Consider the following 144179-nt stretch of genomic DNA (forward strand, 5'->3'; position numbering starts at 1 on the left):
ATGAGGCAGGCAGAGATGGAGCAACCTTCCCAAAGACTGATAAATCCAATGAAACACGATAGTTACTTTTCAGTAGAAACTAAAGTTGTCAGAGGTCAGCCTATAAACTAGGCAGAGATTTGTTTTGTTTCAAAAGATGACCAGTACCTTTCTTTTTGAAAAAAATGTTATATTTCATGCATGCAAAAGAAAACAGTATTATATGTCTAAAGTTATAAAACGTTCCAAAATGGACACCTACAACTCAATCATCCAGTCCAGAAATTTGCAACGTCAATATGATTGCAACAGCTTCTATGCTCCTCTTGTGACCCTGCTTCCTCCCCACCCCAAACTACTGCCCTGAATTTCATTTGTTATCTGTACCTGGCAGCCTGTAAGATGCCTGCCAGTAGCTACCACTTTCTCGTATTCATACCCTCATGTAATCCCCTTCTTTTGAGGGTGGGCTACACTTAATGATTCACTTTTTTACAAACACAATATGAGAGAAGTAATGGCTGTCACTTCTTAGGTTATAGAATAACTATAGCTTCTCTTCTCTCCCTACCTCCTTTTCTCTCCCCTTTTCCCCTCTCCTCTCACCCACCCCACCCACCTTGTTCTGTGGCTTGCTCTGAGAAAAGCCAATTGCCATGTGGTCAGTTTACCTATGAAAAGGTAGTAAAGAATGAGAAAGCCCAGGCAGCACCGAGTCCTTCAGTCCAACAACCCAGACAATCACCTGTGATTTTGAAGTGGATCATCCCCAAGTCAAGCCTTGAGATGAGACCACAGCCCCAGGCATCACCCTGATTGCAACCTCAGAGAGACCTGGAGACACAGGCACTCAGGTAAACCAAACTCAAATTCCTGACCCACAGGAAATAAAATATAATAAATGTGTGCTATTTTGAGATACTATGCTTTAGAGTGATTTGTTAGTCAGTAAAGAACCTGTATATTATTCTTGCCTTGTATAAAGTTTTAATAAAGAGCACAAAGTATATTAATTTCTGCTCAAGCAAACTCTTAATTTGTGTTGTTCAGGTCTTCACCTTACAAGTTTTTTAGCTGCTTAATTTTCTAATTTAGAAAAGTACTGAAATTTCTTTTTATCATTTTTGTAGTTGTCTCTTTCTCCCTGTAACTTTATCAATTCGACTTTATATTCTCGAAGCCATTAAATTAGATGCTTAGAAGGTTCTAGTATAGTAAGCCTTTGATCAGGCAGCATGTTGTGGTGGTAAGTGCATGGACTCTGGAGACATACTGCCCTCTGGATTTGAATCCTAACCTTACTTCTTATTAGCTGAGTGACCTTGAACAAATGACTTAACCTGTATCCCTTAATTTCCTCACTTGAAAAATGGAAATAGAAATAATGCCTACATGGCAGGATTGAAATGAGGTTTAAATAAGTGAATACTTACAAGCCCATAACAGAAGTTGACACACAGCTATTGATAAACCAGTAAATGTTCTGACTTCTTTATTCCTAATAATGCTTTTTGCTTAATGGTTATTAAAGGTTACTTATATGTTATTTTGATAGCTACTCTATCTTTTTTTAAAAGAAGGATGTTCCTGGGGGGGCGGAAATCCTCCTGATTAATCTTTTTCTACTATATTTCAACCTTTCTTTCTCCTTAGGTTTTATGCCTAATTGAATTCAATGTGTAGCTGGATTTATTTTTTAAAATACAGTTAGTCTTTCAACTGGAAAGAAGTACTCTGACATTTCTATCATTTTGTTTTTTGCTAGTTGTCCCATTTTTACTATTCCCTCCCTTTCTTTTTTTATTTTAAATTGACTGAGATATTATATTTATTTGATTCTTGGTTCATCTTTTCCCTTCAACCGGCTTGGGAGTAATATATGTTATATTTTGATCCTTTTGATTATTGCCTTTGAAATTCTCAATTGATGAACAAAATAAAAATCACTCTTCACTCTCATTTCAAAAAACATAAGAGACTTTTTCTTATTCCAAGTTACATGTTATTGTTGTATTTTAATGTTATTCTCTTTTATATCCTAAATTAGAAGTTATTACTGTTACTTTATAAAGACAGTTATTTGCTTAAATTTAGTTAAATGTTTATCAATTTACTCGCTATTCTGTCTTGCCTCGTGACCTTCTTTTTGCAATCAATTTTCTTCCTCCTGAAGTACATTCATTTTGAAGGTCTTTTAGTGACAGTCTTGATGGTAAACATTGTTTTTATCTCAAAGTACTATTGTGATTCCCTCATACTTGAAAATAATTTTTCTGGATACTTTATTCTACGTTCATAGTTATTTTCTTTCTATACATTGAACTAGGATTCCAATGTTCTTAAAATTTGTTATTGATCTAATTGTTGTTACTTTATTTTATTGTGGCTCTTTTCCCTTTTTTTCTCTTTTTAGTTGGTATTCAGTAGTCTGACTACAAGGTGTCAGAATGTCAGCTTATTTTTTATTTATACTGATTGATAATATTGTTTCCCCTGTCTATGGATTCATGCTGTACCTACTCAGAAGATTGTTACAATGATTAAATTAGTTAACACATGACTGCCAAATGCCCAGCACAGAGAAAATGCTATATGTGTGTTTTCTATTAGTACTGGAAAATGACTACTTTTATTATCATCTCCTTTAATATTGTCTCCCCCCATTATTTGTATTCTTTCCTCTAGAATACCCATTAGAAATATAAGACATTTGTCTATTACATTCCTCATGTCAATTACCTAATATTTCTTATTTTCCAAATCCTTATCTCTCTGTGCTAGCAGATAATTCTACCAACCTATCACTAAATCACTACTTATCTTTTAAATTTTATCTAATCTGACTTTTAACCCATCTGTTCTGGTGCTTAGTCATTATCTGCCTGACTGTGTGCCCTGTTATTGATCTTTAGATTGCCTCACCTTGGCTCCCTGCCCTGTAGCTTCTGATGGGGCCAGGACAGTGGAAGTTGGAAGCAGTACGTCTAACATTAGGAGGAAAGAGACCTCAGGGTACTCAGTCTCCGCAACCTGCCCCCCCCCGCCCCCCGTGTTATCATAACACTCACATTTTAATGGGGTTTATATTTTACTTCTTTCTGAAGCTGGGATTTATTCTTTGATATACGAAAGACACAAAAACGCAAAGGCTGTTTTTCCTCAAACAAGAGTGAATTGAATTCTTCAGAATCATGACCGACTCCCAAATAAACCAGGAAAAACAAAACATTTTTGCTTCACCTGAATATTGCCATGCCCGTCATCACTGGGTGTTTTATGTGAGATTACTTCAACAATGTTAAAGATAAATAAGCAGATCCTTTTCCACTCCAAATTAGAGAAGCAGAGCAATTCTCTTTAGATGTAGCACATCTGGTAACAGAATAGGCATTGTTGAATGAAGACAGGGAATATGATTAAAAAAAAAAAATTAAATGCTTAGAGATTTGGCATAATGGATCCAAAAGGTTTAGGAAAGGAACAAATAAAGACTGCTGAAAAGTGAATTTCTAAGCTGAAATGTTTTTTTTCCTTGCTGACATAAAAAGCAGATGCTAATGATAAAAATACTTTGCTACTTTCTATATAGTTCTATGACTTATTTGCAGGCAGTTACTGCAATATTAAGGACACATGTAAGGTAGAAAGACTGTAAGTTAACTTTTAGATTTAAGAAACAACAGAATTTTATTTTATTTATTTATTTTTTTAACATTTATTTATTTTTGAGACAGAGAGAGACAGAGCATGAACAGGGGAGGGGCAGAGAGAGAGGGAGACACAGATTCTGAAACAGGCTCCAGGCTCTGAGCTGTCAGCACAGAGCCCGACATGGGGCTCGAACTCACAGACCGTGAGATCATGACCTGAGCCGAAGTCGGATGCCCAACCGACTGAGCCACCCAGGTGCCCCATGAAACAACAGAATTTTAAAAATTGAAGAAACTAATTATATACTGTAAAGGAAACTGCTGCATCAGCACAAAACTTCATCCCCCTATATCTATTTTACAAACTTTCCCTGACCATCTAAATTTAATAAGTGTGAGAACAGGCATGGCCATAGTCCAGGCTCATTTTTAGTTTCCCTACCAAACTCAGTAAAACTGAAGCATGTGTACATCATCTCCAGAACTTCTTTACTCTCTCCACACTCCTAGTTTGAGTTAGTAGCTGGAAAGCTTAACCAACTCCCCTGTCCTGCCCAATGATCATCTTACAAATCCTTACCTGTAATAATGTCGCCAAAGTCCTTGAGACCAGAAATAACCAATTCAGTTTGTCCAAAGCCCCTCTAACCAGCCCTCCATCCTTGAACTTTCCTTTTGACCTACCTGTGCTTTTAACCACCATACAATGACAGAAGTAACATAGTAATGAAATCTAGTGTGACAGCTGTTGACCTTGATACTCATGTTTTTAGTTGTTAGGTCAAAGATGTCTTATTACTTACATAAAGAAAATAACCTGTAATATTTCAGCGCATGTACGATGTTCAACATATAATAACAGTTCAATTATTAAATTATAAAACATTTAAATCAGGAAAGAAAAAAATCTATTGAGATCTGCTCCATGACAAAGAAGTTTAGAAAGTACTAGTATTCTTGTTTTAGAGTTGGCAAATTAAGCTTGTTTCAGAAACGCTAGATTTATCTAAACAGAATCCTTAAATGCAGAGTATTATTGACTAATGCAACAGTGTACTACCTTTGATAATATGACACTTAAATGGAGATTTGCTTCAAATCAAGGAAGGCATACAATGGGTGTTTTGAAAGAGCTGAGGACAGGGCAAGTATGAATATTTCTAAAGCCAAACCTAGAATTTATTCTAATTTTAAACAAATTGACGAGAGAATGACATCAAGGAAGAAATGTGAAACAGCACTCTGTGTTGCTTCAAGTTAGATGGGGAAAAATATGAAAAAATGTACCTGTCTTGAAAAATATATAACTGAACTCTGCAAACTCAGTACTGTTTATCAATTATTAAGGATACATATAAAAGGAATTATTCAGCATACGTTTCTTCTCCCCTCTGCCATATAGTTTTAAAGGTTCTTTGTTCCTTCTGATTTATTGTCCTCTTTGTGCATTCCAGCCCCAAAGTCATAGTTAAGGGGACAGCTAAAATTAAGGGACTAAGGAATAGTCTGCCAATCTTTGCCCTTTGGTTAGAAGGCTGCCATAAAGCAAATGAAAAATGAAGCATCATTAAGAATAAATTGTAGGTTTTGAATATGTTTCCTTTATTCTCAAAATGGTTTTTCTTTTTTGAGAATCATCTCTTTCCATTTGAATTGGCTTGTATTATAAGCTGATTGTGGCATTCTGTTTTCATCTGAGTCTGCCCAGATGTTCCTTCCATTTACAGGAAAAATTTCTACTTCACAATCAAAATTCTGTATTTATAAGCCCTATCTGATGAGTTAGGTTTCAAAGTCCTAATAAGTTTCAGAAACTTTTTTTTCTTTGACTCTACATTTTGTTTTCTAATTTAAAAAGAAATTTTGTCGTTTTTTTTGTTGTTGTTTTGAGCTTTGAAAGTTTTATCACACTTTATCAATCACTATAGTTTTACATTTCAAAACAGCATCTTTATGTTAAAAACTGTAACCTGAATATTCAACTTTAAGATGTGTTAATAGGAGGGCGCCTGGGTGGTTCAGGGTTGAGTGTCCAACTCTTGATTTCAGTTCAGGTCATGATCCTAGGGTCATGGGATCAGGATCAAGCCCCACATTGGGCTCTGTGCTGAGTACGGAGCCTGCTTAAGATTCTCTCTCCGAGGCGCCTGGGTGGCTCAGTCAGTTAAGCGTCCGGCTTCAGGTCATGATCTCACACTCTGTGAGTTAGAGCCCCGCGTTGGGCTCTGTGCTGACAGCTCGGAGCCTGGAGCCTGCTTCAGATTGTGTCTCCTCTTCTCTCTGCCCCTCCCCTCCTCATGCTCTTTCTCTCTGTCTCAAAGATAAATAAAAACATTAAAAAAAATTTTTTTTTTAATTCTCTCTCTCTCCTCTGCCCATCTCCCCTGCTCACACTTACTCTCTCTCTCTCAATTAAAAGAAAAAAATTTAAATGTGTTAATAGTTTTATTTTTACTTTTTGTTTCCATTGATTATTACTATGGTTGGAAGTTTTAGTAGTTTCTTTCTGATTATATTCAATTAATAAATGCAAAAAACCATATATAAATATGAATTAAATATCACAGTGAGCTGAGTAAATGATGAATATACATGTATAATTATGCGTGTAAGTCAGGAGGAAAAAATAAAACCTAATCTTTCAGCATCATTATTAAAAGCAATTTTAATCAGGAGCACCTGGGTGGCTCAGTTGGCAAGCAGCCGTCTCTTGATTTAGGCTCAGGTCATGATTTCACTGTTCTGAGTTCAAGCCTGATGTTCGGGCTCTGTGCTGACAGTGCATAGCCTGCTTGGTATTCTCTGTCTCCCTTTCTCTCTGCCGCTCCCTTGCTTGCTCGTGTGTGCTCTCTCTCTCTCAAAAATAAATAAATTAACATTTTTTTAAAAAGGCAATTTTCATCAAAATTTCACTAAATAATTCCAAGCTAAATCAAAATCAGTGTAGTTAAAGTATATATTTAATAAGGACCTCAAAATAAAATAAAACTAAAAGGAACATTCTATCTCCCACGCATGATATATTTTTGACCTATTTTTATGTTGATCGTAAGAAAAAAGCAACTTTTCCAATATCATTTAGTCTCCTAATTTCTGGATGTTCCTTGTTCCTTGAAAGGCAATATGTAAGAACTTCTCAAACAGGCAAAGCAATTTGTCAAAAAATACTCTTAGGCTTATACCAAAAATCTCAAAAATTTGGTATAAAGCTAAGTTCACAGATTAAGAAACATTAATGAACTAAATTTAGAAAAAACTTTTCCAAGATCCTTTTATGTTATCTCAAAATGGGCTTTTAGAATTTAAATAAACACAAGTCTTAAATTGATGTATCAATAAACTGCTTTATTGTGGTGATTATTTTGCAACATATATAAATATGGAGTCATTATGTTGTACCTCTGAAACTAATATGTCAATTATATCTCAATAAAAAATTAAATAAAGAGATATACTACTTTGATCATTAGAATTACAGTTATACTGAGGAACAGAAATAAGGGATTTCTTGATTGAATTAAACACAGATTAATAAAGGTAAATATAGTCAATATTATATGTACCTTATGTAGTGCATAGTAAATATTTAATGTTATCATATATATGTACACTATATATAAAATAAATGTAAAAGATAAATAGGAAAAAGGCGAATAAAGATAACAAATTCAGAATAATTTTTTATACATGATACATATCTAATATGACAGGATCTCATTTTCTATGAATGCACCCAGATTCAAAATTATTTAAAACTTGTCTCAATTTGGGTATTTAATAATAGACCCAGGAGCACTTCTAGTCACAGATAAAGAATGAGGTATCCCAAACAAAGAATGAGGTATTTTACATATAAAATTTATGGGGTGAAATAAATACTGACACAGCAAAGATTATGAAATATTTACTACTCTTTAATTATAGTATTATTTTTATTACAATATGATTTTTCTCTACAAACCATAGAAAGATCTTCAGAGTTACATGAAATTATGTAAGAAAAAAGTTAATTAGTGCCCAAAGCTAAATAATAAATGTTGTTAAATCTAACACTAGAACTAATCATTGTTCAAACACCTAAATGTGCACTAAATTAAGGTAACAACCAAAATTTATTACTCACAACAATCTAAGGGGCACATTACAAAATTAACACTTATTTACCTTTTATTTTTAAACACTTATTAAACATGAATTTAATACATTATATTAAAAAAGATATTAAATGTTAGTATTCTGTAAGAATTAGCATGAAATATTCTTTAACTTAGGGAACACAGAAAATTCAGTTTCAAAGCAAATGTCATCATAACTCTGTATAAGCTCTAGGTCAGTTAGTGTGTCTCAGTTCCTTGAGATGCACATATCAATTCAAACCAATGTCATATAATCTGGGCAAAATCCTAGAGGAAGAGTGGAATTGTTGTTGCTCTTGTACAGGTCATTCCATCCTGTACACATGGCATTTACCCCATAATTGCACTATTTCTCTCTCCCTCTCCAACTAAACCAATAATGCAAGATTTGCAAGGAACAGAAATTTTGCTCAACAATGACAGTGCATATAGTAAATAAGAACCTTTAATTGGACATACTTGTTCTTGGACATTTCTAGAGCCACCCATACCACTAAGGTTTGCTTATTCATCAATGTATACACTACACAGAATTCAGTCTTCCACGCTCTCATTGCCACCTTTTGTTCTAGTCTTTGGCCTTTCCTTCTGTTTTTGTTTTTGTTTTTGTTTTACTTGCAAGCATAGGGGAAAAAATGTCCTCTCTTTCTCTTACGCAGAGTAGTGAGCCTTCTCTTTGTGTTGACTTGGCCCCTGCTGAATATCCCTTTCTACCCTAAATAGCCCTAAATACCCTAAATACCCTAAAAAGCTCAAGGTCTTTTCCTTGATGGTGGCAGTTCCTTCCTACTAAGGATTCAATTGGCAACTGTTGGGATCCAATGTTCTCCCTAATGTGCATACATTTGTAATTACATGACCCAGAGTTACTCACATATCCATTGTTTCATTTGAGGAAAACAAAAATATTGGCAAACTATGGTAGAAAAGAAACCAGGTCTTGTCCACAAGTAGCCTACAAAATAGGATGGTAGAAAAGAATTTCTCAGACCAGTTATAGGATCACTGGGATCAAAGTCAGGACTTTACAGAAGCCATGCCTCTCATGTCTTAATATCCAAATATGGAGGAAAGGAAAACGTCTTCAGGTATTCCCTAGAAGTTGATGGGAGGCTAATGTCTGGACTCTTGCACTGGCAGGAAGGACTGTCCAGGGTACATCAGCAAGTACAAGAGAATAATGAAGACTCTCCCATTGCACAACCACCCTGCCACAGTGTGCCATCCTCCAGGATCTTGTCCTAGTAGTCAGTGCCCTCTTTACCCTCCAGGCTCTTTCCTCCTTCCCCCATGACAAGAGGCGGAACTACTTGGCAGTTGAACTGCTTTAAAATCACAGACCAATTTTTGTTAACCCTTTTAGTCCCAGCTTGCGTTTTATTCCCTTTATAGTTATTTCCTGGCTTGTGTATCTCCATTCCTAGAACCTTGTGCACATTTTAGCTGTCTCTGCTTTCATACTTTATTATAAACTCTGAACACCAATCATCATTCCTTGTGTATAGGAGATGATCAGAAATGCCTGGTGGATTCATGAAGGAGTCAACAGAGCATGTTAGTTCTAGTTAAACATACATTGACACAAGATTTTAAAAATTAAATTAGCATGTGGTTAATAAACACTTGGTTACTATGATAAATTGATACTCTCTTAAGGAGATCATGTTCTTTATTAGAAAACATTTTAAAACTTATAAAAATGAGCTGTGATTTTTATAAGTGATTCCAATATTAGCTTTTATTTGATTGAAATGCTGTTATACAATTTAAAAAGAGGCCTAATCCTCAGTTACCCAGTGCAAATGGTCAGGCCATCAGTTTTCACCATACTGAAATTTAATAACAGTGTAGAATTGTTGTTCTGAAGAGGCTCTAAAGTCAAATTACAAGTCATTTTACAAGAACTGTATTCTCACTGTGATTGAAAATATTTGTTAGAGGGGCACTTGGGTGGCTCAGTCGGTTAAGTGTCCGACTTCGGCTCAGGTCATGATTTCATGGATTGTGGGTTCAAGCCCCGCATCGGGCTCTGTGCTGACAGCTCAGAGCCTGGAGCCTGTTTCAGATTCTGTGTCTCCCTCTCTCTCTGCCCCTCCCCTGTTCACACTCTGTCTCCGTCTCAAAAATAAATAAACGTTAAAAAAAATTTTTTTTAAAGAAAAAAAAAATATTTCTTAGAAGAAACGTAGCTTAAATTTGAACAATTTTTTAGCTACAAAGTGTTACTTTTCAATTAAAGGAAACTGAATGTTGTTTTTAGGCTCTGAGTGACCCAGGAGTGGACAAGTGCAATGAGAAACTACAAAGATTTTTGTGTGTGCAAAGTTTAGTCTATATTTGAAGTGAAACTGATTATTTTCTATCTTCATAATAGAGGATAAAGAATTAAGAGTGTTATTCCAGCCGTATTTATTGACACATGATTTTTTTCCTTCAAATTACTCTGGTTTGTGGATGTAACCACCATAACTTTTACGTTTTATTGTGGTTTTCCATTGGCAGTTTTTAAAGCTTTTCCAGTGCCAAGAGGGAAAGAGATGGCACCATTCTGGATTTATAGGGGTTGAAGGCTTCTTTAAATACTTTTGGGCTTCTTCAGTATGGACTGATTTAAGAATTGGATGTTGTAAGGCCGTGATTTTCTTCTTTCCATACCTTAATGGCAATTATCACCAGCCAACCAATGACACAATCCTTGTATCATATCCCATATCTCTCAAGTGCCAGTGATATTATATAAGCCCACACATCACTTTCCACCTTATGTCACCCCAGTTCATACAGGTGAAGATCTCACTGATACTACAACATCCCAGGGACAGTCACATCCTATTTGCCACCAGCAATGGAACCCTGTTGGCATTTACATGGTGAGTGATCCAATCCCACTATTGTATCCCAAGGATTTACTTTTGGTACTGTATTAATTTCACTTCTCCCCACCCCAAGTATAGTCTAAAACAAGGATTTGAGTTCAAGTAGTTTATTGGAAGGTAGATTCTAGGTAGCATTTGTAGGGTCGTGGAAAAATGAGACTAAGAAGGAAAGAAAGTTGACTAAGATTATTGTGGTCAGCTGAACCTGGTTTCACACAGAGTGACAGCCTCACGTTTCACACTCGTTCAACGAAACTCTGAGGTGGCAGTAGTATTTACCTATAAATTTGTAGATACCAGCTGTTAGTGTCAGGCGTTGTGCGGGGCAAAGATAGGAGTTAGAGTCAAAAAGAATTTTTGCAGTTTAAGGCTTTACTGGGAACTAAGGTTCTGGGCGAGGTTCTGTGACTCAAGGAGGGAGTCTGGGAAGTCGCGCCCGGGTATGGTGGGGTTGGGTTTTTAAGCTGTAGTAGTTCTGGGTTTAGGCTCGGGTGGGTCTTTCTCTCGTGCCACGTTGTGCTGTGGCTCAGTAATTGGTTGACCTTCAGTTCGTTCTGGAGAGCCCCTCGGGGCTTTCCGCTGGATTGTGCTGGCGTTCGGTGATTGGTTGTCCTTCAGTTTCTTCCGGAGCGCTGGCCGAGGGCCGTCCCCTTCCACGGACATCCTAACGCCAGCCATTGTTTGAAAGATGTTAAGGGAGACTAGAAAGCAGATATAAATTATGCGCTATTGCAGTTGGCATGGGCAAAGTGGAGCAGCTAGAAAAATTCCTCTGGCTAAGAAATACACATGTTGACTATTAGAAGTAAGTGTTACATATCATGGTTATTCTAGGAGCAAGACTGAGGAGCAACCAACAAAATCACTTCTCACTTTATATAACCCCAAAATATCAAGAGCAGATGAGGAGGAGGCTACTACAATGGAAAAATCATTGATCTGTTACCCCGTTTCTAGATGTAAGCCATTTCTCATTCCCAGTTCAAAGGGAGGTTGGGTGCTGTTAAGGAAGGACCCTATAACACCACAGCAGGCTTAGTAGGTATTCCTTTTTTTTTTTTTAATTTTTTTTTTCAACGTTTTTTATTTATTTTTGGGACAGAGAGAGAGACAGAGCATGAACGGGGGAGGGGCAGAGAGAGAGGGAGACACAGAATTGGAAACAGGCTCCAGGCTCCGAGCCATCAGCCCAGAGCCTGACGCGGGGCTCGAACTCACGGACCGCGAGATCGTGACCTGGCTGAAGTCGGACGCTTAACCGACTGCGCCACCCAGGCGCCCCAGGTATTCCTAATCTGTCCCCAGAGGGATCCATGATATGTGTCCATATCCATATACATATATGCAAGGAAGAAGAATACTGAAATTCTTCAAGACTGTTGGATACAGAGTTGAGTTGTGACTGATACTGATGGCTCATTTTATGGCATAGGAGGTACGATAGACAGCATATGACCATGGACCCCACTGATTTTACTATATAACTTACCACCCAAAAGATGCCAGGCTGATAAAATTTTGGAGTGGCCTCTTAAATGCCCAGCTGAGGCTTCATTCTGAGGATGACACCTTGAGTGGTTGGGGGGTTAGGATACTGTTCTTTAAGATGCAGTGTGTGTGTGTGTGTGTGTGTGTGTGTGTGTGTGCGCTCGCACGTGTATTTTAAGTTTATTTGAGAGAGAGAGGAGGGGAGGGGCAGAGAGGCGGGGGTGGGGAGGCTGGGAAATCGTAAGCAGGCTCCACACCCAGGATGGAGTCCAAGGCGGGGCTGAATCTCACTATGGTGAGATCATGGCCTAAGCTGAAACCAAGAGTCAGACACTTAACTGACTGAGCCACCCAGGCACCCAAGATGCAATATATATTTTAAACCAAAAGCCATTATATGGTGATAGTTTCTCAAAAATCAGAACACATGAGGGGCACCTGGGTGGCTCAGTCAGTTGGGCATCCGACTTTGGCTCAGGTCATGATCTCATGGTCCATGAGTTCGAGCCCCATGTCACACTCTGTGCTAACAGCTCCAAGCCTGGAGTCTGCTTCAGATTCTGTGTCTCCTTCTGTCTCTCTCTCTCTCTCTCTTTCAAACGTAAATAAACATTAAAAAAAATGTAAAAAAAAAAATTCAGAATACAAGAGGCTGAGTCTCAAGCATGGGAGCACAGGTAGGCTCTCTTATCATTACTCCTACTGGCCCATTTAAGGAATGTGTGCTTAACTCTGCCACAACTTTAGTAGGCCTTGTGGCATTAGAGATAGTGGTTTAGGGAGGAGTATAGAATGGAATGCTTCTATCAGGGGACAAGGCAAGGTTTTCCTACTAAACCTATAGCTGTGGGTGCCACCTGGATATTTTGGATTCCTGATACCAAAAGACAAGTGAGCAAATAGTTACTATAGTGGGAGGGGTCATGGGAACTGATTATAATGAAGGGATAAAGTTGTGGCTAGTAATCAAGGCAGGAAAGAGTAAGTCTGAAGTTGAAATGGTTCTCTTGAATGTCTCTTGCTGCTTTGTCATCCCCAGCGATAACCATGAACAGACAATTATCCGTACACAACCAGTTATCACACTGGTGAGGAGAAAACAACATTTTGATGCCAGATTGATATAAAGAATGTCAAGATACTGAGAAAAAAAAATCTCTGAATTCAATTGAAATTGAAAAAAACTTAATTGTTATCATTATTTTTCAGTATCCCTTATCCTTATAGAATAATTTGTTTTTAATTAGAAAATGAGTTATGGATAATGTACAATAAAAAGAGATGATGTGGTATATACAAAATCTAATTTAATACCAGAGCTTGTTTGAAACGCTACAGTGTAATAAGACTTTAACTGAGAACTGAGGAGGTTAAGCCGTTTGACAGAGAACATCTATTTCTAATTTCAAAGATTATTAAAATCAATGGAGAAACTCTGTTTTGCCTCCATCTTCTTATTCCACTTCATAGCACTCGTATTGACTCCACGGGGCTGGCACAGTCACAGCAAACCAACTATTGTGCAGCAACATTTTAAAGCTTATCATGTAGTCATTAAGAACATTAATTTTTTTTTCTAAAGTAATTTTCATATTTCTGATTAAACCTTTACATGGATTTATTTAAAAAGTTGTGGGACACATCAGAGATGTATGATACAGTAAATGGAGCCCAAGTTGAAACCTTGTTTAAATCACTATCTGATATTTTAACACGTTTAACCAATTTGCTTCTTGTGAGGGAGTAATTTTTTTGAGCTTCTCATTTTTTGTTTTGTTTCCACTGCTGTGCTGACTACCTGCCAGCATCCCCGATACCTTCTCCATCTTTTCCCACCCTGTTTTGTGCCTCGGGATGCTGAATTCAGCAGGCATCAGTGATTCCCTTGCTCACAGGCTTTGGCTTCAGCCAATGGGACAAAGTCGGGAGATTGGAAAGAGTGAGGAAAGTAATGTCAAGATATGCATTCTTTCATATTCTGAACCTGGCTGTCTGTGGTCTGCTGACAGGCCACCTTCTCTACAGAGCTTTCATCTCTGGGATCTGATCAATGCTACCTCCCCTGGCCTCTTTCGGCCTAAGGTTGGTAAAGGTCCCGTGTTGTTAGTTACATAGGCTCAATGCATCTCCTCAATGCTTTTTCTAAACTATGCTTTCACCATTGTAAAGTCCTTTTACTGGAAACCTTCTTCATGACCAAACCTGAGTGCACATGTGTTTCTTACTTCTGACTGATATAGTTACTCTATATTTTTCTTCACTACAATAAAAAGCCAGAAAAGTTATAACAGGCAATAATTTCTTTAGAATTCATGACTTGTACCTGCAATACTTCATTTCCTTAGACACACACTCCTGAGCTTGTAAACCCAATCTGGATGCCTTAAGTTCTTTCTTTACAGACAGAACACCTTTCTTCCTATTTTCTCAAATCAGTTTTATGATCAGTTTACCTTCAGCTCCTTTCTTGTGCTTCTCTCCTCCTATTCTCAGCTTCCTCCTAGTGAACCAAAGATCTATACTATGTTTTTCCATTACATCAGCCTCCTCTCCAACCAAAGCCTAGAATAACTCTCTCACTTTGGAAACATCTTAAGCAGTTTTCAAGTTCTACCTTTAACCAATGTCCAAATGAATACAATCAGTTATCTACTGGACATTTCTACCAAGTTATCTAGTATCTCTGACTTAATATGCTCAAATATTGTCTTGATTTTCCACCTGGTTTGCTATTTTTCTTGTATAATAAATGGTAGCATCATCCTTACCAAGCTATAAACTGTGTTGTTCATCCTCAACTTTTCATTTTTTCTTTCTTTCTCTGACATCAAGTAATAATGGTTATTGTAATGATAGCACCAAGCATGAATTAATTACCCTATGTGTCCAAGCTCTAAAATGAGTACTTCACATAAATAATTTTATGTAACATTTACAATAATAGCTAATATTTATTAGGAAATTACATTTTTCAGATATCATGCTGAGTTTAATTTGTATTCGCTCAATCTTCATAACATTACTTTGAAGTTAAATATTATCTTCATTTTCCCAGATCATACTAAAGCACAGTTAGTTATATAATTTCTCAGTGTTACACAGATCATAACTAGCATGATCTGAATGCAGGTAGCTTGAGTTAAAAAAGCATGCTATTACCCACTACTTCCCCCCACCCCAATCTATAGATATGGGAGAATTATTATCCCAATTTCACAGATGAGAGAGCTGATTTTCAAAGTGCTTAATAAACTTGTCCAAGATTATATAGCCAGTCAGATGTGAACATAGGTACAACACAGGATTTTTCTTTCAAAATTTCCAGAAACATAATTCTCATTAGAATTTGCTCATAAGTTCTCCAGAAAATATATTTTTTTTAACATTTATTTATTTTTGAGAGACAGAGAGAGACAGAGCATGAGCAGGGCAGGGGCAGAGAGAGAGAGGGAGACAAAGAATCTGAAGCAGGCTGCAGGTTCTGAGCTGTCTGCACAGAGCCCAATGCGGGGCTTGAACCCACGAACCGTGAGATCATGACCTAAGCTGAAGCCAGGCACTTAAATGACTGAGCCACCCAGGTGTCCTCAGAAAATATTTCTTCTTAAATATCCCCCAAACCTCAGTATTTGAGAAAATCAGTATAAAAAAATAATATTTATGGACTATTTTTAAATAAAAATTGTGCATACAATTTATGTTCTAAAAATACCAATACTTTGTTATCCAGCTAGCAAAAAGAGGAACAACGATTATGACTACCACAGTCTCACAGCATAGCCCAGCTCCTTCATCTATTCGGTTATTAAATATAGAAAATAACTCTTTAAATTGTTCCTATTTCCTCTCTATTTCTATGACTGCTGTCTCACCATTCCTTTTCTTGAGTTACCCAATAAGTTAGTAATTGTTCTTCCTTTTTTCTTCTTCATTTCTCCCAACTCACCACTTACACTATTTTCTGAAAGGTTTTTCTATAGTCAAAATCCAATTACAGGGAAAGAATATTTGTAAAACATATATCTAATAAGGGGCTACTATCCAAAATATGAAAGAACCCTTGCAACTAATTAAAAGACAAATGATCCAATTACATCCTGGAAATAAAATCTGAAGAGACTTTTCTCTGAACATGACATAAAAATGTCCAATAAGCACTTAAAAACAAATCAATATCACTAATTTATTGGGGATATGCAAATCAAAGCCACAATGAGATATCACTTCACAACCACTAAGATGACTATATTCTAAAGGATGGACAAAAACAAGTGTTAGCAATAATGTGGAAATACTGGACTCTTCATACATTACTGGTGGGAATATAAAACGGTACCGTTGCTCTGGAGATAGTCTGTCATATTCTCAAAAAATTAACCCTAGAGTTACATAATACCCAGCAATTATACTTCTCAGTATACACCCAAGAGAACTGAAAATATGTTTGCACAAAAACTGTACATCATGTTCATAGCAGCATTATTCATAATAGTCAAAAATAGAAACAACCCAAATGGCCATCAATTAATGAATGGGTAAACACAATGTGATATATTCATGCAAAGGAATATTTCAGCCATAGAAGGAATGAGGTACAATATGGATGAACCTTAAAAACATCATTGTAAATAAAATAAGCCATTCACAAGAGGACACATATTGCATGATTCTGTTTATCTAAAGTGTCCGGCATCAGCAAATCCATAGAATCAGAAAATAGATTAGTGTTTGCTATGGGTCACAGGAAGGAGAAAATGGGAAGTGACTGCTAATGCGAATGGGATTTTTTTAGTCCAAGCCTTTTACTACAACTGTTATAGTAGGTTATATTACATATACTATGTTAGTCAAGATAGACTTGGTAATGCCATTGGAATAAGCCATAGTAAAATCTCAGCAGCCTAACACAGTCAAAAGTTAATTTCTTATGAGTGTCGTGAGAAATATCTCATATTTACTATCATTTACTAGAAAAAAATCAACTTGACAAGCCACCGGTGAAATGTTAACTGTATCATACAGAGAATAAAGGGAAAAACAGATTTGCTTTGACCACCCTTCCATTGATAGCATTCTTAGTAAAACAGATTTTTACAATGTAGGCTCTATTTTGCCATTTTTTTCCTTAAAAAAAATCCCGTACCTAACTTATTAAATTTGAATGAAGCCCTGAAAATTATTACCCTTTAATGACCTATAAAGGCATTTGTCTTCCTAGTTTAAACATGTTTTATGCCTAATTAAAAATAAAATAAGCATCTCTCATGTGGTGAATTTTCATATCATTTTATGACTATAAGAAATAAAATTGAATTTTGTAGTCAACAGCCTGCTAATTTTTGTGGTTTAGTAATAAAAGCTTAGATGTAATGAAAATATGTAGTGATTTAGCTTGTAAATTAATCAAAATCAAGTCCATTAAAATAATTAAGACATAGTTTTTTAGGATAAAGTAATTCATTTTTGTTACTTTGAAAAAACAAATAGTTAAGACGTTACTTCTTAAACTTTAGAAAGTATTCAAAAAGTTCTTAGCAGTCAAAACTTAGGTCAGATTTCAAAATTGCTATATTTCAACAAAATTTTGTTATACAATGAGGCAGAATTTGAGAGTTAAGTAACACAATCTGTAACAGTAGGCTCAGCCTCTTGAGCAGACAAAACAAGGGTTGGCCTATCTGATAGAATTTGAGGGTATGTCTCCAAAGACACTCCAGCTTGCTGTTCTGTCATAAATTCCAATTAAAGGTTCAGTCACACAACAAATATTTATTGATTATCTACTATGTATCACATTTTGTTCAAAGACGTGAGAATTCAACAGATAACAAAAACAAACTATGTCCATTTTTTGGAAACTTTATTCATTGTCACTTGGATAATGCTTGCCACGTGTATGTTTTCTGTGTGTGTTGTGAATTTATTAATCTCATTTGCGAAAAAAATAACTTTAAGCTGAAGTTATTATTAAGGGAAAAACAAATCCTGTCATTGGTGTGCTGGATAGTTTTTATTTGCTCAACTAGAACACTATTTGTTTTCCCCCTACTCTGTATTCTGGAGGACTGGACTTGTATGGATTACATCACCAAGCACCCTTGTCATATGACATCCTATTCAATTGGGTAAGCCTCAGCCGGAGATTAGACGAAGGGAGGAAAATGAAGTCTGAGTATGTTTTTTTTCCTGGCTTCCTTCCTGTAGAGTGACATGGGTTGATGGAGTCCCTCAACTAGATCTCAGCACCTGTCAAGAATTCCTGTCAAAACCATCCTTTTTATCCCTTCCTCTTCTCTCCTAAGGGTGATATTAGTGCCATGATTCACTCGTCCCACAGTACAGCACTATTTCTTGTTGTTTCCCTATACTTTGTCCACACACTTAAAAAAAAGAACAACAATCATTTTATTAAACATTCCTCAAATTATCCAATTTGAATGTATAACTTTTTTTCCCCCTGCTAGGCCCCTGACTAGCTCAGTCATTTATCTTCTGAAAAACTTCAGTGGTTTGGGACCAAGTATTCAGCACATAAAATTAATCTTTCATAAGGAGACCTAATTTTAAATGGCATTTTACCATAATTGTTTTATATTTCAGAGAAAACACTCCACACTATCATTAAAAATCTGGGTCCTTGTTCTCTATTCTGTTATATCTTTATTTAAAGAGGGCAAAAAGTTTGAGAAATAAAACACAAAATTTCAAAAATAGCTAAAATCTCCTATTGTAAACACATATCAAAATAATTGTTTTTCTTGTTATAAATTAGTTTTCAAAATTTAATGACTGGTTCTGGCTACCATAGAGTAGCTAGGAACAAGCTTAAACTCCCTTGTGAATATAATAAAAACTGGAAAAAAATTCTAAATTTTATTTCATTTATTTATTATTTTTTAAATATAATTTATTGACAAATTGGTTTCCATACAATGCCCAGTGTTCATCCCAACAAGTGCCCTTCTCAATGCCCATCACCCACTTTCCCCTCTCCCCCACCCCCCATCAACCCTCAGTTTGTTCTCAATATTCAAGAGTCTCTTATGGTTTGCCTCCCTCCCTCTCTGTAACTTGTTTCTTTTTCCCCCTTCCCCTCCCCCATGGTCTTCTGTTAAATTTCTCAAGATCCACAACTGAGTGAAAACATAGGGTATTTGTCTTTCTTACCTGACTTATTTCACTTAGCTTAATACCTTCCAGTTCCATCCATGTTACTACAAATGGCCATATTCCATTCTTTTTCATTGCCAAATAGTATTCCATTATATATACATAAACCATATCTTCTTTATCCACTCGTCAGTTGATGGACATTTAGGTTCTTTCCATAATTTGGCTATTGTTGAAAGTGCTGCCATAAACATTGGAGTATGTGTGCCCCTATGCATCAGCACCCTGTATCCCTTGGGTAAATTCCTAGTAGTGCTATTGTTGGGTCATAGGATAGTTCTATTTTTAATTTTTTGAGGAACCTCCACACTGTTTTCCAGAGTGGCTGTACCAGTTTGCATTCCCACCAACAGTGCAAGAAGGTTCCCAAAAAACTTCTAAATTTTAAAAACAATAATTTGTAGGCAATGAAAAGCTATCACCCATGGTTACCTATGATCCTTGAGCAAAGGGAAGAAGATAAGGTGAGCCCACATTCACTGGTTTCTCACTGAGGCATTGTCCAAACAACAATCCAGGAAAACAGAGCCTAATCAGAGAGTGTATTCTCACTGGTTGAAAAGAAAATAAAGATCAGAGCTCAGAGTTACATAGTCAGTTGGGATTTGAGTATGAAAGCACTGAAGAGAAGGCCAATAACATAAACCCCCAAAATCTGCATAAAAATTTCCCTGGTCTTTGGCCAACTCCTAAGCTTTGTAGGTTTAGTAAGAACCACTGGGAGGTCTAGCAGGGACTAGCTGTTGGGATACTGAAGGGCTGAGCAGAGATGTTGGAAGCTGTACACAACTGTGCCTTACAAGGACAAAAAACAAGGAAGAAGAATATAGAAACATAGACCAGGTCTACAAATCCATATATTAGCCCTTTTCAAGTGGGCGCTGTTAATTTATTGCTTGCTAGAGGAAAACATGACAGAAGCTAGAAGGTTATAATTAAGAATTACCACATAAAAGAATTCACAATGTTTGACATAAAATTAAAAATTACCAAGCAAGCAAAACAACAACAGCAGGTAGCCAATGATATTTAAAATGTAATAGTCAATAGATTCAGACCTAGAGATAACTAAGGAAATGAATTTGAAGAAAAATACTTAAAATTACTATGATTAATATACTAAAGATAATAGAGGAAAATGAGGAAATGAATGGAAAATGATTTCTATAGAACTTTAGAATCTATAAACAATTTAATGGACATTTTAGGACAACAGAACAGCAAAATATAATATTTGAAATTAATAACATTCAATGGTCTTAGCAGCATACTAAGCAGAGAAGACAAAATTAGCAAACATGGGGATAAAACTTGACATAAAATCCAAGAAAAGTATGGGCACCTTCTCCAAGACTGTGGCACCCCAAAGTTTCTGATTTTCACACTAGTTCGTGCCTGCATCCCACAATTCTTCAAAGTGACATTTAAGTGTTCCTACCAATTTGCAATCCCTATCAAAATAATACCAGAATTCTTCACAGAGTTAGAAGAAACAGTCCTAAAATTTGTATGGAACCAGAAAAGACCCCAAATAACCAAAGCAATCCTGAAAAAGAAAACCAAAGCTGGAGGCATCACAATTCCAGGCTTGAAGATGTGATACAAAGCTGTAATCATCAAGACAGTATGGTACTGGCACAGAAACAGACACTCAGATCAATGGAACAGAATAGAGAACCCAGAAATGGACCCACAAACATATGGCCAGCTAATCTTTGACAAAGCAGGAAAGAATATCCAATGGAAACAAGACAGTCTCTTCAGCAAATGGTGTTGGGAAAATTGGACAGCAACATGCAGAAAAATGAACCTGGACCACTTTCTTACACCATACACAAAAAATACAATGGATGAAAAACCTAAATGTAAGACAGGAAGCCATCAAAATCCTCGAGGAGAAAACAGGCAACAACCTCTTTAATCGCAGCCGCAGCAAATTCTTACTTGACGTGTCACTGCAGGCAAGGGAAACAAAAGGAAGAATGAACTATTGGGAGCTCATCAAGATAAAAAGCTTCTGCACAGTGAAGAAAACAATCAACAAGCTTAAAGGTAACCAACGGAATGGGAGAAGATATTTACAAATGACATATCAGATAAAGGGTTAGTATCCAAACTCTATCAAGAACTATCTAACTCAACACCCAAAAAACAAATAATCCAGTGAAGAAATGGGAAGAAGACATGAATAGACACTTCTCCAAAGAAGACATCCAGATGGCCAACAGATACATGAGAAAATGCTCAACATCACTTATCATCAGGGAAATACAAATCAAAATAGCAATGAGATACCACCTCACAGAAGTCAGAATGACTAAAATTTACAACTCAGGGAACAACAGATGTTGGCAAGAATGCAGAGAAAGAGGAACGCTTTTGCACTGCTGGTGGGAATGCCAACTTGTGCAGCCACTCTGGAAAATAGTATGGAGATTCCTCAAAAAATTCAAAATAGAACTAGTCTGTAACCCAGCAATTGCACTACTAGGTATTTACCGAAAGGATACCGGAGTACTGATTCAAAGGGACACATGCACCCTAATGTTTATAGCAGCACTACTGACAATAGTTAAAATATGAAAAGAGCCCAAATGTCCATCGACTGATGATGAATGTATAAAGAAGATGTGGTATGTTTAACGGCATATTACTCGGCGATCAAAAGAATGAAATCTTGCCATTTGCAAGAATGTGGATGGAACTAGAGTGTATTATGCTAAGCGAAATAAGTCAGAGAAAGACAAATATCACATGACTTCACTCATACGTGGAATTAAAGAAACAAAACAGATGAACATTAGGGAAGGGAAGCAAAAATAATATAAAAACAGAGAGGGAGACAAACCATAAGAGACTCTTAAATACAGAGAACAAACTGAGGGTTGCTGGCAGGGTGTTGGGTCATGGGCTAAATGGGAAAGGGGCATTAGGAGGGCACTTGTTGGGATGATCACTAGGTGTTACATGTAAGTGATAAATCACTAAATTCTATATCTGAACTCATCATTACACTATACGTTAACTAACTTGGATTTAAAATTTAAAAAACATTTTAAAAAATAAAAAAATAAAAAGTAAAGGGAAAAAAATACTATCCAAACTAAAAATTTAACTTGTATTATCCTGAATTTTGCCTATTTTGGATTGTTTTATATGAAGAATAAATGTTCTTCACCATGGTTGTATTGAACATAAGTTATTTTGGAATATAATTACTGGCATGTTTTTCTGTAAATGCATTTAATATAAATAAGTAAAAAACTCCAAATAAGTGCACTAGGTCTAATAATTTATATGAAACTATTCAAATTCACAGAGGCAACATGATTTTTTTCCTCAAGTAATTTGGTTTAATTCTACTTACATCTTCAAAACATTCAAAAGTGGTTCTTAGTTGCTCACTTGTCTTTAATGAGTTTAAAAATTTAATAATCAACTATAAAAATGAAATAATTATGTCATTGTGTCCTTTTTCATGGGTTGGTAATAAATTTCCAAAAAAAAAAAAAGAAAAAAAAAAGTGTTCCTACCAGTTTGCAGCTCCAGCAGCTTCTGCTCCAAGGAAGCTGATTTCATCTGTGATTCTTTGTGTTTGCTGATCTCTATCTCTTCAGATTTGCATGGTGGTTTGCCTTGCAACCTCAATTCTCCAATAAGCCCAAGATAAATCGCTGATTTGCAATGTTTTTCAGCATTTTTCTTGTTGCAAGAATCTGGGTGATGACTTCTAAGTTCTTTACATATCAGAGTTGAAACTGGAAGTTTGCATACATTTTAAAATACACTTTTTAGGGGCGCCTAGGTAGCTCAGTCGGTTGAGCTTCTGACTTCGGCTCAGGTCACGATCTTGCGGTCCGTGAGTTCGAGCCCCGTGTCGAGCTCTGTGCTGACAGCTCAGAGCCTGGAGCTGCATCGGATTCTGTGTCTCCCTCTCTCTCTGCCCCTCCCCCATTCATGCTCTGTCTCTCTCTGTCTCAAAAATAAATAAACATTAAAAAAAATTTTTTTAATAAAATACACTTTTTATTTTACAATCCTTACATAGAGTTTTCAAAGTTTATCTGTTACTTCAAAACTAAACCATGCCCCAATATCAAAGAGACATTTTTCTGAAGGTCTCTTTTTGGTTTTCTCTTCTCCCCCCTCCCTCTTTTTTTCTTTCTTTCTTTCTTTCTTTCTTTCTTTCTTTCTTTCTTTCTTTCTTTCTTCCTTTGTTTTTGTTTTTGTTTTTACAGAATTAGTCTGTTTCCTCCAAATGAAACACTGTATCTATACTTGTTTCTTGCATGTTTGCAAGTATCTCAAATGCAATTTGGGAGAGAGATGACCGTCTTCATTAATAGTGTTGGGCCGATTGGTTTATGCATATTTTTTTAAAAAAGAACCTAGACCCTTATTTTATACCACATACAAATGATTTCAAGATTGCTCACAGATTTAAATGTAAAAGCTAAGGTGATCTGGGGCGCCTGGGTGGCGCAGTCGGTTAAGCGTCCGACTTCAGCCAGGTCACGATCTCGCGGTCCGTGAGTTCGAGCCCCGCGTCAGGCTCTGGGCTGGGCTGATGGCCCAGAGCCTGGAGCCCGTTTCCGATTCTGTGTCTCCCTCTCTCTCTGACCCTTCCCCGTTCATGCTATGTCTCTCTCTGTCCCAAAAATAAAAATTAAAAAAAAAAAAAAAAATAAAAGCTAAGGTGATCAAACCTTTACAAGATACAAAGTAAAATATTTGCATGCATCAAACCATAAAACTATTGTCATTTGTTAAAATTAAGAACTTCTGTTTATTAAAATAAATTATTAAGAGAATGAAAAGTGAGCCAAAACTGAAGGAAAATATTCTCAACATATTTATATGAACAGGCTTACATCCAGACCTCCTAAAGACTCCTACTATTAAATGAGAAAAAGAACATTCAATTATTAATGAGAGTATTATCTTAAGAGAGAGTATCAAAATAACCAATAAATGTATAAAAAGATCCCAAAATACTAGTTATCAGAGAAATGCAAGTTAGAACTACTCCACATCCACCAGAGTAGCTTAAATGAAAAAAAAAAAAAAAAAAAAACCCAAAAGACGATGGCTGACGATCTGGAGCAACTGGAACTTTTACTGTTTTCACCAATTTGGAAAACTATCTTTCTTTTCCTGCAAATGCTAACCATACTCCCTGATCTACCAACCACTGCACAGTAATGAAAAAGAATTTACTGCTGATACGCATGGCATGTATACATCTGACAGCCTTAATGTTGAGTGAAAGATGGCAGGTGCAAAAGAGAACTTGCCCCTGTTTATAGGAGGTTGAAAAAGTAACAAAATGCAGTAACAAAAAGTAATGTAGTGATTAAGGTCAGAGTACTGCTGTGTGTGGTGATGGGGAGCAGGGAGGAGTACTGGTGGGTCCGGCAGGAGGGAATCTTCAGGGAGGTCTAGAACATTCTATATCTTGAATAGGATAGTAGTTCTGGGACTGAATCAGCATGGCAAAACTTAACCTGTGTATTTAAAACTTGAGCACTTTATCTTATGTAACACATTCTCCTTTCCCAGGCAAATGAAATCAATATAAGGTAGAAATCTTTCCTCCCCACACAATCAATTTTTTAGTTCTGCTGCACAGAAAAAATGGAGACATTATCTTCCAAAATTATAGTACAAATTTTCCTTTACAATTTAACTGGTAATGTATTTTTAGAATAATGTTAAGCTTCCTTTTAATTGTTCATGCTATAAAATACTGAAGCAGCCCATTGACAAGTATTTACAGAACCATCTATCCTAATGTTTTGTTCAAATACTGAGAAGTGGGAGTGTGATACTAATCAGATCTAAAGCAAACATATTTTTAGGGTTCAACAAAAGTTTCTGTTGGATATTGCCCCTATAAGAAATGCCTCCTTCAGTGGTCCCTTCATTGTCTACTGAGGAGTCCTTAAATTAAGAACTAAGAACCATAACTATCCAGTTAACTTTTTATATATAATTTTCCTTAGGTTTGCACAATACTTGCTTAGTAACAGTCAGTCAGTTCCACTTAAACCAGTAAGCAAAAATGTAACAAACCAAGAATCTACATGTCAGACAAGGGAATGTTTACAGAAACAGGGTCCATGTATAAGTTAAATTAGTGTAAACAGAAATACAGTCCATGTGTAGTATTAAATAGCTTTGGGGGCATTTTGTATTAATGGTAGATCAGCCATTTGGGAGGATTTTAACACAAAGATCCTGAGATTAGGAATCTGGCACCAACCCTATTTAATTATGGAGCCTTGGCTAAGGCTCTGGGTCTCAACTTCCTTATACATACATATAAAATGAAGGGTTATTTCTAAAGTTCTCCTATTGGCTAAGAGAAAGTTCTATAATAATTTTTAATATACTGTATCATGATTTTCTACATCAATAGTCATTTATATATGAAGGCTTATTAGGAATTTAATCATTTTTCCATTTTATATTTAAATCAGTGCTTTGCTAACTTTCGACCTCCTCGAAAAAGAGAGTCATTTTGTTATGTGTGGCAATACAATTTTAAGAAAACTTCATAGTATGCACAGGACTCCTCCATTCTCTTTCCCCTCTTGCACTGCAGCATGAAAGTATCATAAAAACACTCATCAAAATCAGTCATTTCCTCTCAGTCCTACACCAAAAGTCGTACCCAGGAAAGCGACTATGCCCTGTTACACAATCAGGTCCAGGTGTCCAAACAAAACATACAATAAGAAAGCCAACAAACTGTTAAGTAAAATATATTCTACTTTGGTAAAAACAAATACAGCCTTACATTTTTTTTTTTTTATGTGGGTAAAGGGACAGTAAAATGGATAGCATAATTTCAAAATTAATTTCATTTTTTGCCAAAAACATTGTGGGACAAGGCAGCCTAGGTAGCAAAAGGGGAATTTTCTGGAAGGATTTAAAGTTTCTTTTTATCTGACCCAGTCCAGGCCTAGGATCCTCTGACCACTTGGTGATCTCAGGCCCCACTTCCTGGGCTCTTCCTTAAAAATCCTGTAAGAAGCCTGAGGCTAAAAGGCCATGCTCTATTTGAGACTTTTCAGAGTCTTCTTTGTTCTACAACTAAATGTAGTGATGGCAGGAATTGGTCCAGTCCCGTCTCCAACTCTCTCCACTCTACCACCCTCTCTTCCTCCCCAACCCTTCCATCCCCAGCATCACTCACCAGCCTCCTATGCCCAAAGGACACCCTCACATCCGAGATCCATGGACATCCCTGCTAACAGCTGTCTCTTGACCACTGCCGGGATATAGGCGTGAATACACTGAGCTGAGAAGTGAGCTCAGAGTTTGTGGAACAGACATCCAGAGTCCTAGGCACCCATGGTCTAGATGGGGGAACATGATCTTTTGGACGGTCACATGCCCTTAGCCCTAAAGAGAGTGACATGGTGAAGGACAACTCCAGCACCTGCTGGGGTAGAGGCCCCTGTTGTCCAAGTCTAAGGGATGTAGTGATCACAATGGTGACCACAGCGATGTTCACCATGTACAACAGCTGTGTTCAAATATCAATGCTGTAAATAAATAGAATGCTGTCAAGAATATCCAGTGAATAGAAAATATGACCAGAGGCATAGGACTCTGATACTCATTGGCAATCATATCTGCTGCCAGGCAAAACATAAAGCATGTAGGTTTTGTATTGCTGTCCTCCCACCTATGTCCTCTCTGCCCTCTCTAGATAAGGAACCTGCTTGGGGCTCCTGGGTGGTTCAGTCAGTTAAGCGTCCAACTTCGGCTCAGGTGTGTGGACAGCTCAGAGCCTAGAGCCTGATTCAGATTCTGTGTCTGCCTTTCTTTGTCCTTCCCCCACTAGTGCTTTGTCTCTCTGTCTCTCAAAGTGAATAAAAATGTTAAAAAATTAAAGAAAGAATAAGGAACCTGCTCAAAACTTGGTACAGACTTATCCCACCCAGAATTACCCTCCACATTAGGATGTGACCCTATTATTTTCTCTTTTCTTCTAGAAATTCCCTTTACCTTAAGGAAAGTGATGTCACCTTAAGAGAATGGCAGAAACCAAGGGTGAGAAGAGCAGTCTCCTCAACAGAAAAGTCTCAGAGGATTTTTCATTTTAAAAGATGATACTCACTGGCAGGAATCTTTCATTGGTGAAGATCGCGATAGTACAGCAAAACTTGTTGAAGAGATTGTTTGGGCCGATGTTTTCTATCTTTAGCTACTTAAGTTGAAATGAGGGAAATACCACAATCAGTGGTATTTTGGAAAATATGATAAAGATATATAGGGTTGTGAGGATTTTTTTCAAACTTAGTAACATCAAAAATACTATCGTATTGTATAAATAGTGATGGAGGGGAGCGTGGAAAGGCAGAATAGAAGATGTATAAACATAATGTATACAGTTTCTATTAAGTAACCAATTAAACAGACAAAACATCATTTCAATCTCTTCAGTGTAAAACAAAATCAAAATCTTAGCTGTCTTCTCCATTAAAAACTAGTAGTGTTTCTTTTTTTCAAATTCTTTATAGTCATTTATACACTGTCTATTCCAGATTTTTATTTTCCTACTTTATAACCTAGGAATGAATTTTTAGAGGCACAATTAATGACTCCATTCTCTTTCACTAATATGAATATAATTATTTCATTGGAAATCACTACTATGTATTATTTTATACTTTATTTCTTCCATAACTTTGTTCATATATTAGACTCATACAGTGCCTACCTTATAAGATATTATAAGATAAGAAATCAGGAGAGATTTAATGTAGAAATAATTATGGTATATGATATCCCTACTTATTCATTTATGCTTATATAACTTCAGAGGTGCTCAAAGAGTTCCACAAATATTGAGTCATTAAAGCTTAGTACCCCTGTGAGGTGCACTTGGTTATTATCATTATAGCTTATTATTATTCCTACAGATCAAGTTTCCCCTGGAGTGCTGAATGGCTCTTGCAGAAAGTGTTGGCTTTTTAATATTCTGCATCTGAGAATCACATTTCAGGCTTATAAAATTAGCTCATTTTTCTTTCTCTTGTGAGTTACCAGCAGCCATCATCCACTTCAGATGCTCACCAAGCTTTTATTTAAAAAAAATTTTTTTTTTTAACATTTATTTATTTTTGAGACAGAGAGAGACAGAGCATGAACGGGGGAGGGGCAGAGAGAGAGGGAGACACAGAACCGGAAGCAGGCTCCAGGCTCTGGGCCATCAGCCCAGAGCCCGACGCGGGGCTCGAACTCACGGACGGTGAGATCGTGACCTGGCTGAAGTCGGACGCTTAACCGACTGAGCCACCCAGGTGCCCCGCTCACCAAGCTTTTAGAAAGCCTTCGAGTTAAAAGGGCATTTTGTTTCCTATCAGAGATATGGAGAAAAGGAAAAATACTTGAGGGATAAAAAGTAATCACTGGTGGGTGGTTTGCTTCCCACACAACCAAGCAATTCTCCAATTTTCAGTGAACACCAACTGGATATTCCACAATTTTAACTCAATTCTGACACAATCTACCTGAACACAGCATCAGATCCTGTGGGTTAAGGCCTCAGCCTCATAACACTGCCCCTAGTTCAGACACCAATTTCAAGTCTAGATGATCAGACTTCGGACCCACTGGCTAAAACCCGGGGATTCCATGACCCCTTCCTTGAATTGAATAATTTCTTAGGATGGCTCACAGAGCTCAGGCAAACATTTACTTATGTTTACCTGTTTTTTATACAGGATATAGATGAACAGCCTGATAAACGGGTACATTGGGTGAGCCTGGAGCCTGGAGCAGAAGGTCCTCAGTACGGGTGCTTCTGTGTCCCTGGAACTGAGATTTGTCACCACCCCCTAACCCCCACCCCTGCCCCCAGCACCTGGATACCTTCCACCTGAAAGCTCTCCAAACCACATCATTTTGGGTTTTTATGGAGGTTTCATTACACAAAACATGGCTGATTACATCATTGGCCATTGGTAATTGAACTCCTATCTCTAGTCTCTCCTCCACAAAAATCTCAAAGGTGGTGTTGAAAGTTCCAACCTCTAATCACAAAGTTGGTTCAAGGGCAACCACCCCCCATTCTTAGGGACTTTCCAAATACCACCTCATTAGCATAAACTCAGGTGTGGTTCAAAAAGGATTTGTTATGAATAACAAAAGGCAATTTTATCACTCTCATCACTTAGAAACTCCAAGGGTTTTAGGACTTCAGTGCAAGGAATGCAATGCAGACCAAACACTGATTTCTTATTATAAATCACAACATCACAGTAGGTGTCATGTAAATTACTGGTAACTTAATATCAAAATACAGAGTATTTAAATGAATCAGTGTGGTCTTACATACAATCTTCTTCATACAGTAAAATGTCACTTGGACTTACAGAAGTACACACAAAGAATGAGCTGATTTTTAACACAACAGCAATGTTTTGGCCTCCTTTCTGCATATTACAGAAGCCACCACTAAAATCAATAATGGCAAAGTAATGATGAAACATTATATATAACTATATATGTATATATATGACTATATAACTATATATATAACTATATAACTATATATATATATTTATATTTTTTATATATTTATATAAATATATTTATTATATATATATATATATATATATAAAACTAAACCATGTGTTTTGTATTGGCTATTACAAATAAAAGACCTTGAAAATATTAAAACATGTTTAAAAAAATTTTTTTAACATTTGTTCATTTTTCAGAGACAGAGACAGAGTACAAGCAGGGGAGGGGCAGAGAGAGAGGGAGACACAGAATCCGAAGCAGGCTCCAGGCTCTGAGCTGTCAACACAGAGCCCAACACAGGACTCAAACTCACTAACGGTGAGATCGTGACCTGAGCCGAAGTCAGATGCTTAACCAACTGAGCCACCCAGGTGCCCCAAGAAGGTGCTGGTTTTAAAGTAAGTGTGATAATATGAATATTCAAATAATGTACTTTTAGAAAATTCCATATTGCTTATATAAGCAATATGTTATCTAGTAAGTACACAAATTAACACATAAACAAGTGGGGATGTAATTTTGAAAAGTTACAATTTATAATGTGAACAAGTAACTTTTGGGCTAAAAGGCTTTTCACTCAAATTAGACAATTTCAGATACATGAAAGTTTACATCTGAATAAACACTTTCTATAAAAAAGTTTAACTTTAACCTTATTCTTAACTTTACATAGGTTGTCACATATACCCAGTATCTCCTTTTGTATTTGTTCTCAACAGTAGAAATAATTGTTCACAAATTATCAACAGGGCAGAAAACTCAGTTTTGAGAAGTGTACCCTTTAAAATTTAAGAATTAAATATTTGCAGCATGTTAAATAACTTGGATTTAAATAAAATTTAAAAAGCAAATAAATAAATATCTGAAACAGATATGGGTTTAGAATTCTTTGTAGTTCTAGTCTCTTCTGGTAATTTTCTTAAAAAAAGTGCTAGTAGTCTTAAATCTTTTTTTTTTAGTTCCCTTTGAAGACTAATCATTTGAAATATATGTAACAATGGAAATCACTAACTAGAAAGTTAGCAATTCCATTTTCCCCCTTTATTGTCATTTTTAAAGCTATCCATAAAATATAAACTTAAAACATAAATTTAAGCTTGTATTTGCTCACGTAGGAAATATGTTCTAGTCATACACCAAAGCAACATAACAAAATTGTTATCATCACTAAACAAGTGGTTGTATGCTGGCTTCGGGGGCCACTGGGGAAAAAGCAGGCATGGACTCCAGGGATTCTGTTCTCAACTAAGTCCAAGTGGTTATGTTTTGTTATTATATGATAGGAAAAAGATAGGCTTCAGTAGGCAGAGAGGGGAAGGATAGGACCTGAGGTCTCTGGGTGGGGAAAAACACAAATTTTGTAACAATGCTGGGAGGATCTGACCACAGCAAACCCCTTTGAGCTTAAGGTTCCTCTTAAGAATCTAACAGATCCACCTACTCCCCTCAGGAACCTGACAAAAGACCTGACTAAAAATCAGTAGACTATAAAACTTATGACTCACAAGGAGCAGTATGGCCATAGACCATCCCTTATACAATGGAAAACAAGCCAATCAGGAATGGACAACCCAGAACCTAGAGTTATCTAGCCAATAAGGGCCGAACCTGAGAAGGAATGAGGGGGAAGGGAAGGTAGCCTGACCACAACCTTATAAAATAAGGACCTTTGCCTACTGTCACCGGCATTCACCTTCAAGGGTCTCCTCTCTGTAAAGAGGGCTTTCGTACTATTCTTACTTTCTGATCTGATGTGTCCACCTCTTCATTCTTTGGCAGGGAGACAATGAGCCCTAGGCATTAAGGTTAACAAAATTTTTAAAAATCCTGGAAAATACTGGAGTTCTATGGAAGATGTTGCTTAAAGAAATAGGTTCACAACTAAAATAGTAATAAAAAATTCTGAAAACCACTGATTAAAGGAACAGAAGCTACCATAAAAAACAACAACAAAAAAAAACCAAGCAAAAAAAAAAAAAAAAAAAACCTCATGAATTTGCTGGTGATTCTTCTTTCTCCCTTGAGAAACTGGCTAGGGAGAACACATCCAGCCAATCCTTCCCCCCCACCCCCCACCCCCATTATTCTATCAAGTTAGTTTTGGTTACATCTCATCTAACTTCAGATCATGCTACTTGATACAAGATTTTTTTAACTGTAATTAGAACATTTAACTGTAAGCTGGCAAAAAATGCTTGAGTAAATATCAATTAAAACAAAAGTTTAAAGCAAGTTTTAAGTTCAGTTCAAACAAAAAGTTTTAGATTCAAAAACAAAACCAAAATCTTCTTTGTGATTGGGCAATTATTTTAAAAGTACACATTCAGGGAAAAGAAGTCACCAAATATTTGGGTGAATACTCAGGAAGAGAGGATAGGTGGGTGGGCCACTTGGGATGAAAACTGAAAAACAGACAAGATTGAGGGATTTAAAAAAAATGTCCAAATAAATTTCACAGAAAAAGGGACGAGAATGAGCAAAGTACAGAAAACGGAAATAACTATTTCCAAAGAATGGCAAACATCTCAATTTGGCCTGAACACAGGTAAAAGGCAATGACAGGAAAAAGGAATATGAATTTAGGTGGGGCCAGACAATGAAAGGTTCTCAACACCAATAGTAAGGGCCTGCCTGGGCTTTTTTTTTTTTTTTAGTTACAGAGTCGAGATACTACAGAGGTAGAACAGACAGAATTGACAACAGAATGGAAGCTATGTGGAGGAAAGGAAAATCAAAGATGATGCAGAAGTGGAATTTGGGTAAAAACTAACAGGACCTGAGAGATTTGAAGTAATGGACTTTCAGTATCTACCAGGATTGTTTATATGAAGAGAATTTCCAAAGTACAACCAATATACTTGACTGATACAAACTTTATTTTTCATGCCAAAATGTTTACAAATTTTATTTTTTCATACACAATTACAAGAGCAACAGTTACAAGTAACTAAAAAAATAGCATTTGGGGGCACTTCTATTCCTTTTGCTAACATAAGCATGTTTTGTTACATGAACAGCAACAATAATTACAATTACAGAATTGTTTAACTTGGGAATTTAGTGTTAGGATGGAGGCTAATCCATGAAACAAGCAAAGAGTAAGTGCCCAAACATAGTCTTTCATTCTATATTCTTCTTTATTCCATAATTAGAATCTACCCAGTAATGCCATCATTCAAATATCTGACCAGTTAGGTCAACTCAGCATTTTCCAAACTCTTACTTAATTTAGTCCTGCAAGTGAATCTAAGACAAAACACACAAGGCATAGCTTGCAGATATCTGATGCCTAAAACAAACTGTTACATAATGAAGTTATGAATCTTTTGCAACTTGGCATGTGTTCCATCTCACACAAGAACTAAAAGATGAATAGTACCTACAGCACTGAGAGTCACTCCACCACAGCTGATACAGTATCTCCCAGACTTCTAGTTTCTAAAATTCTGGGGGAAGTGGGACAATTTGAACAGTAATAGTCTACACGGTAGTAATATTACCTCTTGGCCATTGGCCCAATACTAGTCCTTTTTGTTTTTTAGTATACAAAATATGCTGAAAACACTTCCTTAAACACATTTCAATTAATGTAATTAAACAGAAGGCAACAATTTCCTTCTATAAGAGTTATTTAGCTATGAAAAACTTGCCATATATTTGTTAAATTAATTTACGGAATATTTTTAGGGTCAATACAGATATTTAATTTAGAACCTATGCTAAACATGTGTAAAAAGAACTACAAACATAATCACATTCGGTTTTTTTTTTAAACTGGAAATTACCATTTTTATCCATATAGTAATTTTATAAATATATCACTTGCTTTTATCCAAATTAAGGATAAATTTCAAAAATCCACTGTGAAATTTACATTCTCACTAAGCACAAAAATACACAAATATTAGTTCTAATCAGAAATTTAAGCTAAGTGAAAATTTTTACTCTGAAATAAGTAGACCTGGGATATAGAAGTAAAAGTTTTGATTGAAGCAGATCACAAATATATTGTTTTCATGTAAAAATAATTTTTTTAAAGAAATAATGTTTAACAGTCTTTTAATCCCATCTTTTCAAACACATATTTTTCTTTTAAAATAAAATAGTTTCAGGTAAACATTTCATTTAAAATCTGATTTTACAAAAAAGAAATAAAATTAATTATTCTTAGATGTATTTGAGCCAGGTAGTTGCTGCTTCCAGATGTTATGAGCTACAAATCGATTTATGACACTATGGTAAGTAACCTTTGGCTTCCAACGTAATAACTCGAAATTCAATTCACACTGCCTACCAAAGAAGTCTGATGTATATTTGTAAAGTTAAAATTTTACATCTTTTAAAAAGAAAAAAATCCAAACAGATAAGTATGAATTATTTTAAAAATCAGTGATAAGCCATTTTTTATCACACCAAAGATCTATAAAATTATAATAAAGTCTCTTAATAGTATTTTTGAAAATACTATCAAAAACTTCAAAATCTTATATATATTAAGTACAACAACCAATATATTTTTAGAAAGAAAACATCTTCAAAGGCTGAAAAGGAAATATGCTATTTTTAAGAGCAATGATGTTTGAGTCAATCAGACATGTTTTCAATCTGAAATCTGCCACTTCCAAGCTTATGCATATTTCTTAACTTCTCTAAAACTCTATTTCCTCAGATTTAAAATGGGGAGCAACGTCAGTAGCTACCTTAGAGGGCTTTCTGAGGAATAATCAGATAATACACATAAGAGATTGCTGCAGTATCTGACAAAGTAACTAATAGATATTAGCTAGACTGAGCAGTGACTTCCTTTGGGGTCAAGTACCCAACAAACTATTTTCTTAAATAAAATGTAATCATTATATAAAGAATTATTTATCTAAGAATTAAAAAAAAAATGGTGTGGAAGGAGGTTGGAGACATTCCATACAACAAAACACCCCTATATTGCAATAATGATACCTTTATTGTATTTTGGCAATCACTTTCTCTCTATTGTAACACTGTACTATATCACTTCCAAAATACAATTCAGAAGATCTAAACTGAATTTTTTTGTCACAAATCTTAGAGAAAATAATTACCTCATTGGCCTAAATAAATGAAAAAGGCACAGAAAAACTGTTCACAAATAAAACCACAGTTATTTACATATTATGTACCATAGTAAAGACGGTTATTTGGCAATTTCAAGCAATTTATCTGGTATCTAATATTTTCACACTGTTCTTATTTCAAATCTCAAATACATTAACCTCTATTATTTATATATAGCCTTGTGTGACAACCTATCAGTCATATCTTTATTGGAATGATCAAGAAATACTAAATTTTAACAGAAAAATTCAGCTATAGATTATGCTCCAAAGTATTTCACAAATGCTCATTTTCCATTTAAAATATTTCAGGTACCAACTTAAAGATATGCAAATCTTAGTCCATCAGTATTATTTTGATTGTCACTAGGAACTATGTGAATGTTTTCTCTGATTTTTAATCATACTAACCTGAGTCAACAGGGCTTCTCAATGGACTCTATTTTAAATGACAGAGCACACACATAGGAGACAGAAAAATTAGGTATGGCCCCCTAAGATTATTTACTGAATATGTGATCTTCAGCAAAGTCCCTTAACTTTTCTCCATGCCACGTCTCCTCTTCTAAAAGATAAGGATCCTGCCCCTCTCCTTTGTCTGACTCACAGGGCCAGGTAAATTATATAAGAGAAACATGAAAGCTTTTACAAGGGCATATGTTAGATACATATAATATCAACACACAGAGACTTGTTATAGTATTGGATTTGGTTAGGATGACCAGTCTATTAAAAAATGTAATTTAAGAAAAAGTTATTCTTGAGAGTATCAGGGGGAAAAAATTATAACATCTTTACCATATCCTTTGAATAAAATCTGAAAGCAGTTTTAAAAAATATATTGCTATCTATCCTATTACTATGTAAGAAAAAATACACTGGACAATGCTCATTCGCCTTCCCTGTGTTTTTTTCTTTTTTTAATGGCTGTAATTCTGTTTCACCTGAATGTATTTTTGTAATTTTATTAACTTATACCTGCTCTGTTCCAAGCTTATTCTGGCAAGTTATTTAAAACTTCTCTGAAAGTAGTCACAGGTGATCTTTTTTTCTACTACAGGTTTGCACTTATCTTAAATTCTAGGTTTTTCTACCTTATGCTTCATGGAAAGTAGGTACAATAAAGTTTTAATTTTTAAAAATGAAGAAAAAATATTCATAACCAAGTCACTAAAAGCAAATGTTCCTTCACTTTCCTGTATCTTCAGCAAATACTATGCATGCACTCCAAAAGGATATCAGACCACAAATCAATAGAAAAATCCATTCAACTTACACTACATACTCTTGTGAAGTTAAAAGATACAGAGCAAAAAATAAACCCGGATTGATTTCTGAAGGAGACATATCTGAAGGGTGATTATGAAAAAATGAAGGGTGATTTTGAAGTAAGGACAAGGAGAGAACAGAATATGATAAACATTTTTGAAACACTTTATGATTTACACAGTCAGTGAAATACTATCATCTCTAGGTAACTCACTAAATGAGAAGAAGCCTGACAGGTGACTGGTCAGGTATACAGAAAGATTTGGAAGCCCTAATATAGATGATTGTTGGTTAAAGTCACAGGAGTAGAAATTTTGAAGCAAAAGAGGGTCTAGATAATAGTCACTGAAAGATCAAAAGACAGAATGAGGGAAAATGAAATGAGAATGATTTGAAAAATACAAATAGAATCGAAACATTAGAGGAGTGTTCAGTTTCAAGGAGAATAGGAGTAGTCAAAAATCATAGAAGAAAAAAACATGAAGGCTGGGTTTGACTAGTGAGTCTATAACAAATGTAATGGGGTGACTTTAATAGCAACGATGGGTGAGTTAGCAACGATTAAGGTAAAACAACAGTCAAAAAAAAAAAATGTGTATTCTACCCATTTAAAATGTTCACTCAGGAAAACTTGGGGAAAATTATAATAACACTAAGGGGAGACCTGAGTGTGTTTAAAGGCAGAAAGGAGACTTCATTAGCTCTAAATAATTAAACAAAGCTTGTGTGTAACAGCTGAGAGAGTCCGACTGATAAACAGGTATGTTTCAGACCTAAGTTAGGCACTTTGAGGGAAAGGGAACCTGACTTCTGTCTCTAGGGAACAGAAAGAAATTAATCTCAAGCCACTTATTTATTTATTTTTTTGGTATCACAGTTGGTCCCTACCCTCAGTGGTATATATTTACAAGGTAATTAGAACTTGGTAAGTGAAAAGGCACAAAGCCCAAACAGAAAATGGTATTAAAAATATAAGATGACAAAATGCAAAAGTCAATAATTTCCACTTGAAAACAATTTTAAATAAAATCCAAACAAAAAGTTGAAAATTTAAAAATGTTAACTGCTAGAGGCTTGATATCCATGTGATGTGCAAAGTGATTAAATTTTTAAAAAGCATAATATAGGTTTAATTTTTATATAGCCACCATCATTTAATAAGATTTCTTGGAGAATTTCTACCAAAGACACAATTTCCTCCTTGAAAACAGGCATAAAATGGGAAACATTGGGTGACTCGGGTACCAAAGAGTTGTGAAAAGTGTCTCCACAACTTGTTAGTCTGAAAAGCAACATTAAAAAAAAGTGGAGCATCAAAACACTTTATTTCAAAATCACTTGATGCCTGATCCTGTATGTAACTGGAACCATATTCACATTCTATAAGTTTCTGAATTTCAATTTCCCGTTTTATTTATTTTTATGAGCAACTTACTTTATTTTGAATCTGTACTTTATTTGACATTTATTTAAGCTGTATAAAAGCCATGCACAGTTTATTTACAATATTATACATTAACGATGTTTGAAGACTACACAAAAATTTCACAAAACTTACTTAGATGGAAAGACATGTGAAACAGGGAGCTTTCAAAAATTTTAGATTCAGAATTTTGCAAAGATTATTTTGCTTTCTACTGTTCTGCAAGCACTGGCTTGAAATAAGACTGACAAAAACGTGCAAATGAGTAGAATTTCAACAAATGAAAAACTACAAATGTTTAGCTAAAAGCTAAAATATCTTGAAATCCTACTATGTAGCAATGGGAATTTATAAAACAGAAAAAAAAGGTTATTTTTAAAAAGTCTTTCGTGAATAACAGGCTCTCAGTAATATTCTATAAAAACATTCAGAAATAAAGTTTCTCAAATTATGTCCATCATCAAAGTTAGGTTTTCAGTAGTGGCCGAAGCTGTGAATTGTAAATTATTTACTGTCCTACATGGGAAGTCTCAATTTCCCCCGCTAAGGAGAGGGGGGGAAGAAAATCAATTGGCAAATTTAGATTCAAGTAAAAGATCCTGGTACAGACAACATGAACACAGAGTGGATCGCTGCAGTAATGTTCGAGTCCACATACTTTTACTTGTACCCCTAAAATGGAAGGTGTAAACTTTAGGTTTCTTCAATTTAAGATCTCCTATCAGGAAGTAAGTACCTCATTCTTCAGAGTTCTAGAAAATATCGATAGGGATTTCTTCTTCTCCACTGGCATATCATTCAATTTTTACTGTTGTGGCTGAAGTACATTTAGATATTCAGACTGCCCCAACTGATAAGTTGTGTTCCTTCCACAATCAACATACTGGTATCTTTCCTGGGATATCTGTTCAGAGTGTCCAAAGTATGTTGTTGTCACAGTAACTCTAAAAAAGAAAAATTGGGAGACACAACAACAAAAAAACTCAAATAGGGAGACACATTATTATTTACATAGAAGTTTTGTGAACTGAGAATACTTTCATATAGCAAAATTTTCTCCAGGGAGAGACTGATTAATGATAATATTATGGACATGGGCCACTCAGGGAATATTTGCCCAACAGATAGCATAAATGCTGATTTAGCAAGCCCTACTCCAATAATTATACACAAGAAATACCATGTTTTCAGAACATTTATCATTACTTAAAAATATGTTAAGTTCATTTCACTTTTAAAAACAAAATTCTCTCATCACAGGAAAATTCTTTCATTCTTTCATCACATTTTGGACCATTAGCTGATGGTCCAAACACCAAACCTATAACCTACAATGTTTTAATGGCCTAGAGTAACACCCAATTTGCACATTAGTAACAGTACTTCTTATTACTGTGAAGGACTATTTACCATAGATAACAGAACAATGGATGTTGAACTCTGTCCTCTTTTTCATCCCAACATCTGCCATTTTCCTGTGTTCTTGCAAGGTCTAGATTCACTCTTCAGCAGCCATGTGATCCTTCACTACTTCTCCGAGCTCCGATTTCCTCATTCTTAAAGTGGGATAATATTTACTCATCTCATCGCACTCTTTTAAGGCTTCAAACCTGACTGAACTGATACTTATAAAGGTGTTGTGTATGCTATAAGCCAAAGTTATAAATCTAAAGTTTAAAAAAGAAATATTTCTTTCAAAAAAAATTCATACTTACTGCATCATGAGTACGATATTATGTACTTTGATTGATATCAGTGTACAAAAATCACTGTTAAAAAGAAAAAACAATGTGAGTAAACATGGCTATGATATTATAATTTAAAATCACTTAATTATGATTCCTTTCCCTATGTTAAAACTAAAAGAGATATGATACAGAAGACATAAGTAAGCATTTATTGATGGAACGTTTCTATACCTAATAATGATAAAGATTTTCATGACTTTTTATTCTAAAAACAGACATGTTTTACTACAGCAATTGTAGAGTTGTTGCACACTGGCTACAAATTACTGCTACTTTTTATTCATCGTTTGAAATTGTAGTAAACAGTTTGTTAGAAATTCTGTATCAGCCTGATACCATAAAAGATGATAAAAAAATATCTTTTTTTTTTTTTTACTTAAGAGTTAATAATCACTTAGACCCAACGTAAAAGCTTTAGAAATTCAATAAGAGAACATTACGCAATACTAGCATTTTTAGTTCTGCTATACTAAAGTCAACAAATACTAAAATGTGTGAGACTATGGTTCTTATAGTAAATAAAGTGACATGGTGTGCTGAATGGGAAAATTATGCAGCCAAGAATTCTTTATCCAGCAAGGCTGTCATTCAGAATACAAGGAGAAAAAAAGAGTTTCCCAGACAAACAAAAGTAGAGAAGTCTGTGACTACTAAACCAGCCCTGCAAGGAAGAGGGACTGGGGGGGGGGGGGGGGGGTGTGCAGAAAAGACCAAGGCAATGAAGAATAAAAAGGACCAGAGAACATCACCAGAAACACCAACTCTACAGGTAACACAATGGCACTAAATTTATGTTTCAATAATCACTCTGAATGTAAATGGTCTAAATGCTCCAATCAAAAGACATAGGGTATCAGAACGGGTTTAAAAAAACAAACAACCCACACACAAAAACAAGACCCATCTACATGCTGCCTACACAAGACTCATTTTAGACCTAAGACACCTGTAGATTGAAAGTGAGGGGATGGAGGGGCGCCTGGGTGGCTCAGTCGGTTAAGCGTCCGACTTTGGCTCAGGTCACGATCTCGCAGTCCATGAGTTCGAGCCCCATGTCGGGCTCTGGGCTGATGGCTCAGAGCCTGGAGCCTGCTTCCCATTCTGTGTTTCCCTCTCTCTCTGTCCCTCCCCCATTCATATTCTGTCTCTCTCTGTCTCAAAAATAAATAAACGTTAAAAAAAATAAAAAAGAAAAAAAAAAAGAAAGTGAGGGGATGGAGAACTATCTGTCATGCTAATGGACATCAAAAGAAAGCCAGAGTAGCCATACTTATATCAGACAAACAAGATGTTAAAACAAAGACTATAACAAAAAATGAAGAAGGCATTCTATCATAATTCAGAGGTCTATCCATCAAGAAGATCTAACGACTGTAAATATTTATGCCCCCAACCTGAAACACCCAAATATATAAATCAATAATGATAAACATGAAGAAACCTACTGATAATAAAACCATAATAATAAAAGAGTTTAATACTCCACATACAGCAAATCAACAAGAAAACAATGTCTTAGAATGATACAATGGACAGGATGAACTTAACAGATATATTCAGAATATTTCATCTTAAAGCAACAGAACAGACATTCTTCTCGAGTACTCATGGAACATTCTCCAGAATAGATCATATACCATGTCACAAATCAGTCAGGTCCAAAAAGATCAAGACCATGCCACGCATATTTTCAGATCACAACACTTTGAAACTTGAAGTCAACCACAAGAAAAAATTTAGAAAGTCCTCAAATATGTGGTGGTTAAAGAACATCCTACCAAAGAATGAATGCGTTAACCATGAGATTAAAGAAGAAATAAAAAAATACATGGAAGCAAATGAAAATGAAAACATGACAGACCAGAACCTTTGGGATGCAGCAAAGGCAGTCCTAAGAGGGAAGTATATTGCAATAAAGAACTACTTCAACGGGGTGCCTGGGTGGCTCAGTCGGTTAAGCATCTGACTTCGGCTCAGGTCACGATCTCACGGTTTGTGAGTTTGAGCCCCGTGTTGGGCTCCGTGCTCATAGCTCAGAGCTTGGAGCCTGCTTCAGATTCTGTGTCTCCCCCTCTCTCTGTCCCTCCCATGCTCATGCTCTGTCTCTGTCTCTCAATAATAAATAAACGTTAAAAAAAATTAAAACAAAAAAGGGTCTACTTCAAGAAGAAAAGTCTCCAAATACACAACCTAACCTTACACCTAAAGGAGCTAGAGAAGAACCAGCAAATAAGGCCTAAAGCTAGCACAAGAAAGGACATAATACAGAAAAAAAACAATATAGAAACAGCAACAAAAAACGTGTAACAGATCAATGAAACTAAATAATGGTTCTTTGAAAGAATAAACAAAATTGATAACCTCATAGCTGGACTTATCAAAAAGAAAAGAGAGGACCCAAATAGAAAAAACTCACAAATGCAAGAGGAGAAATTACAACCAATACCAGAGAAATACAAACAATTATAAGAGAATACTATGTAAAATTATATGCCAACAAACTGGGCAATCTAGAAGAAATGGACAAATTCCTAAAAATTCACAAACTACCAAAACTGAAACAGGAAGAAATAGGAAATTTGAAGAGATGCATAATCAGCAAAGAAAATGAATCAGTTAACAAAAATTTCCCAATAGGGGCGCCTTGGTAGCTCAGTCGGTTAAGCATCAGACTTTGGCACAGGTCATGATCTCATAGCTCTCTGTGCTGACAGCTCAGAACCTGGAGCTTGCTTCAGATTCTGTGTCTCCCTCTCTCTGCCCCTCCCCCACTGACACTGTCTCTTCTTCTCTCTCAAAAATGAAAAAACAATAAATTTTTTTTTTTTTTTTTTTTTTTAAATCTGCCAACAAATAAGAGTCATGGGCCAGATGGCTTCTCAGGGGAATTCTATCAGACATTTAAAGAAGAGTTGACACCTCTTCTTTTCAAATTGTTCCAAAAAATAGGATGGAAGGAAAGCTTCCAAACTCATTCTATGAAGACAATATTACCTTGATTCTAAAAACAAAGACCCCACTAAAAAGGAGAATTACAGGCCAATATCCTTGATGAAACTGGATGTAAAACTTCTCAACAAGATCCTAGCAAATAGAATCCAACAAAATATACGTTAGAAGAATTATTCACCATGATCACGTGGAATTCATTCCTGGGCTTCAGGGCTGGTTCAATATTCGCAAATCAATCAATATGATACACATTAATAAAAGAATAAGAACCATATATCCTCTCAATAGATGCAGAAAAAATATTTGACAAAATACAGCATCCTTGCTTGATAAAAACCCTCAAGAAAATAGGGATAGTAGGAACATACTCCATCATAATAAAGGCCATATATGAAAGAGCTACAGCTAATATCATCCTCAATGGGAAAAAACTGAGATCTTTACCCCTAAGGTCAGGAACACGACAGGGATGTCCACTCTCACCACTGTTGTTCAACATAGCACTGAAAGTCCTAGCCTCAGCAATCAGAAAACAAAAATAAATAGAAGCCATACAAATGGCAAGAAAGAAGTCAAATTTTCACTCTCTGCAGATGACATGACACTCTACGTGGAAAATTTGAAAGAGTCCATCAAAACACTACTAGATTTCAGGGTGCCTGGGTGGCTCAGTCGGTTGAGCATCTGACTTTGGCTCAGGTCAGGATCTCACAGTTTGTGAGTTCGAGCCCCGCATCGGGCTCTGTGCTGACAGCTCAGAGCCTGGAGCCTGTTTCAGGCTCTGTGTCTCCTTCTCTCTGCCCCTTCCCCGCTCATGCTCTGTCTCTCTCTGTCTCTCAAAAATGAATAAACATTAATAAACAAGCAAAAAAAAACTAAACTAAAAAAAAAAAAACAAACACTGCTAGATTTCATACATGATTTCAGCAAAGTCATGGGATATAAAAACAACATAGAGAAATCGGTTGCATTTCTATACACCAATAATCCTTTGCAGAAAGAGAAATCAAGGAATTGATCCCATTAACAAATGCACCAAAATCAGTAAGATACACAGGAATAAATATAACCAAAGAGGTAAAAGAGCTGTATGCTGAAAATTATGAAAGCAATTGTAGACATCACAGGGAAAAGGAAAAACATTCCATGTTCATGAACTAGAAGAACAAACATTGTTAAAATGTCAATACTACCCAAAGTGATCTACACATTCAATGCAATCCCTATCAAAATAACACCAGCATTCTTCACAGAGCTAGAGCCAACAATTCTAAAATTTTTATGAAACCAGAAAAGGCCCTGAATAGTCAAAGCAATCCTGAAAAAGAAAACCAAAGCTGGAGGCATCACAATTCTGGACTTTAAGCTGTATCACAAAGCTGTAATCATCATGACAGTATGGCACTGGCAAAGAAACACATAGGTCAATGGAACAGAATAGAGAACCCAGAAATGGACCCCAAAATGTATGGCCATAATCTTCAACAAAGCAGGAAAGAATATCCAATGGAAAAAAGACAGTCTCTTCAGCAAATGGTGTTGAGAAAACTGGACAGGGACATGCAAAAGAATGAAATTGGAGCACGTTCTTACCCTGTATACAAAAATAAACTCAAAATGGATGAAAGACCTAAATGTAAGACAGGAAACCATTAGAATCGTTCAGGAGAAAACAGACAGCAACCTCTCTGACCTTGGCCAGAGCAACTTCCTACTAGACATGGCTTTGGAAGCAAGGGAAACAAAAGCAAAAATGAACTATTGGGACCTCATCAAGATAAAAGGCTTCTGCATGGCAAAAGAAACAATCCACAAAACTAAAAGGCAGCCTACAGAATGGGAGAAGATATATGCAAATGACGTATCAAATAAAGGATTAGTATCCAAAATCTATAAAGAATTTATCAAACTCAACACCCAAAAAATAAATAATCCACAGAGGAAACGGGCAAAAGACATGAATAGACACTTTTCCAAAGAAGACATACAGATGGCTAAGAGACACATGAAAAAATGCTCAACATCACTCATCATCAGGGAAATACAACTCAAAACCACCATGAGATATCACGTCACACCTGTCAGATTAGCTAAATGAACAACTCCAGAAACAACAGATGTTGGTGAGATGTGGAGAAAGAGGAATACTTCTGCACCATTGGTGGGAATGCAAACTGGTGCAGCCACTCTGGAAAATAGTACAGAGGTTCCTCCAAAAATTAAAAATAGAACTACCCTACGACTCAGTAATTGGCACTACTCAGTATTTATCCAAAGGATACAAAAATGCTGATTCAAAGAGACACATGCACCACAATGTTTAGAGCAGTGCTATCAACAATAGCCAAATTATGGAAAGAGCCCAAATGTCCATCAATTGATAAATGGATGAAGAAGATGTGTGTGTGTGTGTGTGTGTGTGTTGGGGGGCGGTGTGTGGTGTGTGTGTATACATCTGTACACACACGTACACACACACACACATATATATAATGTACACATACATACAATGGAATATTACTCAGTGATCAAGAAAGAATGAAATCTTGCCATGTATTATGCTAAATGAAATAAGTCAGTCAGAGAAAGACAAACATGATTTCACTCATATGTGGATTATAAGAAACAGATGAAGATAGGGGAAGGGAAGGAAAAATAAGGTAACAGAGAAGGAAGCAAACCATAACAGACTCTTAAATAAAGAAAACAAACTGAGGGTTGCTGGAGGGGAGGTCAGTGGGAGGGATGGGCTAAACAGGTGATAAGCATTAAGGAAGGCACCTGTTGGAATAAGCAGTGGGTGTTATAAGTAAGTGGTCAATCGCTGGATTCTACCCCTGAAACCAATATTACACTATATGTTAACTAACTTGAGTTTAAATAAAAATAAATAATTTTTAAAAAGGTGACAAGGTGTATTTGACCTTAATTATGAAAAATAAGAAAAAATGAATATTAAGGGTATAGACACATACTACACATAAATATTATGCATGTTGACAAGAGAGAAGACAATAGAGATGATCAGAGGCCAGAAGTATTCCAAATGTGATTTCCTGACTGCTAAGATTGTGGGAAATCAAAAAGATATCTGTAAACTCTATTCTTGATATTTTATAATTTAATGAGAGAACATTATTCAAATATCAAAACTTACTACATATAACTCATTTCTTCTGCTATGATAGTAGGTACTGTATAATCGATCTGAAAGACAAAAAGTGAAAATAAGCCAACTAGAAAGAGGAGCAAAGCATCAAAGATTTGACATGTTTCACAATTTCAAAGAGTTAGAAATCTCTCCTTTTGCATGGCTGAGTCTAAGACTTTCTCTTATATGTGCAAAGAACACATGTCAAGTTTGTGAGGAAATCCTCCCCCTCCCTCAGATTAATATGATATAGAAAGTCAAAAGTCATTGAACTCCTCCAAAGTATCTTATGATGGAAACTTACTTGTTTCATATCCAGTGGGCCAATATTGGTTATGTTGTTTAAGCGAGCCTTTCCAATAACAGTTTTTGAAAACTGAACTTGTGCAGTGATATTTTCAACTTCAACAGAATAATAGTTATTGTTTGTTATATTTAGTGTGTTCTGTAAAAGAAAAGGCAAAAAGTGTATAAGCATAACAAATATGTATCCAAAATCAATTTAAAAAAATGACTTCAGAGGTGCCTGGGTGGCTTGGTCCATTAAGCATCCAACTTCAGCTCAGGTCACCATCTCAGTTTGTGGGTTTGGGCCCCACGTCAGGCTCTGTGAGGACAGCTCAAAGCCTGGGGCTTGCTTCGGATTCTGTGTCTCCCTCTCTCTCTGCCCCTCCCCCACTCATGCTCTGTGTCTCTCTCTCAAAAATAAACATTAAAAAAATGACTTCAGCTGTGGCCACACTTGAGTTATTAGGAGGAAGAAAAATATTGCCAAAAATATCAAAGGATATTAAATAAGCTAATTATTTGGTTTTATGATGAATACTATGTACATAATATGCCGACAATAAGCACACAATTAAAAATTAACAGGTTTACGGGGTGCCTGGGTGGCTCAGTCAGTTAAGCATCCGACTTTGGCTTAGGTCATGATCTCACGGTTCCTGAGTTCAAGCCCCGCATCAAGCTCTGTACTGACAGCTTGAAGCCTGGAGCCTGCTTCAGATTCTGTGTCTCCCTCTCTCTCTCCTTCTCCCCTGCTTGTGCTCTCTCTCTCAAAAATAAATAAATGTGAAAAAAAATTAAAAAATAAACAACAGGCCCAGAAACTGTACATTACAGGAATATAGAAAATGAATGTTAGAAAATGTATTTATGGCCTTAGAAAAATTCTATAAAAATAATTTTTAAATTTCATCTGAATTTCTACTAAATGTTAATATATAAATATCTTCACAGACTATATTAGTAATGTATTTCCTATTCTATCAGGTACAAAAATGACCATTTAAAATGTTAAACTACTTCATATAAACTTTTTTGTCTAAAAGAAATTGGTATTTTAACTTATACATGAGTAGAGATTTCTACTGGGTCACTTTGGAGAAGAAATGGGATAGATTCAAGTCTATTTGTTGGAAAGAAATGGAGCTATATCATTTCTGTACTTAACAGCAGGGGCAATTTCCACAATTCTAATTCACAGTTATGTCAAATTATTTTAGAAAATGAGCAGTGGGGAAAAAAATGTTAAATCAAGAAATAACAGATAACAAAACAACTAAAACAGTCATCACAAATGAAAATCAATAGTAACTAAATGATGAATCTTAAATATTCATAAGGCAGATTGTAATGGTTACCATTTATATACAAAGAGCCCTCACAAACTGAAAAGAAAACGACAAAATCTTTAGAGGTAAAAACAAACAAAAAAAGTAAAGCATACGAATAAACAAATCAAAAGAGTACAAATACAATTGGCCAAGAAACACTTAAAAACCCTCAAATTCATTTAGAGTTAGGGATAAGCTAGTAAACTTAATATTCATTAAACTAGCAAAGCTTGTAGAAAGCAACAAATTCTATTCTTGGTAGGGATTTGAGCAGAGGGTCAATTTTTACCTTACTGGGAAACGTGAAGCATTGCAGCCATTCTGGTAAGTAATCTAGCAATATCCATTAAAATAAAAATACATATATCCTTTGACCTAGCAATCCTACTTTTGAGCACTTATTCCAAAGAAATAAAAACATCAGGATGTGAATGAGAATAGTTGCAAAAACAAAAAGAAAAGAAAGTGAATGACCATCCACAAAAATGATTAGTATTAAATTATTGCATGGAATATTACGCAGCCCATTAAAAAGAATGTAGTAACTCTAAGCCAGAAATTCAGGAGAGATTTCTACAAAGTATTAACAAGTGAGAAAACCAACATGCGTAAAATATGTACAAAATATTCTTTTTAAAATAAATATTACTTTAAGAAAAGCTGACAATGTAAGCTTATAAATTAATATAAATATGGAGAAAGATGAAAAGATGCAATAAGGGATAAGTGGAAAGAAGAATCTTAGTAAAAAAGGATTAAAAAAAGAATGTACTAGTGACCAGCAATTACATGATCACATTTATGTATTAATTTAAATCATAGTTATAAATGTAGAGTTTTTTTTTAATTTCCTAATATAGTAGAAATAATCTTTACCTAAATATACAAACGTTTTTATCTACTTGGCTCTTAATACCCATGTCAATTTAATTTCTAGACACTGCAGGAAAGAGATTGTTAATTTGAGGTCAATGGACCTTCTGATACAGGCCAAAGAATGGGATTCAGAAGAATCTTGGAATCCTTTATACATGCAAAATAATGTTGGTATAGGTCTTTTTCTGAAGTGCCACATATTAAATTAATATTGATCCAATATTAAAAGGATCAATCATATATTGAAAGCTAGAAAGATAACAAAGATAAACATTAAGAAAGACAAAAAAAAAAGGACAAAAAATTTAGTACTATCAGACATATTGTTACTGAGAGCAGTGAGAATCCACTTAATTTGTAAGTCAAGAGAGCAAAAGCATAAGCTTTCAAATAATGATTTAAAAAAAAAATTTTTTTTAATGTTTGTTTATTTTTTGAGAGAGAGAGACAGAGTGTGAGCAGTGGAGAGGCAGAGAGAGAGAGAGATACACACAGAATCGGAAGCAGGCTCCCAGCTCTGAGCTGTCAGCATAGACAGCAGTGTTTTCCTGGACAGTAAAACACTATGGATATTTCCCCATATACTAATTTATAAGAGAAATCAAACAGGCACTTGTACCTTATCTTTATTTAAAAAAAATTTTTTTTTTTTTTAATGTTTATTTATTTTTGAGACAGAGAGAGACAGAGCATGAACAGGGGAGGGGCAGAGAGAGAGGGAGACACAGAATCTGAAACAGGCTCCAGGCTCTGAATCTGCTCCAGGCTCCATCTGAGCTGTCAGCACAGAGCCCGACGCGGGGCTCGAACTCACGGACTGCGAGATCGTGACCTGAGCCGAAGTCGGCCGCTTAACCGACTGAGCCACCCAGGCGCCCCTGTACCTTATCTTTAGACACAACACAGGAATAATCTGTTAAAACGGTAAAAATTGTATTTCACCATATATAAGGAAAAGAAAATGTTACCTTTATAACATTTATAGAATCAACCTACTTTTAACACTTTGCAAGAAGCTATTCAAAGGCTGAAAAGTAAATGGACTATAAATATTCTTTTGTCAACAATAGTTTATTTACCATTTTAGAGGCAACTTCAAATGCTAAATGATTCTGTATACGCAATCACTAGTACTTACTATTTGCCATTTTCGGCACAACCAGAAATGATAGAAAAGATCAACAGCAGATATACAGAAAGCAAACTGACCAGTGTCACATTTAATATTCTCTCAGAGGGACAAAAGTGTACTTAATATAATAAAGGAATGTAGTCAAATATTTTAATGTAATTTTGTACTTACCGTGATATTTAAATATACTGTACGCTTTTGAACATCATAACTGACGTATGCTGATTTTACGCCAATGTATTTCACGTCAATAGAGCGAGGGAAAAGGAAAAACACAGCCAATCCAGAAAGGAGCAGACAGACAAACACAGAAGCCATCACATACAGCTTTCTGAAAACAAAAATGAGAGTATGAAAATACATGTGCATCAAAAATTACATAATGAAACATTTAGAGAAGATATTTTCAACTTGAATTTTTCCCCTATTATACCAGCAGGAAAAGATGTATAATTTTACCATTTTTTTATATTATAAAAGTAATTAGTAGTGTTGGGTCTGGTCTATAAAGTGTTAAAATGTTCTCCTTAAAAGATGTATGTACCTTTTTGGAGACTGGGATTTCAGGATTACTGAAGGCAGAATATTAACTACAGTGATTCCTAAACCAGGCTGCACACTAGAATTAATTAAGCTGGAGAACTTTATAAAAACAGGGATTGCAAGAGTCCCTTCTCTCCCTTCTGAATTTAGCAGAGCAGAATTTTCACGTGAGTTTTGCCATTATATGATTCCCAAAGTGACTGCTCATCAGAACCACCTGTGAAGCCCTTAAAAGCATAATGGCATAACCACATGCCTCATCAATCTCACTAAGTCTCACTAAGACTTTTTGAGTCTCCTCATCCCAAAGTATTTATGTACTCAGTTTTTAAAATATTGTTTACATTAATCAACTCTGTTTTGATGATGCTATTAAGCTGTTTCGTGAAAATCAAGAAAGGGGATAATAATATGCAGATATAAGACAAAAAAAAAACAAAACAAAAAACGTTCCATGCCTTTCCTAGTCTTCTAACTCTCCTTGACAGGTATCTCTTCCATCTCCCGCTCTTTATTTCCAATCTCCAGAGATAAAAATTGCCTCTATCTTCAATTTTATCCTCAAAATAGGGTTTCAAAGTAAAATTTTCCTGGTTTCTCCAATAAACACCTCTCAGCTCAAAGCCCACAGCACCTTTTATTTTTTTTTAAAACTAGGTCTTTTATATTACTTAATCATTTCTTTATGTTCTAGTCATTAAATAAATTCTCATTTTATCCTTTCTCCTACTTTCTCTTCCCCACCAATTCCCAAATGCCTTAATAGACGTAATCTTTGCCTGCCCCACAACTGCTATTTCAAATGAGTCTTGCACATGTTTTATGTTTCTGAGTATTTTGTCTAAGAAAAGAGAACAAAATGGTTTAAAAAAAAAATAAAACAAAGATTCGCTAAGTCACTACTACTAGGCCCACACTACTGTTTTGAGCAAACAAAGACGTTCCCACTCACTCACTCTAGATTTCCTCGAAACCTGAGTAGGGTGATGATCACTACTAGATCACCTACTGAATAGTTTAGCACACATTTATAGTACCTACTCTACACCAAACCCCTAAAAAAGGTATAAAAAGGGGCGCCTGGGTGGCGCAGTCGGTTAAGCGTCCGACTTCAGCCAGGTCACGATCTCGCGGTCCGTGAGTTCGAGCCCCGCGTCAGGCTCTGGGCTGATGGCTCGGAGCCTGGAGCCTGTTTCCGATTCTGTGTCTCCCTCTCTCTCTACCCCTCCCCCGTTCATGCTCTGTCTCTCTCTGTCCCAAAAATAAATAAAAAATGTTAAAAAAAAAAAAAAAAAAAAAAAAAGGTATAAAAAAAGAGTTCAAAAATCATGACTAAAAAATTCTGAACTTTGTTGAATTTTCTTCTATTTTAGTGTTGTTATTTTTAATTAGTGCTAGGTGAGCCCGCCGTAATCTATTTAGGGTTTAGGGCCTATAAATCAGCTCCAGGTGTTAATATATGATCAATGTCCTAAATTACTCTGCACCCCAAGTTTACAGCCATGAATCTGATGGGATAAACATTCCACATAGTATTTCCTACCAAATTGAAAAACTGGCTAGTACACTGATGAAGACTATAGATGTCTATTATAAAATTCACCAGTCATCATTTTTCTTATGGCTCTAGGGACAGTAATGAATCCTAGGAGGCATAGAACTGATAAAGCTATAAAGATCACGTGGCTTATTTGGACTCAAGTTACATTTCTACTTTTGCCATTTCCTACTTGCAACACTTTCGGCAATTTACTTTTTTTCTCCACTCTAAAATGTGTAGATTTGTTTTCAGGATTAAATGATACAGCTAAAATATGCAGACAAAAGCAATAAATAAATATAATTTCCTAACTACCTCATCACAACTCCCCCAACTTAAAGAACCACAGTTGTTCGTAAAATATTATAGTTTCACTAAAAAATGAGTCATTGTTTTTTCATTGCACATCTGAAACTCCTAAAAATTCTTAAGGGGCTTCCTACGGTTTTCAGATTTCTTAGCTTACTAATGGTGTGGACCTTGCTATTTCCTCAAGCTTCATCTCTACCACTTTCCAACAGCAGCATTTACTTTAGGCAAACATCTGAATGCCAGCCTGTTACTCTCATCTATGCACATACTGTTCCTTCTGTCGAAACGGTCTACCTCAACTTTTTCTACTTTTCTAAGATTCAGCTAATGCTTCATCTTCTTTGGAGCCTTCCCTAATTCCATAAAATAATTTAGATTCTACCATACTCTGCTCTCATAGTACTCTGGAAATACCTCTAACAGGTAAGACAAAGGTACTATAATCACTAGCTTACATGTCTATCTCCTCGATAAATTCATAATTCCCTTATACCAAAGATACTTTTGAAAAATTTGTATCCCAGGCCTTAGAACAGTGACTGATTTCACAGGTACTCAATAGGTGTCTAGGTTGCCGTCCAACAGCATTCTTCTCTTCGTATTTCATTCTGAATACTCACTATTGCTATGTATTTAAATTCACTCCTTTTTCCTGAAGTGTCTAATTTGCTGTTAACTCTTCCCATGTAGTTTTCATCTTATTCAGATATTGTAGTTTTCATTTCTAAACATTCTATTTGGATATTTTTAAAATATCTTCCATGTCTATTCTTAAGCCCCATCTCTTGAAACTACAGAATATAGTTAAAGTAAGTATTTCACTGTCCTTGTCAAATGCTTTCTTCTATGCCATTTATTGGTCTGTTTCTATAAATGGTCTTTCCCATTATGGGCTATATTTTTCATCTTCTTTTCATACTTGGTAATTTTTAATTGGATGACAGACTCATATATTTTACCATGTTGAATGCAGGATAGTTTGGAATTCCTACATATACTCTCGAGCTCTGTATTGGGATATAGTTGAGTTTCTTGAAAAGAATTTAAACCTTTTGACGTTTGCTTTTAGGCCTTGTTAAGCATGAGTACTGCAGCTTTTAATCTAGGGCTAATTCTGTTACTGTGGAAATAACCTTCTGAGTACTCCACCCGATTCCCTCTGAATTATGAGATTTTCCACACTGATTGGTGGAAACTATCTCTGGTCCTATATAAGCGTTAGGGACTGCTCCCTCTGTTTTGTTTTGTATGGTTCTTCCTTCAGCCTCAGGGGCTTTCTTCACACATATACACTGATCAGTACTCAGCTAGACACTCACAGAGTACCCAGTGGTAACTCTCTATCCTCTGGTACTTTGCCCTACTAACTGTGGTCTTGGTCTCCGAGATTCCCAGGACCATCTATCTCCTCAGTTTAGGGGTACTGCTAAGCTCTGTCTGCACTCTTTCCATTGTACTGTGATCTGATATCTTTTCCTAGATAGTAAAGTCGTACAATCATAGGGTTTACGTCATTAGCTTTCCCTTTCTCAGATATCACTGGCCTGTACTGGCTGATGTCCACTGTCTAAAAATATTGTTTCATTTATCTGTCCAGTTTTTTAGTTGTTTCAGACATAAGAATAAACCTAGTCCCTATGATTCCATCTTTGGTTGGAAATGAAAAAAACAAAATTTGATTTTGTACTTGTATCACTTTGTTTTTAGGCTAAGAATCTTATTCCCTAATGACATTAGTACATAATTACCTATCTGCTTTACATAAAGAAGTTTCAAAATTACACTAACATTACTCCTAACAATGCAGCTACTGAGTACAGTTTAAGCTTTTGTTGGTAGTTATCTTTGTCATTTGGAACACATCTTCCTAGACACTGACAGTCAAAGTGCAATGTTTTCAAGTCACTTAAAGTGATTCTTTCATCTGCAGTCATGCCAACAACCGGATATACAGTTAGAATCATTTGTTTAAGTTTGTTTCAATTTTTAGCATTTTTTAAATTTTACTTCCAATTTCCAAACTTTTAAATTCTATTTAAAAAAAAATGTACATGGTTGTAAAGTTCAAACAATATAAATATATACACATACACACAGAGATCTCACATGCTTACCTGTTCCCTCTTCCAAGTTTCCTCCCAAATTCTGAGAGTAATCAATTGTATTAGTCTTAGGTTTATCATTCCATTGTTTCTCTCTCCTTCTCTGTATGCATGTGTGTGTTTTCAGATAAAACCGTACTCTAGATATGAACTGTAGTGAAATACAGAGTTCTTCCTTTTCCATGTTATCATTGTATGGATGTAGCGTGACTTATTCTACCCGAATCCTATTATTGGACATTTATATTACTTCTAGTCCTTTGCTATTATAAAACACTGGCACGGTGGATTAAAACCATACTTTATTTGACAATTATCCTCAGGAAAACATTTTCAAAGTGGAATTCCTGAGGGAAAGGGTAAATGTGTTATGTAATTTTGCTAGATAACATCAAATTCCCTTTCAGCGAGGTATGGATGTGCTCATTTCACACAGTGTTGCCAACAAAATACACTGTCAAAATTTGGAGCCTGGCTGATCTGATAGATAAAAAATGGTATTTCAATGTTTTAATCTGTATTTCTCTTATGATCAAGACTGAACATCTTTTCACATGTTTAAAGGACATCTGCATTTCTTTCTTGTGGATGAGCTGTTCATATCTTACTTTTTGTTTGGTGGTGGCCTTTTCCTCTCAAATTGTGAAACTCCTTATAGAGTAAGGATATTGGCCATATGTTTGTGGTAATGTGCAGACATCGCTTCCCAGTTTGCCATTTATATTCTGGCTTCAACTAAGGTTTTGTTTTCAACCTGTAAAAGTTAACCTATACTTTGTCAAATTAATTAATCTTTTCTTTCCTCACTGGATTTTGAATCATAGAGAGTTTTTTTTCATCCTAAGATTATAAAGGAATTAAGCCTAATTTCTTGAATATGCATAACCATCTACATAATTTATAATAAAGGGTCACATTGACTTTTTTAAATTTTTGGTTCATTTTCTTTCCAATGATACATATTTAAATATGCTGCTGTACTGATTACTTCTTTGGAGCACAGTGGTCAAGAGGCATGCCAATCTGATTTTCTGTCCCTTATAAATTGATCCTTTTGCCTGGGATTTTTCAAAGGGTTTTTCTGTTTTGTTTTGTTTTTTTACCATCAAAGTCCAGTACTTTCACTAGGATGGGTAGCACACAATTTAAAATCATGGCGTGTCTTTTCAGTATATAGGTTCATGTCTTATTTTACCTTAGGGAAGTGTTCTCGAATTGAGTATTTAGTATTTGTTCAGCTTGATTCCTTTGGTTTTTCTACAGGCGCTTCAATTACATGTTTGTTCAATCTTCTTTCCTTGTGTTCTATACCATTTTACCTTAAATACTTTTCATTAATGTCTCTGTGTTTTCATTTACTCCTTTGTACGTTCTATATCCTTTGCCATACTTTCCATGGTATCTGTTTGCACTATGTTCTTTCAGTCTTGTCTTCATATCTGAAATTACTTTTTTCTAATTCTTTCAGGGGTTCATAGTCTTATTTCACGTCCTCATATTGTTTAGTCATCTCATTTCTGAGCTTTTCAATTTCTGACTCATGCTGTTCTGTCATAGCTTCTATAGGTTTCTTAAGTTACAGTTTTCATCTGTTTTTCTGATATGTTTCCATGATCTGTTAACATTTTATTTCAGTTCACTTTCTTCTTCTTTCTTTTTAACTGACTTTGTGTGACACTTCACTGCAATATTTTTTGTTGCTCATGTTTAAATGAGATGTTTTTGTACATTTCACAGAAGCTTTCCATTTCCATGAGGATGGGCCAGGGTGGCTTTCCTAAACTCCATCCTCTGTTGTAATAAAGTTGTTGTTGTTTTTTTTTAAGATGGCCTGTATGTATGTCCACTTCTATGGTTCTGAGATTCTCTCTCTAGTTTTTGAAACTTTCCTCCTTTTCCCCTATTCTTTCCCTGTACAAAATGGATCGAATCCCCAATAGGCTTTTCCTTAGGATATGTCTGTCCTTTTGCAAGAGTTTTTGGTGAGTTTTCCTAAGGTCTTTGAGGGCTCAAGGTGGTCTGGTTCCTTCTGATCTTCTCAAATCCCCTTAGTGAATCTCTGTGGCCTCTGTGTACCTTTTCTGCCCTCTCTCCAAGGTACAGGAAGTGGAGGCCTCCCAGGTTATTTTTTGACAGATTACTCCCATAAGTATTTGCTGGAAGTGGGATCCTCTTCTTTTTGGGTACTATGTATCAGAGCATTTACTTGGTATATCAGGGCTCTTAGGACCTTCTGCAATTCTTTTTGTTTCTCTTCACAAATTCCCCACAGCTGCTAACACTTTCTGATCCTTGCTCTGTCTTCATTCTAGGGTGAGTAGGAGAACCTTAACACTTATTTTTGATGAAAATGTTTGTGTTTCCTACTGCTATTCTAGGTTTGTCTGTTTTAATAAATAGATTTTTGAGAAAATTCAGATGCTATGCTGCTTTGAAGACCTTACCCCAACCAGGAATCCTTTTTTTTTTTTTTTTTTTTTAAATAATACAAAGCATCTGATGGCATAATTTAACAACCTGATGACATTTTTCATTTTAATAGTGTTAAACTAGAGTAATTACACATAATTCAAAAAGCAAAGAATACAAAAAAATTTGCTATTTTCTTATCACTTACGTCCTTCTTGGCCTTAATCTCTGATCACTATATGGAATCAATGCCACAAGCTGGTTTTCTTGCCCTAAAAGTAAAAGTACATTTAGAAATTTATTAACACTATTAATTAAAATATAGTAGATTTCTATCTAAGTGTGGTTTAGAAAGATCAGACTACAACCCAGCTCTCATCTCATTACTTTAGTAAACTGCTCTCAAATCTTCAAAAATTATCAAGTAGACATTGAGTTCTAAAAGAAGTAATTTATCTTTCAGAGCTTGATGTCTAGACAAAATAATGCAAAGAATGAGAAAGAGTAATCTTTTTACTGAAAAAAATCTAAAAAGTCCCAGCTTTCAGAAGATCTGAATTCACCAAGACTTCCTTCAACTGTGTATTTTCCACTTAGATTCTGATTTGGGTATCTGGATAAGGGCAGAAGAAATAGCACTACCTTGCTGTCCTGAAATCACTATAACTACAGAGGTTCCTACACTATATTCTTGAAAATCAAAAGTGACACACAGAAAGTCTCATGCTTCAAGAGCTTATACAAAATGAGCCTTCCACAACTCATTTAGGCCACACATTGTCTGCATTATGTGACTCCAAAATCCATCCTTTATTTCCTGGGTTGGGCTATATCCAGATTTAACAGATAAGTAGATCTTTAATACGCCAATTTTTCCAATCTCATCAGAACTAGGCTCTTTGTAATAACTCTTAAAGCACTAGAATCACATTCTCTCTCTTTTTTTTTTTTAATGATTATTTATTTTTGAGAGACAGAAAAAGAAAGAGTGTGAGCAGGGGAGGGGCAGAGAGAGAGGGAGACACAGAATCCAAAGCAAGCTCCAGGCTCTGAGCTGTCAGCACAGAGCCCGACGCAGGGCTTGAACTCAGGAGCCGTGAGATCACAACCTGAGCCGAAGTCGGACGCTTAACTAGCTGAGCCACCCAGGCGCCCCATAGTCAAATTCTCTTTTAAAGCTTCCTGCAATGCTTCCATTATTCCTCCCTGCCCCTTCCCCAACTCTCTCCTCATTTACACTACCTCCCGACACCACATTTAAATATATGTTACATACACATGTCTTTTTCTGTGTGTACACATATCCCGTCTTGTTTGGTGGTGTTCATTTGGCTAAACTACAATCCTGCTTAGAAGTAACCTTTTAGCTCCTACGGTGATTCCCATACAGCTAAATATTAACAGAGAAAAACATACAACTATGTTCACTGGCTTCATTTAGATCACTAATCTCAAGAGGCCTTTAATGTCAGTCATCATACATTACCCAGGTCACACTCTTAATCTGACTCTCCAAAACCACAATTTCAGACTTCAACTTTGTCTTCAAATCTCCAATAGCTCCTTTCCTATCCTCACTCTTAGCTCATCATGTGACAAAACAGAACTTGCACAAGCTCCCACCACCACGTCTATGCACCTACCTGTCTCTGTGTCCATACACTCTACAATCTCTCCTATTACAAACAGTAAACTACAGGCGCTCCTCTGTAAGAGCAGCCCCCTGCTCTTGTGTGCTACATCTAATAATTCTCCCATCTCCTGCACTATCACCTTTTTTCTTCTATGTATCATTCTCATCAGCATACAAATTATTCACTCCATCTTTTAAAAACTCCCTTTCCTGACTCAGAGCCCCCCTCCAGCTACCGTCTCTATTCTTTGCTTATATATAGTAAAACTCCTCAAAAATACTACTTTCTTACTACATAACTTCACACCTCCTATGCACTATTGATCCCACGCTATACGTGCTATATGCAACCTGCCACAGCTGCCCTTTTAAAGGTATCCAGTGGTCTCTATCCACATCACCAAATCCAATGGTCAGTTCTCACTCCTTACATTACCCGATCTATCAGTAGCATCTAACAGTTGTACACTCTCTCCTCCTTGGTACACTTTCCACATTTATTTCCAGGACACCACAGATACAACGGAATTTCCTCCTTCTACTCTAGCTGCTTTTTCATTGTCTTTGCTAAATCTTCCTCCTGTCACTGAGTTTGAAATGTTGAAATGTCCCAAGGTTCAGCATTAGGGTCTCTTTTTTTTCCATTCACGCTGATAAGCTTGGTGCTCTCATCCAACTCAGCTTTAAGTACCACCTGTATTATGATGACTCCAGCCAAGGCCTTGCATTTGAATTCCAGACAATTATAACTAAGTCCCTACTAAATAGGTCCACTTAGATGTCAAATATGCATCTCCACACTTACATCTCTAAAACAACTCCTGATCTCTCCCTGGATATACACATTCAAACCTTCTTTTCACCATTTTAATTAACGGCTACTCCATTCTTCCAGCTATTCAGACAAAAATACCTTCAGAGTCATCCTTGACTTTCTACTATCCACAATCCACTTCCAGGCTGCCAAAAAAGCCAAGTGGTTATACCTCAAAATCATAACCCGATTGCCAGAATGGTCCTTTTTTTTTTTTTTTTTTCCTGTCTTAGCCTAAGGCACTAATCCCTTCACCTACAAAAATCCTTTTATTCTGTATCAGGTACTTATCCCTGCAATGATAAAGCCATCACATTGAAAGGCCAACTCATATATAAACTTCCCCAACCTAATGCATTGCTTAGAAACTCTGGTACACCTTATGTGGACACTGCCCTTCCCTCATGGTTTCTCCAGGGTTACCTATCAACTTCAACCAGGCAGAAAATGAGGATGGCACAAAGTATTTTCATGATTTCTACTGTCGCCACTTCTACTAAAGTCTGTGTAGGCTACAAACAACACATGAAGATTACTCCCTTCTGAATTTCCCTATGATATGCCACAAACTGATCCCCCCCACCCCCCACCCCCATATGACCCATCTTCATTTACCAACCCTTTTCATGTAGTTCCTCTTAAAAATAACTAATTAGGGCATGACTGGCTTGCTATTATTCTTTACATCGTGAACTAAAAATATTAGGTCACCAAATTACTTAAATTGTTCCTAGCGCCCAACGTGATTATGACCAAATAGGACTAAAAATTTTCAGTCAAAAGACACTGCATATCTAGTATCACAAGGGGGAAAGAAAACAATACTAGACGTAGAGGGGTGGTTTTCATTACTGCTTTGTAAACCTGAATGTGTTTATGTTTTTTTTTTTTAATGTTGATGTTTGTTTCTTTGTGTCCGTTTAACTGAAGATAACTGATACACGGTTTTAACTTTAATCCTACAAGTTTTTAAAACACAAAGGGCTGTGCTTTGATCTATGGGTTTGCTATCATTACAAATTCATTACAAATCCAGTGCAAATGCCTGGAATAACTCTTTAAAGGAAAAATAACACAGTAACACATACCCCTAGGAATTCTTCCTGTTCCTTGACAAGTGGGACAAGTGACACTATCTCTTCCTGTAAATTCCACATACGGAAACTGAGAGACATCTCCACCTCTTCCATCTTCATTATGGACTTCATTATTAACCAGTCCATTCCTCATATTTTCAGTTGATGTGACTCCATCATAAGCATCTTCTTTATTTGAATGCAAAGGCAAATGAGAAAAAGACTTTCCCATGTCTAAAGAAAAAGAAATATCTTACGATAAAATCAGGGTAAAAGTACGTACACTCAAGAACATTATGGGATTTTTATACCAATATAATTAACATAGAGCAAACTTCAAGGGAATATTCAAATTACTTTTTGGATTAGAATTATATTTAATCAGGGTAACAGTTGAAACAAGGGAGCCAAGAATCCAAAGTGTTTTTTTCTAACAAATTATTATAAAATGGTATCATATGAGACTCATGATGAGAATGGGCTCTCAAACATTAAAATTGCACATAAGTTTGCACTTTTTAGGGTTCTCTGAAAAGAAAGCAGTCTTCACTGGAATACAACAAAAACATATTGTACCTTTAAACCAATTAGCACTAAAGGCTAAAGTTGCTTTAGGCAGATTATGACTGTTATTATATTGGATCACCAGGTAAGTTTGAAAGAAGACTTTAACTACCTTGTTCCTCCTCAGTCTGTACTTTCTAGGTGCTTAAATTCTTCTTTCCAGCTTATCTCTTCTCAGGCAAAAGACCCTGAGGGCCAAGCATCCTGTGATGGTAAGCAAAACACGCCCTTCAAGCAATAAGGGCTTTCCAGACCCCAAGACAATTATCGATCTGAACTTACTGGCTACCTGCACGTACCCATCTACCTTTGCCCATTTTCCTTATATAAACTCAGAAGTATTTTTAGCACTTTGGAGACAATCTTTGTGACATTAGTCACGGTCTTCCCATGCTGGCCTCACTGAAATAAATTCTTCTCTTGTTTTGCTACCATTTGTCTCTCTGCCTTTGGATATTGTTAGTGGTGAGTAGTTGAACCTCGTCAATTTGGGACCCTTGGAACCAGGTGCTCTTGTACCCCTAAACCGTGGTTCCAAGTCAAAAGTAGTACTTTTCTGGGGTGCCTGGGTGGCTCAGTCGGTTAAGCATCTGACTTCGGCTCAGGTCAAGATCTCATGGTCCTTGAGTTCGAGCCCCAAGTCGGGCTCTGTGCTGTCAGTTCAGAGCCTGGAGCCTGCATGGGATTCTGTGTCTCCCTCGCTCTCTGCCCCTCCCCCACTCATGCTCTGTCTCTCAAATAATGAATAAATGTTTAAAAATTTTTTTTTTAATTTTTTAAAAAGTAGAAGTAGTACTTTTCAGCCTTTTAAAATTCATGCGCTTTGTGATAAATAAAATCCACAATCCTTCTCATTCTCACATTTCTAGCTTGAAACTTTTAAAGTTTCAACAAAAACAACTCAAAACCAAATCCCGCAGATTTGTCTTTCATTCAACAGTTGACAGAGTTGAAATCTCAAAATTACGTTGAAACTAATATCCCAAGATATTTAACAGAATTCACCAATACAAAGCAACATTTAGAACAATTAATTTCAAAACTTTAGGGTGACAGTATCAAAAATAACATGGGTAAAATTTAAATTTACATTTAACATAAACTTAAAACCAAGTAAGAATAAGTGGTAGTACCTACATATATACCATACCTATACAAAATCACCTCCGCAGGTACGTAATGCAAGAGGACTGCAGTTGAGTCATACAATTTTCAGGATGAAATGAACTTAAAAGTCATATAATCCAATCTGCTGATATTCTCAGGGAAAATTAACAAAAAGGGAAAGCAGAATTACAAATAACGCTTCTGCTCTTTCCAAATTTGACCATTTATCTTTTATCAGTTCCTAAAAATGTATTATTATAGATATTCATACAAAGAGATAAACATGTCTTTTAGAAATCCTCATTGATTTGAGTAAGGAAAACTGACACTCAGTAATTCAAGTTATAGTATAATATGGAGAAAAGTTTACTTTTTAATACTGGCATGCCACCCACATCCTGGGATCATTCAAACATAGTACATACAGCAGGATAAAAAATATTCACAACCAGATCAACTTAAAATTGTAGAAAGATGAAGGTGCTTATTTTCACTATTTTACTATTTTAAAAAATCTATGTACACATTATCCATGTAAGCTGAAAAACATAAATGATCTATAACGTCCACAAATGCATCATCTTCTCTTGGCTTGTCTCAGTGACATTAAACCCAGGCCAAACCAATTTGCCAGTCACAGGTGGTTCAGGGGTGAATTAACATCACTATCTCCGCACACTGACCTTGGGACCTGTCTGGAATATCAGTTGAGAAGGGATCAGGGGCCTCAGCAGTGTGGCCACCGAGCCATCCTTTCTGGGATCTTAGCACAACAGGAGTGTTAAGATGTATCCCAAAGAATCCTTTGGGGGAAGGGGGGTGGGCGGGCAGGGAGACACAGAGGGCAAGATCAAGTGGCTCTCAGTCTGGACCTGTTTTCTTTCTGTATCTAACAGTTGTCTTGATGAGCCTGCCTCTGACAGGTGTTTATTTCAGCAACGCTAACTGACAAGCACCAGACTTAGGCACTAGGTATCCCCGCCCTCCCTACTGGATATTCCTCACATCAAACAGTATTTAGCCACTTTTATTCCTAAAAACCCATTGGTTTATGAAGAGGTGCTACACCCCTTTCTTTTCCCTATATGCAATGTTTTCATCGCAATCTCTTACTGAAAACCCAACATGAATCTAAGACTTAGCAGAGAGAGGGGGGAAAAAGTACAGCATTCCATCCAATCTAAATGGGTCGTTTTCTTCTATGATAACGAAAGCCGGCACCTTTTGTAAGCTGCATGAACAAAACACAGCACACAGCCTACTCTGGAAAGGTTAAAGGTAAAAGAAAAAAAAAACTAAATAAGAGCAAAAGCAGGGGGCACCTGGCCGCACAAGGTGTGGGAACCTGGAATCAACCCTAGGCAGGAGACTGGGTCCGGATAGGTGGTGACACAACACCGCCATTATCCAACCCTGAGCGCCCCCTGGGTCGCTGGGCTGGGCTGGCTCCCCTGCGGCCTCCCCTGTTCTACCTCTTTCCTCCCACTTGACTCTTCCCAGGACGCCTCCGCTGGGCTCTACTCCGAAAAAGGGACCGAGGGCCTGCGCATTCAGATAACTCACCTGCACGCAGAGCGCTGCGCAGTCCCGAGCTGCTCCGGCGCGCACTGGCCAGGGGATAGGGTCACGGGGTCTGCAGTCCCGATCGCTGGGGCTGGGACTACTGGCCTACAAGCGGCAGCCGCGGATTCGGAGCGGGGGAGGGGCAGCAGAAAGACGGCTTTGGCTGAGGCCTGGCGCTGCTGCAACCTGCGTCCGCGCCTGCGCAGAGCTCTCTCCTAGGAGGTGTGTGACCCAGCAGTGCGCACGACGCATGCGTCTTTCCTCCGCCCTGCTAACGTCCGGAAGGGCAACTATGATTGTGCACCCTCCAGGTTATGTTACCTTGGTCTCTCTCAAGTCTTGAAGGTAAAAATTGGCCGCTCTCGCCCTGGAAAATTTAAAAATAATAGGACTTCCTTTTTCTTTCTTTCCTTTTTTTTCTTTTTTTCCTGTCAGGCCTTTTCCTTTTGCAAAGGGGGAAAAACATACACTATCTACTTCAAACCCTCAGCTAAGAAGCTTTCTATCCACGCCTTGCGAGTCGTCCCTGATTGACACTCGGCGACGCTGGGAGTAGGATAAACTGGTTGGTAGACACGCGTCTGACAGCCGAAAAATCACATCATTTAAAATTTAGAAACTAACCCAGTAGAAGGAAACTAAGCTTGGCAGGAGCCCTAGTTTTGTTTGTTTTGGTTTTGCTTGTGTTTTGCACATGGTTCACCGCCCTCCACTCCCCCTCCTGCCCCCTCCTCCTTAAGTCCGTGGTTACAGCGGGATAAGATCCCAGCCCAAGTCCCTGTGCTTCAACTTATCGCTGTGGTTTTGGGGCTACTGTCCCCAACGTCTCAAAGGCTAGGTTATCTCCTTTGGAAGATGAGAATAACAATACAATTGCAGACTAGACTCGCTGCCTTCAGAGAATTTAACGTTTAATGAATGTTACCTATTGTTACAATCACGGTCACAGCATACATAGTAACCAAGAAAGGAAGTGACAGTGTTTTATTTCTCTTCTGACGGGATCAGTGTGTTTAACTGGTGGAATACTAAGATGTAAAAATAAGAAATATAAGTCAAAATAATATGCAACTTAAGACTTAAAGTTGTTACATACACATGTGAGCCAATAAGCCTTCTCACCCAATATTGGGGAAAATGTAGTTTCGTAACTTTCTGACAGGCATTTTAGCAATACATATCAAGAGAATTAAACATTTGGGGACACCTGGGTGGCTCAGTCGGAGGAGCCTGTTGACTCTTTAGCTCCAGGTGGTGAGGTGGTGAGTTCCAGCACCTTGCTGGGTGTAGGGATTACTAAAAAAACAAAAAACAAAAAAAGACTTTTTAAAAAAGAGTATTAAAACTTTTAATTTTCACATTCTTTCACCCAGCAAGCCCACCCTTTGGAATTTATCCTAAAGCTAATGAGAACTCTCAAAAGATTTCTGTACAAACTGTGTTCATTTAACTTAAATGCCCAATAATGGGGCATTGATTAAATCATTCAGCCTCTCTTGTTTAGCCAAATCTTTCTCAAAGGTGGAGGAAGGGGGAGGGGCTGGCATCTTCCACTAACATTGTTTGACTTTTCAAAGTAAGTAGCTTGACTACACAAATCAGAATCTTGGAGACCCCCTCTTCTAGTGGCAAACAGAGATACACAACAGTATTTTGTATACATTTTCAAAGGGTTCACAGATTTTCATGAAGTCCGTCCATTAAGACCACTGGAAAAACCCTGGTTGTAAAATGACAAAGTATTAATGTGGCAAGAAAATGGGTTATAAAACCCATTTAGATAAAAATGGTTGTATGTAGACCTAAATCAGTACAATAACGGTGTTACATTTTCTCGTTCGCAAAAGTTGTTTTAGGAAATTATAATTATGAATTAGAGATAGAGGATTCAATCATGGTATATTAATACTAGGTGACCCACATTTCAGAAAACTCTGAACAGATTCATCCTCTTTTCACAACTTTTTAAAAATTTCCTCAATTAAAAAAGTATCATCATTATTTAAATTGGGTTTAACATTTAAAGGAATGAGTTTTAATTTTTATTTATGAAATGGGACACCCATGATTCTGGCTACAGGGGTTCTTCAGAGTTCTTCAGTGGCACCTAAGGTGATGAATTGTGGAAAGATGTCCAAATAGATTCAGTGTTTTATGGGTCATCATTTTAAAAAATACAAATGCCTTAACCATATAAGTAATCCTTTAATATAATGCAATAAATTTGAGGTAAGAATGAATAAAAAAATCAAATTAATTAAAAATTTAAAGTGTAAGTCTTAAGGGAGCTTCTATAGTAAGAGAGCTTATTATTTCCACATCTAGTATCCTTTGACTCAAAATGTTTTTTTTTTTGTTTTTTTTTTTTTTAATTTTTTTTTTTTTCAACGTTTATTTATTTTTGGGACAGAGAGAGACAGAGCATGAACGGGGGAGGGACAGAGAGAGAGGGAGACACAGAATCGGAAGCAGGCTCCAGGCTCTGAGCCATCAGCCCAGAGCCTGACGCGGGGCTCGAACTCACAGACCGTGAGATCGTGACCTGGCTGAAGTCGGACGCTTAACCGACTGCGCCACCCAGGCGCCCCTGACTCAAAATGTTTTAAAAGATCTAGTTAGAGGGGTGCCTCGGTGGTTCACTTGGTTGAGCATCTGACTCTTGATTTTGCCTCAGGTCAAGATCCCAAGTTCGTAGGATCGAGCCCCAGGTGGGGCTCTGCACTGAGCCTGGAGCTTGACTAGTATTGGGCTCGACTAGGATTGTCTCTCTCTCTCTCCTCTTGCTCCCTTACCACTTTGCATGTGTGTTCTCTCTCTCTCTCTCAAATAAAAATAATAATTAAAAACCGAGTTAGAGCCCATAAATAAATTTATATTTTTTCATTACATATGAAATCTGAAATAGGAACTGGAAGTAGGTGAGAAACTGAAAATTGAGTAGCGATTCTTCATACATAATTACCCAGTGTAACTCTCTAGTTCTCCAGTCTTCCTGAATCACCCTTTCTAGCAATATGCAAATGAAATAACCTGAACCTTCTGTAAGTAGAAAGAGGTAGGGGTCCTCAGAAAAGGAAGTCATTTTTAGGCCCCCAGCTATTTTCCATGATCTTACTGGCTCTCCTTGCCCTAACATACTTGCGGAACTCCATAGAAGGTGTCAGAATTACAAATAAAAGCAGAAACCTCAGTAGTTAATGATTTTAAGGAAATCTTAATGATTTAAGGATATTTTAAGGAAATGCAAAAACTAACATCTCTAAGAGGCCAGGACAGAGCCTAACTATAACAGAGACAATAAATTAGTGATAAAACTCCCAGTGCCATTTCAAAAGTGAGCCAGGCCCAGCATGCCTTACCTGAGACCAGGAGCTCCAGACATCATCTAGTTTATAACTGCTCTGTGAGCATGCCCATTAGCTCCTTCTCTTTGTCCGACAGTTACCTCTGCTTCATTATGTTAAAGTCTCCACCCATGGAGGAGTACAAGCTTTATTTAGCCTAAGATGCGTGTATCGGCATGTTTTCTAAGTGTGCCTGTTCAGTGTTATACGCACCTTTCCTTGTGATGTCAAAGCTCCCATTTCTGAATAGTCATCCTAACCCTAAATAAAAGAAACCCACTTAATGCCACTCAGGGAATCATGGCTTTGGAAGTTAGTCACAGTGATCTACTGTCCTTGCTGTAAACAAAGTTTCCTTTGTGTGACAACTTCACCTGGTGTTGTCTCCACCTGTGAGGCACCGAAGAAAGGACTCTAGTTACTTACATTACACTTCCTCAATGGAGTGCATTCCCCAGTTTTTCTAATTATTTCTGAGAAGAAGGGCTTACAGCTCTGCTGATAATTTACTGTCATTATTCGATGTGCTTAGCTCCTGGCTCAAGTCTTGGTCACTGTGTGCTGTCTCGTCACTGCTTCTGGATGCTTCTTTGTTCTCTCTATATCCCTTTGCCACACGTTTAAACACAGTTCTTTTCCATCATATCACAAGTCACCATGAACAAAAAGCTGTATGTGCAACAGTTTACCAAAGACTTGTAGAAATTAAAAAGTGGTTTAAGTATAAAAAAAAAAAAAAACCAACGAAACAACTTAAGACAATATCAGACACTGATTTTTCACTAAAGTTCGAAGTTCATTTTCTGCCAAGAGTCATGTTGTAATGATTCCCCTTCTTCCTAAGCCCAGTCTCTTCCATCTCTCCTTCCCCAGCAGCCCACCCTCACTCTCCATTGAGCTTTTTCCCAAATGCTTTTCTATAAGTTCTGAAGCCCAGAACCCCTTTTTCTCAAGCTGCTAGAAATGAAAATGGGGAGTTTCTCTTGCACAGACCAGTTTGGGGCTACCTTTATCTCAACCTCTCTCTTATGAGACTAGACTAGAGACTTCTTTTTATAACAAAACGACCAATTAACATTTGTTCACCAACACAGCGATATCCTTCCAGTGCTTTCAGAATGCAGTGACATTGGGGCGCCTAGGTGGCTCAATAGGTTAAAAGTCTGACACTTGATTTCAGCTCAGGTCATGATCTCACAGTCTGTGAGTTTGAGCCCTACGTCCAGGCTCTGCACTGACATCTCAGAGCCTGCTTGGGATTCTCTCCCTCTCGCTCTACCTGTCGCCTGTTCACTCTCTTTCTCTCAAAATAAATAAACATTAAAAAAAAAAAAGAATACAATGACACTGTTATCAAAATTTTAGAATTCTTTCTTCTTTTGTTCCTCTATTCAAAATGGAATGACTAGAACTTAAAAGAGCTAACTATAAATATGGAAGTTCTTCCTCTGAGATGCCAATTATCAGTTCAAGCACTGGAGGAAAGTGTTTATACCAGTGCTGTCCCACAAAAATGTAATTGAGCAATAAATTTAAGACATATATGTAATTTTAGCTTTTCTAGTAGCCATGTTAGAAAAAATAAAAGGAAATTTGTAGGTTTAATTATAATAACCCAATATGCGTAAGACAGTGTTTCATAAAAAGTAATGAGATATTTTACATTTTGTTTCATATGAAGTAAAAAATTTTGTGATTCAGTTCTGAGTAGCCACATGTCAAGTTCTCAATAGCCACATGTGGCTGGGACATATTCTTTTAGACAACACAGCTCCATACAATAATACAAAACACCCATAGAGTTCCTAGGATTTTCTGATTACATAGAGCTAAAAAGTTTTAATTTAAGAGAGAAAATATCATTTACATTTACTTAAAAAAATTTTTTTAATGTTTATTTATTTTTGAGAGAGATAGAGAAGGAGCACGAGCAGGGGAGGGGCAGAGAGAGAGGGAGACACAGAATCCGAAGCAGGCTCCAGGCTCTAGGCTGTCAGCACAGAGCCCGATGCGGGGCTTGAACTCAGGAGGAGTGAGATCATGACCTGAGCCGAAGTCGGTGGCTTAACTGACTGAACCACCCAGGTTCCCCTTATTTACATTTTCATCTTAATGTGTACTAAGATTTTTGTGCTAACCTCAAACTGTCCTTTAATTTTCATTGTGCTTGTTGTCTCTTCCTAAACACTGCTTCTAAAGCTCCTCCATGCCTTGACTTCTAAATTATGACAGTTTGGTACAGCTTGGTCTGTTAATCTTATTATTTGTTATATTTTCTAACATGGGATCCCTAGAAAAGATTTCTGGGAATTTTCATGAGTCACAAAAATACATAGGATGAGTCAGTTAGGTTTAGATTTAAGACAGAGGAGGCAAATAGAAGCTAGCACATCTGTAAGAGATATGTCAGAATGTATGTCTTTGATATGCTAATTTCAACTTTCAAAGTTCTTAAATATCACTGTGAAATATCGCATGTTCAGGTCTGCTGATATCCAAATTACTCTTCAGATTTCAAACACTAGTAATTAATAATGATGACCTTTAAAAATATTAGTAAAAATAGTAGTAACATTATATTAGTAATATTAGTAAATTAGTAAGAAATACTAGTAATATTAGTAAATATTAGTATACAGAAGTGGGCATTGGGTATCAGTACAGGACAATGTCCATTCAAGTCAGTGTTCTACTTTCAACAGAAACAATGTGTGTTTCTGAAAGGACCTTTTTTAATCTCTAAGAAATCAATCTCAAAAATAATATCTGTCCATCTATATTGATAAAAATCTAGTAAGCTAACTAGGTAACTCAACAAAACAATGAAATATGGTAAGGCATGTGAATGATAGAAGAATGCTGTGTAAACATACGTATATACTTGTGAAACCATAACCGTCATCAAAATAATGAATCTATTCACACCCACAAAAATTTCCTTGTGTTCTTTTCTTTGCAGGGGGTAGGGGGGAATGCTAGTGCCCCCCCCTTTTTTTCTTTATTTTGTTTTATTTTATTATTATTGTTTTTTTTTTTTAATTTACATCCAAGTTACTTAGCATATAGTGCAATAATGATTTCAGGAGTAGAATCCAGTGATTCATCCCCTACATATACTACCCAGTGCTCATCCCAACAAGTGTCCCCTTAATGCCCCTCACACATTTAGCTCATCCCCCCACCCATACCCCCCCCCCCCGCACCAGCAACCCTCAGTTTGTTCTCTGTATTTAACAGTCTCTTATGTCCCCCTCCCTGTTTTTATGTTATTTTTGCTTCCCTTCCCTTATGTTCATCTGTTTTGTGTCTTAAATTCCACATATGAACTGAAGTCATATGATATTTGTCTTTCTCTGATTAATTTTGATTAGCATAATACACTCTACTATCTACATTGTTGCAAAAGGCAAGATTTCATTCTTTTTGATTCTTGAGTAATAGTCCATTATATATATAATATATATAATATATATTATATATATTATATATATAATATATATTATATATATAATATATATTTAATATATATTATATATAAAATATATATAATATATATTAAATATATATTATATATATATTAAGGGTTTTAAGGGTTACTGATGAACATGTTTTCACGTGCTTATTTGCCATCTTTTTAACATTTTTGGTGAAGTGTTCAAAATTTTGTCCATTTTTTATTCTTATTTTCTTTTCTTTTTATGGTTGTCAGAGTTTTTAATTCTGAATAAGGCTGGACTCTATCAGACATGATGTGCAAAAATTTTACCCCAGTTTGCGGTGGTGCTTTCATTCTCTTAACTATCTCTGAAAGAGCAGAAGTTCTTAATTTTGATTGCATCACATTCATTAATATGACTTAGAGCCTAGTGGGGAAGAGAGTTAAGTAAATCAACAATTACAACATAATGTGATAAGTACTAAGATAAGAATTTGCACAGCAGGTATAGAGAATGGCATTTGGTTCTGACTTAGGGATTAATAAAGACTTCCTAAAGGAGGAGATATTTGTGAAGGAGTTAGCTGAATAAGGCTGGAAATGGAGTTACCGGCAAGAAAAGAAGGTGTGCACAAGCCTGGAGCTATAAAAGAGTATGATATATTTAACTATAAACATCTGTATGACTAGAACATGGTCTACATATGAGGACAAAAATGCAAAATGAAATTAGGCTAAAACTGAGAAAACAAATTAGTCATGAAGGATCCTGTGCGTTAAGGAGTTATGACTTAATGCTAATCATTATGGCCATATATGCATTTTGGAAAGATTATTCTGGAATTGTTACCGAAAATGAATGAGGAGTGGGTAGATGGGATGTGGAGGCTGACCAGATAAGAAATATGAGAAGGATCCAGAACAAAGTTAATGATGCCTGGGGAACAGAGAAGATGAATAGGTAGGGATAATTGGGAAATAGAATCAACAGGATGTGGTTAGTACTGAGTATTTCCTGAAAGACTGTGGGAGGAGTTAAATATAGAATTTGGAGAAAGAAATTTTTAAACCTAAACAAAATCAATGATGTAGCTGAGGAATAGAGCTACATAATTTGAAATTTCATGAACTTGTTTAATATATTTTATTTCCTGACAGACTGTTTTAATGAGATCAATGAGATGGCTGATAGACCAAGATGGCCATTAGATTTGTAATAGCTACTGGGAGTCAAGAATTAGTTGAAGCCCACCATAGTAAAAATATATATACATATGTTTTCAAAACTGAAGATTATTAGAGACTCTATAGAGATCATATAGAGATACTATAGAGAATAATATATTCTTATAGTATTATAGTATGTTAATTACTATCGCCTATGTTTATATTTTGAGGTTATGTGTTAAATAATCAGAACAGCAATCCAGGTGAGACAACAAATCCAGTATGTTATTTGAAAGACACTGGGACTATGCAAGTTGGAGTTCTTGTACTTAAAGGGAAGGAGTAATGACAAAAATAATTTTTCTTCTTCAGTGGCCATAGATATAGATGAAGTCAGAGATGATAACAAGTTTTATGTGCTCAGTTAGATAACTAGTCAAGTTCAAAAGGTGAGTCCAGCTGAGAAGCAGTGTTTTCAGATTTTAGGGTTAGACAAGATGGTTAGTATTAAAGAAACAAAAAGTTTCAGGAAGAAGCAATCCTTAAAATAGAATAAGAAACCCTGAACAAAAAGCCAACATAATACAAGTTCAGCCAACAAAAATGAGTAATACATTTTTGGCAGGTACTAATCCAATAATTGAGGTTAATGATAACCAAAAGCCTTAAGGTAAGTTCTACTTATATTTATATATATATGTCTGCACAAAGGTCAGACTTGTTTTCAAAGTACAGGGAAACCCAAGTATGCACAGGAAGAAAAGAAGGAAGACATGACTGGTATGAGAAACTCAGGGAATAAGAAACAAGGCCAGATATGAGTCACAAGGGATCAAGTAGCTTTTTATGACATGAATGCAAGGGAGAACAATCAGCAAAATTAAGTGGTTAGGGGAGAAAAGAAGAAGTATTTTCAGTTTTTTAGTAGGAGTTATCACCACTTTGGCAAAGTGGAGAACTGGGTCCAGAAACCCTTGAGGAGATGTTCTGAAAGGATTATAATATAGGAAAAATACAGAGCCCAATCAGAAATTTTGAAGTGATAAGAGACTTTTGCTCCAGTTCACAAGCACAAGCAAGAAAGGATTTTAAAAATTGGCGGGTGGTGGGGGGTGGGTGGGGGGTGGTGAACTTATCAGACCTGAGGACACAAACTTTAATGAATTTAAATCCAAAAGGTAATGAGAATTTCCTAACAGAGGAGAGAATCACAGCTGCTTTCATTTTTTACAGAACAGTTTATGGTGCACACATTGCCTTTATACTACATAAATGCACCATAAACAGACATAAAGAGAGACCAGCCAATGTTTAATGGTTGTGTGTGGGTTGGAATGATAGATGACAATCTCATGGAGCTCCAGTCAGAGTAAGTGTGCATCCACCCTTTAACTCTATTCCAAAGGTCTTAACTGAGTGCTCAAAAGTAGTATGTGAAAGGCAGGAATGAAGCAGGATTGCTGGGAGCAGTCCCTTTGAGGATTCCAAGCCTTCATTAAGTTGTACTGCAGCAGCCCTTGGAAGGCTAGGGCAAGGCAATGGGATGGAGAGGGTTACACTCAGGCACAGTAAGACAGGCAAGACTGAGGAATAAAGACAACCCTCAGACATGCTGGAAGCTGGGCTTTTGAGCTAAAAGAGTAGCACTTTAGTGGATGAGCTATCAGGTACAAGTAATCTCTAGAGTTTTTCCAGTGCTGAGAACCTAAGCATGTTTTAAGCAACTAAACACTGTAATTAAAGCTTCAAAAGAATCCAGACTTAGCAAATCTAAAGTATTAATACACTCAAACTTCCAAACAAAGAAGTCCAATAGAAAAATTGGCAAGATATTTTTTAGGGCAAATATTATTTAGCCTTCTCTCTCTGTCTCTCTGTCTCTCTCTCTCTCTCTCTTTTTTATATCTAGCATTTAATAAAACTTATGAGATGTGTGAAGGCAAAAGAAAATGTGAGCTTGGTCAAGAGTGAACTGTTAATAGAGGTAAACACAAAAATGGCTCATTTGTTGAAATTATCTGAAAGGGACTTTAAATCACTATTATAAATACGTTGCAGGGTCTGTGGAGAAAGTGGATAACATGGGAACTGTTAAAAAATTGAAATACTAGAAAAATTAATAAAATATCAGTCATAAAAAAATCTTCATAGTATTACCAGCTAACTGGAAGTAGCAGAGAAAAAACTCTATAAATTTAAGACAGATTAATAGAGATTATACAAACCAAATAAAAAGAGCAGAAAAAAGGACAAATGGAAGAAAATATCTGATATCTCCAGGACAGTATCAAATGACCTACCACACTATATGTGGAATACTTGGAATACAAGGAGATGTTCTGATCACCAGAACATTTCTAGCAGAAATTTTAGAAGTTCTTTAGGCTAATGTGAAATAATACCAGGTAGAAGTCCTGCTATATGAATAAACATATAGCAGTAATTTTTATTATCTTTATTTTATGTATTTCATCTATTATATCTATCTATAGCTGTATATCTTGAGTAAATATAGTTATGATATAGTTTGGGTTTATAACATACATAGAAGTAAAATATATGCCAAAAAGGGCTCAAAATGTAGAAAGAAATGTAAATAGAATTATAGTATTGGAGTGTTCTTATATTTTTCTTTATTATTTGAAGGTAAACTAAGATTTGAAGATAGATAAAGTAAAAAATGTAGGGGAGAATATACTATGAAAACAGTAAGCATAAGAAAGAATGTACCACCATAGTAATATAAGAAAAATAAAACTTCAAGAAAAAGAGTATTACCAGAGATACAGGAGAAAATTCATGTGGTAAAAGTCATTGTTTAAGAAGATATAACAGTTCTCAACATGTATGCAGCTACTAACAGAGTCTTAAAGCCACAAAACAATAATTGGCACAATTAAATGGAGAAATAGACAAAACTATAATAAATAATTGATCAAATAGACAGAAAAATCAACAAAAGTATAGAAAATTTGAATAACACTGTGTACAAACTTGATCCACTGAAGTTAATACAATATGAAATCCATCAATTAAAAGCACAAATTCCTGTCAACTGCACAAAGAACGCTCAGCAAGATAAACCAATTATTTGCTAGCATATAAAAAAAGTCTCAATAAATTTCAAAAAAATCAGAAACATATAATACATGTTTTGTGACCACAGATTAGAAATCAGTAACATAAAAATATCTGGAAAATGGCAAAATACTTAGAAATTAAGTAATTCTTTTCTGAATAATCCATGAATCAAAGAAGAAATCACATGGGGAAAAGTGAGAAATATTTTAAACTCTATAATGAGAACATAATATATCAAAATTTATAGAATGCATCCGAAACTGGTGTAAAATGGAAATTTATCACATTAATTGCCTATATTAGGAAAGAAGAGAGGTGCCTGGGTGGCTCAGTTAGTTAAGTGTCAGACTCTTGATTTCAGCTCAGGTCATGATCTCACAGTTCATGGGTTCAAGCCCTGTGCCAGACTCTGTACTGACAGTGTGGAGCCTGCTTGGGATTTTCTGTCTCGTTCTCTCTCTGCCCCTCCCTCTGTCTCTCCCTTTTTAAAATATAAACTTAAAAAAAAAGTTGAAGGAAGGCACAGCTTCTACATTAGAAACCAAAAGAGAAGATAAAATTAAACCCAACTTAAGAAGAAGAAATGAAATATTACATGTAAAAGTAGAAATTAGTGAACTAAAAGATAAACTGAGAAAATAAAGTCAAAGTTTATTCTTTGAAGTGATTAATAAATTTGATAAAACCCTAACAAAAAAATGAAGAAATTATAAATTACCAATATCATTAAAAAAATAGGGGACATCATTACATATCTTACAAACATTAAAGACACAATAAAGGGATATTATGAATCACTTCATGCCCATGTTTCTCAGGTGGGGACAGTTTTGCCCAGAGGGGATATTTCACAGTATCTGGAAATAATTTGGTTGTCACAACCGAAGGGAAGAGGTGCTACTGGAATCTTATGGATATAGGCCACGGATGCTGCTAAATATCCTACAAAACATAGAGCATCCTCCCATAGTAAAGCCTCAAATACCCATAATATTGAAGTTGAGAATCTCTCCATTGTGTTAGTAAATTCAGTAACTTAAATAATTGAGTGAATTTCTTAAAAAATACAGCTTACCAAATTGACACATAAAGGAATAGAAAAATCTATGTAGACTCACATGTATTAAGGAAATTAAATTGTTATCAAAACCTCACAAAGAAAACTCAAATTTCAGGTGACTTTACTATTAAATTACATCAAATGTTAAATAAAAAGGAAAACTAATATTAAATAAATTTTAAAAAAACACAGGAAGGAACACTTCCCAACTCATTTTTATGAAGCAGCATAACCTTGATATAAAAACTTGGTAAATACAATACCTGAAAGGAAAATTATAGACCCATACACCTTCTCATGATCAAAGATTCAAAATTTGTTAATATTAGCAGATTCAGGGGCTCCTGGGTGGCTCAGTCTGTTAAGCGTCCAACTCAATTTCGGCTCAAGTCATGATCTCCCGGTATGTGAGTTCGAGCCCTGCATCGGGCTCTATGCTGACAGCACAGAGCCTGGAGCCTGCTTTGGAGTCTGTGTCTCCCTCTCTTTCCATTCCTCCCCTGCTCATGTTCTGTCTCTATCTGTCTCTCAAAAATAAATAAATGTTTAAAAATATATATTAGCAGATTCAATACAGGAATACATTAATGAATAATACTAGTGGCTAACATTGAAACTCAATCTATGTAATTCACAAAATAACAATATAGAAGAAGAAATCATGTGATCATCTAAATAAATGCAGAAAAAAGTAAATTGACTAGTTTTTCAATTCTCATTGATTATAAAAATTTCATCATAGAGGATAGAATCATATATGATGATAAATTGGTAAATGACTTTGTGTCATCATTTCATCGTAATTCTTAGCCAGTGCAATAAAGCATGAAAAAGATTGAAATGCATGAAGTTTATAAACAAAATTGTAAAGAAACAGGATTTTGTATGTAAAATATTTTATGGGTCCCAGAAAAATATTCCAGAAGTAATATATTATTTTAGTTCATAGGACACAAAGTAAATATACAAAAATCAATTGTAATGATAATTTTCAAATAAAAATCTAAAAATACCATTTACAATTGCATTAAAAAAATTAAATACCTAGGAATAAACCTAATAAAACTCATGCAAGATACCTATATTAAAAACTATAATCTATTTGAGAGAAATTAATGAATACTGAAATAAACAGAGATACTATTTTCACAAATTAGACGGTTCAGTATTAAGGTGTTCCTTTCTCTTCAAATTGGTCTATAGATTCAATTCAATATAAATCAAAATCCTCGAAGTCTTTTTTGATAAAATCAACAATTAGATTCTATAATTTATATGCAAATGGAAGAACTTAGAAGAACCAAAATAATCTTGCCAAAGAACAACAAAATTGAATGACTTGCAATTCCAGATTTCAAGCTATAAAGTTAATGTAATTAAGATAATGTATCATTGTTATTAGAATAGCCGAATAGAATCAATAGAACATAACAGAGTTCAGAAGTAGACTCATGCATTAATTGACCCATGATCAATTAACTTCCTACAAAGTCAGCTCAATAGTGAAAGGACCAGTCTTTTAATTTGGAATCACTAGATGCTTCTATAGAAAAATATAAGCCAATGTGTGGGGCGCCTGGGTGGCTTGAGTGAGTTAAGCGTCTGACTTTGGCTCAGGTCATGATCTCGTGGTCCGTGAGTTTGAGTCCTGGGTCGGAGCGTCAAGGCCGACAGCTAAGAGCCTGGAGCCCGTTTTGGATTCTGTGTCTCCCTCTCTCTCTGCCCCTCCCCTGCTCATGCTCTGTCTCTCAAAAATAAGTAAACATTATAATATATATATATATATATATATATATATATGCCAATCTGAAAAGGCTTACTGTGATTCCAATTACATGACCTTCTGGAAAAGGCAAAACTACATGAGGTAGTAGTGAAGTAGGTGTTACATGAGGTAAAAAAGATCAGTGGTTGCCAGGCTTTCAGCAGAAGCGAAAGAGGGTTGAAGAGGAAAAGCACAAGGTATTTTTTTAGGATGGTGAAACTATTTTGTATAATACTGTAATGGTGGGCACATGACACTATGGATTGTCAAAACCCATAGAACTTTACACTACAAAGAATGAGCCTAAGTGTAAGTAAATTAAAAAAAAAATAAAAATAAATAAAAGATTTACCAGGTGTGAGATCCCAGCAGTGATGTAGACAAAATCTATTATAAATATATGAGATGACTTTGCTGAAGGTATTAGGAGAAAAAGATACTGACCTAAGTAACTTCAGAAATGAATAGAGTCTTTAAGTCTAAAGGCAAAAGAAAATGTATATAGACACTGTACTATAGTTCATAAAATTGTCCCATGTTGAGCTACAGAATACAAATTCTGATACCACCATACATATATATGGGAATTGAACCAGTAAGTAATTGGATGGTAGACAGGTGGAGCCAAGGTTTTTGTTATTGGACTGGGAAGTTACAGATAAGCATGGGGAAGAGGCTACAATAATAAATGTAGTATGGGTTACATTTGTATATGCCAGTATAAACTCATATTTAGCTTAATAGGGATATGGATAATTACATACAGGAATGTTTACAGATTCTTGTATATACACATTAGTATACACACAGATTTCCTTTCTCTATCAGTTGAGAGGGTGTGGAAGCAATAACACCTCAGTACCAATGAGCACACCTAGTAGCCAGAACTTAATTTCTAATATCATTCTTTAATAATAGGAGCTAGAGCTCCTGGGAGAAATGGATTATTCTAGAACTGAATCAGGAATTACACAAGATGAGCCTGGAGAAACTTGTAGTGTCAGAAAATAAGAAATTGCTTAAGGAAACACACACAAGTCATAGGAACTCACAATGAGGGGGATATATCAAAGGGACACAACAGCCAAAGGAAAGAGTTTCCAATGGCCAAAGCTTTTACACTTTAAGCAACAATATAAATAAGGTGGTGGTAGATGGTAATCCAAATTATAAAATATACATCCTTGAGTTCATATATATATATATATATATATATATATATATATATAAAAGACTGAATAAATAAATGGGGATAAATAGACAAATGATGTATGTAGAGAAATTTGAAATAATTTATGTAGGTATTCTTCTCTCAAGGGAGTGGAGCATAACTCCCTACTCCTTAACTGTGGACTGCATATGGTGATTTCCTTCCAACGAGCACAGTATAGACGGGGGAAAAATAGTAACTTTGCAGTTGAGAAATCTGATCCACATACCTCAGACGGGCAATCAAGGTGATAAGTCACGCTGATACTATGTACCTTTGGTATAATGCAATGAGAATGGCACTTTACTTCTTTATAAAGTCTTTGTCCCCCAAACCTGTAACTCCACTGTATTGGTCAGGATCCTCCAGAGAAACAAAACCAACTGGATGTATCTCTCTGTCTATATGTATACTGATATCGAGATATATATAGACAGAGACAGAGAGAAAGAGAGAAAGAGAGAGAGAGTGAAAGTTGGAAACCCAGGAAGAGCCAATGTTACAGTTCAAGTCTGAGGGCTATCTGCTGGCCAAATTTTCTCTAGCCCTGGGAAGATCAATCTTTTATTCTATTCAGGCCTTCATCTGATTGAATGAGGCGTACCTCCATTATGGAAAACAATCTGCTTTCCTCAAAGTCCACTGATTTAAGTGTAAATTTCATTCACAAATGCCCTGACAGAGATATCCAGAGTATGTTTGACCAAATGTTGATACTATGGCCTGGCCAGGTTGGCTCATAAAATTAACCATCACACTCAATCGAATCGTGAGAAAAACAAAAGATCTTAACTGAGAGACATTTTATAAAATACCTAACTCAAACTTTCAAATTTTATAAAATACCTAACCTCAAAACTTTCATTATTAACAATGGAAGTCTGAGAAACTGTCACAACCAAGAGGAACCTAAGGAAACATGACAACTAAATGCAATGTTGTGTCCTGGATGAGATACTGAAACAGAAAAAGAACCTTAGGTAAAGACTCTGGAAATGAGAATAAAGTTTGGTAAATTTATCAGTATTGATTCATTAAGGCGCAGTCGGTTAAGCGTCCGACTTCAGCCAGGTCACGATCTCGCGGTCCGTGAGTTCGAGCCCCGCGTCAGGCTCTGGGCTGATGGCTCGGAGCCTGGAGCCTGTTTCCGATTCTGTGTCTCCCTCTCTCTCTGCCCCTCCCCCGTTCATGCTCTGTCTCTCTCTGTCTCAAAAATAAATAAAAAACGTTGAAAAAAATTAAAAAAAAAATAAATAAATAAATAAATAAAGAAATGTACCATGGGATATTGGGTGTAAGGTACACGGGAATTCTCAGTACTATTTTCTTACTAACTTAGGGCAGGAAAATATTTATTAGATGATTTGTTTATTAAATTATTTATTAAATAGATTATTTATAAAAAGATTTATTAGGACTACAAAAGGAAATATTGATGTATTTGTTGGTCTTTGTCAAAACTAAGGATTTCTTCTTATCAAGTACACCATCAAATAAGCAAGTTAAGGATGGGGAAATACAATTATGTGACAAAAGACCTTTATTTTTACAAATCAACACTAAAAATATAAAGAATCCAATTAAAATGGGCAAAAGACATAGCAGAAACCTCGCAAAAGAATACATAGTAATGGACAATTGGAAAATGAAAAAGTAATGAATATCATTAATCATCAGGAAATGCAAATAAAAAGCACAATGATACACTGCCTGCTCTCCATTTAAAGGGCTAAAAACAAAAACAAAAAATTTGACAATACCAAATGTATCAATATTGTTTTATTATTTATTACAAAGTTACCATACTAATATAAAGTATCAATATTGTAGGGTACATAGGAACTCTATTGGTGAGTATGTAGAGAAACTAAAATGCTCATAAGTTGTTAATGGGAATGTAAAAATAAATTATTTGGACTATCTGGCACTTTCTTTTTTTTTTTTTTTTTTTTTTAAATTTTTTTTTTTCAACATTTTTTATTTATTTTTGGGACAGAGAGAGACAGAGCATGAACGGGGGAGGGGCAGAGAGAGAGGGAGACACAGAATCGGAAACAGGCTCCAGGCTCCGAGCCATCAGCCCAGAGCCTGACGCGGGGCTCGAACTCACGGACCGCGAGATCGTGACCTGGCTGAAGTCGGACGCTTAACCGACTGCGCCACCCAGGCGCCCCTGGCACTTTCTTAATAAAGTTAAACATACATCTCTCTTGTGACCCAGCTATGTACGGAAACATAAAACATACACCCACACAAAGACTTGCACATAAATATTCATAGCAGCCTATTCTTATTAAGCCAATATTTGAATTAAAACCTTCCTAACAGGGGTGCCTGGAAGGCTCAGTCGGTTGAGCACTCCTCTTGATTTTGGCTCAGGTCATGATTCCAGAGTCGTGGAATCAAACTCTGCATCAGGCTCTGTGCTGAGTGTGGAGCCTGCTTAAGATTCTCTCTCTCTCCCTCTCTCCCTCCCTCCCACATACACACACACCTCTTCCTCGTGCTCTCTCTCTCTCTCTCTTAAAATAATAATATAATAATAGATAATAGTAGAAAAAATTAAAACAAAGAAAAAACCCCCAACAAATATCCATCAACAGGTAAACCAAATGATACACATTTGTACATTCATATAATGGAATACTACTCAGAGAAAAGGAACAGACTACTGATACAAGCAGCATGGATGAATTTCTAGAATATTTTGTGATATAAAAAATCTACATGCAAAAAAAGAAATGCATACATTGTAATTAATTTACATAAATTCCAAGAAAAGGTAAAACTTATTGTTTTAGAAATTGTTACAGAAATCTCAAAGTAATTGCCTGAGGTGGAGGTAGAAATGGACAGGAAATGGGATATAAAGAAACTTTCTGTTGATTATATAAATGTTCTTGTTTTGAGGGATAGTTGAAGGGTTGCATGCAATTACCCAAGCTCATTGAACTGAATACTTAGGATCTTCATCTTAAAGTATGTAAATTATACTTCAATAAAAATTTAAAATTCATGCTTAATAAAAAGTCAAAGTATTAGGTACACTTTTCCTTCTCTTCACCTCGCTTCATCTTCCAGCCTGGAGGTTCCTATTTGTCTTGTCTTTTCATTACTGAGGCTCAATACATGTTATTTTTACCCTCACACAAATAAGGTCATAAATCTACTTGATAAGTTTGGTGCCCTATTTGATGTGGGTATCCTATGATTCCCATTAATGTTCAGGGTTGGACTCTAAATTCCTATTCTGTGAAGGTTTGCCTTTGTCTGGTCTGTGTTGCCCAGTCTTTTGTTTCATTTTCTTGTCTCTGTTGCCCAAATTGTTTTCTAGGATGTTGAACCCATTTGACCTTCTGTACCTGCGTGAACTTTAAAGTTCCTTCTTGTGTCTATGTATCTTTATCATTCACTGTACCATCTCCACGATGCAACACCATGGAATAGAGGAACCATATGTTGTTTTTGAAATACATGTTAACATGGCATACTATATTTTTGAAAGAAATTAATTTTGTAAAAATAAAATAATGAGGGTAGATAATAAATGGGAATTGATGCTTTGACTGTATTTGAATAGGTGCATTGTCTCCTATACACCTGGCCTGATTTGATCATAAATAATTTGGATAAAACTTTTAAATTCAGTATGTATAGTAAATGTCATGAAAACAATTGTATATTACACATCTTAAATTCTTTTACATGTTTACTGTTAGTTGTGTTCTGATTTATTTTTAAGGTATGGTTCGACAAAGGGGCACGTGGGTGGCTCAGCCAGTTAAGCATCTGACTTGATTTCGGCTCAGGTCATGGTCTCATGGTTCGTGAATTTGAGCCCCGCACTGAGAGTGCAGAGCCTGCTTAGGATTCTCTTTCTCCCTCTCTCTGTCCCTCCCCTGCTCACTGGGCATGTGCTCTCTCCCTCTCTATCTCAGAATAAATAAACTTCAAAAAAAAAAAAAAAAGATTTGGTTGGATGAAAAGACTACGATGAGTTATAAAATAGGCATGTGATACTCGGAATTTTGAAACAGACAGTAGATATGGATTGAATCCTGTAAACCAAAAGGCAATGTTGATGGTGGCTTAAAGTAGTTAATATCAGATGATAATAGCAACATGCCATTTGCACTTTAATCTAGAGAAGGAGTTAGAGAATATTGTTAGATACCAGAAAAAGAAATGAGAATTGGGTCCTGCTGAGCTGGCTGATTAATTCCACACAATTGTGCCCTTTTTTTTCATCTGGTCACATTTGTTGCAAAATTTAGCCCCTCAGTATCTGACCTTGGGCGTATGGGCTTGACTGTTGACTGGGTGGCTATTTAACAGGATACTGATGGCTTCCGCAAAAGAATCCAAGTACAAACACTGCCAGGTCTCTGCAGTCCTTGTTCTCTTGCCTTTCCTGTCTTATTCTTCCTGCCACTGGTTTCGTTTCTGCTTTCTGCTTGGAATGTGCTCATCACCTTCCAATCAGTTTTATGTTTTTACTGCTTAATCATTATTTCCCAGCTAATGTTAATATACATAGTATATCATCAGTGCCTTACTTTTATTATCCTCATCATTAAGAATTAATGATCTATGTGGAAGTGCCCCCCCAAACCCCATTTGCTTGTGGATTTACTTGAGCTTGTTCCTTAATGTAATTGTCCTAATGACATTTCCAACCTATTTGCATTAAAATATTTTGGAGAGCTCATAGAATACTTGGCAGCAAGACTTTGAGTTACAAATACAAAAGTAAACAACAGGCAGAGAACATTTGAATAGGCTTTGGCACTAGCCAACTAAACCAATTGAAAACAATCTGCTGTTTAAATCTAGTACCTGATGACTAATGGAAAATTAAAGAACCTCACTTGTAACCTTGACATTCTTATAAGGCTTTAGTTTTGCAAGAGATCAGACATACATATGTAATAAGTAGAACACCCAAACAAAAATAAGCTTGTTAAAAACAACCATCTGTGAGAATGTTCTTACTAGTTTCTTTGTACTCCTGGCACCAGAACTTGGCTAATTACATAGAGGTCATTGTTGCAAATATGCCTGGGAGGATTCCTTTATTAGGACTCTATGAACACTTTATATTTAGAATCACCAAACTCACTATATAGAATGAGAACTATATAAAATTTAGTATGCAATCAACTGGAAACATAATAATATGCAACAGGCAGTGGATTTCCGTATTCCTTTTTCACTAAGAAATGGCAATAAAATTTACCCTGGTGTTTGTCAGAATGTTGCCTTCTTTTCAATCAAGTCTGGATACATTTTGTGTGTGTGTGTGATTTCCTAGTATGTTAGATATTCTGCTGTGTCCCTTGATGCTTATGGTCCCTATTGGTTTATATATTTCTTTAAATTCTTACTCCAACTCTTCAAAATCTGTTTTAAGCGTTGTGTGTATTAGTTATCATTTTTATGAAGTTTGACATTTTTCATATGTTTTAAATAAAATGCTTAGTGCCAATTTTATATTTCCAGATATAGCTTAGTTTTCTTTTTGGAGAATATTCACTGTACCTATCTCTTTCTTTTATGGATATTCTGTGTTCTCCAGGTAACTGCCTAAGTGGTTTACTCATAAGTGGAGTACAGAATTCTACTGATTTTGAATGAAAGAATGGAGCTGAAAATTGCAGAAATATGTTAACCATGATAACTTTGTGTAATAAAAAATAACCCCTGAAGTATTTATCTTAACTATTTTATGCTGATATCAGTTAGAATACCTACAAATAATTCTAAACATATAGATTATTAAACCTCAAAATTTTTGTTCACAGTTATCTGAAAGTAGGTGGGTTAAACATAGTCTTTTAAGAAACTGAAGGATTTATTTTTAAATATTAAGACCCAGGCGCCAATAAATCATATGGCTTACAATAATTGCCTGTATACTTAATTATATGATTGATATTATATAAGATTATATTTTTCCCTTCTTGGAACAAATCATTCCAAAGTTCCACTGACCTGTTTTCCATGTTGGAACCTCACATACAACCTAGATGTGAAAAAATAATGCTTTCAGGTATACCCCAAATTAATATTTTCTCACATAATAGTAAAAATTAATTTCATTTTGACAAAATACCTCAGGAAAGAATTTCTGATCGCCATGGTGGTTGTAGATCCATGAAACTGTTCACAAGATATAGAAGTAGCCTAGACATCTCTTAGGTGTGACAAATGGGTAGACCATGTGTTGTTTCAAAGTGAAAATATAAGCCTTGTCAGGTATACAGGCTGTTTTTCAAATTATAGTGTTTGAATTCAAGATTTATTCATGTGTTTTTAAGTTATGTCAATGTTTTTCTTTTATTACAGTATTTCATTCACCTCTTAAGAGTTTTTCACAGGATGAAGTCAGAAGGTACTTTCTTATATAAGTGCAGAAGGCAAGGGCGCTAAATTCATGTTTATCAGGAAGTTTGAAAAGTAATTTTATCCCAGACCACATTGCCAGAAATATGGTAGGTAAACAATAAATAGTTGTTGTGTGAATAAATGCATATCAGAAAGAGGAATATTTTTTCACTGCAACTTGAACCATATATATTTTATTCAGTTAAGTGAGGCAAAAGCCTGAGCTATGGAAAACTAATGAACTGGCTCCACTCATCATTATTATTTAGTCTTTCATTATTACTTATTATCCTCATTGGGGTTGGCTCATTTATTGTCTACTCCCTCTCTGCCAGTTGTCAATACTTTGTTCCCCCACCCCGCCTCCAAAACCATGGAAATGCTCTGAGCTCTTGTAATCACTGGAACTTCTTCATAAAACTCATAAAGCATACTCTAAAGAAAGAAGAAAGTAAGGAACCAACTATAAACTTTGGAATGATATTGAGACTTAGTATATAAGAACATGCTAATTAATAGCCACTTAGGAGGACACTCATTAAAGTGGACCACATGGTCTGACTATAGTACTGTAGTGATAGATAGCATCTGTGCTATAGAAGCAGTGATAGGAGTAATGTCTTCTTTTTCTTATTTGGAATGCCCAACATCTGGTAAACATTTTTTCTCCTTTGCTTCCTCCACCTCCCAGTGGAAAAGTGTTTGTTACAAAACATTGATCTTACAATTAAAGATTCATGACATTGTAGTTTAAATTTCTTAGTTTTCTACTGTTCTATCCATGTACTTGAATCCTACAAGCCTCTCCATTCTAAACCCTCTTCTTTTTTTAAATTTATTTTTTAATTTTTTTAATGTTTATTTATTTTTGAGACAGAGTGAGACAGAGCATGAATGGGGGAGGGTCAGAGAGAGAGGGAGACACAGAATCTGAAACAGGCTCCAGGCTCTGAGCCATCAGCACAGAGCCTGATGTGGGGCTTGAACTCACGAACCACGAGATCGTGACCTGAGCCAAAGTCGGATGCTTAACCGACTGACCCACCCAGGTGCCCCTAAACCCTCTTCTTCTTATGTAGCTCACCAACTTTAAATCAACTGGAATGGTCTTGTAAATCATTCACATTTATATTCACATGTTAATGTACATCAAAAATTTTAAAACTACATGAACAAAACTCACATTTTGTTGCAGTAGAAATGCCTTGAATGTGTCTTTCTTTCACTGACTTACCTTGGATATTTGCAAACACTGTAATCAGCAGTAATGATAGTAAAGCAAGATAATATTTCCTTAGTCATGTTAATGTAAATATGAAATAAAATTTGTATCAGTGGTAAGTAGAAAGCATACAGAGTCAGTGAAAAATAATTTTATTAGGAAAATGCAGAAAAGTATAAACATGAAATGCTAATAGTAACATCATGACATCTGTTTTAACATTGAAGAGAGAAATGGGACACTTGAGTAATGGCAAAGCATCAGAGTCTTTTAATATGACAATGCATACTTGAAACAGATTTATTTTCCATTTGTCATACAATATAGGTATTCTAATGTGAACAAGCATAGGAGTCATTGAGGACATTTCTAGAGAGAAATTTCCTTTAACAGGATCATAATTCTGCAGTGGAGCACTATCCATATGTTTTACTGTTCTATTAGAGCTTCCCCCCCCTCCCCCCCCCCCCCCCCCCCCGCCGTGGATTTGATTCATCTATCAGCTTTAGTTTTCTAATGGTCTCCAAAAGGGAAGAGAGTATTTTGTTTCACCACAGCTGCTCTCACTTAGATGTATGTTGCTTTTGTACAGAGTAATCAGATGTATTACAATTTAATGACTGTTGTTTTTTGAGTTAGGAGAGCACAGGCCAGTTATATGGAATTGAACCACATTCATTCAATTGAATAGGTTGATTTAATTCCTGGAATCAGTACTGGTAAATCTGCTGGGAAACCCCACCAAAATTATTTTGTCAATTATAGAATAGCTTTTGATATAATGGAGACCATAATAGTCTCCAGATTTAGAGGATATTGTAACTTAATTAACAAGCAATATGATTAAGAGTCATTTTCAAATAATAATATTGATCCAATGTAAGTAGCACATGTACTCACAGCAGTTCTTCCTGATGTAGGATCACTTGCATTAATTCAGTCTCTCTTTTCCTCTCTCTTTTATACACACATACACACATGTATTATTTACACCCACAGACACCATTTTGAGATTTAAGAGGTATGAAAAAGACTGAAATTAATTGATGTATACAGAACCAAAGTCTTATTAGCATACTGCTTTTATCTAGTAGTTAATTCATCATCTATACTCTAAAAACTTTCTGCATTGTTCAAAAGCCTAAATAATTAAATTGCAATGTCAGAATTTTTTATGTTCTAAGTATTATCCATACTTTGGTATGGATATTAAATGGTCTATTTAAAAACCTATTAAATGGTCAATATATTTTCATCATAACACTCAGATTAAAGGTACCATGTTGAATTTAAAATGTCATGCAGGAGGGGCGCCTGGGTGGCTCAGTCAGTTAAGCATCTGGCTTTGGCTCAGGTCATGATCTCATGGCTCCTGAGTTCAAGCCCCGTGTCGGGCTCTGTGCTGACAGCTCAGAGCCTGGAACCTGCTTCGGATTTTGTGTCTCCCTCTCTCTCTGTCTTCCTGCCCCTCCCCCATTGTGCTCTGTCACTCTCTTTCTCTCAAAAATAAATAAATGTAAAAAAAACACATCATTCAGAAAAAGAGTTACTTTAGAGAACACATCAGTTTTTAAGTGTTGGCTTCAAAGTAAATTTCCTTCAGAATATGCTGTTTTCTTACAAAGACACTGTTATACATGGATACAGATTATACCTTGGTTATTACTTTCATTAATAAGGGGATTTTTTAGAATTGATTATTGCCCCTTAGATTCAGTGTTGTTTGAAAACAAAAAACAAACAAACAAAAAAAAGGGTGGGGGGCTACTTTCCTGCTTACATCTTTTCATACAGGGAGAAAACAATGACTGGAAGGCACAGGGCTCAAAATTCAGACAAATAAGTGTTGAATTCAGATTTGTGGGTATATGTATGTATGTTTGCATATAGCTCCTCTTCCCTTTAAAAGATTTGGAATGCCTGGGTGGTTCAATTGGCTAAACGTCTGACTTTAGTTCATGTCATGATCTTGCAGTTCACGAGTTCAAGCCCCACGTTAGGTGCCTGCTTCTGATTCTGTCTCACTCTCTGCCCCTCCCCGACTCAAGCTCTGTCTCTCTCAAAAATAAATAAACATTAAGATTTTTTTTTTTAAAGATTGATGTTACACTTTGATGAATATGTGCCTATTAGGGGGGCTGTATGGTAAATATTTAGTCCCTGACATTAACATCTTAAAAGTAATATTTTACTTTTTCTGTGTAAGTAATGTAGAAATAAAGTATGACATACGACTTTAGATTTAGATTAAATAAAATACCAAGGTGATATCTTGTACTGTCAAGGAAAGGCATCATTGCCCAACCAATGGAAAGTGAATGGCCTTTGAACCCCTCCTCATCAGTCTGCAATGAATCTATGAGTCTGATTTATTGTAAATTCTTTGAGAATGACCTCATTTTAGCATATTTGACTTATATGAATATTTTAGCATATTTTATTTAATATAATAGATATCATGACTTAATTAGTGATCCAATACTTTAATGCCTTTTTCTACATTTATAATTCTCATTTTAGACTTAATTTTATTATGTTAATGAAAATTCATTTTATCAAATAATAACTCTATGTACTGTACTAATGACTATAAGCATACTGACTAGAGTCATAGAAATAGGGTCAAGAATATCATAGCATTCTTAGAGGAATGGGCAGTTTATGAAGTTTCCTTCTGTAAAAGAAATTAGGACTTAGAGATATAGTTTATAAAATTTGTTCTTAGCACAATGGCCAGTGGAGGAATTTCTTAGCATGTTTAAGTAATCTTTTTCCAGACCTAGCTATACTCACAAACCCCAATTAATTTATTCTGGACAGTGCTTTCTTATGAAACTTCCTGCAATGAGAGAAGTGGTCCTTTATCTGCACTCATATGCTAGCCATTAGACACATATTGGTATAAAACACTTAAAATGTGACTAATATGACAGTGGAATTGAATTTTAGGTTTTTTGTTAAATTTTAATTGATTTACATAGTCACATATGGCCGGTAGCTCCTCTATAGAACAGCACACTGGCATTTATTTTGTATGGCGTTCAGTACAGGGGATGTTTATAATAATTATATTTTGATTCTTACTTTGATAAAGTAAGTAATTGTGTTATTGAGGTTTATTGGGTTGCAAGAGACACTTGTCGCCTTTAACTAACTTAAATTAAGAGGAGGATTTATTGGATAGGTATTAAAGTTAACTCAGATTAAAAATGAATTCATCAACTAAATTTCAGAAAGGCAGCTCCAAGGACTTCAGTATCAGAAAACAGATTTTTTTTGAGGGGCTTCCATTAAAGTGAGTAAGCTTTAACAATCATCCAGAGAGAATATTATTGTCTTCATGTCAAATGTTTCTAATTGGATCAATATCATTTCATCAGGGTGGAGGTGGATGGGAAATGGTATTAGTACTAAAGCCACTACAAGAATCTGTGAGTTGGATAGTCACTTCAGTTGTGTCCAGCACAAATACTAATTTATATTCATATTTAGGAGGTTAGCATGATCTGTGACAGGATAATATTCATTATAGTTAAAATATAGTGTGTAAGGAATTTTCTAAAATCTTCTCTTGCTACTCGGTATGTTTCATGGTCTGTAAGCGTCAGCAACACTGGAACTTGTTAGAATCTCAGACTACATCTAGACCTGCAGAGTCAGAATGTGCATTTTGACCCATTCTTTTAAATGATTTATATGCACATTTAAGCTGAAGGAGACCACATAAAATTTGTCAAGTCAGCATACTGATAGTTTTCACATGATAATTTTTAGTCATGTATTATTATATAACTTGCATTTTTCATTATAATTATTTGACTGTGGAATGGAATATGGTTTCTCAACCTAAAAATGTTAGTTATGTTTGACAGTAAAGACCCATCAATTGAAACTTTTAGTTAAATCATTCTCCCTTAAGATTAGTAGTTAGCATTCAGTATTAAAAACATAAGGATGAGATTGAAGAATAATTAAATATGCAACTGATATGCCAAATTTTTTATCTGAAGATAAAGTACACGTCAAAGAATTCTTTGTAATTGGAAAAAAGGAAATTGTTAAACTAAAGATATATAAAATTGTATTTAAGAATATTACTTTAAATTTCTGGAAATGCAGTGCATGAATTTATATGTATTACACAAATTTTTTTCTCTGATATTAGGAAGCATATTATTGTTATTTGGAGAACTACTAGAAGTTCTTAAAGTCATGTATTTAAAGTGAAATACATGTTAAAGAAATTTATTTTCCTATATTTTTTTATTGTTTCCTCTGCTTTTAAAGTGCTTGTTTAGGGGCGCCTCGGTGGCGCAGTCGGTTAAGCGTCCGACTTCAGCCAGGTCACGATCTCGCGGTCCGTGAGTTCGAGCCCCGCGTCAGGCTCTGGGCCGATGGCTCGGAGCCTGGAGCCTGTTTCCGATTCTGTGTCTCCCTCTCTCTCTGCCCCTCCCCCGTTCATGCTATGTCTCTCTCTGTCCCAAAAATAAAATAAAAAAACTTTGAAAAAAATAAAAAATAAAGTGCTTGTTTATCTGGAATTATCTGTTCAGGTCAATGTGGAAAAACTCTGCAAGTAAAAGCTGAATTCTGGGTGTATGTGGTATATGTAAAAGACATCTAGTGTAAAACTGAGAATCTCAGATATGTTTGTGTCTGACATGTGAAAACATACATAGAACTGGTATTTATGGGAACTGACCTAATAAATTCTGTGCTAACTTGAATAGTTGAAGGTTGTAAATCTGCTAAACAACCAGAATTTAAAAAAAATTTAAATTCCAAATTATTAGAGAACTGACTTACTAATAAGATAATGATGAATAGATTTGGTAGAAAATCATATACTTGGGTCATTAATCAAAATGTTTATTTTAAGAATTATTGGCTATTTTAAATTTTCATATGCATAAGAAAGTTTAGAGCATTCATGTAAAGGGAAACTATATGTAATATGACTTGTTTTAAATTCAGCCTTAACTTAAAAAAAAATTCAGTTTTACTTAGACAACAGAATTATGTATGAAACATTTTATTCTGGAATTCAATAACTGTCAAGTAATAAATACAATTTCATAAAGTATTGAAACATTGTGGCTAACAATTTCAGGAATTAGTGTTGAGAACAAAGGTGAAAAACTCACACATACTTTTAGTACGTTATCTTAGACATTGACAAAAAAATAGAAATATTAATATTTTAATTTACTTTTTTTTTAATTTGAGAGAGAGAGAGAGACAACAAGCAGGGAGGAGGAGCAGAGGGAGAGAGAGAATATCCCAAGCAGTCTCCATCCTCAGCGGGAGCCTAACGCAGGGCTGGAACCCACAACCGCAGGATCATGACCTGAGCTGAAATCAAGAGTTGGTTGTTCAACAGACTGAGACACCCAGGTGTCCCTAATATTTTTAGGTAGCCGCTGTTCTTTGGTGTCACCTGTCTTAAATTATCTTTGTAGTTTCTGCTATTTTGCTAGGTTCTTTTTTTTGCTAAAAGATATTACAACTTCTTTTGTAGGTTTGGAAACCAAAGTATACCCCCTTGAATTCCATTTCTTTAATCACAGTTTGCTCCCTCCTCTTCTTTTCTCCTCTACTCTATAAAACTTCTCATGGTTCTTGGATTAATTTTATACATCCATCTGTTGTGGGAAACTTGTAGCAGTTAATTACAGAAAGTCTATTCCAGTTCTTCTTAGGTCAACAACATCTTTCATGTGAATTAAGAACTCAACACCATGTAGAAGGAAAGTACAAAAATCCATTTATTAGGTATACTAGAAACAAGGCCAAAAAAAAAAAAAAATGGAAATCGTACCTATCACCTTTGGGGCAGGGTAGAAGAATCTTGAAATTTTGGATGGACAAGGCCATCAATTACCTTTGTTGGATCAAGATTTAGTTGGTGTTGAGCCCCCATTTCTATAGCTTTGCTGGCTGTTATGAAGGAAAAGATATGGTTTGAGTTTGTTCTCAAAACACCATATAAGCAAATATGGGATGGATTGCAGCAAACTCATGCCTTGTTTCTGAGTCAGAACACATAATAACCCAGCTCTAATCATTAAAGCAAAGCTGGATTTTTTTTTAATATATAAGGGAGAGAGTCCATCTTCAAAGAATACATTAGTTTTTCTCAAGAAGGAAACATTTCATATATTAAAAATAAAAACATTTACTTAGGCAGACAGTACTGGTCAGAACAAAATTTTCTGTATAATTTTGATCATAAAACAAGTTCATGATCTAAATATCAATGCTATCATATTCTATGCATTTTTAAAGAAGAAAATTCAAACAGTAATATTCATCAGTTGATAATCTTCAAAATACAGGCTGACTCTTGTTCTTTTTCTTAAACAAGTTTAGACATTCACAAGTAAAAGTGTAAGGAATGGTTTCTGTGGAATCAGTGTCTTTGATCATATTCAATTCAAGTATATGCTTTTTTTTAGATCAGGAATTAGTATCAGATTTCTATTGAATATTTTATAACAAATGGTATACAACACTCAGCCAACTCTGAGCAGAAATTCAAAAGTATTAAAAATTGCTTATTATCTATACAAATAAAAACATTTATAATTCTGATATTTTCTGTAATGAAAACAAGCCAAATACAGGTATCATAAAAAAGCAAACATCAAACAAGAGGTAGTAATTGCAGAAAATATCCCAGACAAAATACATGATAAATTTATTAGCTAAGGGTCACCTATCTCTTGTTGCTGCAAGGAGCCTCATTCCTTAGTCACCCATGTCCATAATCACTATTTTAGGGAGAGAAGTGGTGATGGGGACAGTCATTGAAGGATTTGAAGGATCTAGTGTTTTGTCAAATGATCAACTATAACTTGAAGGGACTTTCAAAAGTAGTGAATCAGGGGCGCCTGGGTGGCGCAGTCGGTTAAGCGTCCGACTTCAGCCAGGTCACCATCTCACGGTCCGTGAGTTCGAGCCCCGCGTCGGGCTCTGGGCTGATGGCTTGGAGCCTGGAGACTGTTTCCGATTCTGTGTCTCCCTCTCTCTCTGCCCCTCCCCCGTTCATGCTATGTCTCTCTCTGTCCCAAAAATGAAAAAAAAAAAAAAAAAAATGGTTGAAAAAAAAAGAATCAGACTCAATTTAAATTAAATTGCATAGTAGGAACATTTAGCTCATATTTTCTCATGCTAACAGGTGGAGATTTTAGAATAAGTCTAGATTTATAGTTTCCTTGTATTCATTCAACAGTCACTGAGTGCCTTCTGTGTGCTAGACACTGTTCTAAATTATAGGCATACAAAAGTAAACAAAATAAGTCCTTGTTTGTCTTCAGGGAACTTACCCGTGGGGAAGTAGGGGAACACTGATAAAAAAACCAATATGGATCAAAACTGCCAAATACTTGGGCCACCTGGGTGGCTCAATTGGTTGAGCGTCTGACTTCAGCTCAGGTTGTGATCTCATGGCTGGTCAGTTCGAGCCCCATGTTGGGCTCTGTGCTGACAGCTCAGAGTCTGGAGCCTGCCTCAGATTCTGTATCTCTGTCTCGCTCTGCCCCTCCCCTGCTCATGCTCTGTATTTCACAAACAAACAAACAAACAAACAAACATTAAATAAAAAAATTATAAAATGTCAAATACTGGTAAGTGCAATGGAGAAATATAAATTAGGATAAAAGAATGATGAAAGGGCTGATGTTTAATGTAGTCCTTTCTGAAAGTTTGGTGTTCCAGCAGGAATCTGATCAAAGGGAGGGAGCCAGCTGTGTGATTATCTGTAGGAAGAACATCTCACAGAGGAATAGCAATGACTCTGAATTAGGAAACTGTGAGGCATACTTCAGCCTGGAGGTTATCCAGTGTGCCTAGAGAAGAGTGAGCAAGAGGATAGTAATCAGAGCCGAGGTCAGAGATCTAGCCTAGGTTCAGCTCATCAAGAATTGTTATTACTGGTCCATATGATGGGAAGCCATGGGAGGAATTAGTAGGGAAATGATATCATGTGATTTACATTTTAAAAGAATCATTTTGGCTGTGTGACAAATAGATTGTGAGATGCAGCTAGAACAGAAGTAGGTTGTCCAGTTAAGAGGCTTTGAAACTAGTCTGGGCAAGAGGTGATAGCTTGTATTAGAGTAGTGGTGGTGGAGGTAGTGATAAATGGACAGATTTCAGGTATATTATGAAGATGAATCCATAGGATTTGGTGATAGATCATGTATGAATGGTAGGAAAGGGAGAAAGGAGGATAACTCCATTGTGTCTTTGTCTTGTTCTCTGTCAACTCTCCCCTTTCCTTGTCTATCCTCTTCTCAGCTCCCCATCTCTCCTTTTTTCTCCTCTTTCGTCTTTTTCTCATATACACCTCATTATCCTTAACTTTCTCTTCTCTCCTTCACTTACCTTCTCTTCTGCTCTTCTCTGTCTCCACCTTGTCTTTCCTTTTCTGTCCTCTTTTTCCTCTTTTTGTGCTCTCTCATTCTTACCTTAAATATAATCATGTTTTCTGTGCCATAAATTCATTGTAGGGAGCTAAAGTTGGGAGACCTGTAGGAAGACTTTTCATGATTAGGATGATGAGCAACCCATTTGATATGTGGTTAGATTTGGGACTTGAAGGTTGAACAACACTTACTGATGGATTAAATACGGTAGGTGGGGTGAGGAGGTAAATCATAGATGACTGCGATGATTTTGCCCCGAGGAAAATATAAATTGTAGTATCATCAACTGAAATGGAGAAGCAAGTTTGGCTGGGGGTTATGTATAGGGACAAGGCAATTTTTTTTTTTTTTTTAACATTTTCTTTTTGGCATTACCTGCTCAACATCAAGTGGAGATGTAGGGTAGTCTAGGGCCCATGGGAGAGATCAAAGCTAGCTATACTCATTGAGTTGTTCTGCCAAACCTACCCTAGGGAGGCTCCTGATGAGTTATGCTCTTGTAAAATTCCTTCCTCTGGACTGTAAGCAGAACCTGTCAACCTATGACTTCTGACAAATACACTATGACAAGAGTGATGGAATGTCACTCCCATGATTATGTTATATAAATGTCTTAGCAGACTGAAAGGATTCTCTTGCTGGCCTTGAATAAGCAAAGTCATGTGGTGAACTGCCTGCAAATAGGAGCCACATGATAGGCAACTGAAGGTAGCCTCTAGGACCTGAGGGCAGCCTTGACCCAACAGCCAGTTAAGAAGCTGGGCCCTAAGTCACACAGCTGCATGGAGATTCTACCAAAAACCTGGAGGAGTTTTAGAAACGGACACTTGCCTATTTGAATTGTAGCTCAAAAACACAGTTGAGAACACAGCCAGCCTGGCAGACAAGTTGATTGCAGCCTTGTGAGACACAGGTAAAGTGCTGAAACAGAAACTGCCAAGAGGCTAAGTTTGTGGTAATTTGTTAGGCATCAACAGATAACTAACACAGTGGTCATCAACTGTAGATGGTATTTAGCACATGGAACTGGGTGAAATCACTTAGATTGTAATGTCCAACAACTAACAATCCAACACTAGTTATAGATCCCTTTTTTAGTGAAAAAAAATATTATATATCTAAAACTGCAGCCTCTAAGTCTAAATCCAAGTTTTCAGGAAAGAAATTCTTATTTGACAAGCTTAGATGAAATGTCTACCTATAAACTAAATAAATGTAGCCTGGAAGAATTCAGGATGCCTAGAAGAATCATATTAACAAGGGCTACATCTGTGTGGGCAAGAGGAAGGGGAATGTAGTGATCAGAGAAGCAAGTCATTGGCTTGGCAAACACCCTCACATTTTTCAGCTGGATCTGTCCACCTGAAAGAATGTAGAAAGATGTGTTTTTTCTCTCTCTTTTTTTTAAGATTAATTTTTTTTTGGCTAATTCTCAGGGTCTGCACCAACCAGAATACTAGATAGCAGTTTTTCTCCTACATGACATATTTTTTTTAATAACTCAGATTCATAAAATGAGCAGACCATATTTGCCATAATACCAGATACTAGAGATGCTTTGCATTCATGTCTTAAAATCTGTATCAGAACCTGATGTTTTCTGACATGTAGTATTTTTTATATTGCTTAAGTGTACATACCAGGAGGGGAGCTGTCCATGTTTATTCCTCCTTGACTTGTAGAAAATTATCAGGTTTCCTTAATAAAATACATTTAATCTTCCAAAATGGTGAGAATTAATAAAATACAATAGCACTCTGAACCAATTATGGGGTCAAAGAAAGGATAATCTATTTAGCAGTAGGACTGGCTGATATCACAGGTCCTTCTCTTTGAGGATTACTGTGAGGCTTACTAGCAATAATGTCTTATACCCTACACTGAGGGCCTTGAATACTTTAAACTTTTGTAGTTTGAGTGTTTTAACCTAGACAGTGTTTGCCAAATTCCTGATTATATTTCACTTGGTTTGGATATTATGCCAATTTTATAAGTTATCAAACTGAAGCTTAGGTCAATAGTGTTTTCATCATTTTTATTTTCAGATTAGTATTAATATCCTAAATTACTATAAATAGTTGACCCTCAAATTATGTCAATTATGCGGTTGACTCATAACTTTGAATTCATTATAAATATTCACATTGTTGATAACTTATGCTGAATTGCTCCTTGGGTTTTTACTTAAAGCATTTTCAGGTGTGAAGGATCACAGACCATCCATTAGTCCCTACAATATGATTTTTTTTTAATGTTTATTTATTTTGGAGACAGAGAGAGACACAGCATGAGCAGGGAAGGGGCAGAGAGAGAGGAAGACACAGAATGTGAAGCAGGCTCCAGGCTCTGAGCTGTCAGCACTAGAGCCCGACGCGGGGCTCGAACTCACGAACTGTGAAATCATGACCTGAGCCGAAGTTGGACGCTCAACCGACTGAGCCACCCAGGCACCCCGCTACAATATGATTTTAAAATTCAAGCCAAGAAAAGGTGAAAAAGTCTTGCCATTGTCAACTTTTAAAGAAACATATTTTTTTGCAAATGCATTAATTTCTATAAATGTAATCAGAATTATATATTCATTATGCCTAACTATTCAGTGTTGAGTATCATGTTTTAATTTATTAATCTCTCATCCATTATATGACACTACATTAAAATATAAAATTTATATGTCACATGTGAATTGGTTGTTTAAACCTCATAATGTTTTATGTAAGTTTTTCAAAGTGCAAGCACCATTTGGATGCTAATATTTTTTGTGATTTTCCTTAGCTGTTTTTAGAATAATTTGAATGTGACACAATTAAAAAGGTTTCTTTCTTTATTAAACCAGCTTTCTCCTTTACTTTCTTTACTCCTTTTCTTTCTTTGTCTCTCTTATTTCAATCCTTAGTTTTCTTGCTCATACAATTAAGTTGAACCATATGAAACTGCAATTTCTGTAATTTCTTTCATTTGGCTCAAATTAATAGAAGAGAAGTTATAATGGAAAACGGATAAATGTTTATCATACCAAGAATATTTGTCTTTGAAGATCCAATGAATAATACTATATGTCAACTTTTTTATTAAAAAAAATAAATTGAATGGTGCCTGGTGGTTTGGTTGATTTAGTATCTGCCTTTGGCTCAGGTCATAATATCATGGTTTGTTGGTTTGAGGCCCCGTATTGGGCTTTGCACTGATGGAGCCTGCTTGGGATTTTCTCTCTCCTGGTCTTTCTGCCCCTGTCCCACTTGTGCTCTCTCTCTCTCTCTCTCTCAGAATAAATAAACTTAAAAACATAAATTGAAATTACTAGACAAACCTTAGATTTAGCTTCATCAATGTAAACATACTTAAGTCCATCAAGATTCTAAGATCGATTCATCTGAGGTTAATCATATTGTAGACAGTATTGTTTACTGTGCAATAATATTTATCTTACAAAAAAGATGTAATATTTCCACCTGAAAGCACACAAGCATATTCCTTCTTGATTAATTATTTTGTCTTTAAAAGCTTGATAAATGACCATTCATATTACTGAACTGTGGATTCGTGTAAATTTCTAGTTATTATACAAATGACCTATATTGACAGGATAGTTCTATAATGCCTTTGTCTTGCTCTATAAATAATCAAGGTGTAAAATTGATAGCATTTTATATAAATAATATATAATAATATGCTGTAATTTCTATGTTCATATAAAATAACAAATAACCAGATTTCTTGCTCTTTACTTATGTTTTGTTTTAACTAGATTAGACTTATTCAATAATGGTATACATAAGATATAGTCAAAATTAAAAACTGTACCCAATGTTTGAAATATTTTTTTAAATATTTAAAAGTTTAAAATATCATTAACTCTTTTTTTAAATGCCGGAACTGTTGGTAGGTATACCATTTGGGATTTGGTGGCAGATATTCAGGTATCAAGATAGATGAGACGAAGCAATGCAAAAGTTTTAGAATTAAAGGTAGCAGGAAGTTTTAGTTTGAAGCCAATACTGTTTGAAGTGATGCTGAAGAACACCAGGGATCCTGTCCATAGTGATCTTGTTAAACACATTTTTTAAAAATTACAATATGGAAATAGTAGCATCAGAAAACTAAATTTCTTAAGTATTTTCCAAAAATGGGCTTTACAAATGTTGGCTAAATTGTGTTTTGGTGGAATTAAAGGAAAAGAACATACAAAACTAGGCCCCCAGTTTAATTTTTAGTTTGTGGCCTAGAGATCTGGGGCAATTTCATTTTATCACAGAAAAATTTCTTTCCATTCTTCTTTTGCTCCCCCTTTCTTCCCTTTTCCCTTCTTCCTTTTCTTCTTCTTCTTCTTCTTCTTCTTCTTCTTCTTCTTCTTCTTCTTCTTTTTCTTCTTCTTCTCCTTCTTCTTCTTCTTCTTCTTCTTCTTCTTCTTCTTCTTCTTCTTCTTCTTCTTCTTCTTCTTCTTTTCTACTTTGGTAGAATTAACACAAAAGAGGGAAAAAATGAGTTGAGTAGAAAAATGGGAAATATCCTAAAATGCCACAAAGACTTTTAATGACAAAATGGCAATCTTAAAGATAGGGAAAGATTTGTTAACTTCTTCACTCGTGTGTTATGGAGGTCTTTTATCTCCAATAATGCTGTTTGTGAGATGACAGTGATCTGTCTTAGATATCCTCAGTGTTACTCTGTCTATCATTCTCACTGTGAGGCTCTTTATCCAATTTCACAGATGATAATTTCTAGTTTGTAAACCATTGGTTATCAATGAAAAGAAATCATCCAGAACTAAGTCTTTGGCTAGAATAATTAATCTTTATATACTTTAATCCCTATTTGATGAAGTGATCTGCATCAAAGAGTGGAGTATTTACTTCAAATCATACCATTGGTATACTGATAATCAATTTTTTCTATCATTATAGTCATCTAGAAGAAAGGGTGAAGAAAATGATATATTTCACATATAGGCCATCATTTATCATGTTGCAAATTATACTGCCTCACTAAATGAGGAGTTGTGAATTCTTACCTTCCGATGCAAGGTCAATTCTGGATATAAAATAAGGAATAATTAAGAATAATAAATGAATAATAACAAAAGTATTAAATATTAGTCTTTGTTTAGTTTCTAGAATATAATGTATTATATTCCTTCTCTTCATTCACGTAACACCAATAGTGTATACCAAAGTTTTATGTTGTAGTAGAAAATATATACTAAATCTTGCTTGAAAAACCGTTTTAAAATTCTGTAGCTATAATTCAAGGTTGAATACGTCATTACTTGCAACCAATGGTCTTCAACTAGGAATGATTCTTCCCTTTCAGGGGTCATTTCATAATGTTTGGAGACATTTTTGTTTGTCATGATTTAGAGTATGCTAGTGGCACCTAGTAAAAAGAGGCCAGGGATGCTGCTAAATTTCCTACAGTGTACAGGACAGCCCTTTATAGCAAAGAATCATGTAGCCTAAAATATTAGTAATGCTGAGGTTTAAGAAACTTTGATTTAAACAAATATGCATTGAGTGCTTTCTCTGTGTTTAATATTGTGCTTAAGAACCCTGGGGAGTAAAAAATAAGCCAGGTAATCAGTACACTCAAGCTTGAAATCTCGGGGAAGAATTGAGTTGAAAGTCCAAATAAAGATGATGGTGATAACAAATTGATTAATATATCACACAAAGACAAAATAAAAAGCCATGAAGGCTCAGTGGAGCCCAATTCACATTTGTTTGGGGAATAAGTAGTTTTACAAAAACTGTGACAGTTATATGTTTTTTTCCCACTTTCTCAAAGTAGATAATTCTTGTACCTGGTTACAAAATATTAAAGGTGAAGAAGAGTACTCATTGAAAAATAAATTTCTCTCTCTTGTCCCCCTAGTCATCACTCTCTTTTCCTCTTCCTTCTTGTGGATCCTTTCCAAGGCATCCCATTCCTTTAAAGTACATAAATATCATGTCATATGGATGCATTACAACTTATTTAATCAGATCCCTATTGATAAGCATTTAGGTTATTTCAATTTTCTATGATTTCTAACAGTGCTGAGATGAATATATTCTTTTATGCATCTGAGTGCATATCTGAAGGTTAACTAGACGTGGGACTTCGGTTTCAGAATTTTTGTGAAATTTTCATTTTAAAAATATTTTTCAAATTGTTCCCTTTGGTAGCGAGCTTCCAAAATGATCCCTAGTTATCTTTTTCTCTTGAAATATATACTCCTGTGTAGCCCCCTCCCACATTGAACAATACTGACCTATGTGACCAATAGGATATGTGACTACAGAGTCCAGGACATAAAAGACATAGCAGTTACCACCCTGCCTTTTTTTTTTTTTTTTTTTTTTTCTTTTTGGATCTCTGGCTCTAGGAGAAACCAGATGTCATGTCATGAGAGCATTCAGGCATTACATATAGAGGAACTGAGGGTTCTCACTAACAACCAGCACCAACTTGCTAGGTAGGTATGTGAACAACTTTTAAGAGTGGATCATTCTAGCCCTAATCCAGCCTTAAAATAATGCAGCCCTGACTAACCTCACAAGGGACTCTGAGCCAGAACTGCCCAACCAGCCAGAGCTGCTCTCAAATTTCTGACCCAGAGAAATTGTCAAGAAAATAAATGTTCAGGGTGCCTGGGTGGCTCAGTCGGTTAAGCATCCGACTTCGGCTCAGATCACGATCTCACAGTTTGTGGATTCGAGCCCTGCATCACTGACAGCTCAAAACCTGGAGCCTGCTTCAGATTCTGTGTCTCCGTCTCTCTCTTCCCCTTGCCCACTCATGTTCTCCTGCTCTTCCTCTCTCTGTCTCAAAAATAAATTAACATTAAAAAATTAAAAAAAAAAAGAAAAGAAAAGAAATGGTAATTGATGTCTTAAACCTCTAGGTTTTAGAGCCACTTGTTATGTGGCAATAGATAACTAATATATTCTTCATGGACAGTATTCCAACTTATACTTCCAATAGCAGTGGTGGAGAGTGCCTGATGTCTTTTACCTATCCTCTCTGTCAGGGCGTGGTATCGTTTTTTTTTTAAATGCTTGCCAATGAAATAGGTAAATAACATGTCATTGTCGCCTGAATTATATTCTCTGAGTGCTGTTGAGCATATTTTCATACATTTAAGAATTAATTCAATATGATATCTATTTACATATTTTGCTCATTTTTCTACTGAGTTGTTTGTTGTTTTCTTATTTATTTATAGGAGCTGATCACACATTGAAAAAGTGCAATTTGCATGTGATACCCGTTACAAATGTTTTTCCCTCCTTTGTTTTTTATAAAGTGATTTTTAAAATAAAAACATTACAATTTTGTTTTTGGTAGTCAAAGTCTTCAACATTTAAAAATGGTTTCTGGGCTTCATGCCATAGTTCTAAAACTCATCCCATTTCTAAGATGACTTTTGTAACTCTACCATGGATGTTTTAGTATTTCTGGGTTTCCTTTTTTTATATTTAAATACGTAATTCATCTGGAGTTTAGGTTGCAAGGTAAGACTTTCTCCTAATGTAAATGACCTTTCTCCTAATATGAAATTTTTTCCTCTTTTATACTGAATTACATTACATTTGATCAATTTCTAGTCCTTATTGTATGTTCCATTGATTGAGCTTTTTATCTGTGTTATGGTAGCTTAGGGTTACATTGTTGTTCTTATGGTATCCTAATTTTCAGCATGATTCTGACTCTGATTCATTTCAATATTTGTTAAGCACTTGCTCTTCAGATTTTAAATAGTTAAGAAAGAGTTTCTATTTATGTGGAAATGCACCTCCTAGTGGAGAAAACGAACAACCTCAAAACAAATCAATCTGTGATATGAAGAAAATAAAGCAGTATAAATACTTATGTTTTTATAGGAGTTTCAATGACAGTTTCTCTCAAGAGGTGACATTCAAGATGAGAGTGGAATGAATATGATTCGGTAGATCATGGCTGGCGGATGGAACAGAGTACAAAGGCTGATAGGCAGGAGCTTGAAAAGCTTTGTGAAACATGAGAAAAGTGAAACAGTAGAAAGAATAGAAGTATAAAGAAATAGGATACTGATAGGAAATGTGGTCAGAAAAAGACCCAGGTCCTGGGATGCTTTGTAGACCATGTTAAGAATTTTGGATTACGTTCTAAGTGTGTAAGAAATAAAAGGTTGGGATATGATTGATACTATCAAAGAAACACTGTTTTAGAGAACTGATTAATGTGTAGCTGAGGAATGAGGGAGAGGAGGGCAAGGGTGAAAGCAGGCAGTCCTGGTAGGCTATTTCAGTAGCCCCAATGAAACATGGTGGTGGCTTGGGCCAGTTGTATGAGGTGGCAGATGTGATTTGAATCCAGTCAAAACTTGTGGAACAGCTAAGGCAATTTGCCTTAGAATCAGCTTGCTTTGCCAGAAAACAAAAGTCCTGTTTTTAGTTGACATCACAGTAAGATTACAAGTTAACATAAGGAGAATGAACACGTTTGTATTCTTCAAAATTTTTTTAAACTCAGAAATGTAATATTTTCTATTGATTGATGTTCACAGTAGGACTTTAAATTTTTCTTCATGGATATCTTCAGGCTCCTTGTTATTTTTTTGTGTTTTGTTCCTCGTTTAAGTGGAGCTCGTACATCCATTGTAATATCTTCTAACTGGTTGTGAACCAGCATCAGCTGCCAGACATGTGAGTGAACATGTCAACGTTATTCCCACCCCTAGATTTGGAGCCTTTTCACTGATGGGGAGCAGAAAACAGCCATCCCTGCTATGCTCTGCCTGAATTCCTGATCCACAGAATCTCTGAAGACAATAGATAAATAAATAGCTGTTTTGAATAATTTGTTACATAACTATAATAATTGGAATAGAAAGTGCATTCTCTCTCTTTGGGCTGTAGAAATCAGTAAATACAATTTGGATTCTCCTTTTCAATTATTTTTTATGGAGGTTTACCATTAGAAAAATGCACCAAACATAAATATACAGATCAGTGAATTATCACAAATGAACAGCTAAGTAACCAACATTCAGGAAAAGAAGCAATATTCAAAAATAATTTATCAGTGTCCTCCCCATCCCCCCACTTTATCCTTGCCTTCTACCAAGTGAAGTATAGGAAGGCTTGCCCACTTACTTATCCTTTCTCCCTTAGGGTAAAGAAATAACTTTTGGTTTTCTATCTCAAAATGAGACCTTTTATTTGGAGAAGTGTATTCTGTCAGCAGTGTCAGGGATATACAGCTGGGGGCATCCTTTCTCCACATTTTCCTGCATTCTGTTTGACCTGGGTGGTCCCTTAATCTGTTCAGTTTTTTTGTCAACAATGAAATTCAATCTCTGTCCTGTTTTTAGCCTTTTTTGAGGAGGGTTGTGATTTTTTTTTTTAATTAAAGATTTTTAACAGGCAACAACAACAAAAAACCAAAACACGAGGTCACTCTGGCGTCAAAATTTGCTTCCTTATTCTGAACTAGAATTTTAAAATACTTGATGATAAATATATTAGTTTATATTTTGATGCAATCAAAGTAGGTTTTTATGTTTGAAGTATAAATGTTTCTGAACATTTTCTTAAATATTTAAAAATGGCAAATTTATACAATATTATCATATTTCATTCTTTTTAAAGCTTTTTTAAATTGAGGCATAATTGACATACAATATCATGTTAGTTTTAGGTCTACAACATAATGATTTAATATTTGCACATATTGCAAAACGATAACCATAATTAAGTTTAGTTAATGTCTGTCACCATACATAGCTACAGAATTTATTTTTCTTGGGATGATGACTTTTAAGATTCATGCTTAGCAACTTTCAAATATGCAACAAGTATTATTAACTGTAGTTGTCATGCCATACCTTATATCCCCTGACTTATTTATTTTATAACTGGAAGTTTGTACCTTTTGACTCCTTTTACCTATTTCATCCATCCCTCAACCCCACCTTGACAACCAAACCACCAATCTGTTTCTGGTTTTGTGACCTTTTCTTTTTTAATTCCACATATAAATGATATATATGTTATTTGTCTTTCTCTGACTTATTTCATTTAGCATAATACCCTCAAGGTCCATTTATGTTGTTGTTCATGGCAAGATTTCATTCTTTTTATGGATGAGTAATATTATATTGTATAAATACATCACATTTTCTTTATCCATTCATTTATTGGTGAATACTTAGGTTGTTTCCATATTTTGGCTTGTGTAAATAATGCTGCAGTGAACATGGAGGTGCATGTATGTTTTAAAGTTAATGCTTCCATTTTGTCTGGATAAATGTCCAGCAATTTCATTGCTGGATCATATGGTAGTTCTATTTTTTAATATTTTGAGGAATCCCCATACTGTTTTCCATGGTGGCTGCACCAATGTACATTCCCAACAACAGTGCACAATGGTTCCCTTTTTTCCTTATCTTTGCTAACACTTGTTATCTCTTGTATTTTTGATGATAGCTCTTCTAACATGTGTGAGGTGAAATCTCATTGGGGGTTTAATTTGCATTCCTCTGATTATTAGTGATGTTGAACACCTTCTCATGTACCTGTTGGACTTTTGTATGTCTTCTTTGGAAAAATGTCTAATCAGATCCTCTGCCCATTTTTTCCATCAGGTTGTTTGTAGAAAAGTGGTTGCCAGGGGTTGAAGAGTGAGGAAAATGGGGAGAAGCTGGTAAGAGGGTACAAACTTTCAACTTTAAGATGAGTAAAATCTGAGGACCTAATGTAAAACATGGCAACTGTATTTGATAACAATGTATTATATGATTGAAATTCGTTGAGAATAGAACTTAAATATTTTTATCAAAACAAACAAACAAACAAAACAAAACAAAACAAAACAATAAAGGAAGGTAGAAAGAAAGGAAGAAAATGAGCTAGGCTCTTGGAATAGAGGGATCCTGTATTCAAGTGTCCTGTTCTTAAGGAGATCACAGTATGGAGGGAGCAGCAATTAGCTTGACTGGTCAGGAGTGCTCATGGAGATCAAGTTAGCCTGGTGCCAAGTTCTTGTTGAATGTCGATGTTAACTTCTTAGTGAACATGAAATTCTGTAAACAAAGCAAGCATTCTGGGGTGGTCTTCAGATAGTCATATAGCTTTTTGAGTGGGGGCTTTGGGGTAAATTTCCTAAAAGAAACATATTTTGCCCTAGTAACCAGAGACTTCTTTTCTCTGTTGAAGTGTAAGTGCACAATTCATACTTAAATATCTTTGTCCAGAGCATAAGGCATCCTTTGTTCTTGTATGATTCAAATTCAATAAGAAATGATTAATAAAAATTTGAATATGTTTTAGTAGTGTTTGGGCTCCTTTCTCTTTAAGAGGGAACAGAAAGAAGAGAGGCAGCTCCTCATATTCTGCTGTTAGGAAAAATTATTTTACTCTTAGATGCAATTATAATGAAATAAATGTATATTTCAAGGGCTTATTTTTTAACTTCACAAGATTTTTAGCATTGAGGCACGTCATCGCTTTATCAAGAATTATTATCCTGTAACAGTAGGTTATTGTAAAACATTTTATCCACACTTTGTCTTTCATTTCCTTATAATAGATAGTTTTAAACCTATTTTTTTCAAATGTTAATTTTTGAGAGAGAACAGGGGAGGGGCAGAGAGAGAGAGGGAGGATGAGAGGATCCAAAGAGGGCTCTATACTGATAGCAGAGCTCAATGCGGGGCTCAAACTCATGAACTGCGAAATCATGCCCTGAGCCCAAGTCAGATGCTCAACTGACTGACCCACCCAGGTGCCCCTATAATTGATATTAACAACAACAACAACAACAACAAAAATCAGCAAAATTAGGATCAAAGTTCCAGGGGCACCTGGCTGACTCAGTCGTTAGAGCATGTGACTCTTGATCTTGAGGTTGTAAGTACAAGCCCCATGTCGGGTGGAGAGATTACTTAAAAAAGAAAATAATAAAAGACAAACAAAACAACAATGCTCCAGTCTTTATAGCTGTCTCTTTTTCTTAGTGGAATTCAATTCAGTGTTTGTTTTCACTCTCTTAATTCTCATAATTTATGTCACATTAGAAAGGAATGGTCATATCTACATTGTCTTATATATTAATATATATTAGCTTCAGTTCAGCATTCTATTCTTCAGAATCACATTATAACCTGACACCTTTATAATCCTATAATATTATAAAGACATAGTCTCATGTCAGCTATTAAATAAATTCTTCCATGGTCATAAGCATAAGATATCCACGAATGTCTGATATACACTCTGGGTGCCTTGCAGAAAACATGTTTAAATGGTCCTAATAACTTAGAATCACTCAAAGGAAGCATATTTCTTAGTTTCCACCAGTTTATGGCATTTTCTCAGTATTATTTTTTTTTAAGACCTTGAGAGTTTTGAAGATTACTGGTTAGATATTTTGTAGAATGTTCCTCAGTTTGGGCACAGCTGATATTACACAAATATTTATTTATTTTGGAGATTGTGGGTCTTGGAGAATATGACATTGATGCATCCTACCAAAGGCACCTGATAACAATATGCACTATGACTAGTAGACTTAATCTTATTACTTGTTGGACATTGTATCTGCCAGGTTTCTCTACTCTGAAGTCACTGTTTATCCCTTTATATATTCTTTTCCTATCTTTAAACTGAGTCATTAAATCCTGCCCACACTAAGAGTAGGAGAATTGAACTCAATTCTCTGGAGGGAGGAGTATCAAAAATTTTGTGTATGTGTTAAAATGACAATAATAATTAATATGCATGGGGGGGTACTTTGACACTATGCAACCATCCTGTTTTATCTTAAAATTTTGCATTCAATAGAGAATCGTGTTTGCAGAAATTATTACTGTTGTTTTCTAACGGTGATTTTCTCTTTCTCACACTTTTATATGTATTCTTTGGAATTCTTCTGTAAGGAAGATTTATCCTGTACTGATAGAAAACTTTTATCATCTTCCCTTTAGGTTCTTTGGCTAGTCTGATAATTAGATTGACAGAAAACAAATTAACAGAAGAAAAAATTTAATTTTGTATATGTAGTATAAAAGTGTCAAAGAATGAGAGGCTCCCTGATAGATAGGACAATTGAGGCTTATATATTATCCTCAATTAGCTAAGGAGAAGGGGGTGGTCGGAATCTGGGGCTTCAAAGGGGAGGAAGAAAATTCACAGGAAAATAGAAATGCAAATGTATGGTAAACAAATGATTGTCATGCAAAGAAGTCTTTTTTTTTTTTTAATATTTATTTATTTATTTTTGGCAGACTGCAAGCAAGGGAGGGACAAAGAGAAAGGGGGACAGAGACTCTGAAGCAGGCTCTGTGCTAACAGCAGTGAGCATTATGTGGGGGTGGAAGTCACGAACCCTGAGGTCATGACCTCTGAGCCAAGGTCAGAAGTTCAATGGACTGAGCCACCCACGTGTCCTGCAGGTAAGTCTTTCTGATACAAAAAGTTATCTATGGCAATACCTCTTTCTCGTAGGCCTTCTGTGTAAATTCTTTTAGGTAGTTAAGGGAGAGGTTTTAAAACAAAACAAAAAACATAAGAACCCTTTCCTGAGTCCACTGGGTGCTAGTTACCTTTGGCTCCAAGCAATCTACACACCTTTTGGGATAATGTATTCTCCCCCATTTCTCTCTCATTTGTTTATTGAATTGTAGAGGTTAGAAAACTTTTTCTGATAAGGGCCAGAAAGTAGATATTTTAGGCTCTAAAAGCTAGATTTTGTAGGAAAAATGAAAAAGTATCCAATTACTAACTTATTCTAGGACCATGTTCCAAACTTTATAACCTATTGTCATTCTGGTATCTGTTAGTCTACTCTTAATTATGTATATTTAAAGGAGTATTTAGTAATAAGGCATATCTTTGAAAAAACTGAGGCATTTAGATATTATCTTCCTTGTATGTTTTAATGAATGGAAGGTAAAATATACTCTTAGGTTAACTTGTTGGTATTTAAAGATTTGATAATTCTGTGATATTGTTTCTTTTTTTTTTTAATTTTTTTTTTAAATGTTTATGTATTTTTGAGAGACAGAGACAGGATGCAAGTGGGTTAGGGGCAGAGAGAGAGGGAGACACAGAATCCAAAGCAGGCTCCAGGCTCTGAGCTGTCAGCACAGAGCCCGACGCTGGGCTCGAACTCACAAGCTGTGAGATCACGACCTGAGCCAAAGTCGGACACTCAACCGACTGAGCTACCCAGGTGCCCCATGTGATATTTTTTCTTACTGGAAACACAATCTCTTAAAACTTCAGCTAACTTCAGACGTTGCTTCTTATAGTTTACAGATTATAAAACCAAGGCTTGACGGGCTTAAGTAAATTGTGTGAGGTCATATGTAGGGCTGGGACCAGACTCTAATACTTGTGAGTTGTTTCTTCCATTACCTTTTGTTGCCAAATACAAGAAGAAATGAATATGTCGTATAAAAAATGTAGGGTTAAACTATTCTTTAAAATGTTTTGCAACTAAAATGATTTAAAACTGACCATTATGTATAATATTGAAAAGAGAAAATCCTTGTCTATTTGGTCTTTATGACTGCTCACTGCTGTTATAGGTGGCGAGCAATAAATAAAATAAATTCACAGAAATAAAACAAGTGCTCTGGCTACCATTTATTTTGGCAATTGTCAGGAAAGATGAATTAGCCAGCACAGATTCCCCAGAGGTGGCATGATGTGTAAGACTAATAAAACGATACCTGATGATTCCCTTGGAGAAGGAAAGAATAACCTCAAAGAAGAATCAGAATTAACAAGAAATGAGACCAATCTTTCACAGCGCCATGAAGGTTAGAAAGATAAAGCTATAGTACTCTAAAAGCCATGAAATTACTTCTAAAGGCAATAATCGATTTAGTGGGAAACATTAGAAAACTACAAGTCAAAAAACAACATCAACAAGAACGGTAAGCCCCGGAGGTCACAGCCATCGAGAAAGTGCCTGGTAAATCCTGTTTCCCTCCCACTGCTCCTCAGCCAAGATTGATTCTATGCTCAATCCTGAGCCTGAAACAACTGTTTCCTGAGGAGAAACCTTTTTATTTACTATGATTTACTTTTTCTTTACTTTCTTCTTGCAGAAAAGGAGGGAAGAGAGGAGGGAGGAAGGGAAGGAGGGAGAGATGAAGAAAGAGTGGGAGGGAGAGAAGAAAGAAGAAATGCAACAAAGGGGAAAAAAGAAAAGAAAAATAAGTCTACCACTGTCCATTTCCTTCTTTTCTTACTTTCTTTGCTAGATTGGTTGATCAAAAACCCTTCAATGGAATAGATTGTGTATTCTTGCTTTTCACAAGAATATGATTGTGTAAATCATCACAGGTAATGATTTTCTTGATCATTTCAAGACTTTTCTGAATAGTATGCATTGCTCTGTGTTCTGATAATTTGCATCAACTCTTCTTGCATTCAACTGCCAATTTGCAACTACGTGGCTGGAACTGGAACTGGAGGGTATTATGCTAAGTGAAATTAGTCAGAGAAAGACAAAAATCATATGACTTCACTCATATGAGGACTTTAAGAGACAAAACAGATGAACATAAGGGAAGGGAAACAAAAATAATATAAAAACAGGGAGGGGGACAAAACAGAAGAGACTCATAAATATGGAGAACTGAGGGTTGCTGGAGGGGTTGTGGGAGGGGGGATGGGCTAAATGGGTAAGGGGCATTAAGGAATCTACTCCTGAAATCACTGTTGCACTATATGCTAACTAATTTGGATGTAAATTTAAAAAAATAAAATAAAAAAACAAGTTAAAATAAATAAAATTTCAATTTATAATTGGTTATTTAGCTGACGCTTCACTGTGCCTATTCAGCCTGTTCTGCTGGCACTGGAGACTGAGATGGAAGAGAGTCTCAGTGTTCAAGTGATATGCCCCGATTCGAGAGACCCCCCCCGAAAACAGTCCACCAGAGTCCAGAGTCAAAGCCAAGCGGCAAGGGTCGTTTATTGCAGGTTCGAACCGGGTCCTCCGCGCACTCGTTGCCGGTGATGCTAAGAGGCCCTGAGCAAGGATCTTACAGCTTCTTTTATAGACAGGCACAAACAAGTTAGGGATTTTTTGCAGTTACAGAGCTATTATTGGTCGACATTTAAATTTGAACACTCAGCAGAACTTGATTGGTTCCCGCCTTTAGGTCAGACCACAACCGGGCACGCCCTGGCTGGTTCCGGGAACGCCGTGGAGGGGGGGGGTGGAGTTTTCTTTGCAGTTTTGAGTACACTTGGTAATTTTTCTCTTAGTCTCTCATTCCCCCCTTTCTTTGGTGCCTTAAGAGCCAATCTTGGATCTTATGTGTCTGACTCAAATGTTTCAGTAATGACGGGTTGGCATTAGGTCCTAAGGACCATCAGTTGGATCGTGTTAACTCGGTCTTTGATAAAGGCAACTAGTTTATTAATAATATAAGGCCCAAGGGTGAAGAGGAGAAGGAGGAGTATAAGGGGCCCCGCTAGAGCAGAAAGCAGGGTAGCTAGCAATGGGGACTGATTGAACCAAGACTCAAACCAGCCTTGTTGTTGTTCTCGTTCACGCCTCCATTTGGCCAGGCCTTCTCTAACTTTAGCCATGGACTCTCAGACTACTCCAGTGTGGTCAGCATAAAAACAACATTCTTCTCTTAAGGCTGCACATAAACCTCTCTGTTGGAGGAAGACTAGATCTAGCCACCTTCGGTTCTGTAGGACTACTTCAGAAAGGGAGGTCAGAGATTTTTCGAGGTGCGAGATTGAGTCCTCAAGTCTGGCTATATCCTCATCAATGGCTGCCCTTAGGCTATTGAACCCTCGGTGCTGGATGGCTAGTGATGAGATCCCTGTTCCTGCCCCTATGGTACCGAGGCCAAATAAGGTGGCCAAGGTTATGGCCGTAAAGCGTTCCCGTTTTGTTCTTATTGACTCTCTTGCTTCCGTCCCTTCCGTCCACAGATCATATACAACATTTTCTCGGTGGTAAATAACCTTTGGAAATATTAATACCATGATACAATATTCGGGTGACAAATTAAAAACATCTCTGCTAACACATGGGGTGAGCCCTGTCTTAGAACAAATCCACCAACTGTCAGGAACTGGAATTATCCATTTAGATTCATCCATAGAGTAATTAGTCGGGGCACAGAGCTGGATATGGCTAGAGGGGACCTTCCCTATACAAGTCCCATTGTCAGTGACCGCTTGCAGTGTGAGGCCGGGGCCCTTTCGATTCCACTTGCAAGCTGCTGGCGACTCTTCTCCTGACTGTGAAAAGGGGGCAGCTAGACCTATGGCTTCGTAGAAGGGGGGTTTTATATCATAACATAGCCAGCAGGCCCTTGTTGCCTCAGGGTCCGATCAGCTTAAGGCCTCATATGCTGCTGTTAGCAATTTCCATAGGGAGTCTATGCCTTCTGGGTTCTGATTTTCTTGGACAGCTTGTGCTTTTACTCCTGGGGTAAGGATGGGGGTCCTGCTGGAGGGAGTAGAGGGGATCTGCCTGGCGATAGGCTCGTCTCTTTTTTTTTTTTTTTCTTTTTTCTAATACCTGATTTGGCCCCACTGGTTGTACAAGAGGGGAGACTTTTAATTTTATTTGAATGGCAATCCCATAGAGGGGATATTGATATAAGTAGAGTCGCGAAGTGAGTCCTGAGACCCACTGCCTATCCTTTTTCCCCTCCTCTATAAATCTTACACGAATAAGGTTACAGTTTTCATCATACCTGGTGCGGGTACATGGTCGGACATAGGACATTTCAATAAATTGGGGTTTTACTTCCCACTTCCATTCCCCATCATTGGAGGTGACACAACTCCAGGCTGCGCAATAGAGGGTTTCAAACCCTCCATATGTGCGCCTCATCGCCCCCATCCTAAATCCCGGACATGCATAAAATCCATTTCTATTTACTGATACCCTCCTTTGCAGTTGCCTCCATTTACCTCCTTCCATTTCATCTAATGGACTAATTTTTTCTAAATTAAAATATAAATCTGGCCACCAGCTATTTAATGGGGCAGTTCCTAGGGTTTTGTTGTAGACTTCATGAGTCTCTAAATTAGTAATTTCCCATGTCAAATTATAGGGGTTGTGGGGGTTTGGATTTACAGACAGAATTTGCAGAACAATCAAGAGGAGGGCAAGTACCATAGTTACTGCTCAGTCCGTTGGCGGCGTAGGGTCAATTTTAAAGGATTGTCCTTAGTCCGATCAAAAGTCCAGGTTGTCTCATCTCAGACCGATGAGGTCTGAGAATGGATCCACTGGTTTGGTGTGGGTGAAATGGATCCAGGTGGCGATTCTGTCTACTTTGATGGAAGTAGGCGTTGTCCGGATGACCTGGAAGGGCCCTTTCCACCCGGGCTCCAGAGTTCCCTGCCGATGACGTTTGACGAGGACCCAATCCCCTGGCCGGAATTGATGTGGAATAGGCGGGGGTCCAGTCTCATAGAGTTCCTTTAATTTGGGCCATACATCTTCATGGACCCTCTGCAAGGCTTGTAGGGAGAACAAGAATTCAAGACTATTATCGTTCTCAGCTTTGACAAGGTTATCTTTTAGGTTAGGGATGATGGGGGGTGGTCTACCATGTATTATTTCATAGGGTGTGAGTCCCAGTTTGTATGGGGAATTACGCACCCTGAACAGAGCGTAGGGGAGAAGGACCACCCAATTAGCGCCAGTCTCCATGGTCAATTTGGTTAGGGTCTCCTTTAATGTTCTGTTCATTCTCTCTACCTGTCCTGAGCTTTGGGGTCGGTATGCACAATGTAATTTCCAATCAGCCCCAAGTATGGAAGCCAGTCCTGACTTACCTTAGAGATGAATGCAGGTCCATTGTCTGACCCTATCGTTACTGGAAAACCATACCTGGGCAGGATTTCTTCTAGGATCTTTTTGGCTACAATCTGCGCCGTTTCATTCTTGGTTGGAAAGGCTTCAGTCCATCCTGAAAAGGTATCTACAAAAACTAGCAAATACTTATATATTTTCCTGGTTTTACCTCAGTGAAATCTACTTCCCAATAGGTCCCCGGTCTGCTCCCTCTTTGTCTTACCCTTGTTGTCTGAGGATTGCTACTCGCATTGTTGAGTTGGCGCACTGTACATTTAGTGACTACTTGATTGACCTTATCAGAGACATTTCTGATTTTTAGTCCAGTCTGTGTCAGTAAGTCCAACATTCGCCGGGAACCTAAGTGGGTGCTGTGATGGATCCGCTCTAGAACTTCCCATCCTAGTTTATCTGGGAGTATAATGCTGCTTTTAGAGTCTCTCCACCAGCCATCTTTGATTCGGGTCATAGGAAGTTTACTCATCCATTGAATGTCGCTTTCTGAATACTCAGGGCTGGGGGGAAGTTCCCGGGGTCCGGGGTCTGGCAGCTGTAGGGTCAGCAATTGCACTGGGGACCGAGCTATGTTTTTTTGCAGTCTGATCGGCCAAATTGTTGCCCTGGGAAACTGGGTCGGTTGTCTTCTGGTGTCCTGGGCAATGCACAATCGCTAGCTTTTTGGGTTCCCATAAGGCTGCCAGCAGGGCTAGAATCTCTTCTTTATTTTTGATGTCTTTCCCTTCAGCTGTGAGGAGCCCCCGTTCTCTGTATATCGCCCCATGTACATGAGCAGTTGGCAAAGGCATATCGGCTGTCAGTGTACACGGTTATCTTGCGGTCTCTCCCTAATTTTAGGGCCTGGGTTAAGGCTATTAGTTCAGCCTTCTGGGCCGAGGTTCCGGGGGGTAGGGCTTCTGCCCAAATCACCTCGGTTTCTGAAGTTACGGCCGCCCCCGCATACCTTTGTCCTTGGTGAACGAAGCTTCTTCCGTCGGTAAACCAGATGGAGTCTGCATCCGATAATGGTTGGTCCTGCAAGTCCTCCCGGACCCCATAAACTTGAGCCAGTATGTCGGCGCAGTCATGAAGTGGGGTTCCCATGTCTGGGTCTGGCAGCAGTGATGCTGGGTTCAGGGCGATTGTTGGGGGTGAAGATGACCCTGAGGGGGTTCAACAGCAGTCCCTGGTAATGAGAGTCGGGCATTGCTCAGCCATTGGTCAGGCGGCTGCTTGAGGATGCCCTCGACGGCATGTGGGGTGGTGACTTGTAGCTCTTGGCCCATGGTCAGCTTATCAGCGTCCTTTACCATTAGGGCAGTGGCTGCAATCATCTGGAGACAGGGTAGCCATCCGGCAGCCACTGGATCTAGCTTTTTAGACAGATAGGCTACTGGCCTGCGCCAAGGGCCCAAATGCTGGGTTAGCACCACCTTGGCTATGCCCCGGTTTTCATCTACATATAGGTGGAAGGGTTTGGAGACATCCGGGAGTCCCAGGGCAGGTGCTGATAGCAGAGCAGTTTTAATTTGTTGGAAGGCCTGTTCAGCTTCTTCCGTCCAACTAAAGGGCTGTTGATCTTTTGTTGCCTGGTATAAAGGTTTTGCTAATTCAGCAAACCCTGGTATCCATAGTCTGCAGAACCCAGCCGACCCTAGGAATTCCCTCACCTGTCGTGGTGTCTGTGGTCTGGGAATACGAAGGACAGTCTCCTTCCAGGCATCCGTTAGCCAGCATTGCCCCCCTCTCAGTAAGTAACCCAGGTAAGTTACCTCTGACTTGCAGATCTGAGCCTTCTTTGCTGAGGCGCGGTAGCCTAAGGTTCCCAGAGTTCGCAGGAGACCTTCGGTTCCCTGGATGCAGGCTTCGGGTGTCTCTGCAGCTATTAAGAGATCATCAACATACTGTAGGAGAGTTATATTAGGGTGTTGTTGTCTGTACTCACTTAAATCTTCATGTAGAGCCTCGTCGAACAGGGTCGGAGAGTTCTTGAATCTTGTGGCAGTCTGGTCCAAGTGAGCTGGCCATTTATGCCCCTGTCTGGATCTGTCCACTCGAATGCAAATAGCTCTTGACTTTTAGGCGCTAGTGGTAGGCTGAAAAAAGCATCTTTTAGATCCAGAACAGTATACCATTGTTTTTCTGGGCTGAGGGCGCTCAGGAGAGTATAAGGGTTAGGAACGGTTGGATGTATGTCCATCACCCACTTATTGACTTCTCTCAGGTCCTGCACTGGTCTGTATTCCCTGCTGTTGGGTTTGTGCACGGGCAGCAGGGGGGTATTCCATGCTGAGTGGCAGGTGCGTAGGACCCCGAAGTCAAGGAGGCGGCGGATGTGCGGTGTGATGCCATTTTTGGCTTCCGCGGGCATAGGGTATTGGCGCACGCGGACAGGGTCCGTCCCAGGCTTGACCTCTATAAATAGGGCTGGGCGATGTTTTGCTAACCCCATACCACCCGTTTCTGCCCACGCGTCTGGGAAGCGTTGAAGCCAGAGCTTGATGCCCTGATCCAGAGGAGTGGGTTCCTGATGGAGCCTATATTCATCTTCTAGTTTCACAGTGAGTACAGATATGGGTTGGTTGTGGAAGTCAGTCACTGTGGCTCCCCCGGTTGGAAATGAATTTGGGCCCCTATTTTGGTAAGCAAATCCCTCCCCAACAGGGGGCAGGGGCTGTCGGGAATGACCAGAAAGGAGTGGATTACCTTCCCAGTTCCTAAGTCCACAGTCCTCTGAGTTGTCCAGGGGTACTTCTTTATTCCGGTGGCCCCTTGTACCCAGGATGATTTTTCAGATACTTTTCCATGGGGCTTGACCAGAACTGAGTGCTCTGCCCCAGTATCAACTAGGAACTGGACCGGGGTCCCCTCCACTTTCAACATTACCCTAGGTTCGGGGAGAGGATCCGAACCCCGTCCTCCCTATTATGTATCTTGGGTAAACAGTATGGGGGCTATTTTAGGCTGCCATTGCCCTTGGCTGGGGCGGGGTTGTTTCTTCTTGGGGCATTCTCGTATCCAATGGCCTTTTTCTTTACAATAGGCGCATTGATCTTTATCTAAGTGCCACCTGGGAGGGCGTGTTGTTTGAGTGCCTTCTGGGGGTGGCTATTCTTTCTGGACTATAGCGGCCAGGACTTTAGTCATTTTCTCTGTGGCCTTGATCTGTCTCTCTTCTGGGGCGTCCCTGTTGTTGTAGACCCGTTGTGCTATACGGAGCAGATCCTGGATCTGTTTACCTTCTAAATCCTCTAGCCTTTGGAGTTTTTTTCTTAATGTCAGGAGCTGCTTGATTTACAAAGGACATAACGACAGCAGCCTGGTTCTCAGGGACTTCTGGATCCATGGGGGTAAACTGCCTAAAGGCTTCCATTAATCTCTCTAAGTAAGCAGCTGGACTCTGCCTTTCCCTGTACGACCGAATATACCTTAGCCAAATTGGTGGGCTTGCGAGCTGCAGCCCGGAGACCCGCCATCAGAGTCTGGCGATAAATGAGTAGGCTTCCCGTACTTTCTGCCGTGTTGTAGTCCCATTCGTCCTGTGGAGGTCTGGTTAGGGGGAAAGCCGCATTAATGAGGTCAGGGTTAGATGTCGGCCAACCGTCGTCTCCGGGAACCAGCTTTCTTGCTTCTAATTGGATCCTCTCTCACTCCTCTGTAGTGAACAGGATGTGGAGGAGCTGCTGACAGTCGTCCCAGGTGGGCTGGTGGGTGAACATGACACTGTCTAAAAGAGCTATTAGGTCTTTAGGGTTATCAGGGAATCGAGCGTTCTGTTTTCCAGTTGTAAAGGTCACTGGTGGAAAAGGGCCAATACTGGAGTTGGGGGTTGCCTGTTTCATCGGGGGGTCCTATTTCCCGCAGAGGTAGGGCCACAGTGGAGTCGGGGAGGCGAGGGTTTGGCTCACGCTGGGTGCGCCCGCGGGTTCGGCTGGCTGGCCCCTCGCGGTTGGTTTCGTTTTCAATGGGGCCTGGTGAGGCTGCTGCCTCCCGTCCTCCTGGTTCCAGAGCAGCTGCCGCTTCCCATCCTCCCAGTTCCCCTGGGGGGGGGGGGGCAACTAGTGGGACGGCTGCTGCGGGCAGGGCCTGGGGTACGAGGGGAGGGGGGTGATAGGGTGGAGGGTCCAGGGATAGCAGGTCCTGACTATCGGGCAATGTGGGATACAAGGGCGCGGCTGGCGTCCTTGATTTTGGGGGATCTGCAGGCCGCGTGGCAAGGACCTTACACGTTCCCGAGGATAGGAAGGGGGCCAACCAAGGGGGTGGATTTTCCACTAAATTCCGCCATACAAGAATGTAGGGAATCTGATCCGGGTGTCCCTCATGACCCGATAGTAGAAAAATCTTTGATTTCACCTTAGCAATTATAGGGAGGCAGAAAGTTCCTTCGGTTGGCCATCCAACGCCGAAGGTTGGCCATTTGGAGTGGCAGAGGGCTATTAATTTTCCCTGCCGGATGTCTAAACTTAAATTCTGTCCTCTGGTTCTAACATCCCTGAAGTTAGCAACGAGGAGAGAAAGAGGAGTGCTTTGAGATTGGCCCATCTGTATCCTGGAGGTGGAGGAAAGGATTAAAAGGAGAAACAGTAAAGTTATGAGGATTTCTGGCTGGGCCAGGCCAGGTTACCTGTGAAAGAGAAGGAGTTTAACACTTAAAGGTTATAGAATAGAGAACACAACACTTAGATCGCTAGCACGTTTTGGGTGTCTGCCACCCGAACAGAAAAATTCCGATGGGCCCAAAAAGGTGCCCCAGACGGGTGCCAGTGGACGTCTCCTACTGGATCCGATCGGCTGCCCTATAGCGCGTCCGCCAGGGCTGTGTCAGTCACCGATACAGATCCCGCGCGGGAGAGCCAGAAACGAACAAACAGAAATGGACAGAGCCGGCTCACTTACCGATCGGTCTCAAGGACGACCCGTTGACTTGGGGTCTGGTGGGTTTGGGGGGGTCCTGGACGAGCCCCCAAATGATATGCCCCGATTCGAGAGACCCCCCGAAAACAATCCACCAGAGTCCAGAGTCAAAGCCAAGCGGCAAGAGTCGTTTATTGCAGGTTCGAACCCGGTCCTGCAGTTTCGAACCCAGTCCTCCGAGCACTCGTTGCTGGTGACGCTAAGAGGCCCCGAGCGAGGATCTTACAGCTTCTTTTATAGACAGGCACAAACAAGTTAGGGATTTTTTGCAGTTACAGAGCTGTTATTGGTTGACATTTAAATTTGAACACTCAGCAGAACTTGATTGGTTCTCGCCTTTTTTTCAAACCACTCAGCAGAACTTGATTGGTTCCCGCCTTTAGGTCAGACCACAACCGGGCACGCCTGGCTGGTTCTGGGAACGGCGGGGGGGTGGGGGGGGGTGGGGGGGGTCTTTTGTTTGTAGTTGTGAGTACACCTGGTAATTTTTCTCTTAGTCTCTCACAAGCAAAACAGTGATGTTTTGGTGAGTGGTTCCTTAATTCATTTGCGATCATCATTTCCTATACCAGGTAGAACTGCTCCAGACATTGGCTAGGGAAATGTAGCCAACTTAGAATGATAATTTTCTGTCATATCTAAGTTTTATAAAACGAACACATATTTTCTTTGATAATTACTGTAATAGTAAACACTAAAAAAATTAAAGGCATCAAAACAAATTTAGATGATTAAAAATGAGAAAGTGTAAGTTTTGTTTCTTTAATTTTATTCATACAACTTAATTTTGTCCAATAATACAGCTTTTTGATTGACTCTTCTATACACTTCTCAACTCTCCTTACCCCCAAGTCTTATTACCCAGAGACAAGCACTTTAACTCACCTCACTGCTTTTCCTAGTTCTTTAGTCTACATTTCTAAGTAACAAGTACATGGTGATATTTCCCGATTTTTAGTGCAGATATCTATTGAATCCCTCCTTAGACGAGGTTTTATTTTTTCTCTTTGGCTCCTCCCTTCCCGTCACACAAATTTTTCCTATTCCCATGGTTCCAATACACATATTCACAATCATTGGTTGAATCAACATTAGCATTGGCAGTATTTAGGAATACCTAAATATCAATCACAACAAAAGGCTATAGATTTTCTAGCCACATAAAATATTAGTTTGGTTTATCTTCTGGGAAAGAGATTGTGTTGATTGCCTTCCGTTGGTCACTTTGGTTTCTTCCTGTGGTAACCTTAAAAGATGTTTTTCCATTTCCTCAAAGAATATATTCAGAGAGAAGTAGTGAGAAAAACAGATTTTACTAAAAACCCATTAGTGGTGTTGGGGAGGAAGAATTTCCTCTGGCTTTCAAGGTCCTGGCTCGACTTAGAATCGAATTGACATGAGACAGATTAACAGGAGAAAATCAAATTTAATAGTGTGTGTGGGGAATCCACATATAAATGGAAATTCCCAAACAATGTGATGTTTATAAGATCTAAGGAGAAGCAGAAGGATCTCAGGATACAAAGGGGCAAAAGACCATTAGCAGAAAGGTGAAAAGGGGAGGTTTGAAAAACAAAGATGCCCTATTATGCAGATAGGTTTCTTAGGTAAAGAGGAATCTCTGTTAATAGCTCTTTTCCTGGTAAAGCAGACAGTTGAGGGAGAGGTAAAGAGACTTTTCTGAATTTGATGGGTTTGGATTGGTTTTAACTCAAAATAATGCTCACGTCACAGTCCCCATCTTAGGGTGTCCTACCCCTGGCCCCTATAGGAGAGAAGGCTTTAAAAGGGCATAGGTCATGTACTATATACCACACAATATTTTTACCTCTCTAAAAATCAGTTCTCATGTCTTTTTTCTCAGTTGCCAAACAGTAAAGATCTCTCTGTTTTGCCTCCCTCCTAATAATTTATGTAGTTCTCTGTGCATAGAACTCCCTCTAATTCTCCCATTTTTTGCTTTTACCTTAATCCTTTCTTATGCTATATATTTTAGTCCTCTTCAGACTTCTCTGCCTTTGCATCCTTAGAAACAAAATATAACATCAATGTCATGTCTGTGAAGTAGCTTTGTGTCAGTTAGGGTAGGCTATGTTATTCTCTGGTGATGAATAACCCCTAAATATCAGGTACTTAATATTTAAAAACAAATTTCTTGTGTATGGTACATGTGGATTTTTTTTTTAACGTTTATTTATTTTTGAGACAGAGCACGAACGGGGGAGGGTCAGAGAGAGAGGGAGACACAGAATCGGAAGCAGGCTCCAGGCTCCCAGCCATCAGCCCAGAGCCCGACGCGGGGCTTGAACTCACGGAACGTGAGATCGTGAGATCGTGACCTGAGTCGAAGTTGGGAGGGGGTAGCTACATCAGGTGGATCCATATTTCCATGATCACTGCAACCGCAAGAAAGGTGACACGTCATTTCTGCTCCCATTTTCTTAGAAAAGACAAATCACATATCCACACATAGCTTCCATAGCAGCAAGGAAGTGTAGTACTTACCCTACCCCGTGCCAGGAAGGACAGATCACAGCCTTAACCACTATAGTGAATATAGAGATGCTACATTGAGAACCAAGGAGCTCTTATAAATAACATATGTTTTTAAAAAAATTATCTGTGAAAACAACTTTTTCTTCCATTACATACATTTGGGAAGCTTCTAGGAAAGAGGAGGGCCCACATAACCTGAGTCACTTCTGACTAACTCACCAATTGGAAGATATTATTTCCTTCATTTTGAAATTTTTTTTTTTTCAACGTTTTTTATTTTTATTTTTGGGACAGAGAGAGACAGAGCATGAACGGGGGAGGGGCAGAGAGAGAGGGAGACACAGAATCGGAAACAGGCTCCAGGCTCCGAGCCATCGGCCCAGAGCCTGACGCGGGGCTCGAACTCACGGACCGCGAGATCGTGACCTGGCTGAAGTCGGACGCTTAACCGACTGCGCCACCCAGGCGCCCCATTCATTTTGAAATGTCTTCAGAAAATATCCTTTTATGGAATGCCTGGGTGGCTCAGTCAGTTAAGCGTCCTTCTCTTGATCTCTGCTCAAGTTATGATCTCATGGTTGGTGGGATCAAGCCCCATGTTAGGCTCCACGCTGACAGTGCAGACCCTGCTTGGGATCCCCTCCCTCCCTCTCTCTCTGCCCTTCCCACAAGTGCTCTCTGTGTCTCTCAGAATAAATAAATAAACTTAAAAAACATATATCCTTTTATCAGTTTACTTTAAATTCTTTAATTAATAAATGAATTAAAAATACTAAAAAAACGATTTAAATCTTACAAAAGGTGATATTCTAACTTTTGAGACCTGAATATAAATTTAAGACAAAAACATTAATTATTATACATATAGTTGGTTTTTTGTGGGGGAAGAAAAATAATTTTCCCTTACCCTTTTAGACTCTTGGCTGAGACACCCCCCAACCCTACCCTCTCAAATAAGTGATAGATTAACAGGATAAAAACAATTTTAATAACACATATACCTCCTGTATACATGGAAAAAACCCAGTAAAACTAAGTAACTCTGTGAAATGGCCCAAGTCACCACCGTAAATAATATCTTCAACTAAAAACAAAACAAAATGAAACAAAAACAAACAAAAAACCAGGATGTTGGGAAGAAGGGAGAGTCAGTCATGACAGGTTACCAAGTAAAGCACTGTAAGCCAAGGTAATGTTGTTATGCAGATTTAGGCCTTTGCCTTCTCCACTGATAACAGTTTCTGCAGATTTACAGTCATCCTTCTCTTCCTGGTACAGAGAGACAGACACCCTGGTAAATGGAGATTTCCCTTATAAATGTAAATGTCTCTTACAAAAGGGTTTACTTGGTTTACAGAGCTTTTCCTTTGTCTGCAGTTTACAAAAAAAATAAGCTTAAAATAATCCTTATGTCAAAGAGACATATTTTGGGGTAGTGAATTCTGCTACCCTTTATTACTATACTACGTTTAGGTTTTAATTATTAAAAATCTAAAATAATACTTATGTAATATTGAAAACATTGAAAATACTGAATATAAACTTGCCTCAGAGAGTAAAATTCTAGTCAGAAACTGAGTGCCAACCAATATCATACATTAACTTTAGGGCCTTGAAAAAAAGGATATTGGTGTAATGATAATCTAGGTCTTTACTCACAGCAGAATATATTTCTAATTCAAGTAACTATCATTTCAGGTCCAGTAAGCAAATAGAGACTACCCATTCATTTCATGCAAACCTCTCATAAGCTGCCTGTGGAAACAGATGTCTCTCATTGCTCAACTAGGTTGGGTTCAAGCTGGTGACTTGGAGGGGAAAGGTTATGGATTCTGTTATCAATCATCTAAGCTACTCATTCCTCAAGCAGAAAAGCACTGGCTCAGACAAGAGAGGGAGAATTATTTGACTCAATTCATTAACACATGATACTACTCTGTTGGCAAATATCTTCCTGAATAAAATAAGAACAGTATAAAAAACAACATCCTTTTTTTATTGTAACATAAGGAACTTATGTGAAGAAAATGTGCCAGTTACGATGTTTTGCAAATTGCTATAAATTGCTAGTGAGAAAATTCATTTGTAATTCCTAGGTATCTCCTCTTGTCTGTGACTGTCAAACAATGACAGTATGATGGATTGTGTCACCATAAGCAGATCTCCCATGCACATAGTCTCTGGTCTCTGTCGGATAACATTACAAGCCTGACTTTTATACTCACTGTTAACATACTTGGGGAACAAGTTATTTTACTTTTCTGCCACACTATTTTCTATTTCTTTGTATTAAATATACATTGGAGAGTAATAAATGATGGTTGAGATGTAGCTGACAGAGAAGTCACAAGCTGTAGTTTGGAATACTTGTTAATTCATGGGATAATTCACTTTAAAAATTTCTTAAAACAGAATACAAAAAGATGAAGACAATATAGTTTTGTGATTAGCTAGCATTAAATTTTCAATAAAAGTTTGAAATGTACTCGTGTTTTTCTGTGAGATACTTGGGACTTCTCAAAGTACTATGGCAGAATATTTTTTTTCATGAAAGGATTCCAAATTGATTTCAACTACAGTTTTATGCCAAATTGGTCAACTGCTTAATTTTTACCATGTAGTATTCTAGATTATGGAAATGAACAAAACCAAGCTACCAGTATTTATGTGACTTGTATTCTACCTAAAAGACAATATACATGGGTAATAGGTGATAATGATTTAGACAGACCGGGTTCTAGGACCCAGAGGGGCTCCTGCAGGACCAGCGAAGAGTACCCTTGATTTCACGCATGATAGAAATCAAATGCAAGCCAAAAGGAAGTGAGATCAAAGTTTATTGAAGATATTTAGATAGTGTAGATATAGACAGAGCATCTGGGAGACGTGGAAAGGAAAGGAGAGAGAGTCTAATTTTTGTTTGGGGTCTGGGGTTTTTATTCAGGATTGTGATTTGCTGTACATGTCCTCTCAGGCATCAAGGAACTGGTCAGAACAAAAACTAGAGTCCAGGTGTCCTCCATTAGTCGCTTATTCCTTGCAGCCAGGGTGTCTTGGGTGTCTAGATGCCTAGTCCCAGTGGTCTGGAATACACACAGGATGGCCTAACCTAGTTATTCTCAACTGGTCATTCCTTAGATGTTATCAATGTGCTGGAAGTCTCCAAAGAAATCATTAACTCCTGATCATTACAAAGAGGGCATACATTATTGGTACTATGAGACATGTGGAAGGCAAGGGTACAGGTCCTGGAATGAATAGAGGCAGGAAAACAACAGAACTTCATAAGGTTCATTCAGATTCCCTATTTCAATAATAATGATATTTTTTTTTTTGGGGGGGGGGTTGGTTCTTAAGTTTACTTATTTATTTTGAGATAGAGAGTGAGCAGGGAAGGGGAAGAGAGAAAGAATCCCAAGCAGGCTCTGTGCTGTTAGTAGAGTCCAATGTGGGGCTCAGACTCATGAACTGTGAGATAATGACCTGAGCCAAAACCAAAAGTCAGACACTTAGCCAACTGAACCACCCAGGCTCCCCTGTTTTTGTTTTTTAAATGTTTATTTATTTTTAGAAAGAGAGAGCACAAGCGAAGAGTGAGGGAGGGAGGGGCAGAGAGAGGAGAGAATCCCAAGCAGGCTCTGCACTGTCAGCATAGAGCCCAAAACTGGGCTCTAATCTCATGACCTGAGCTGAAATCAAGAGTTGAATGCTCAAGTGGCATCCAGAAAATGATAGTTTTAATAAGTACTATAAAAAAAATAAAACCTAAGGTAGGTGAAATAGGAGTCATACAGTTTTCTAACTTAGATGGGTCATTCATAAAAGGGGTTTTATGAAGAGATAACATGTGAGTAGATGTTTAGGGAAAAAAAAAGAATGCAAGTTGTGAGAATAAGGGGAGACTATTTAAGACAGAAAGGATACCAAATTGAAGGACAATAGTAGAGAATTTGCTTGGAGTGTTCAAGAACTGGCAAGAAGATCAGTATGGCTGGAGCAAAATGAATAAGGGAAGAAGAAGTAGGATATGGTATAATGGGCCAGATCACTTGGGACTCCAAATCATCTAAAGATTTGGATTTTGTTTCAAGTCTCATGGTAATATTTGAAAGACTTGAGAGCAGGATATTGATCAGTGATTTACCTGCTAAAGGATCTCTCTGGCCTCTAGAGGGTCAAGAATTGAAGAAAAGAAGTTATTACAGGAGCACAGGCAACTGACTAGAACCAAATGATTATAACCAGTATTACTTTTCTGGACATAAGTATAAGGCTGATAGGATTTTTCAGTCTGAGAGGCACAAAGCCATCAAGAATGGTTCTCTGATTTTTTTTTTTTTAATCTGTTTTGGTTCCACAATGTTTTAACTGATTAGCTGGGGTGAATAGTGGGGTCATCAACTTAGATAAGGAATACTAGAAGATGCATGTTAGGGGGATCACTACTCTCTTGGACAGTCTAAATTTGTGAGAAGATGCTTATTAAATCCCTATATTTATTTTCTATGGTACGTAAAAAATCGCCACAAATTTAGTGACTTAAAACAACATAAATTAGAGTGCCTGGGCTTTCCTGTCAGCCCAAAGCCCACTTTGCATCCTCTCTCCCCCTCTCTCTTGCCCCTTCTCTGCTCACACGTTCTCTCTCTCTCAAAAATAAATACATAAATACATAAATACATAAATAAATAAATAAATAAATAAATAAATAAAACAATCTTAAAAACCACACAAATTACTATTTCACAATTTTTGTGAGGTTGGAATCTGGACATGGCTTAGCTGGGTCCTCCACAGGCCTGCAAACAGGTATCAGCCAGCTGGGTTCTCATCTTGACATGATCTGGGGAGAACTCTGTTTGCCTCCAAGCTCACTCAGGTTTTTGGCAGACTTCATTTCCTTGCAGCCTAATGACTTATGGGATCCTGCTTTTTTAAAATTAGCAAGGTTAGGGGCACCTGGGTGGCTCAGTCGGTTAACATGTCCAACTCTTGATTTTGGCTCAGGTCATGATATTGCAGTTCATGAAATTGAGTGCTGTGTCTGACTCTCAGGGAAGAAAGTCTGCTTGGGATTCTCTCTCTCCCTCCCTTTGCTCTTTCCCTGCTCTCTCTCTCAAAGCAAATAAATAAACTTTTAAAAAAATAGCAAAGTTATATACAATGGAACATTGTTCAGCCATCAAAAAGAATGAAATCGTTCTTTCAACATGTGGATGGAGCTAGAGTGTATTATGCTAAGCAAAATAAGTCAGTCAGAAAAACAAATATATGATTTCACTCATGTGGAATTTAAGAAATAAAATAGATGAACATATGGGAAGGAAAAAAAAAAGAGGGAAGCAAACCATAAGAGATAAGGATAGAGAACAAATTGAGGGTGATGGAAGGAGGTGGGGGGGGGTAGGCTAAGTTGTTTATGGGTATTAATGAGGGCACTTGTGATGAGCACTGGATGTTATATGTACATGATGAATCACTGTATTTTACACCTGAAACCAATTTTACCACATATGTTAAATTACTAGAATTTAAATTAAAACTTGAAAAAACCCCATAAAATCAGCAAGGGAAGCAATATTCTAGAACAAGTCAACTAGCAGGATGGAGACTTATATTATGTAACAAAATTACAACAGTGATATCCCAATATCTTTGCCATATTCAAGTCACAGATCCTGCCCATACTCAAGGGGAAGGAAAAGCAGACCTGGAGATATAAATTTGAGTTATCAAGGTATTGATGTAAAGCTTTGGGTCTGGATGAAAATACAATCTATAATGACATGGAAATGATAGATATTTTATTTTAATAGACATATAGAGCATTCCAGTCAGCTAGATTAAAAAAAGGGGGGGGGGTTCAGAAAAAATTCTTGGATAGTTTTATTACTTAATGGATCAGTTCTTGCCTGCCTTATTAGGGCTCCTGCCCTTGGCTATTACCAGATGTTTAGAAGGTACCACACAAACACTGAACTCTAAAAAAGGTCATCTCCCTTTATCCCTACAATAAACTAATGAGATAATTAATATTACATCTTTTTAGACGATGAGAAAACTAATGCTCTAGATCAGGCAGCCATTAAAGATACAGTCAATGAATGTGGTGTGACTCCATAATCTATACACTTAACCACATCCTTTGTAATGTTTCGCTTTGTGTCCAACTTGCCTGGATAAGATCCTCTTCTGATCACCGATTGGTATTCTTTATGTCTACATAGGTTTGCTGTTCTCCTTGATTTGTTTTCTCTTGTCCTCCATCCAGATAATCTCAAGTGACTCCCTCCTTCCCTTTGGGAGCCGTCACCTGATGTCTTAGTAGGCCACAACTGCTCTAAAATTGCATAATAGACATGATCTTTTGTAAACATTAGACTTTTCATTAAATACTAAAATATCTGAGGAATTAAAAACTGAATGAAGTTAGTACACAAGAAGGACTCAGAGAAAAATCTATTATTTTGAATCTGAAGAAGAAAAGGAAATCCCAGGAGAAAGAAGTATTTTTGAGAAGGAAAGAAAGAAGTAAACATACTCATTGTTCTTATAATTATTATGGAAGTAGGTTATATTCTTTATATGAAAGAATAACCAAGGAATTGTGTCTTGAAGAATGAATTTACTTTCTTAGTACAAAAAAAAAAGTGATACAAAATGTGTTTCTCAATTATAGTGGAATGCTTTATGGTGGAAATTTTAGTTGATTCCTTTATTTTTTATTTTGCACTTGCTCCTGGTGAATGGTTATAACTAATACATATTATATAATGCCTTCGTTTCTGTGGTTCAAATCATATGTAGGATGTGGTTTAGTATATCTCTTTTACCTTGACTTAGTATTAGCATAAAAATGTTTCTATTGAATATTCAAATCAAGGTGTACAAGAAGACAATTTTTTTTTCTCACTAAAAAGCAGTATAAGGTAAAACAAAATTATTCTAGTTTTAAAAGAAATTTACACTAGATTTTCCTCTGGAAAACCCTAATCCAGTTTTTCTGCATAAATAAAATACACATTTTAATAGAATATACGAGAACACAATAAAATCTGCTGATGAAAAAAATCTGCCTTATGCCTGTGGTGTCATACCTTCAGATTCAGGATTATTTCCACAGGGGTGTGACATCTTTATAGAACAGTTTCAGTTGCAAAGAAGTATATAATTAAGATTATGGAAGATTGGTAGCTAAACACCAGAAATGCAACAGCACCTTTAGTAAAATGTCTTGTACACCTAGGAATGCTGTCACTAAGGACCACAAACTGGATGGCTCAAAACAACAAGCAGTTTCTTGCCTCGAAGCTCAGCCGGGCGGGGGCCTGGGAGGGGCCGGGGGTGGGGGGGTGGGGATGTGCAGAAATCTGCAGTCAAGCAAGGTGTTGGCAAGGCCATGCTCTCTCTGAGGGTGCGCGGAAAGTAACTTCCCCTGCCGTTCTTAGGAAGCTCACTTCTTGTAGCCTGCGCTGTTCGCAGGCTTGTAGTAGATACATCGCTCTGATCTTTGGTCTTCACGTGACATGATCCCTGTGTATCTTTCCATCCTCTTCCTTCTATTTGTGTCTGTCTTTGTGTCCAAATTTCCCCTTTTCACAAGGGCACCAGTCATGCTCACAAGGCTGAGTATGATGACCGTATTTAAACTTGTTGACCTTGTAAAGACTTTTATTTCTAAGTAAGCTTACATTTGGAGGTATTGAGCGTTAGAATTTCAACCTATCTTTTTGTGGGTATGCAACTCAACACATAACGTATGTATAAAGTTGCACATTTAAAATCATAGTTTAAAACATTTGTGCTGAAATATTGAATGCAGACTGCTATTGAAATTCATGCCCTCATGTTTACTACTTCATGCAGACTCACCACATTATTTAACTTACTTTTAATTGAACTGTTCCAGATTCCTATATATTATTGAAATACATTTCTTTTTCATTTCTTTCATATAATTCAACATGACAGAACATAGACTCAAAGAGAAATTAATGGTATTATCTCAACAATAATCTAGAGAAAAGATGCCATAAGCAGTAAGCAACAAATATTTGTCACAGAACTGTAACAATGAAATGAAGATCCAGAATTATGAGCAATACTAGGCATTAATTTATATTAAAATACATATTAAAGTAAATCACCTGGTTAGGATTAGTTTACATGTGAGTTTAGCTATAGGCATAAGTTTAAAAAGCTAATTATAAAGTTAAAAAGGTAATTCCCCGACTCCAAGTCTATTTTATGTTTTTATATTTATACAGTAGTTTAGAAACAAATTATTAATGTTTATAACTATAAAAACTCGTAGAAATTGGATGAGTTGTTATTAAGTATGCATTTCATCTGTGAAGCAAAATTCTGTCTTAGTACGTTCTGCCTTGATTAGAGGTGTCCCTACAGAATGACTTTGAACACTTGTTAGGGACATGCTGCCACTGCTCCTGCTACTATCACTATTTACTACTACTACTAACGCTTAGATAACAGTTTTATCTTTCACTTAATTGTCCTGACAACACCATGAGATAGGTTTTATTACTGTCTGAAAAATACAGGTAAGGAAAAGGAAGCACAGAAAGATTAAGTGACTTGCCCAAGGTCACACAGCAATTTGTTAAATCTGGGATTAGAAACTAGATGGTCTGAATTCGGAGGCCATCTAATAATTACAGTTATGACAGAGTATTACAAATAATCCATGTGAAATTATGACTCATCATGCTTTTTGGTTGCCATTTTCCTTGATAATTATTATTTTAAATCTAATATGGTTTGTCTTTTGACGAAAGAAGTAGAAATTGAGGCCTTATTTTAAAAAAATTAGCTGATTCTTCTTTGCCAATGTTTACCTTAGTTAATTTTTAGATTTTAGTCATAAAATGGAGATTAAAGCATGTATTTTGAGCTCTGCCTTGGATCTTTGTGTAAGGTAGTGACTAAAACATATAAAGATTCCTGACCATGTAATTAATTATATCCTAGTGAGAGAAGAGTTGTGCCAGCCTCTTAAATCTGTAAAAACTCTTTTTTTGTATGTGTGTGGTATCCATTCATTGCATTACATTGCTTCTACAGTTTTGAATCACTTGGCTATTTTTGCATTTTGATGCAAAATTATGAGTTTGTAATAAGAAAGTTCACTTTTCTTGTGTCAGACTAGAAATTGACTATTTAGACTATCAATTTACAAATTGCCTTAATTCAGTAGCATGAGATAATGAATTACTCTAAAATATTTTAATTTTAATTTTTTTAATTATAAATTATCCTAAGAATAGTGAAGTTTATAGATACCAACAGTGTTTTATACTGAAAGTTTAAATTCATTGGTCTCAATCTTCTAATGTTTTGAAGAATACATCTTTGAATGATTCTAGATATATGTACATCATTTTAATATCAATTATAGACTACATTCCTATATAAAATTTTATGACTAAAATTTAATTTTTTAATGGAATAAGTCATATATACATTAATTATTAAGCTCTCTTGAGCTTGTTTATCATAGTAGCCTGATTTAAAGGCATAGATATAACCGGGAGAAATGAGTGGTCCTCAGAAGACTTCGAAGTAGCAAGCTTACTACCAACAAAGTGTTATTGAGGGGATGCATTTCTGCCCAACAAGACCAGTTGTTTATGTCACTCATTTTTGTCGTTTTTTAAGTTTTTATTTTAATTTCAGTTAGTTAACATACAGTGCTACATTAGTTTCAGGTATACGATATAGTGATTCAATACTTCTCTATGACACCTGGTGCTCATCACAAGTGCCCTCTTTAATCCCCATCACCCGTTTCCTCTATCCTCCCACCCACCTCCCCTCTGGTAACCATTAGTTTGTTCTCTATAGTTAAGAGTCTATTTCTTGATTTGTCTCTTTCTCTGTTATTTTTTTCCCTCTGTGTGTTTGTTTTGTTTCTTAAATGCCACACGTGAGTGAAATCATATGGTATTTGTCTTTCTCTTACTTGTTGCGCTCAGTGGTTATACTCTAGCTCCATCCATGCCATTGCAAATGGCAAGATTTCTATCTTATTTATGGCTGAATAATATTCCATCATATAGATACCACATCTTCTTTATCCATTCATTTATTGATGGGCTGCATCTGTAGCTCAGCTATTGTAAATAATGCTATTAGAAACATAGAGGTGCATGTATCTCTTTGAATTAGTATTCATATATTCTTTGGGTCAATACCTAGGAGTGTAATTGCTGGATTATAAGGAAGTTCTATTTTTAACTTTTTGAGGAAACTTCATACTGTTTTCCACAATGGCTGCACCAGTTTGCTTTCCTACCAACAGTACACAAGTGTCCGTTTTTGTCCACATCCTCACCAACACCTGTTGTTCCTTGTGTTGTTGATTCTAGCCATTCTGACAGGTATGAGGTGATATCTCATTGTAGTTGAGATATGTTATTCAACCTTTATGCAGTAGAATCTGCTATAATGAAGGGGAGAGAAATTATCATCTCTAAATATAAGTTATCTCAGGGTTTTTTTGGATTTTATTTTATTATTTTTTTAATGAAAATATGAAATTTATTGTCAAATTGGTTTCCATACAACACCCAGTGCTTATCCCAAAAGATGCCCTCTTCAATACCCATCTCAGTTTTTTTTTTTTTTAATGTTTATTCAGTTTTGAGAGAGAGAGACAGAGAGCAAGTGGGGGAGGGGCAGAGAGAGAGGGAGACACTAAATCTGAAGCAGGCTCCAGGCTCTGAGCTGTCAGCTGACAGCAGACAGCTCAGAGCCTGATGGGGGCTCCAACTCACAAACTGTAAGATCGTGATCTCAGCTGAAGTCAGATGCTTAACCGACTGAGCCACCCAGGCACCCCTAAGTTATCTCAGTTTGTATGGTATTAACTAGTTCTATTACTTAGGGCATTTACCCTGGAATTTCTTTTATATTTTCGTATGTGCTCTATGAAGAAAATGGGATTGAATGCTTCTGTTTTTTAAATTATAGTCATATTTTTCTCATTATTTTTGCTTCCAATACTGTTCCAGAATCTTAAAAAAGAAAAAGAAAGTTAACTCATTTTTCAGAATTATGCATTTGAGAGCTAGCCCCTCAAAAAACACAGGGAACAATCTTCCCCAGATTCACACTGTATTTGGGCAAGGATGTTGCAGGCCGATACTAATTTTCTCACAATTTTTCTTCCAATCCTTTGAAGGAGCAGAATGACACTAAATACCACTGGCCACACTCATGTTTTCTAACTTTTGAATCAAATTGTATATACTTTCTAATGATGTACTGAAAGCATAGAAGCAATAACGGGTTTATTAACAGTGGCTGGACAGTGATCGCCATCTCCCCTTTCTGTACTTTGTAGAAAAATATCAGGGGAAAGAATCCAGGCCTACATTTCTGGATTTTTTTTTTTTTTAATTTTTTCCCGAGTTTGTTTCTTTTTCTCCTTCTTTCTTTCTTCCTTTCTCTTTCTTTCTTCTTTTCTTTCTTTCTTTCTTTCTTTCTTTCTTTCTTTCTTTCTTTCTTTCTTCTTTCTTTATTTTTTTCTTTCTTTCTTTCTTGAAAAGAATTATAATCTGTTCAAAGGAAAAAACTGTGGTAATTGGCTTGAAGAGATTTCACCCTTATGGGACTTTAATTCTTTAGCGTGGAGGAAAAATTGAATTTATATTGCAGGTGAAACTTAAGAAGCCAAGCTGCTTAGCCTGCCACAATGGCTTCTCACTTTTTATGCTTTACTTCAGAGATTAGACACCTTCATTTAGTCTAAGTATTTTACAGTGTTTTCCTTAACCTTCATATTTGCATATAAATGTCCTTTTTCTGGGAACTTTGGAGGTTCTTTATGCCATTTCTTTTTTTGTTTTTTAAAATTTATTCATTTTTGAGAGACTGAGCATGAGTGGGGCAGGGGCAGAGAGAGAGGGAGACACAGAATCCAAAGCAGGCTCCAGCCTCTGAACTGTCAGTACAGAACCCGACACCAGTCTTGAACTCATGGACCGTGAGATCATGACCTGACCTGCAGTTGGACACTTAACTGACTGAGCCACCCAGGTGCCCCTTCTTTATGCCATTTCTAATGCATACAGCAAGCACCACCCAAGTGTAACTATTCTGACACTAAATTAATGCACATTATTATCTATGTGAAATTATTTAAAATATGTGGTATGTTCTTATTTAATTCTAGATTTACCAGTTAGGAAGAAAGTAATGATGATCTTTAAGTAATATGACTGAAAGTGTGATTCCAGTATGTTCTGGCCTATCTCTTTTAAGTCTGTTTTGCTCTTCACCAATGTATTGGGGTTTTGCTAGAATGACATTTCATGCTTCAAAGCCCTTACTGTGAAGTCTGTCTTTGTATACAAAATTTCAATAAATTATTCAATTATTTGAATAAATAAATTATTCAATAAATTCAATAATTTATTTCAATAAATTATTTCAATATATTAATAAAACTTTACATTGTGAAATATTTTTAGATTTGTAAAAGAGTTACAGAGAATGTGCAGAGAGTTCCTGAACACCCTTCATCCATTTTTCCTTTATGTTGACATCCTACATAACCAAGGCACACTTGGTTAAAATAAGCAATTAGCATTGGTACTTTACGATTAAAAAAACCCAACAAACTAGGTTTTGTTGAGATTCTTCAGTATTTTCCATGAATATCTCTTTTCTGTTCCAGGATGAAATTTCTATTCCAGCATACCCAGTGAATGTAGTCAATGTTAATTTAAAAGCACTGGGGTTTTAATCCATTACCTTCCTCCATTAAGCTCTCACTGGGTTTACTTGATGATCCTGAGAAGATCTTTGTGTTCCTCCTTCTCTCATCAGTCACACCCTCATTTGAAATTTTTGGTCTTACTACCTTCTGTGTCCAAATTGTTAAATTGATATTCTTTTATGGAATTCATAGCCATCAGTGACTATAATGATCATGGAAGGGAGATGATGATAGCAAAAAAGGGTATAGAAAAAGAGGTTTAGTTAAGTTGTTTTAGGTAGACAAATCCTTTTCATGTATGAAATCTCAGTTTACAATGTGTGTCCATTATTGCAGTGCAGTGAAAAGACCTAGGATATTTGAAACATTCCCAAGGGGACAAGAGCCAGGACATCAATTAATGCAACACACTCAGGCTTTGGAACCAAAGGTATCAGGTTTAGTTTCCCTCACCAGTCAAACACTAAGGTTACTTTTATATAAAATATGTTTTTTATAAAGTTAGTGGAATAAAAATCTTAAAGGTTATACTTTAAAATATTTTTTAATGTATTTAGGTTATATGTATGTATATGTAAGTATATACATAATACATATACATATATACATAACACATATACAATGTATCATGTATACTTACATGATAACTTTATGTATAACCCTGAAGATTTTTTAAGCTTATTTATTTTGAGAGGGGGGTTGGAGGTGGGACATAGAAAGAGAGAAGAGAATCTCAAGCAAGCTCCATGTTGTCAGCATGGAGCCCCATGCTCCATCCATGTAGGGCTCCATCCCACGAACTGTGCATGAGACCATGACCTGAGCCAAAATCAAGAGTTGGACATTTAACTGACTGAGCCACCCAGGTGCCCCAACCCTTAAGAGTTTTAATCCATTAACTTTTTTATTTTTTAAATTTTTATTTATTTCTTAAATGTTTATTTATTATTCTTGATGGAGGAAGGGCAGGGAGAGAGGGGAACAGAGGATCTCAAGCAGGCTCTGTGCTGACAGGAGAGAGTCCGATGTGGGGCTCCAACTCACGAACTGTGAGATCATGACCTGAGCTGAAGTTGGATACTTAACTGTCTGAGACACCCAGGCACCCCAATCCACTATTTTTAAAGCAAATATATATGTACTTACATACGCATACTTATTTAATGCTAGGAATTTTTCTTTCAGTACTGATTTAGCTGTGTCCTTCAAATTTTGATGTTTTATTTACATTTTTAGATGACCATTTGAATTTATCTATATTGTTTTTGTTTTTTAATTTTTTTAATGTTTATTAATTTTTGAGAGATAGAGAATGCGAGTGAGGGAGGGGCAGAAATAGAAGGAGACACCAAATCCAAAGCAGGCTTCAGACTCTGAGCTGTCAGCATAGAGCCCCACGCAGGTCTCGAACTCACAAACCGTAAGATCATGACCTGAGATGAAGTCTGACACTTAACCGACAGAGCCACCCAGGTGCCCCTATATTGTTTTTGATAATCCTGTCTTTCTTTATGGTTCTTTAGTGGTTGTTCTATTACCTTAAGTATGTGTATATGTGTACGTGTGTTTGTGTTAAATCTATGGCTGTACTGTGATATGTCTCACAGTCCACTGATGTCATTTCTTCAGTAGTTTAAGTGAAATACCGAAGACTTAGCTCCCTTTATCTCCTTTTATTCTCCCCCCATTTATAATTTTTGAAAGTATTTCCTCTACGTATAATTAAAACCATATCAATGTGATAATGTTAGAATTTTTGATTCAACCAAACATAATTTTAAAAACTAAAGAGAAGGGAAGTCTATTTTATTTACCTGTAATTTTGCTTACTGTGTTCTTTAGCAACACATTTTCTTAGTTTTCCTTCATCTGATGATATCTTGAATTTTTCTTAAAAAAAAAAAGAATATTTTAATTGTGTATAGGACTCTAGGTAGACAGGATTTCTTACTGTTGTTTTTGCACTTGAAAAACACTGTGCCACTCCCTTTTGCCCTCTATGGTAAGACATTCTTTTTCTCTAGCCATTTCCAGATTTTTTTTTGTCTTTAGTTTTTAAGCTTTCATTATGATATGCCTTGGCGCTGATTTCTTTGGGTTTATCCTGTTTAGGGTTCACTCAACAACTTGAATATGAAAATTTATGTTCCTTGCCACATTTGGGAAGTGTTTAGCCATGAGTTCTTTTAGTACTTTTCTAGCCTATCACTTTCTCTGCTTTTGTGTCTCTGATGGCAAGGACATCAAATCTTTTGTTATAGTTCCAAACAGTCTGTCTGTCTGTCTGTCTCTCTATCTATCTATCTATTTTCTTTGTTGTTCAGATTGTTTAAAGGGTATTAGAAAGGAAAAATCCATTAAATATACTCTCCTATGAGCATGCAAATAGGTCTGAAAAAGAATACAATAATAGAACAAAATGTGGCTCTGTAATGAGCAATATTTATATAGTTATAATGACATAAATGCTCTTATGGACTATAAACTTTTATAATTAACCAATATTCAAAGACAGCAAACTTGATTGTTATTGAATATAAGGTAAATATTACCAACCATGCAATAAAAAATATAATGTACTTGTGGCAGAAACTGGATGGTAGGGTGATGAGAGGTAGGAAAATGATAATACTATCGTCTTGCAAAGGAGTCAAAAGATCATATCTGAGAATGATGGAATAAAAAAATAAGAGTTTAAACTGTTAACCATTTCACAGAAACTGTAAAATAGGCCTAAGTGCTCATCAAGCTTTTATTTCTAGTAAACTAATCAAAGTTTCTAGTTACTACTACAGGTTGCCACCGTTGAGTTGTGGCCAATGAAATGGAGAAAAGCAATACACACCATTTGTTGACTTCTCAAAATCATAGCATGTTTTAATTTTCTACATTCCTTTTTGTGTTTTTTTATATAGCTTTTTCCCCCTGTAATTTCTTATTATCTTTTTTTTTTTTTCTTTTCACTGTATCTATTTTTTCAGCATCTCATTCACTTATTCTGTTTCTTGGTACCCATTGCATTCTTCTTTCTTACACCTGCTGACTTTTTATTCTGATTTGAACACTTCACATCATACTTGGACCATGACTTTCCTGGATAGCTTTTACAAATTTTTCCTCAGAATTCTGGTTTTATTTGTTCTGACAGTGTATGCTTTTGTAAAATCTTCAAGATTTTCTGAACTTATGAGTAAGAAGAGGTGAATATTTGTGCCAAATTTGCCATCCTAAACCAGAAGCACCTGTTAGCATTATAAATTTTACACAATTCAAATTAATTGCAAATTAATTGGCACCAGGCCAGGAAGTATATCACAGAAGCAATAAATATGATAAATAAATATGATCCATGGACGCCTCCTAAGATTTTATCTTATTTTTTTTTTTAACTTTACTTATTTTGAGAGAGAGAAAGAAAGAGAGGGCAAGTCAGGGAAGGGCAGAGAGAGGGAGAGAGAGAGAGAGAGAGAGAGAGAGAGAGAGAGAGAGAGAATCCCAAGCAGTCTCAAAACTGCTAGCATGACGCCCAATGCAGGGTTCCAACTTATGAACTGTGAGATCATGACCTGAGCTGAAATCAAGGGTCCGATGCTTAACTGACTGAGCCACCCAGGCGCTCCAGATTTTATCCCGTTTTTATTCACCTCTGAAAAGGTGACAAATATTTATAATATTTGTATATTTGTCACATATAATATATAAGATTTTGTGTAATTCTCCCCAAATCTGAATAGAATTGCATAATCACTTGAAAACAACTTTCAAAGGTTAGGCAAGACAGAATGGCATTGCCATTTAGGAGAAATGTTAATAACATATCTCATTTTTACAGTTACTAATCTTAACATGCATCTTGTCTCTAATGATCCTTCAGGGCTGGGAAGGGGTAAAAGTGATGGGGTGAAGAGATACTCCAAGTGTAACGGAAAGATTAATTAACTTTTAAGCATTTGAATTTATAAAAGTCTTGAGATCAGGCTCTATATTTTAATTTGTTAATGTAAGCTTTCAATGTTACTACTAAATTAAGAGGCTAAGATCTGTTAGATTTTATCTTATTGTTTGCCCCTTTATTAATGGAAAAGACAACTGTGCAAGCCAGTAAGATTCTTATAGGCCTATATTAGAAATGTTAAATGGTAACATATTGGTAAGTTACTTTAAAACTTGGTCCTAAAAATTTTACACTTGTTTAGTTTTCCCAAAATTGTGCAAAGCACTCTGCTATCAATCCAGTAAGATTTCAATCATTGTGAGATATAGTAACTTAATGTTTGTCTGTTTCAGCTCAGCACTTAGGCGGACTGCTTTCCTCAAGTAAGTATTATACTAAACTTGAATGAATGATTGATTTTTGGATTATTGAACCCAAATATGTGGTCGTAGTATGGAAAAAATCTTTGGAGGTAATAAATGTGGGCTTTAGTTTAGAGAATGGATATTCAAAGCAGTTTTGGGTGAGCAGATGGCAGCTTAGGGGTTTATGAGTCTGGGAAAGACATAATGCCATTGCCTATTGTGCAGAGAACACAGAATTTTAAGCCAAAACTGAAAATTACAGTGGCAGAGTTAGTGGCAAAAGGGATAGATGAGAAGAAAAGGCCTAAAGCTCTTACTGTTTCCTGATGGTATTATTTCCACCACTAGAAATTCTGGTTATAATTATGAATTCAACAAGATATAAGATAGACTAGTTCAGCCTTTCCCTTAAACATGGCTTTTCTTTTTTTCTTCATGAGAAATAAATTCCTGAGCCCATCCAGATTTAAAAATAATTCTCTTTTATTTCAGATGCCTTAGATATTCATGCAAAATTGGGAAAGTTTTAGTAAGAAATGGGCCATCTGAATCATCTACCCAGAACTCTTATAATCCTATGAAGGGCAAGTAAAATTATTGATAATTAAATACTTAGTATTCAGTTAGCTGTTCAGTTTTAGGTCACCTTTGTGATCCTAAGATATGTAGTTTTTTTCATCTAAAAATTTTGCCTTCTAGTTGTCTCTAGTTCAGTAAAACTCCCTACTATCTGTTATATATTTAATCCAACGTATAAGCATATTTCTAGACTCTCTTCTTATCCTTCTCCCCAATTCAATTCATTCCACCACCGAAGTACCTCTTGAATGCATTCACTTCTGTGTTCATTGTCTGTATCCTGAACCAGGCGGAAGATGTCATGGCCGTAGTTACCCTGCCTCCTCTTCTCCATTCTCCACACAGCAGCCAGGATATACCTCTTTTAAAATACAGATTTGAATACATCATTTGTCTCTTGAAATCTTTCAACAGCTTCCAGTGGGCCTTCGAATAATCCTGCTAAAACCCCCAAACCTGACCTTTAGTTGCCTTTCCAATCTCACATGCACAAATCTACTATTTGCTTAATTCATGCCAGCCACTCTGGTTTTCTGTTTGGCAGGCAATGCTTTCTCCTATTTCACTGCTTCTGTGCATACTGTTCCCTCTTCCTGGAATGTTCTACCCCTTCTCTTTACCTTATCTAAATGATGGCCCCCCTCCAAATCCCAGTATGACTATTACTATGCCAGTAAACCTTTCCTAATGCACTTAAATAAGTTGAGTCCCCAAATTATACATTTCTCTAGAGCTATGAAAATCTACTCTCAGCATTTTGTACATAACAGTTTCTCAGTAGCTAGTAAATACTGGTGCAGGTTTTCTTCTCTGTTAAATGTTGAGAGTAAAGTCCATAAGGACAGGAGCTATTTTGTTAACCATGTCCATCATCTGAATACATGATGTTGTCTGGTAGGTAGTAGGCATACAATAAATATTCATTAGCCAAGTGACAGATAAAGTAATTCGGAATTTAATGTATAGTTTTATATACCTACAATATTTTCTTCCAAGTTTATTTGCATCCCTTACCATGTTGAGCTATGTCAGAGTAATAGGTGAGGTAAAGAAGGGAGAAGGTTGGAGGAAGAGATTGGATAAAGAATTGCAAAGTGGGAAAGCAAAGAGAAGGTAAGAGAGAAACGCTGATATCAGAGAATACTATTGTCTTCTCCAAACATAACAAAACAAGATCCAGAAGGCTTTTCTAGTTTTTCCTTTCAATACAAGCATTGCCATGTAGGTTAATATTACTATTTAGAAGCCAATTAAGTAGAATATTATCTCTGTATCTTTATTCCTGTTCACTTTTGGCATTTATTTTGGTCATTAACACTTCCTCTAAAGTGACCATGGGAATGGAGGAATTTGCTTCCTGTTGACAGATTTTGTAATATGATTGATGGGGGCAGAAGGTGAAACTATGTGGTAAAATGAGTTTTTTTGCATTATCTGTGTATTTCATATATCAATGCCAGTATTTCTCAAACTGCGGGTCAAGACTCCAGGGGGAAGGGTTACAATATAATTTAAAGGGTTTCATATATGGGATCTATTTCGAGGTGGAAATTGTGGGCTACATTAAGAGTGTGAGCCTTCTTTTTTTCCTTCAGCCCCCCATATTTCCTAAAAATATGCTTTAACAAAAATTCTGCCAATTGGAGGGTATAAAATGTTTAAGCCATACAATTCATAGTATAAATACTTTAAAGCAAATTTTAGACTGTTAAAATCACTAGTCTACAATATTGCTTGCAGAACCTGCACAATGCCTTGAAATCAATTAATATATATATAGATTGATTTGTTTTACATTTATTCACAGAAAGCAGGTGACTATATTATGAAAGAGAATGATAAAATATAGAAGAGACAGGCACTACCAATTGTATTAATTACTGGTTACCTTAGAAAAAATGAAAACAGAAAGAAAATATTTTTACTTGGTGAAGATGTTTTTAGCTCCTGATATAGTATTAAATCCAGGATTCACCATATTTCCCAGGATCTCTTTACATTTTATGTTTGATCTCAGCTCTCAGTTATGCTATTGTGTCCCAATTTTCTACTTCCTTTTGCATCATTCCTGTCTGTTTTATCCAAGAAAAGTCCTTTTGTTTGTGGACCATGAAGATTTCTGTTACTTTCCAAAATTTTATTACCTAATTAACACTCATTTTGAGTCTAGAAATTTTAGCTGAATATTGAACCCATGTAAACATTTTTCTTTTCAGTACATAAACATGGAAAATAATGGAAGAAAATGTGAATCATTCTCCTTATCTAAATATTACCAACAGAAATAAAACTTATGATGATAAAATTTTACATTAGAATTATTAATAATATTGTTATTATCATTAACTGACAAATCAACTTAGAGTCTCATAGGTAGATAAGCTGATACCAGCAGTCATATATTCTATTTTCTTATCCATCATTAAAATAAAATCAAAAGAATTCATAAAATTCTTGTTAGATTTTCTTCTAAAAATATATTTCAAATTTTTATATCAACATTTAAGGACAATTTTTGACTGCAAGTGATAGATACCCTACTCAAACTCCTGTAAGCATGAGAGAGGATTCATTTGGCTGATAAAACTGAATTGCTAAGGAAATGGATGTATATGAAGGTGCCTGCCAGTTGGAAGCTGTGATGAGCCCAGGATTCTCTCAGTTTGCTTGCTGGTATCATTTCATTTTTCACACATTGCTTTCTTCACAAAACCAAAGCCATGGCAAATGATAACACTCATCGCCTGTTCTTATAGATTTGAAAGAAAGAAAAGCAAGAACCTCCCTTTTCCAAATATTGGGAAGAGATTCTTTTTAATATGACCTGGATTAATATCCATGGTCTTCATGACAAAGAGTGGTTTCATTATGACTGGCCCTGCTTTCATTTCCTGCCCATTCCCAGGTATTTGAAAAGAGAGAGTGTAGTACAGAATGGAGATATTACTGTTAATCCAGGCAGTTTCCCCAATGTGCATCTACAAAATTTTCATATGCACTTTAAGTAATCCAAATTATGTAATGCACATGCAACACACACACACACACACACACACACACAAGCTGAAAGGTCTGAAAAATATTGTGCACATTAAAATCTTAGGACACAAGAGGGATCTGGGTTGCTCAGTTTTTTGGGCAGCCAACTTCGGCTCAAGTCATGATCTCACATTTTGTAGATTTGAGTCCTGTATGGGGCTCTGTGCTGATAGTGTGGAGCCTGGAGACTGCTTCAGATTCTCTGTCTCTCTCTCTCTTTCTGCCCCTACCCCACTGTGCTATCTCTCAAAATAAATAAATACACATTAAAGAAAATCTTAGGGCACAAATAATGCCTGAAGTCATTTAGTTGTATATTTCATAACTGTTTTTTGAATTAAGATATTAAATTTAAAAAGGAAGTCTACTAATAGCTTTTAAATTTGGGCATTGATATCTTACAAGTAAGTAAATATATTTGTAAGCTGAGCAAGGGAAATGTCAAAGAATATAATTTTTTTATAAAATATTTTTAAAAATCATGTGTGAGGCAAAACTTAACATTTCAGAAAGATTCTCCATTAGACATCAGAAATATATTTACTCTATATTTATTTTCAACACATTATTTGGAAAAGCATGAAATATAGAGAAAAAAACATTATAGCTTAAAGTCAATAGGAATATTTTTAGTAGAATTTCAATGTCAAATCATACAATAAAAGAGAAAGTTCTATAGGCCATTTAACCATTAAAGCTCTGTAACACTGCTTAGAGAGACCAGTATTGGCTGATCATCATAATAAACAGATTTAAATTAGTTTTTTTTTTTATATTTTAGCAAATGTACTCATTGTTTTCAGCTTGTATCTGAGGTCTTAAAGATGTTATCTTTTATTTGTAAACCCTCCTATTATTTCATTTAATCATAATGTAATTGTGAATACAATACTTTTTCCCTGGATAAGATCATTGTAAGCATAAGGAAGATGCTGAGAAATAATTCTTTTTTTTTTAATTTTATTTTTTAAAATTTACATCCAAATTAGTGAGCATATAGTGAAACAATGATTTCAGGAGTAGATTCCTTAATGCCCCTTACCCATTTAACCCATCGCCCCTTCCACAAGCCCTCCTGTAACCCTCAGTTTGTTCTCCATATTTATGAGTCTCTTCTGTTTTGTCCCCCTCCCTGTTTTTATATTATTTTTGTTTCCCTTCCCTTATGTTCAGCTGTTTTGTCTCTTAAAGTCCTCATGAGTGAAGTCATATGATTTTTGTCTTTCTCTGACTAATTTCACTTAGCATAATACCCTCTAGTTCCATCCACGTAGTTGCAAATGGCAAGATTTCATTCTTTTTGATTGCTGAGTAATACTCCATTGTATATATATACCACATCTTCTTTATCCATTCATCCATCAATGGACATTTGGGCTCTTTCCATACTTTGACTATTGTTGATAGTGCTGCTATAAACATGGGGGTGCATGTGTCCCTTTGAAACAGCACATCTATATCCTGTGGATAAATGCCTAGTAGAGCAATTGCTGAGTTGTAAAAATAGTTGTAAACTATTTTTAGTTTTTTGAGGAACCTCCATACTGTTTTCCAGAGTGGCTGCACCAGCTTGCATTGCCACCAACAGTGCAAAAGAGATCCTCTTTCTCTGTATCCTCGCTAGCATCTTTTGTTGCCTGAGTTGTTCATGTTAGCCATTCTGACAGATGTAAGGTGGTTTTGATTTGTATTTCTCTGATGATGAGTCATGTGGAGCATTTTTTCATGTGTCAGTTGGCCATCTGGATGTCTTCTGTGGAGAAGTGTCTATTCATGTCTTTTGCCCATTTCTTCACTGGATTATTTGTTTTTTGGGTGTTGAGTTGGATAAGTTCTGTATAGATTTTTGGATACTAACCCTTTATCTGATATGTCATTTGCAGATATCTTCTCCCATTCTGTCAGTTGCCTTTTAGTTTTGCTGATTGTTTCCTTCACTGTGTAGAAGGTTTTTCTTTTGATGAGGTCCCAGTAGTTCATTTTTGCTTTTGTTTCCCTTGCCTCCAGAGATGTGTTGAGTAAGAAGTTGCTGCAGCCAAAATCAAAGAGGTTTTTGCCTGCTTTCTCCTCAAGGATTTTGATGGCTTCCTGTCTTACATTTAGGTCTTTCATCCATTTTGAGTTTATTTTTGTGTATGGTGTAAGAAAGTGGCCCAGGTTCATTCTTCTGCATGTTGCTGTCCAGTTTTCCCAGCACCACTTGCTGAAGAGACTGTCTTTATTCCATTGAATATTCTTTCCTGCTTTGTCAAAGGTTAGTTGGTCATACGTTTCTGGGTCCATTTCTGGGTTCTCTATTCTGTTTCATTGATCTGAGTGTCTGTTCTTGTGCTAGTACCATACTGTCTTGATGATTACAGCTTTGTAGTATAGCTTGAAGTCTGCGATTGTGATGCCTCCTGCTTTGGATTTCTTTTTCCAGATTGCTTTGGCTATTCGGGGTCTTTTCTGGTGCCATACAAATTTTAGGATTGTTTGTTCTAGCTCTGTGAAGAATGCTGGTGTTACTTTGATAGGGATTGCATTGAATATGTAGATTGCTTTCGATAGTATCGACATTTTAACAATATTTGTTCTTCCTATCCAGAAGTATGGAATCTTTTTTCCATTTTTTTGTGTCTTCTTCAGTTTTTTCATAAGCTTTCTATAATTTTCAGTGTATAGATTTTTCACCTCTTTGGTTAGATTTATTCCTAGGTATTTTACAGTTTTTTGTGCAATTGTAAATGTGATCAATTCCTTGATATCTTTCTGTTGCTTCATTGTTGGTGTGTAGGAATGCCACCAATTTTTTTTTGCATTGATTTTATATCCTGCAACTTCGCTGAATTCATGAATCAGTTCTAGCAGTTTTTTGGTGAAATCTTTTGGGTTTTCCATATAGAGTATCATGTCATCTGCGAAAAGTGAAAGTTTGACTTCCTCCTGGCCAATTTGGATGCATTTTACTTCTTTGTGTTGTCTGATTGCAGAGGCTAAGACTTCCCATACTATGTTGAATAACAGTGGCTAGAGTGGACATCCCTGTCTTGTTCCTGACCTTAGGGGAAAAGCTCTCAGGTTTTCCCCATTGAAGATGATATTAGTGTTGGGTTGCTCATATATGACTTTTATCATCTCAAGGTGTGATCCTTCTATCCCTACTTTCTTGAGGGTTTTTTTCAAGAAAGGATGCAGTATTTTGTCAAATGCTTTCTCTGCATCTGTTGAGCAGATCATATGGTTCTTGTCCTTTCTTTTATTGATGTGATGAATCACATTAATTGTTTTGTGGATATTGAAACAGCCCTGCATCCCAGGTATAAATCCCACTTGGTCGTGGTGAATAATTTTTTTAATGTATTGTTGGATCTGGTTGGCTAATATCTTGTTGAGGATTTTTGCTTCCATGTTCATCAGGGAAATTGGTCTATAGTTGTCCTTTTTTAGTGTGGTCTCTGTCTGGTTTTG

The 144179-nt window shown here is 36.6% G+C and overlaps 1 protein-coding gene and 1 long non-coding RNA gene across 5 annotated transcripts; one reads left to right on the plus strand and one right to left on the minus strand.

Moving 5' to 3' along the window:
• Window positions 1-32693: 32693 nt before the first annotated feature.
• TMEM106B (transmembrane protein 106B) lies at window positions 32694-62891 on the minus strand. 4 transcript variants are annotated; one of them, XM_058724976.1, is made up of 9 exons: window positions 62759-62864; window positions 61239-61340; window positions 59537-59758; window positions 56210-56273; window positions 49267-49426; window positions 45776-45916; window positions 45478-45527; window positions 39336-39389; window positions 32694-38564 (listed from the first exon to the last, which is right to left on the minus strand). In XM_058724976.1, exons 3-9 carry the CDS (start codon window positions 59754-59756, stop codon window positions 38426-38428), a joined length of 828 nt encoding a protein of 275 aa, XP_058580959.1. In that variant the 5' UTR covers window positions 59757-59758; window positions 61239-61340; window positions 62759-62864; the 3' UTR covers window positions 32694-38425. The 4 variants fall into 4 exon arrangements, with proteins under 4 accessions (XP_058580959.1, XP_058580958.1, XP_058580961.1 ...); XM_058724975.1 differs by lacking the exon at window positions 61239-61340 and having other exon boundaries at window positions 62759-62891; XM_058724978.1 differs by lacking the exons at window positions 61239-61340; window positions 62759-62864 and adding an exon at window positions 62668-62690.
• A 97-nt stretch (window positions 62892-62988) lies between these two features.
• Window positions 62989-109200, plus strand: LOC131509349 (uncharacterized). Its single transcript, XR_009260446.1, has 4 exons — window positions 62989-63103; window positions 84187-84312; window positions 107097-107264; window positions 108130-109200. It is a non-coding gene; the product is annotated as an uncharacterized LOC131509349 (long non-coding RNA).
• The last annotated feature ends 34979 nt before the right edge of the window (window positions 109201-144179 follow it).

Source organism: Neofelis nebulosa, chromosome 4, assembly GCF_028018385.1.
Source record: "Neofelis nebulosa isolate mNeoNeb1 chromosome 4, mNeoNeb1.pri, whole genome shotgun sequence".
NCBI classification, from domain to species: Eukaryota; Metazoa; Chordata; class Mammalia; order Carnivora; family Felidae; genus Neofelis; species Neofelis nebulosa.

Coding starts and splice junctions, on each gene's coding strand:
- TMEM106B (XM_058724975.1), bottom strand. CDS start 59,756: ATGGGAAAGTCTTTTTCTCATTTGCCTTTGCATTCAAATAAAGAAGAT. Junction 45,528..45,775: donor GCCCACTGGATATGAAACAA/GTAAGTTTCCAT, acceptor TTTGTCTTTCAG/ATCGATTATACAGTACCTAC. Junction 39,390..45,477: donor GAAGAAATGAGTTATATGTA/GTAAGTTTTGAT, acceptor TCTTTTTAACAG/TGATTTTTGTACACTGATAT.